At 35.0% G+C, this 144,179-nt stretch overlaps 8 protein-coding genes across 10 annotated transcripts; 6 read left to right on the top strand and 2 right to left on the bottom strand.

Annotated features, from left to right (window-relative positions):
* The first annotated feature begins 12,462 nt into the window (after positions 1–12,462).
* LOC115959080 (proline-rich protein 4-like) lies at positions 12,463–13,842 on the top strand. Its single transcript, XM_031077377.1, has 2 exons — positions 12,463–12,645; positions 12,960–13,842. Exons 1-2 carry the CDS (start codon positions 12,546–12,548, stop codon positions 13,646–13,648), a joined length of 789 nt encoding a protein of 262 aa, XP_030933237.1. The 5' UTR covers positions 12,463–12,545; the 3' UTR covers positions 13,649–13,842.
* A 6,551-nt stretch (positions 13,843–20,393) lies between these two features.
* On the top strand, positions 20,394–25,954 carry LOC115960141. 2 transcript variants are annotated; one of them, XR_004085097.1, is made up of 4 exons: positions 20,394–21,013; positions 22,619–22,705; positions 22,818–25,303; positions 25,563–25,936. XR_004085097.1 is itself a non-coding variant. In XM_031078880.1 (3 exons), exons 1-3 carry the CDS (start codon positions 20,675–20,677, stop codon positions 24,174–24,176), a joined length of 1,785 nt encoding a protein of 594 aa, XP_030934740.1. In that variant the 5' UTR covers positions 20,394–20,674; the 3' UTR covers positions 24,177–25,954. The 2 variants fall into 2 exon arrangements, 1 of the variants encoding a protein (XP_030934740.1); XM_031078880.1 differs by having other exon boundaries at positions 22,818–25,954.
* Positions 25,955–28,114: 2,160 nt separating this feature from the next.
* LOC115959052 (tetratricopeptide repeat protein 4 homolog) lies at positions 28,115–36,572 on the top strand. Its single transcript, XM_031077348.1, has 8 exons — positions 28,115–28,388; positions 31,628–31,840; positions 31,940–32,131; positions 32,216–32,416; positions 32,581–32,661; positions 34,518–34,653; positions 35,769–35,858; positions 36,002–36,572. The coding sequence occupies exons 1-8, from the start codon at positions 28,284–28,286 to the stop codon at positions 36,073–36,075; spliced, it is 1,092 nt and encodes a 363-aa protein (XP_030933208.1). The 5' UTR covers positions 28,115–28,283; the 3' UTR covers positions 36,076–36,572.
* A 2,367-nt stretch (positions 36,573–38,939) lies between these two features.
* On the top strand, positions 38,940–40,829 carry LOC115960652 (ammonium transporter 1 member 1-like). Its single transcript, XM_031079600.1, has one exon. The coding sequence runs from the start codon at positions 39,051–39,053 to the stop codon at positions 40,539–40,541; it is 1,491 nt and encodes a 496-aa protein (XP_030935460.1). The 5' UTR covers positions 38,940–39,050; the 3' UTR covers positions 40,542–40,829.
* Positions 40,830–53,221: 12,392 nt separating this feature from the next.
* On the bottom strand, positions 53,222–59,832 carry LOC115960484 (alcohol dehydrogenase class-3). The gene is made up of 9 exons (XM_031079415.1): positions 59,642–59,832; positions 59,378–59,514; positions 58,205–58,251; positions 57,791–58,116; positions 56,147–56,229; positions 55,996–56,071; positions 53,999–54,156; positions 53,759–53,920; positions 53,222–53,557 (listed from the first exon to the last, which is right to left on the bottom strand). The coding sequence occupies exons 1-9, from the start codon at positions 59,673–59,675 to the stop codon at positions 53,441–53,443; spliced, it is 1,140 nt and encodes a 379-aa protein (XP_030935275.1). The 5' UTR covers positions 59,676–59,832; the 3' UTR covers positions 53,222–53,440.
* A 4,741-nt stretch (positions 59,833–64,573) lies between these two features.
* On the top strand, positions 64,574–72,328 carry LOC115960485 (WD repeat-containing protein WDS homolog). Its single transcript, XM_031079416.1, has 4 exons — positions 64,574–66,132; positions 67,549–67,650; positions 71,256–71,891; positions 71,977–72,328. Exons 1-4 carry the CDS (start codon positions 65,479–65,481, stop codon positions 72,160–72,162), a joined length of 1,578 nt encoding a protein of 525 aa, XP_030935276.1. The 5' UTR covers positions 64,574–65,478; the 3' UTR covers positions 72,163–72,328.
* A 17,657-nt stretch (positions 72,329–89,985) lies between these two features.
* On the top strand, positions 89,986–102,928 carry LOC115959778. 2 transcript variants are annotated; one of them, XM_031078343.1, is made up of 14 exons: positions 89,995–90,371; positions 92,779–92,922; positions 93,069–93,185; positions 93,267–93,351; positions 98,139–98,180; positions 98,661–98,769; positions 98,893–98,960; positions 99,103–99,228; positions 99,305–100,344; positions 100,702–100,902; positions 101,032–101,092; positions 102,168–102,281; positions 102,399–102,512; positions 102,595–102,928. In XM_031078343.1, the coding sequence occupies exons 1-14, from the start codon at positions 90,292–90,294 to the stop codon at positions 102,691–102,693; spliced, it is 2,400 nt and encodes a 799-aa protein (XP_030934203.1). In that variant the 5' UTR covers positions 89,995–90,291; the 3' UTR covers positions 102,694–102,928. The 2 variants fall into 2 exon arrangements, with proteins under 2 accessions (XP_030934204.1, XP_030934203.1); XM_031078344.1 differs by lacking the exon at positions 98,139–98,180 and having other exon boundaries at positions 89,986–90,371.
* A 27,833-nt stretch (positions 102,929–130,761) lies between these two features.
* On the bottom strand, positions 130,762–131,499 carry LOC115960960. Its single transcript, XM_031079999.1, has 2 exons — positions 131,182–131,499; positions 130,762–131,088 (listed from the first exon to the last, which is right to left on the bottom strand). The coding sequence occupies exons 1-2, from the start codon at positions 131,286–131,288 to the stop codon at positions 130,863–130,865; spliced, it is 333 nt and encodes a 110-aa protein (XP_030935859.1). The 5' UTR covers positions 131,289–131,499; the 3' UTR covers positions 130,762–130,862.
* Positions 131,500–144,179: the final 12,680 nt, after the last annotated feature.

Raw genomic sequence — 144,179 nt, forward strand, 5'->3', positions numbered from 1 at the left:
GTGGCCCACATTACTATAGTAATAAATGAAGATAAAAAAGAAAAGTTATAAGAGTTTATGGCTCAGACATTACCTAACCACCTGGGAACTCTAAATTTCTTTTGAGGCTTAAAGTTTCAACATTGATTTCGTAATACATAGACATGGAGTGGACCAATGTTGGAACGTCATGCAAGTAAGCAAGCAGTGCGCAAACAGCCTTCCATAATCCATAGTCCAGTATCTTTCATAGTTACTAGAAAAAAGAAAAGAAAAAAGTACTTTGTTTTTGTTGAATTTCTATTTAGTAGTCAATTTTCAATTTAAGTATTTTAAAATTTTCTTTCAAGATTTAGGTCTTGAGATGACTTTCTTAATATTTGAATACGTTGCTTGAGACTTTTCCTAGTGTTAGTATATCAATTTATCAAATATTATACATATACACAATAGGACTGAGGAACTTCACTAATTGAATTGGTAGAAATCAGGACCTGCCCTAGACATTTTGGGGTCTAAGGCGAGAATTAAAATGGGGTATTTTTTATACTTATGTATTAATTAAATTAAAATTTATTTAATATTTTTATATTATAATATATTTCATTTAAAATCTATTGTTTTATTTTTTGACAATCTCATTTTCAAATCTAGCCAAGTGTTCATGTTAGTAATATGCTCTATAGTTGTTTCATGGTTTCTAATTTTAGAACTAATATTTTTTCAATCTCGAGTTCCTTCATTACATAGTTGGCTAGTACGTTTAGACTCAAACAACTTGCAACAAAAACAAAATACTTGGTCCATATCTTTTGAATACACTAGCCATTTTCTATCATGCTTCTTCCCATTTGATAATATTCGAGTGTAATGAATAGTAGAAAAATGTCTAGTGTCATCACCTTTAGGAAAAATTATATCATTGTCTCTAATTGGACCTCTTTCTACTAATAAATCTCTTAATTTTGTGTCAATATTTTTCCAATTACCTGGATCATAAATATTTGAAGTAATATAATTTAACATGTCATTATTATTTTCATTTTCTTCTAATTGAACATCATTATGGTGAACTTGTTCATTTGTGACATTTTCATCATTATTTTCATTTTCTTTTAAATTCTTTTGAAGTTCATTATCAAGATTTGTTGTATTGCAAAATTGAACATCATTGTTATCTTGCAATTGTATCATTTCATTATCTTCTAACTCTTTTTGGTGAATTTCTTGCTCATTTGTGATATTTTCATCTAAATTTTGTGTTATATTTTGTTTATTACTAATAAAAAATTTATCCATTGATCATTTTTCAGACTTAATTATTATTATTATTATTATTTTTAAAGTTTTTCATATCCAAATGCATATTTTCTAGTAGGCATTTATAATCAAACAATATTCTTATAAAGACTAAAACAAAAAATAACTTTCAAGTGTAGAGCAAATGAGAAATAAAACCTGATTTATATAAAAAGTATTGTTGTAGTTTCACCGAATAATAACAAGTTTTAAACAATCTCAACCTGAATAAATAAAGATTTATTCATTATATTACCAATAACTAAATATATATATATATATATATATATATATAAACACAAGATTAAAAAATAAATAAATAAATAAGCCCAGTCCAGCCCAGCCAAGAAGATGCCAAGATGGCCACACAAGTCTTATTAATGACCCACCCACATAAAAACATAAAACAAATCCTATTACACCTATAACAACAACAACAACAACAAAAAACTTGAAGGCCCAAACGTGAAACATCCAGCCATAACTCAATATATACCGCCCGGTCTTAACAAATCTAAACTAGAGAAGGCCAAGCCTTATAAGTTATACCTCAAAAGTCAAAACCCATTCTGCAGAATCAAAACGCACGCAGCAGCGAAAAAATAAAAAGGCAGTTGGCTCAGTAGTCCCCACTCCTCAGAGTTTTCAGATCAGAAGCGATCGGATAATTTAGATCAAAGGAAGCTTGAGCCAAGCAGCCACCAACAGTGGAGAGAAAGAATGAGAGAGGCGGAGAGCAAGAGTTGAGAGAAAAAAGCAGAGCAAGAATGAGAAAGAGAAACGGTAAAAATTTTAGGGATTTGAGGTTTTTTATTTGTTTTGATTATTGATTGTTTTGTAGTTAATTTTTTAGACCGGATTTGTAGCTTATCTTGTTGAATTTTGGTTTGTCTAGAGGATAATGATGTTATTTTTGGGATAATTGATTGTATTTAGACCAAAAAAAAATTTTGTGCTACCAATGTTTAACCGGGTATAACAGAAATTTTGTTTTTTGGTCAAAATGATGTGCCGAATTTTTCAGATTCATCTAAAACCATTTTTTCCCCCTTACTATGCCTTCTTTTCTAAAATTTTAGGGCCACTCTTCCACTTGAGGGCCTTAGGCAATTGCCTAATTGGCCTAGTGGAAGGGCCGGCCTTGATAGAAATAGGTTGGGGAAAATTTGGAGAAGAGATGAGAAATTATGTTTTTTGGTCAAAAGGATGTGCTGGATTTTTTAGATTCATCTGAAATCAAAAAAAATTTTCCCCTACTATCTCTTCTTTTCTAAAATTTTTGGGGCCATCCTTCTACTTGGGGGCCTTAGGCAATTGCCTAATTGGCCTAGTGGAAGGGCTGGCCCTGGTAGAAATAGGTTGGGGAAATTTTGGAGAAGAGATGGAACTTCAATGAGAACCGAATATGATGGATCTTACAACCTAACAGTTACACTGCTAAGGAAGAGAATCCTCAATTCCAATGGTTAAGTTAGTAAAAAAAAAAAAAAAAAAAAAATGAAGAGAGTGAAAAATGAGAGTGACATAACAAGAGGGCAAGAGCTTGCTTACTTTGTTGAGTCCAATGAATGTGGATTTATAGAGCATAATGGAAATGTTCTATAACATTTAATGCAATAGAGAATTGTTGCAGTACAATAAATATTGATGTGAAGAATCAATGACCATTTCTTTGAAGGATGAATGTATTGGTTTACCGACCAAAAGGTAGAGATTCATAGGTTGATGACCATATCATCTTGATTTTGGTGATATTATGTTACTCGGTACTTGGCTACTCAACCATTGTGATTGGCCACGGTTCTTGGTCTTTGGTTGACCGTTCGGGCCATCATGCTAGGACATTGTGTTTGTCCATGCTGTTTGCGCATTTTGTATTTTTTTATCACATAATGTTTTGCCATAGTAATTCCCCGTCTTACACACACCAAATACTTACAATGTTGGTATTTCCTTTTTGTTCATTGCTCCAATTTTCACTGAAATAAATTTGGCTCTTAACTCCTTATCTTGTTAGGATTTCCTTTTTGTTTCAAAAAATGTTAATTTTTTGCCTCACAATATGGTTTGCTGGGTGGTCTTTTGTAATTTTTTGCCTCACAATGTTAATTTTTCCTTCTTGGGTGCTTGTACTTAAAATTGGAGATACATTGGACCTTCTCTTCTTCTTCTTCTTCTTCTTTTTTTTTTTTTTTTTTTTTTTCTCTAGTTTCTAATATATTATTATACATAAAAAAAAAAAAAAAAAGTACTTACAATGTAATTTTAATGCCGTAAACTACGTTCATTTGTCCTCTATATATATTAACCTTTTTTTTTTCCAACCATAGCTTTACAAGGAAATTGTTCAAATTATCTTAAAAAAAAAAAAAAAGTCCCAATGCGAAGCCGAACCAAACAACCCAAAGCAAAAGAATGAAGTTGTTGGAAGGTTGGAATCCATATAATTTGAGGCCCAAACTTATACTATGCCAAACCCTCACTTATTCATTCACCTAAATAAATAAAATAAAATAAAAAATTAAAAAAAACCTCACTTTTTTTTGTTTTTGATAGGTAAAAAAAACCTCATTAGTTTTCTTGGGACAAGAAAAATCTTGATGTTGAGTTGTTCACTTGGAGCAAGTCACGTGCAGTTCACACTTCACACACACTCACTGCTGTTTTTGTTTATACTGAAATCTCTAGAGGCCCTTTTTACATTTATCCAATTTCACGTTGGAAGTTTTTCCCTTTCATTTCATGAAAAAATTTCCGATTACTTTTCTTAAGAAAAGTAGTAGAAAACCCGAATCTCCGAATGAAGAGCAAGGTTGTTTGGCCGCGACCAAATCCGAGAACTCAAGCTCCGATAACGAGGCCCCACCGCAACTCAAAGTCAAAGAAATCAACGGTCATGATCAAGGACTAACCCAGTCGCCAAGGTTAACCATAAGGCTAATTATGGGCCCAAATCCAATGACTTGCTTATAGTTGCAGAGAAAGACCAGGTTTTTTTATTTTTAATACTTGTGGGTTTGTTTATATATTGATTTGTTTGGTTTGAGGATTTAATTTTAGTGCTTTGTTGGACAAAATTTACTTTGATTTAGTGAGAGTTATGGAGAAAATTGGAGTTACAGAATTGGGACTACTTTTATTCTTACTTTAGCAGCTTTTATACCTATTTTGGGTTATTGTGAATTTTTGCTGGAACTTCTTTTTGTGTTGGGTGTGTGATCCTAATGTAAATTAATTAATTTTTTTTTTTAAGAGAATAAACGGCAGAATTTTATTCAATGAAAGAATAAATTTATACAAAAACAAGACAACATCAAGGAGAGCCAAAGAAAACTGCACAAGGTACAGAGCTTTCACAACACCTATCAAAAACAGCAGCTATATGCAAGGTTACATCAAGAAAAACCAAAGAAAAATAAGAATATCTTACAAATTCAAGACAAGCTTCCATAATTAGCTTCTAAATATTCTATAATATGGCCTGTAGCAGACTTGACTAGAAAAGAGGATTTAGGACGTGGAGTACTGTAGTGAGCGTCATTCCGTTTATTCCAAATCATTCAGCTGGTTGTGAAAAATATTACAATTTTTGAATCATTTTTCCTTTTGCAGGAAAAATGACCTGGCTTTTTAAGGATGCATCTGAAATACGGTGAATTGAACCTCTTTTGGATGAAAATCTCTCACAAGCCAATCATTCATTTCCTCCATAACTACTCTAGGAATATGGGCCACCACTTCTTCAATAGCATTCAGATTTGAAGATTGGAAGAGAGTTGAGAAATGTTGAATTATCACCTTTTCTATATCGCTTTGTTGCTCTATCACCGTACTATCCATTTCCTTTAGCAAGACAATTAAATTTTTTTTTCTCCTTGCGTATGCCTTCGCATGAAAAAATTTTGTATTACGATCACCTTCACGCAATCAACTGATACGAGATCTTTGTTTCCAATAAATTTCTTCTTTCTCAATTAAAATATTAATTTTATGCCTAAGAGCTTCACATTCAGCCCACGATGCATCCCTGTTGTTTTCCTCAAGCACTTGCAACCTATTTCGCTTTTCCTTAATCTTTTTGCCTAAGGAACACAATGAATTTTTACTCTAGGCTAACAACCTCTTCCCTGCATTCTTTTATTTTGTTACACACCTGGAACATAAGACTTCCATTGAAGGAAACAGACCAAGCATTTGCAATTGCGTCCTCACAGCCTTTATCTTTCACCCATGCTTCTCTGGGTCAAAAGTTTTGGCATATAGTGGATGCTGATGTAACTAATGTTGTGCTATCATGTCTAAATTCTGGAATTATACTTCGAAATATAAATAATACCCACATAGCACTAATTCCCAAAACTAAAGACCCTGAATTAATCACACAATATCGCCCCATTAGCCTATGTAATGTGCTATACAAAATCATATCTAAAATGTTAGTCAACCGGCTGAAGCTTATCCTCCCAAATTTAATTTCTGATACTCAAAGCGCTTTTGTCCCATGGAGATTAAGTGTGCGTTTGTTTGCACTTTTAAGAGCTGAAAATGCGCATATTAGAAAAAGCTGAAGAAAATTTGCGTTTGGCTCAGCCCAAAACGTAACTTTTTGATAAAAGCTGCGTTTTGGACTCAGGCAAAAATAGCGTCCAAAACGCGCAAAATTTATGGACCTCCTGAGGTCCATAAATCAAAACGTGAATGGGGCGTTTTGATATATCCGTTGGGCTCACAGGAAATTACCAAATTACCCTCTATTAAACAACAAATCTAAAATCAAAAAAACAACAACAACAGTAGATCAAGAACAGAAAAAAAAAAAAAAAAATTAGAACAACAACTCTTTCAGAAACAGCAGATCAAGAATAGAAAAAAAAAAATTAGAACAACAACTCTTTCGGATCAACAACAGATCAACAACAACAACAAGAAAATTAGAACAACAACTCTTTCGGATCAACAGCAGATCAACAACAACAACAAGAAAATTAGAACAACAGCAGATCAAGACCCTCTGGCGGATCAAGAAGACTGACGAAAAAAAAAGGGGGGGGGGAGAGATTTACCAACCATCCAATCTTCCCGATCATCTAAGAACAAGAAAAAAAAATAGAAAAAGAAGAAGGATGAGTTCTGGAGTTGGTTCCGATCATCCAATCTTCCCGATCCAAGCACTTAAGGTTACGTTTTGGAGTTGGATGAGTTGGGTGAGTTTGGTTCCTTCGTTCGTTTTGAAGTGCTAAGAGGGGGAAAAAAAAAAAGAAAGAGAGCTGTTTGGAATGTTCTGGACTGAAGTGCTAAGAGGAAAAAAAAAGAAAAAGAAAGAGAGCTGTGGAATGTTCTTGACGAAGTGCTGGTATGGTAGGGAATAAAAGGGGAAAGAAGGAAAAAAGAAAAGAAAAGAGTGTGGGTACGTGGATGGAGGAGAAAAAAAGAGGGAAAAAAAAAAAAGAAAAAAAAGGAAGGAGAGCCCACATGTGTGGAGAGAAAAAAAGAGAAAAAAAAGAAGAAATTATATCACAATATTTTCACAATAAATCTTAAGGTAGGTTATTATTAGCTAATATTGGTGAGAAAAAAATAATTTTTTTAGAAAGAGAAAAAAATAATTTTAATAGTATGTTAAAATTAAAATTAGTATAAATTTTTATCACAATATTTTCACAATACTTTCATAATAAATCTTAAGTGGTAGGTTATTATTAGCTAATATTGGTGAGAAAAAAATAATTTTTTTAGAAAGAGAAAAATTGATTTAAGTATGATGAAGTAATTGATTTAAGTATGAAACAAACTCACATAAAAAAAAAAAAAAAGTATGAAATAAATTCCCTTATATATACATTGTCCTTTTTGGTAATTTATCCCTCAAACTGCCACTTTAGAAGTGCTAGCCAAACACTCAGCTTTTTCATTATGCATTTTTTAACAGTTTTTACCAAACACTCAACTTTTTGAAACTCCACTTTTTCATTATGCACTTTTAACAAAACTCCACTTTTTCATTATGCACTTTTACAAAAAGCTGAACCAAACTCACTCTAATTATGGATAACATTTTAGTTTCATATGAAACTTTGTATAGCATGAAAAAGAAGAGGTGGGGCAAGATAGGTCAGGTTGCTATTAAATTGGATATGAGCAAAGCTTCTGACAAAGTTGAATGGGGTTATTTAAAAATGGTGATGGAGAAAATGAGGTTTCATGCAAAATGGGTGCAATTAATAATGGCATGTATAACAACTGCTCATTTTTCTGTTTTAGTAAATGGCAAGCCTACAAGTTATATCTTGCCTTCAAGAGGACTGAGACAAGGTGACCCTCTGTCACCTTATCTCTTTTTGTTTTGTGCTGAGGGGCTTACCGCGTTGCTTAGAAAGGCAAAAACATATGGAATTATAAGAGGAGTGGCAGCTAGCAGAGGTGGTCCTTGTATTTCTCATCTCCTATTTGCTGATGACAGTTTATTATTTTGTTGTGCCTCAGTAGAGGAGTGCCAACAAGTCATTTCTTTGCTTAATTTATATAAGGATGCTTCAGGACAAAAGGTTAATATTGATAAAACTTCTCTTTTCTTTAGCAGTAATACTGGCTTTGAGACTCAAGAATCAATCAAACAGGCATTGGGTGCAGAGACAGTCCCAGAATATGAGAAGTATTTAGGGCTGCCTAGTATAGTGGGGCGTAACAAAAAAGCAGCTTTTGCTCCAATCATTGAAAGAGTCTGGAGTAAACTAAAGGGATGAAAGGAAAAGATGATGTCTCAAGCTAGAAAGGAAATTTTGATTAAAGCCGTGGCACAAGCTATCCCCACATATGCCATGGGATGTTTCTTGCTACCGAAAGGTTTGCTTAAAGATCTTGAAGGGATGATGGGCAGATTTTGATGGGGTCAAAAGATGCAAGAAAGGAAAGTACACTGGTTGAGTTGGTCTAAACTCTGTATGCCTAAGTTGATGGGAGGAATTGGGTTTCGGGAGCTTCATTCCTTCAACTTAGCCATGTTAGCCTAACAAGGATGAAGGCTTATGAAAAATACACACTCCTTGTTCTATCGAGTCTACAAATCAAAGTACTCTCCTAATATATCTTTCTTAGATGCTCCTTCACCAAATTCAGGGAGTTTTGCATGGAAAAGTATAGTGGCAGCCAGATCTGTCTTGGACAGTGGTTTGAGATGGCGAGTAGGAACCTGAAATAAAATTCTAATTTGGCAAGACCAATGGCTTTCAATTCCACCATCATTCAAGGTGGTAACCCCATGCTCCACAATGTCATCAATGGCCATAGTGGATAACCTCATTGATCCAATTACAAGATCATGGCATGTATCCATGATTGATCATGTATTCCTCCTATATGAAGTTGAAGTTATTAAATCCATCCCTTTGAGCAATAGAGTGGTGCAAGACATCCAAATTTGGGCATACACAAACACGGGTGAATATTCGGTAAAAAGTGCATACAAGATGATACAAACTCAACAACTGAGATCTTCTCATGGCCAATCATCCAATTACTCATAGTGTAATAAAATTTGGAAAGCGATTTGGGCGGCCAAGGTATGTAATAAAATCAAAACTTTCATTTGGAAAGCTTGTAGATATATACTGCCTACAAAAGCAAATCTAGCTAGAAGAAAAATTTTGTTTGATGCTGGATGTGAATGTTGTGAGGATGTGGTGGAGTCAACATACCATATCTTGCTAAGCTGTTCATATTCTGATATGGTTTAGAAGTCTACATGCTTAAGGGGGACCATGTCTCATTGCACAAATCTTTCATTTATGGATGTGGCTGATCATCAAATTCCATGTCTCAATGCGCTTCAATTTTTCAGGGTGCCCATAGATACCTGTCAATCTCCATGAAACCCCATCCTTCTCTATCACAATAACATCAATATGGCTTTTTGGCAAGGTCCTCAATTTCACATCCCATTTTGAATCCCAAAACAAAGCCAAGCCTCCATTCATTCCAATTCTATCTACACACTACATTATCTATTTTTAATTCATTCCTCACTTCTTCTATACCTTTCTTTTTAAGTTTAGTCTCCATCAAAAATACAATTCGGGAACGTTGAACTTTAATCAGCCTAGACAGCTCTCCAACAACACTTTTGTCCCCAAGTCCACGACAATTAAGACTTAAGATACTCATAGTTCAGCTTCCTTAATCACCTTACTTCAAAGTTCACTTAATCACCTTACTTCAAAGATTCAAAAATCCAACACAAAAACACCTAAATTTGTGACCCTTTAAAAGACAGATTTACCTGTAGCCAAGATAAGGTGTTGTTGAGGTGATATGGAAGCTCTCCACTTTGCAAAGACCCAACCATAAAGTATCTTTTATTGCTAATAACAATCAGTCCCTTCACTCCAAGAAATGGGTTGGTCCATGAAGCTAAGAGCTCACCCAATAGCTGACAAGTCTTCAGAGCTACAACAAAGTTGATCGATGCCTTGAGAGTTTGAGGTAGCGACCTCTGTCGATGACGAAAACCCACAAAATGGGCAAGGGAAACCCACACAACGAAAACCCACACACTGGGCAAGGACTAACGATGGAACTTGAGCTCACAAGGCAGCCAAGAAGAGCTCGTGCGTACGCTAGCGGAAAGTCCAAAATGTGTGCCAAGAGAGAGAGCTGGAACTCTATGGTCCAGAGAGAAAGAGAGACAGAACTCTCTAGAAAGAACTAGAACCCTTCGGTCTAGAGAGAACACTATACGTACCCTTAATTAATGTTAATATGGCCTTTTTTGAGTTCAATGCACTAAAATGCGTGTATTTTTATTGTCTTTGTGTAAATTAGTCTCCCACAAAATAATTAATGTATATAAAAAAAATTAAGAACAAATAGAGGATAAATTTAAGTTAAGTACTATTGCGAAGCGCGGTTATGGATAAGGGTATGAGTGTGGGTATTACAATTTTTGAAAAATTATAATATAACACAACGAGTATGACACTAATATGATATTGTTACTTGTACGATATCAATATGACACGGATGCAATACCCTTAATAAAGTTTTCGTACTTCCTATGTACCAAATTATAAGTGAAGTCGCAATAATGTCTTTTATAAATTAAGATTGATAAAATTCTACTGACTAAGTTGATTGGCTATTTTCTATTGTAAAAGATGTTAATAAAATACAAATAGAAAATTTTAATTAGTAATTTTTTGCATCTCAAAAATTAAAATGCAAGAAGAATGGTATTTTTATAAAAAAATTATAAGATAGGAAGTTTAATGGATATAATTTTGTTGATATTTATTTATTACTTTTAAAATCCCACTTAAATTTAATTTAGTTGATATAGTTTAGTTTATATAATTTAGTTGTATTAAATTTCTACTATTTTCCAATGTTATGAATACCGTTTTGAAACCTGTTTCAGTTTGTCCATTGAAACGGAATATTTTGGTATCGGTCTATTTAGGTATACCGTTTCAAGTTGTTTCGGATTTCCATATATATATATATATATATTTCAATAAATTTTTCAAAAGATAATAATAAGTAATTAATTAAGGGAAATGTTAACGAGTGCCCTTAGGGCACTGATTAATAATTCATTTAAAGAAAGTTTTTATGAGAAATGAAAAAAAAGTAATTAATATTTTGATAACTTTTTTCATTTCCCATAAAAATGGTATTAAAATTTTCCTAAAATGGGTTATTAACAAGTGCCCTAAGGGCACTCGTTAGCATAACCCATTAATTAATTACCAAAGTAACCACAAATAAGCAAATAATGAGGTGATTTTTCATTTTATATATATATATATATATATATCTTTCAATAAATTTTTCAAAAGATAATAATAAGTAATTAATTAATTACCAAAGTAACCACAAATAAGCAAATAATGAGTTGATTATTTATTTTTTAAATATTATTTATATACTATTAATTGGGTACCTTTTTTAGAACAATGTGTAATTTTTTTCTTCTAAACAAGTGGTAGTGTAGTACTATTTTTAATTGGCAGCACATGTTAGACTTCTAGCCTTAGGTTATGTGGCACTATTTGCTAGAAAAGAAAAAAAACATGGCATCATTTGCTTGCTTACCCATTTAAGAGATTCCACCTACCCCACCTAACCCCAACTCCTTTACCCAAGTCCTAGTGTTCAAACTCTTTACTTTGAGTCTGAGTTTTTAACTTTTAACTCACAGCACTCTCTTTGTTGCAAGATTTCTTCTACCACTCTCTTTGTACTGCAAAATTGCAAATATGTGAAGGTTGAAGTTTCATGAGTAATCTACCTTAGGCTCAAAGAATGATCCAAGTTCACCGTCGGGTTCTTACCTCTCTCTCCCTCTTTCTCTCTCTGTTCATCACTTCATTGTTATAGATTTTTGGGTTGTATTTGATGCTGCGAGGTAGAATAGAATCTGTGGAACTCAAAACGTTTTTGCATGTAATGGTGAAAAATGTCCTTAGGTTGAAGAAGGAAAAAAAAAAAAAAAAAAAAAAAGCAAAACTCACTCCAAACGAAAATTTCATTTCGGCCAAAATTGACCGGAATGCCCGAAACTAGCTGAAATTGGCCGAAATTTGATCCGAGGTGGAACAGAGGTTATTCTCGTTCCGGTTTGCACACTGGTACGAAAAGATGTTCATGGTTCAAATCTCTCCTCTATTATTTTTGTAATTAATTATCAAATTATTAGAGAGAGAGAGAGAGAGAGAGAGAGAGAGAGAGAGAGAGAGAAACATGGCTGATAGTTTGAAGCACAAACCTCAATTTTTACAAAAAAATAAAATTAGTGAATGAGAAGGATTTTAATACCAATGTTGTGGCCTCATTCAATTATTCAAACCCGTCAACTATATTTGCATGGGCTCAAATAGTAGAAGTAGAACGTGAAACTCATATTACCTTTCTAAACTTGGTGCAAAACAAAATTTACTGATAATGAAAACAAGATAAGACAGTGCATACTCATTAGCACGTGGTGGGGGAGAGATTATTCAATGAAGAAAATGGCATTTGAGCCACAAATTAAATTCGGCAACCACTACTAGCTACCTTCTTCCCCCCTTAAAGACAACATACCAAAATTAATGGCCCCAAAACATTGTAGCATGAAACACTTAATTAGTGCAGCATAGGTGTCACAATTGAGCCGCTTATTCAGCTTCATGAAGCTCACAATATATTAAGGGATATGGGATTCGAAGTGAGTCACTGTGTCAAAGTTTTAGTTTTCATTATACTATCATAAGGTAGTATAAGGAGAGTTCACAATGAGAACTAAATCCTTTTGTCAAGGGGCTCTTTTGGGCTCCTTGGTTTGCTTCTTGCTTGTTGTGAGTTGCTATGCTGAGCAAGACCAAACCACTTCAGGTATATTGTTCTGTTAAAAAAGAGGGATGTTTTGCAAAGCTATTTAGGTTGCTTCCTTATATGTTTAAACATTTTGAGTCATTACTACTTGTTGCTAATTTTTAACAATGATAGTAAGATCTTTGACATTTGACAAACTAAGGCACATGCATATGTTTTAGCATTGAAATTTTCTCTTTAGCACCAATGGATTTTGATCCCTAAACACTATCATTTTAAATGATATGAAGCAAACATGCATATGATATCAATCTCATTGTTCCATCTTATAATTTGAAATGAGTTGTGTTGATTTTGTGCACTTATATGTGCAGGACTTGGTGTACCATCTCATAACGAAGAGTTCAATACAGCTGCAGACCTTGATGAAGGGAAATTCAAGAAACCTATTCCCTTTTTTAAGAAGCCATTCCCACCAAAAATTCCAATTTTCAAGAAGCCAATTCCTCATCCAATTCCAGTTTTTAAGAAACCACTTCCTCCACCTATTCCAATTATTAAGAAGCCATTACCACCAATTCCCGGTTTCGAAAAACCAGTTATTCCACCAATTCCAATAGTAAAGAAGCCATTTCCACCCTTCAAGAAACCATCTCTTCCACCACTTCCACCTTTCAAGAAGCCACTTCCACATTTCAAGAAGCCATTACCACCAATTCCAGGTTTCGAAAAACCAGTTATTCCACCAATTCCAATAGTAAAGAAGCCATGTCCACCCTTCAACAAACCATCTCTTCCACCACTTCCACTTTTCAAGAAGCCACTTCCACATTTCAAGAAGCCATTACCAATTAAGAAGCCTCTCCCACCTATTCCAGATTTGAAGAAACCATTTCTTGATGAGAAACCTATTCCATTTTTTAAGAAGCCTCCAATTCCAGTATTCAAAAAGCCATTTCCCCATCCAATTCCAATAATAAAGAAGCCATTCCCACCTCTTAAGAAGCCACTCTTTCCCCCTTTCCCAATTCACAAACCAATTGTCAAGAAACCTATTCCATAGAGAAAAAAAAAAGGATTGCTATAGTATTACTATAGTAATTTAATAAAGTGGAAAGAATGAGTAATTCTTATCTATTTATGTAGTTCACATGATGTTATTATTGTTGTTGTATGTCTCACATTCCCATCAAATTTTAAAAAGGGGATTGTAGTCCACGAAATTACAATCCTATAAAATTTATTTCCCAAAGATAATCATCAACTATTCCTTTTGTTTGTTTGTTTTTTTTTTTTTTTTTTTTTTTTTTTTTTTCTTTTTTTGGGAGAAGTCAACAACTATTCCTTGATACTAACTAATCACCCCATAAAATTCACTAATTTCATATTTCAAACGATGTGCTTCGGAAAACACAAAGCAAACATTGATAAAATTGATGCATGGTTGTCCATATATATTGGTACAGAAAGCTTATAAAAACTAACTCATTTTTATCACATCGATCACTATGCCCAACGTATAAGCCATGCAAGTCCCATGCGTCGCTTTAGGACGTATACCCATTTTCCCATCTCAAATCAATAGCATTTGTATCTCCCAACCAAAATAGTTGCACTATTTCAACTATCCTGTATGGGAGAAAGTCAACAAAACTATAATCAATTTCCATAAAACAAAATTAAATTTCAGCAAGTCGATTTAGTTTCCATTTTTAGAACTTTTAAAGCAATATGTGGAGTAATTAAAATTCGTTACTAATTTTCTTTTCCGCCATATATATTTAATTTGGCGTTAAAACGTCGCGTTAAGAAGATATTAGAGATAGCTTTCAAAAAAAAAAAGATATTAGAGATATTAATGATTTCTTTTTTCTTTGGATATTTTTTATAGCAAAAAACGAAATTTCTTTAATTTTTCTCTTTTTAGGCTTCACGACCCACCTACATTAACAGTTGAAAAGTGCATATTCAATTCTAGATGAAAATGACAGTTTATGAAAAGCATTGTGCTAAAAAAAAGAAAGAAAAAATGATATGGAGAGAGAAAGCAGAACTAAAATAATTAACATGTTTCGGTTTGATGGCACAATGAAAAAGACTAAATGGTAACATCTTTGCTATTTTGAACTGTATGCTTTAATGAACTTAACTACATTTACATAATAATTAATAAATTAGGCTTAGTAGGGATTTAAGAATCCTAATACCATATAGTAGCCCATGCATGCGGTATTATAAAACCAAGCAAAACCAAGTTTGTATAAGAAAAACTAAATCTCACTTGAGCAAAATATATTAAAGAAGACAAAATGTTTGCCTATATTTCACCTGGTCTGCTTGAGCAAAACGGTCAAGTAAACTAAAATATTTCAAATAGAGCTATTGTATAACAATTTGGGTGACCAATGTGATATGTTTTGGCCATACCTGCTAGTACAATACAAAATTGACTCATTTGGTGTGTTTATATATGGACATATGATAAGATATGTGCACACGTACACACAAGGACTCATGCGTTTGATTTGGAGCCTTGGAGAGCAGGGATAAATTTGGGCAGAAGGAGAAAGTTAACAAATGTTAAGTTTTGTTTTTTGTTTTACAAGGGGAGGAAATCGATTCAAGACTAGTTTTTAGCCATGGAAGAACTAAACAATACCCCAAAATTATGAGAAAGTATTTGGTATCAAATAATACCACATTCACCATATCAAAACCTAAAAAATGACAAAAATGTGCGCAAAAATAACCACTTTACTAACGCTCTGATTTTAATACGACTGATGTGTCATTTGATAGTAAGTATTTTTTTTTAAGAGAGTTTCAAACCTATGATATCCGCACCTGATAATAGCTCTTTATCATCAGACAAAGATACCAATCAGTTTTTGGTATAGATAAAGATTGAACTCCAAATCTCTTATACAACTTTACTAGTTGACCTAACTAGAATCCACCGTACTTTTTCTTAGCTATTGTACTTCTCTGAACAACAAAAATTAAGTTGGACATGGCGTGTTTTGGGCTACGCGGCATGTAAGGATCTTACATTTAACGACCAAAGATATGGGGAAAGTCCAAAAGATATGGGCCAGATTAAATCATTTACATTGTTACAAAAGGCCCATTAGGCTAACAGATGGGCCACCCTATTTCCATTTCTCTTGACTAAAAAGAAGCTGAACAATGTGGCCCTCTTGGAAAGTTCTATAGATTGTTTTGAAACGCTTTGCCTTTACAATGTGACTGTTCTTTTATTGATTTTTTAAACTTATTTTAGTTCTAGAATTGGTTATATATTAAAAAAAAATTCCTCTTGTTTATATATATAATTATATATATTGGTGTTATGGGTAAGGGTATAGATGTGGGTATTACAATTTCTAAAAAATTATAGCATAATGCAGCGAGTATGACACTAATATGACATTGTTACTTGTACAACAGTAATATGACACTGTTACTTGTATGACGCCAATATGACATAGATATAACACCCTTAATAAAGTATTTGTACTTCCTAAGTACCACATTATTAGGTGAAGTTGCAATAATCCTTTTTTTATAAATCAAGATTGATAAAATCTTATGGATTAAGTTGATTGGCTATCTTCAATTTCAATTGTAAAAGATGTTAATAAAATATGAATATAAAAATTTAATTAGTAATTTTTTTGCATCTCAAAGAGCAAGAAGAATGGGTTTTTTTTTTTTTTTTTTTAATTATAAGATCGGAAGTTTAATTAATGGATATAATTTAATTGATATTTATTTATTTATATTTAAATCCCACTTAAATTTATCACGTTAATCCTCAAAATCCATCGAGTAATCTTTTCCAATAAAATACTTTTTTTACTTTCTAAGAAAAACAAATTGCAGGCAAAAGTGCAGGTTTCACTTGAATATAATTGGCACCATATTACCATATCAAGCAATTTATAAAGTTGATGCGATGGTTGTTTTTGAGTGGCCTTTACTAACTCTCATAGCAGCAATTTAATTATTATATGGTTGTTTTTGAGTGGTGATGACTGATGAAGCACTCTTTCCGTGCAGCTAACCAATGTGCAGAGATGTCTTGACTAGAAAATGACCGGATCAAAGCCAGGATTTTATTATTTTCCATAGTCCACCTGCCGACATTTGTATTTAGCTTTATTATAGTAGATTGGGCTATATTATGAGAGGCTCTGCCCTCCTAACTATGTTTACCCTGCATTGTTTATAAAATTTTCTGGTTTACCAAAATGAAAAAAAAATTACACACCGTTTTACGAAAGCTTAATTAATTTGTAAGGGAAAGTCCTAAAATGGCAGAGGTGGAATCAGTCAGAGATGCTGCCAAACAAGTTGCTGTACGAGAGTTGCCTATTGATTATAGTTTAGACTTTAGAGGTCTTATGGCTTGGTGGGCCTAATCCGACGATAGAAAAATCCACCATTGATTAAGTACTACATATACATGGAATGGACCACATAAAAACTAATAATTGTCTTCTCTCAAATCCAATCTCCCAAAACAAAAAAAAAAATAATAATAAATTAATAATTGACAAACTGTATCAATTTTGGGACGTAATTGAAATTAATTATTTTAAATTTTCCTTTCAAGAATTAGGTCTTGAGATGACTTTCAGTAAGGCTTGTACATCAATTTTTAATATTTTTTTCATAGAATTTTTATTTAAATATATGATAGTATTTATACCTATAAGATACTTTGCGAATTGAGTTAGCTAGTATAGATTGGTAAAATTTTGGGAGAAGAGACGTAACTGCAACATTTACTTCGATGGGAACCGAATGGTGGCGAATCTTTGCAACCTAACAGGTACCTTACTAAGAAAGAGAATCCTCAATTCTAATTGTTAAGTCAGTAAATCAGTGAAGAGAGTGATAAATGAGACTGATAGAGTAATAGTGCAAAACCTTTTATTTTATAAAATAATTGAGCTTTAATGCATCCAAACTAGAATCTAGATCCTTTAAAGTTTTTAGGGAACTCAACCACATGTAGTTTTTTTAATCTTGACATTTCATTTTAAAATATTTAGTTCAGATTCTACAATATTATTATTTCAATAACGAAAACAATAAAATAATGATGGCACATTAGCTATTAAAAAAACAAATTAACATGATATTTAAAAAAAAAAAAAATATTCAAGAACCTCTCCTTCACTAGATTCACACAAACACTTATTTTGAGAATAACTGTATTGGCTGATCGACCAAAATGAAGGGATTCATAGGTTAATGGTCATGTCATCTCGAGGTGGGTGATTATTGTGTTCCTCTTTACTCAGCTTCTCAATTATTGTGTTCCTTTGGTATTTTGCTTGTATTCTTCTTTCTATGGTGCAGCCCCCCCCCCCCCCTCCCCCCCAATAGCTAAAATCCACACCTCTTTTTCATCATATATATATATATATATATATATTCATAGTGTTTTGTGTGTAGTTTCTAGTCCCTACACACACTAGGTAATTATAGATAAGAATTACATTATGATTGAAAAAGGAAAACACACAAAATTCTTACCACCAGGCTTTGAAGGGAACAAGGTTTGTACCAAAGACAAGATAAAAGATTTTTTTTTTTTAAAAAAAACTTAGATTTTTTTTTTTTTTCGGGGGATAAAAAGTTAATAATAGAGCAAGGCTTTTCCTTTTTGATTAAGAGTCCGTTTGAGATCTGCTTATTTTGCTGAAATTGAAATTTTTTTACTGAAAATATTGTAGATAAAGATAAAAGTTAGTTGAAATCGTACAGTGGGACCCATGAATAGTACCAAAAAGTGCAATAGAACCATGAATAATAGCCAAAATAAGCTGAATAGTAAAATAAGCTGTCAAATATAATCTATCCAAATGCAACCTAAGTTACAATCTACATCCTTAAAGTTTTAAGGTAATTTTGATTTTACCTCCTAAAGTTTTAAAATTAGGATATGTACCCTTAACATTACGTAGAGTCTGGTTTTTAATCTTTTTCTCCGTATGTCATGCTAAAGCATTCATTAAGTGCCACTTCAGTTCAAAATGAGTCACGTAGTTTTAATGTGGCTAAAAGAAGATTCTTTTAGTCTAACAAATTTTTTTTTTCATTTTCCTTCTATTTTCTCCTAAATTTTCTTTGGCAACTATTCAAATTTTCTTGAAAAACAAATGCACAAAAGGGGGGGGGGGGATCAACAAAAAAAGGACAAAGTTTTGGTTCCAAACTTGTTTGGAACTATAATTTTCCAACAAAACAAGTGGTGATTTATTAGATCATTTATGTGTTTTATTTTAACATGCTATTTGATTCATTAAAAAAATCATGTGCTAAACTACACTTGAATGATTTCTTTAATCATCACATAATAGATTAGAACAAATAAATATGTTTATAGTCAAACTTTTTTTTTTTAAGAAAAAATATTTCAAAGTAAAACCAATGCAAAAAATTAGTCTCAATCTTGACCGGCCAAACCAATTCAAGCATCACAAAAATTAAGCAAAACAACAAGCCCAGTCAACCCCAAAGCACCAAAAAAAAAAAAAAGTTTGGAAGGAACAAGTACAACTTACGAGAATAAAGTTGTTGGAGTCAATTTAATTTGAGGCCCAGACTTTTATACAGGTCCATTTTACATACAGAGGGCTTGTCGGCTTAATGGAAAAAAAAGCCCAAACTCACCTGTAAACTTTTCAGCCGCGTGTACAACATGCAAAAGCTGATTGGTGAGTTCCACTTGCACTTTCACTTTCACTGTTTCACTTTTCGTGGGTGGTTCTACTCTACTTCTCGCTCAATTGTAATATTTTTGTCATTTGGTTTTTTTGGAGAAAAAGTCCTTTGGAAGTGGGCATCTTTATTAATCAACCGTACTCGTACTAAGATCAAAGTTGTAAACATCAATTAGGTCAAGAGAAAAAGAATATTGGGTTTTTGATAGAGGAGTTTGAGTAATGTTGTTTGAATATTTTTTATACACGTGTGAGTGAAAAAATGTGTAAAAATACATGTAAGTATATTTAAAATATTCAAAAGTGTGTTTGAAATGCCCTACCAAATAGGCTCATTACTCTCAAGCCTAAACCTAAGTTAATCATGACTTTTTAATGTTGAGTCATTCAATAGCTAAGTTGATAAGCTATGGTATTAGAAAAAACAAAACACTTCACTTGTTGGACATCATGTTGTGTAATGTGCATACTCTATTTATTTATTATTATTTTTTTTTTGGAGCTATGCAATGCACACAACAAATTTTACAAGAAATTTTACACCTAGATCATGTGGTATATTATTTTTTTTATTTTATTTTATAGAATATGGTATATTATTAATAATAGGTAAAAAATAAAAAATAATGTCAAGCCAGATGGGAGTTGGTAAAATCTTGCCAACTCATTATTATAATAAATATTGTCAATTTTATGTGTATATATAAAATAATTTGTAAATTATTAATAATAGATAAAAAAGTTCTATCACCAGTAAGTGAAATTAGTAGATTGTTACTTTATTAATGATAGATAAAAATGTTATCTAGATTTAGATAAAAATTAACAATAACTAGTGAAAGTAGCTAAATTATAATAAAAAGCGAAATGCTAACAAGGGTTTTTAAGATATTGGTTAATAATCTATTTTATGAAAGTTTTAACAAAAATTAAAAAACTGTCAAAATATTAATTACTTTTTTTCTCTTTTTTTTTTATAAAAATTTTCTTCAAGTAAATCGTTAATAAGTGTCCTTAAAGCAATTATTATCATGACCTAATAAAAAACTGATGCGAATATTATTATTTTGGTGTGTCTACTTTATCCTCTTTTTTTTCCCAAATGTGGTAACCTCTCTTTCTCTCTCACTGACACACTCACACACAGCCAATAAATCCTCTCTTTACTTTGAAAACTGATAACCCAAAAAACCAAACCAGAAGTCCTTCAAAACCCTAGAGACCCTTGAATTTCTTGTCTCTTCATTTTATTTCAAGAACCCACATGAAAAATTTTCGATTTATTTTCTTCAGAAAACCCTAATTCTTCCAAAAATTTGATTTTTTTCTTTTTTGGTTTTGCTTTTTGGGGGAATATGGATTCGTCGCCGGTGATATTGGACATAAGCTCCGACGAAGAGCAGGGTTCATCGGCGGAGACCAAATCCGGCGACCAAAACTTAGATTGGCTGTCGGCGCTATTTGGAAATTTGAACTCCGATGATGATACGGAGGCTGACGACGACGTCGTGGTGGTCAGAGAGGTGGTCAACGAGAACCACCACAAGTCAAGGAAATCGACGGTGGTGATGAAGGATGTGGATGATGATTGCGTCGTACTGGATTGTGACCCGAATAATCCGGTCGCCGAGGTTAACGATGATAAGGATAATTCTGGGTCTGATGACTTGCTTATAGTTGCAGAGAAAGGGCAGGTAAATTTGTTTGTTTATTTATTTATTTATTTTTATAAATTATTTACAATTATGATAATTTTGGATTTGTGGGTTTGTTTATATTTTCTGAGGATTTAATTTTAGTGCTTTGTTAATCAAAATTTACTTTGATCTGAGTTTGATTCAGTGAGTTATGGTAAATATGTTACTAAAAATGGAGAAATTGGAGATATAGAATTGGGCTACTTTTATTCCTACTTTAGGGTTATAGGGAATTTTTGCTTTTAACTTTTTTTGGGGGGTTTCAAAATTTTTTTATTTTAAGAATTACAATGATGTTGGTGTTGTGGGTATATATATATAGACTTGTTGGGTTGCTGAGGATTTAATTTTTAGTGCTTTTTTCTCCAAACTTTGCTAGAGTGGACAAAATGCTTTGGGTGTTTTTCTTTGTTAAATAGTTGTAATTTCTTTGCTTGATAATTTTTTCTGTTTTTTTTTAATCCCTTAGTACATTGCCTGTGTGCTTTGGTTTCCTGTATTGTTTTCTTTATTCAATGAAGTTATATTTCTTATCAAAAAAAGAAAATTACTCTGAATTACTAGGAATGGGGATACAGAATTGGACTACCTTTATTACTACTTTAGCATCTTTTTTTTTTTTTCCCCTTATTTTGAGTTATTAGGAATTTGTGCTGTAATTCCAATGACTTGCTTATAGTTGCAGATATGGGTCAGGTAAATTTGTTTTTTTTTAGGAAGCACGGACAATTCATTTAGGGTGCCGTACCCGTACCAGTGTTGTACTGGCCGTTTCATGTTATAATTTTTCAAAAATTGCTCGTGTCGTTGTGTCGTACATTCCCGTGTCTGTATCCGTACATCCTAGGTTTGTTTGTTTGTTTGTTTTTTTTTTTTTTTTAACAATTACAGTAACATTGGCCTGCTAGGTTACTGAGGATTTAATTTTAGTACTTTGTTGGAGAAAATATACTTTGATTTAGTTAGTTATAGTAAATATGTTACTAGAAATGGAGATACATAATTAGACTACTTTAATTCCTACTTTTTTTTTTGATAAGTAACTTTACTTTAATTCCTACTTGAGCAGCTTTTATACTTATTTGGGCTATTGGGAATTTGTGTTTTCTTGAAGTGTGTTCCTAATGTATATTAAGGGTTATATTGCCTATTTTGAACAAATGCATGTATTTTTGTTAATAAAACCTATTTTGAACAAAAAAAATAATAATAATAACAAATAAAGGATAAATTAAAATTTTTTTTAAAAAAGTGAATTTTCAATAATGTCTCTTTAATAAAGTATAAAATTGATAAAATCATAGTTAAGGTCAATTATATCATAAGAAGATTAAGTGTAAAAGAGATTGTTAATAAAACCTAAATACAAAAATTTAATTTGTAATTTTGCATCTCAAAAAGCAAGAAGGTTTTTTTTTTTTTTTTTTGAAATATAATATAGATGTTAAATAAATAAGATTTAATTATATTTAAATATATATAAAAAAAAATCCCACTTAAATTTATCACCCCTAAGCCTCAAAATGTATGAGCTGGCCTTGAGTAGTCTTTTTCACTAAAATACTTATTTACTTATCAAGAGAAACAAATGTTTTGTTGCAGATTGCATGCAGAGACTATCCTCATCCACGTCATCTTTGTGCTAAATATCCTTTCAGTTCCACATCCCATGATAAGCACTGTGACCAGGTAAGATCACTCTTCTAAGCTACGACACAAAGAATGTGATCTAGCACTTGTCTAGTCCTATGTTCATCATTATGCTTTGCCATTCTGATTTACATCCTTTCTGAAAGTGCAGTGCCACTGTTATGTTTGCGAATGTAGCGCGCCATGTCCATTTTGGGATTCAGGTTCAGTCATCTTGAACCACCATTGTCATGCCACCGATAAGGAGGAGAGATGGAAAACTTTTAGGAAGCAACTCAAGCCGATAAAAAATACTACATTTTCAGCTCTAAAGTGTTCTAATCCTACTCTCTCTATGCCACTTGCTCGATGTAATCAAGCTCAATCACTCAACATTTTTCGGTTGTCACCCAACTCCATGCCTCCAAATCATGTCGCCAGACCAAGTTTAATCCGTCCTTGCTCCACCTCGAATAATTATACTGTGCCAAATATCATAAGTCAAGGGAAGAGCCAACAGTCAGCACCTATTTTGGCAAAAAACAGAGTCCATCCGCATGTGATTTCACAGCAGTTTGTTGGTGTACGTCATAGTGTCACCCAACGGGACCGTGGTAGTGTTGGGAATTTGGGTCCAAGAATTCCCCCTTCCAATACAATGTTTAAGAAGACAGGAAGTGTTAAGCCCAGTTCTGTGTATGTTTCATCAAACAACAATAGCTGTATCCAGGCAGCACAACATACCAGAAATGCTACTTCAACAGCATTGTCAAACGAGATAAATCCCAATAGGTGGCAGAATTTTAGGTCTAGTGTAAATCTGGAGTCATTTAGGCCTCAGGACTGTTCTCAGCCCAACTTGGGCTTCCCTGGAAATATCATACCTTCCCAACCTCAAATATATAATCAGTCTATTGCTCAATCAAATGACGGCCAGAATTTTTGTCTTCCTGGGTATCAAAGCCAAAAACCTAGCGAAGATATTTATCAGAATGGGAATTGTCTAAATGACGGGCAAAATATCAGTCAGCATGGGAATCAAAGTTTCAGTACCACAGATCCAGGTTCTTTAGATTTTAATTTCAGTTGGCCTAACAATTCCGTTCAAAGCAATCTACAACCTCCAATTGGAAATCTCCATGTTCAAAGTGGAGGATATACATGTGAGTCATTATCTGTAGAGGATTCTAATTCCCAGTTTATGGGTAGTGCTCAGTTCAGTGAAGACAGTCTACCTGAGTTGTTTGGATGTGCAACTCCACGTCCAAGCGATCAAGTACTTGCAGTCGAAAATTCTGAACTTCAAAGTACAGGGCCTATGCATGAAGCATCCCATATTAAGGAGTCTAATTGTGAGCTTGCTGACTTTGATCTTGACAACTGGTTTTTGGAAAACCAGTCAGTTCCCATGGTTTCAGGTGGTTCCATGCCATCTGAAACAAATATCTTTTCTCCTGTGACTTCTTCCATTGATCCAGGAATGCTTCTGTTTGATTTTGAAACCTCCTGGAATGGTCTTGCACATGTGTAGCAATTATAACCAATTGTGCTTCTTGGAAAGAGGCAAAAGCAAGTGAACACAGCTTGTGTTCTGCAAATAGTAGAAGATGATCTCTGTTTTGGAGGCTGGGTTTAAAGTTTATCAGAGTTCTAGTGGTGTACAGTCTTTTTTAACTGAAGTGTACAAAGGTGCCCTGTAGGTTAAATGATGCCTGTACATGCTGGTAGGCTTTTTTTAGGGGAAAAAAAAAATCTTTTATATCTATTAATCTCAAATGTTAAATTATGTCATACCTGCATATTCTTTCCTCTTGTGACCTTGATGGATGACTGGTTCAAATTTCAGAATCTTAGATCCTTTTCAGTTGTTGAATTTGGTAACTGCCGAGGTTTTTGTCTGTAGTTGTGGGTAGTTGGTTTGATTTTCTTGATACAGGAAGTGAATGAATTGGCGTTAAACTGGGAAATCAGTTTTTACTCAACAGGTTAAAGCTAGCTTTGTGTACAGTACAGCTATCACCAGCATAGAGTAGATTATTGTGTTCTGCTGTATGTAAATACTAGCTGGTGAGCAAGAAAATGAGATTGGATTTTGATGCACCTTGAATGCTTGTAATTTATTATTATTATTATTAATATTATTTCTGAATGCATGCTGATTAAAAGGTATCCATGAAGGTTAGGTAATTGGTATCTTGGGGCATCTTGAAAATCAGCTTTTACAATGTTCCATAAATTGATACAGAACTTCTTTTATTTAAGTCTAGAGTTTTGTGGTAGTAGCTCCCATCTTGTCTTAGTACAAGCCTCACATCCCTTCGTCGGGTCTGTCTTAGTGGGTCTTAGTGTGAGGATTTGTGAAAATTGCTCATGGGTTCATCATTAAGATTTTTATTTTTTATTTTTTATTTTAATATATGATAAAATTTCTACTCTAGCCTAATTTAAGTACATATGTGTATGAGTCTTCCTCTTCGAGACTTGAATCACAGTCCTTGCCTCTCACACCCGACAAGTATTTATACTTGTAGAGTGACCACCGCATAAAGGGCACAAAGGGGAAGCGGTGGTGGCTATAGAAGAATTTTAATTTGTCAAAAAGGGTGAAGACAATTATTGTTGTGGGTGAAAAGTCACTAGTGGAAACGAATAACAAAGGTGAGCAATGTCTTATAGTCAGATTACTTAATTCCAAATCATACAATAAGGAAGCTATTAAAACGGCCATGCTTAAACATTAGAGGCCAATCTTCAAATTGAGTGACTGCTCGGGATTTGAATGAACATACTTTTTGTGTTTTCATTTGAAGACACTATGGATAAGGAGATTGTCTGCATCAACAGTCTGCAGTAATTTGACAAAAGTCTTTTTGTGTTTCAGGGTGGTTATTTTACAAATGTCTCAATTGTGTTTCAGGATTATGATGGCGAAAGTCAAGTTGCTAATCTGCAATTCCGGTGGGCTTTCTTTTGGATTCAATTGCATATTTGCATGGGATACCTTTCAAGGGAATGAACGGAGATGTTGCAAATGCAGTGGGAGATGATTTGGGTATCTTGAAGGAGGTAGATATACCAGCTTATGATGTGAGCTGGGCTGGGGGAAGTGTATAAGGATGAGGTTGAAGGTCGATATTTCGTAGCCCCTTACGAGGGGAGAAGTGTTGAAGTTAGGAAAATTAGAACTGCTTTGGGTGACTCTTTAGTATGAAAAACTTCCTAGTTTCTGCTATGTTTGTGGCTTGTAAGAGCATCTGCACTAACTAATCTAAATTAGCATAAAACTCATAATATTAGCCATCTTTTTTATTTTTATTTTTTTTAATTAGCATAAAACTCAAAATATTAGCCTATAAAGCCCAAAATATCAAATTATGAACCGGTTATGCAATATGAGATTTTGTTATAGTGTTTGTGCGAATATACAAGTCATCACAATCTATGCAAAATAAATTTTAATTATTTCTTTGCATTTGGATGAAGAAAAAGATTGAATAATGGTTGTTGTGTGTAAAAAGAGGGAAATGATTTTTATTTTATTTTATATTTTAATAAAATAAAATGTAAAATAGATAATTAGATGTGAATGTTTTGAAAAATAGTTAGTTAAAAATAGAAAAAAGTATGTTGTTATTATAAAATTAATAGTAATTTTCACGTAAGGTTATGTGAACGAGGGATAAAAATTTACGTAAGTTAATGGGAATGAGGGACAAAGATTGTTGTGATAAACTACAAGAAATGAGAATATTAACAAAGTGGCATAGAGCAGTAAGGTGTGATTCAATGGCATACGACTAGACATGGCAAAACAGGTCAGAATTTTCTGACCCGACCCATTTGACTTGCAACCTGTTTGACCCGTAACTTGATTGACCCATTTAAAAATGGCCCGTTTTGACCTGTGACCCATTTTGACCCGCGACCCAATTGACCCGACTCGAACACTACCCAACTCGCCCATTTTGCCACGTCTACCAACGTTGAATAGATTGAGATTGAGGTGTAATTCTTATAAAATATTTACTTATTCTTCTTTATTTAATATGTTATGTACTCCATTATAGTTTGTCATTCTTTACTTGCTACTTTCATTTTCTCTTCCTACTTTAAACAGATTGGAAATTATACCAAGATTAGCTTCTAGAAAGTTGAAACAAGAGTTGTACCAAATTTGGGTATCAAATCAAATGTTTAGTGGTAATTGGTAACAATATCACCAGTGAGAATCTAATCATAGTTAAGGAATTCATAAATAATTGACAGATTGCATCTATTTCCAAAAAAAAAAAAAACTTGTTTGAAAAATACGGGTCAACTCGACCCGACTCGCGACCCGATTGACCCGCAAACTCGATTGACCCGACCCGAACCTGCTCTGCCCCCGCCCGTTTTGCCATGTCTACATACGACGGTGCTTCTCTGATCAAACAGAATGACAATGTGTCTATAGGAGGGACAACAAACTCATTAATTTCTCCAGTAATAGCGACGGTTTAAAGCAAAACTCTTCAAAGCACCAAGGGGCAATTATTATGGAGAATAATACTAAATGTATATCAAAGATTCAAAATTGAACATAAAGTAACAAAATAAACCCTACATTGTTAAAATTAACAGTTTTAATATTAAATTAAACCATCTCTCGAGGCCTCAATACTTTTCTTCATGAGGTGTAGTCCTTTCCTAGGCATGGTCGTGTCCATGACAGATTCACTTGGTTACGGCTTCATAGGGTCAAGCCTCCTCATGCTTGGGGTTGCCTAGTTTGACACGCTATTGCACAACCATTTTTTTTCATTTCATTCAATTTCGATGATATGTGGAAGCTAACTTTTTGTCACGAGCTTTTAAAAAAACAACAAATTAAACCCTCGAACTTATAATAAACCCAAAAACAATATTTCTCCACTAAAATGGGGTTGATATTGAATTTATTACTTTTTGAAATCTCAAAATTTAATTTGTTTCTTCTTATCACCCTCCCACACAATAGATGGTAGCAGACAGCCCATTTAAAAAAAAAAAAAAAAAAAAGTCTTTAACTATTGGATCGCTCTTAAGGGATTCTTTAGGATTTGTTTGAATACTACTTATTACTGAAAATTGAAAACACTGTAATAAAATAATTTTTAAATGTGTGAATAGTATCGTAAAATCCAATTTTAAAGTTATTTTTTTTGGAAAAAAGTATGTGTGGGTCCTATGAACAATGCACAAGATTCACTAAAAAATGCTAGACACGCAAAATGTGTTTGGCTTGCCACTATCCAAACATACACTTAATATAATAACCAAATATATGTGTGAACGAGTCAACTTACGAGGCATTATACGCTAAAAAGAATAATTAAGTGTTTAAAGAGTTTTGGACTCATAATTATGTGATATGTGTGGGTTGGGTACAGTTCTTGCATAAATAGAGTTGGGTTGGGTTTGAATGGTTCACATATTGTATATGAGTGGGCCGAAGTCTAAACCCACCTGTTCCCCCATTCTCGCCACCCTTTACAACTTTCTCGCATGTTCTTTGTCATTGGAACTGAAGTGCTCTCTCTCTCTCTCTCTCCGGCATAGAGAGGCAGCCAAGCCAACAGAGACTAATAAGTAGTAAAAGGTTGCGAAAAAAAAAGGAATAATGGCGCTATGGATGGAAACTGGGTCGGAGCCCACCACCCAATCCGAGAAAGATGACCTTGAAGCTATTGAAGCCCTCAAACACTCTACTGCCCTTGAACTCAAGGTCTCTTTCTCTCTCTCTTCATATATATGTGTGTGTGTGTGTGAACAATTTAATCCGTTCAAAGTTTTGAGGACCCATCTCTGTATTTTGCTTAAGCAACCAACATGGCTTTTAAAATTTATAAACTTGCATTATAAATGCTCAAAGCGTGTAGTTAGTTAGTAAACTCAATAGGGTTGGCACTGTTGTCTTATAAATTGTTATGTGTTGATTATATCTGATCATGGTTTTGTAATGCTTTATCTACATTGCCATATTATTTGAGGGATTGAGTACATTTTTAGTTTTTAAGAGATGCTCAATGACAAATTCTGGGAATGAATGAGATTCTTTTATTAACACAAAGGAACCTGAATTACAAGAAGTTCAAAATAGAACACAACACTAAGACAAAATACAAGCTACACAACTTAGCTAATCTAAAACAGAAAAATAAATTCTTTGATATATACACAGCGTCCTATTACATTATATAATTTTTAAGCCCTTTGCATGTTGCAATTCTAGATCTCACATCATTTTTAATCGCCCATATGATCTTGTCATAACTTAGAATCTGATCATTATGGAATCTTGCATTTCTTTCGTTCAAATATGGTAGATAAATGCAGCCTAAGAAACTTGCACAAATTATACTTTGTAAAACCCTTTACCCTTTAGAGAGTTTATACCCCCAATAAGAAATCATACCACCTCACCTGCTACACACTAACCAAGCACAATTTCAAGACTTGCCACCACAATCTTCTAAAAAAGGAGCAATCATAAAAAAGATTGATAGTTACAATACTTTAGACCCCAAATTTATGGCTATTGTCAATTTTAAGCTTACTATTGAATTAAGCCCAATTTTTTAAGTAATTAGCCAATTGGCATTATCATTGATATGAAACATGGCAGAAAAGGCCAAATAAACAATCACACCCACGAGAACACCAAAGTGTTTATGGAGAGAAAAACATGGGAATCAGGCGAAAAAAAAAAAAAAAAACTTTCTGAGGCTTATAGCCCCAAATGATCCACTAAACAAAAATAGTTGCAGTACACATCACTTACAAAACTCTCCAAGCTATGACAATGTACTCTAGTCTCCAGCTCTTGCTAACATTGGATTCTTCGAACATTTTCTTCTTTTTAGTCTCTGTATCTGCGATTTGAGCCGCCAATTTCAAAACCAAGTTTCCTTGGTCACTCCAAGGCCACTTGGAGATTTTGGGCATGCTCCAATGATTCCCAAGCACTAAACAGTATGAAGAGCTCTAAAGGTTTCTTTGTGCATGATGGTTTTAATCTCCTCTCATAGTAATTGACAATTGGAGAGGGAGAAGGTAGAGAGAATGAGAAGGTTTTAGCTTTAGGGTTTTAGGGCTCTCTCTAGCTCTTTGATATGGGGATTTTTAGTTCTAAAATAGTTTGAAATGAGGGTTATAAAGAGAAGCAAAGGGCTGGTACTGTAGAGAAGTTGTAACTGAATTCTCTCAAGTTATAGCGATTTTGCTCGAGCTAGTGTCCTAAAAGTGAGGTGAAATTGTTTTCTCAACCAGGTTTCAAAATGTGAACTAATCTGACAGATCGCCTGATACTCTGAATTTGCTCTTGCCAGTTTCTTGAGCTTGCAATTTCAAACTTCAGCATCTAACCTCTTCAACCCATTACAAATTTAACCCACAAAAGTACATAATTACAATGCAAATTAATAATTCAAATTACACCCAAATTTGGCATAGAATATGCCAAAACACTAAGGGTCCTAACAAAGATGATCTCTACACTCTAAAATAATGCCGCCTTATGGAATGCGTTGTAGCCACATTTAACCTGCCAATCATTAGTTGATAACCTGTCATTGACAGCTAACCAGCTTATAAAAGGATGCTTAAGGATATCTTTAGAAAACCAAATTTGTTTTTATCAAACCTCAACAGGTTGCTTCCTTCTAATCCCATCCTAAGCTTAAATGCATGTATACTGTCTAGAAGATGATAGTAGTCATTTAACTGAATCCTCTTGAGCTAAGCTTACTTGTAAGAGGCCACTTTGAATCTCAACAAATTCCTCAGATCTAGCAGAGGCCCAGTTCCAGCAACTATTATGCAAAACTTTAGAATTGACAGAACCAGAACTATCACACACCAGTTTGAAATGCACGTATTCTGTGATTTTTTTTTTGTTACTTATAAAAAAATTATATCATTTAAAGGCTTGTAATCCTGGAAAGATAGTTTTTTTTTTTTGCAAATTAAAGGCTCAGTTAAATACCTGACAGGAACCTTGCGCTCCTTATATACAACATAAATAGAATCTAATCGTTGATTTTGAAACACACTTTAGCAAAATAAGTCACTTTTATTAACATTGGCTTCAAGACTTGATAGGAAATGAAACTCATCCCAACACCTTTTTAGTGATCCTCATTGTCTTCAAAATTATTTTTTTAAATAAATTTTCCAAAAACATGCTTAATTGTGGAATTCTGATGGGATTCAGTGACCTCATTGTCTTCAAATCATTGGCAACAAATAACATTTCATCAGCAAAAGATGAGATAGCCTCACTTTAAAGCATCTAGGATGGGGTTGGAACCCTTGATCACTAATAGCAGCTTTATGCATGGACATAGAGAAAAGCTTTATGAGGTGAGTGAGGATCCCCTTACCTTAAAATGCTTCCTATGAAAATGACCCTCATGGTTCCCGTTGGAAGCCACAGAAAATTTGGGGGTAATAATGAATACTTTGAGACTTTGACCCAGGCTGCAATCTGATCTGGCACTCCAACAGCAGCAAGACAGCAGCGAACAAACTCCCAATTTATGGAATCATTGGCCTTTATGTGGTAATGTTTGATAGTGCACGTGACTATAGCAGAATCTTTGTTATAATTCTTCACTATTTCCTAAGCTAGAAGAATAATTGCCTGATACTATTGCGATATTTGATGGATCATATCTGGATGCGTTTGATATCCATGGAAGCCTCTTAGATGCTCTCACCGGAAGCCTCTTAGATGTTCTCACCGGAAGCCTCTTAGATGTTCTCACCGTCAAATATTTGGTCATACTCTAAGTGCTTACTAGAAAAAAGAAAACACCATATATTTGGAGAATCCTTTCTATTAAAAGAAAACATCATATGTATTATCCTGTGCTCAATTACAGTTCGATGAAGGGATTTTTTTTTTTTTTTTGGCAGGGTTCTTTTATTGTTACCTAACATTTTTGTGGTTTGGTTGGTTTGCAGGAAAATGGTAACCAGTATGTCAAGATGGGTAAAAAACATTACTCTGATGCTATTGATTGTTACACAAGGGCGATTAATCAGAAGGTTTTAAGCGACTCTGAACAGTCAATTCTCTTCTCAAATAGAGCCCATGTGAATTTGCTGCTAGGAAATTACAGACGCGCTCTAATGGATGCTGAGGAGGCAATTAAGCTTTGCCCGACAAATGTCAAGGTTTTTGTCTACTCTGCTAAGATGCTTTTTGTCTGAATTGGCAGGGATTTTAACTTTGTCTTGGTTCTTTTGTTTTGATGATGTATGAATTTTGATCAGGCACTCTACCGAGCTGCCAAAGCATCTTTGTCATTGAACTTGTTGGTTGAAGTGAAATCATTTTGTGAAAAAGGACTTGAACATGATCCAAACAACAAAGAACTAATGAAGCTTGCAGAGGAGATTGATTTACAGAGGTTAGAACATGAACAGCGTGAGGCTCAAGTTTCCAGGGCTGTTGCTGGGGCTAAGGTTTGACAACTGCACTATTCAAAACATATCTTGTTTAATACCTTGAGGCTCATACTCCCCTCTTCCCCTCCTGAAACATTGCAGGATCTTGTTTCCGCGATTGAAGATAGAGGATTGAAGATTGGGAAGGCTATGTTCCAAGAACTTACTGGATTAAGAAAGCCAACATTAGATAATAATAATATTCTTCACTGGCCAGTTCTTCTTCTGTATGCGGAGGTTATGTCCAGTGACTTTATCGAGGACTTCTGTGAGACCGACATGTTTTCAGCTCATCTTGACATGATATCCTTTTCAGTCGAGTGCTTTATATACATTCCTTTTTGGGTTTTTTTTTTTCCTTTGGGGGTGGGGGCCCTGGGAAGAGAATCTACTTTTAGAAAAGTTGCAGTTATGAATTTTGTATATGATGTTTTATGTGCTTTCTGTGATCTCCTTAGCTTTCAAACATGTTTTCAGATACTTGTCCACCTTTGCCTTGGGACAAAGAGAACAATTACACCCGTGAATCTATTGAGTTATACTACGAGGTAAGCACTTGTATATGATTCTTATTTCAGTGACTACTATTGCCTTTTCAACATTTTAGTAATTAGTGTTTCCTTTTTTTTTTTTTTTTTAATTTTTACAAAAAGATGTCAAAGTATTGTGTGACATTGAACACATTAAACAAGTTCCCTTTATGTCTGGTTTTGTCATACCATATATGTTTCTCTAATTCCTTGGCTAAGTCAAACATAATTAACAATTTGTTCGACCATAGTAGCTAATTGATAATAATTATAAGAATCTCAACTTGTCAAATAAAGTGTTTTATGGCATAATATCTTTTGAAGTTTCTGTTGAATGTTGGGTTGAGATCAATGTATTAGCATGGACTTAGGTAGGTGTTTGGCATGACTATTTAGATGTTAGATTTGTCTATGTCCTTAATTTGTTAATGACCTCTAGTTCAAAGGACATTTCCTTCCATCATAAGAACAAGTTGAAGGGGCATGTCATAAGTTCAAGACCCACCATTATTCCCCCTCTCTAAAATAGCAGAAGTTTTATTAATGGAAGTGCACTTCCGTTAACTTTATTGTCTCATTGGGCTAGCTAACTTTGATCTTTGGCCTCACATGGGCTACTCAAAATGGCTAACTTTGATCTTTAGCCTAATGTAAGTCACTCAAACAAAAGTGAATCACATGTCTCACTTTATGTCCTCTTCAGCCTTTTTTTTAAATTTATTTTTCTTTTTCCTTTTTTGGTAATTTATTTTGTTGCAGCTTATGCTGCATTACGCAAAACAAAAAGTTCTTCAGCTGCAGTATTGTGACAAAACCCTTTATGAAACGACCAAATAGTTTTGAGAAATATGAAAAGAAAAATAAAAAGAATAAAAAACATCATAGGCATTCAGTCACTTGGAGTAAGCTATTTTAAGTAGCTCATGTAAGGCCAAAGATCAAAATTAGCCAGCCTGGGGAGGCAATCATGTTACACCCAAAATGTCACATTTATGAGGTTTCTGTTACTTTAAGAAATGGAGCATATTCATGGGACACAAAATTTTGATTCCTAGCATTGGCATGCATGAATAAAGGCATATATGCATACATGCACCCACAAGCTGTAGGTATTTGAAACTTTTGGCTTCTTTGTAGCTACACCAATGGAAATGCAATTCCTGTAGTTTTGTTTTATACTTCCTTGATTCTTAGGGACTCAGTGATTGATTTATGCTACCTATATGTCTACAAATGTGTGTTTTTTCTTTTTATAGGGTTTTCTTTTATTTTTTTGGGAGAGAGAAGGGGGGGGGGGGGGGAAGGTGGTTAAATTAGTGAGTTTTATATGCTTTCTGGGACCAATGAACTCCATTGATAATTTAGATTTGGCCAACTAAGTGGCTAAGTTATAATGTAATACAGATCAATAGGTCTGGATAAAATAGCCTAGGAAGCACAGACACTTCATTTAGGGTAACATACCGGTGTTGCACCAACCATTTCATGTTATACTTTTTTCATAAATTGCTCGTGTCACCGTGTTGTGCCCATACCTGTGTCCGTATCCATGCTTCCTAGAAAATAGCCAATCTGAATTTGCACTGCTACATTAACGTTTATGTTAGTGTACATTACAGTTTTTTTTAAAACAATATTAGTGTCATTAAACTTCTTAGGCCATTTACAGTGCTGCACACGATATTATGCTACAGGAAATTGTCATAATAATTCATAGGAGATTACTGATCCTAAGTTCTCATAATCATCCTTCTGTCCATCGCAATTCTCTTGGATATTTTTACGTAGAAATCCTTCAAGAAATAATTATCTGATCTAGAAATTGCCACCATTGTTATATCTCGTTTCTAATTGCTTAGTTCTTGATTTATCAGGCTGGTTCTGGAGTTTGTCTATCAAAGTCAAAACTTCTTCGTTATCTCCTAGAGGGAACTGCCGCTTCTCATGTAGAAAGCATTGATGTAGATGAGAAGGATGCAACTGAGTGTTTGAATCTTGGAATCTCTGCAGGTAGGATGTTTTGTAATCTCCCTTACCCCACTTTCAATGTCAACTGATGTCTTTTTCCCAGTCAGTGGTTTGGTGATCATGTTTTAAACATGTTGTTTTATGTTGGAGTCTGTTGGACTCTGAAATTAGAGAAACCTGGTGAGCATGTCTTTTGTTTTTAAGTATATATGGAGCTATTTTGTTGGTGGCCTTTGATCATGAATGAAGTAGCTTCATCCTTTTTAAGCAGCCATAGATACAGCAACTAATGAGTAATGATTCACCTATCAAAAAAACAAACTTCTTGTGGCCTACTAAGATTGAGGTGGTCTTGCAGCTGATATTATAAATTAGAACGTCATATTAAGTTGTTACTTGGAAGTCTGATGACAATATATTAAAAATCACTTGTGTAAGTTAATCCGATCATTGTTGACTTCAGAAATACATGAATAACTTATCCAATTATATTACTGGATTTGTTTTCTTTCTATTTTCTTTTCCCTTTTAGCAAATTCATTCAAGAGGTGGTGTTTTAAATCGATGGTCTGGTAGAGTACATCATTTGATTTGTGTAAAGATTTCATGTCTCTTTATAACAGCAAAATAATGATATCCATAAAAAAAAAGCTCAATCATCTATATTTGTACGTAGATTTGTTCTGACATCTGATTGTGTGGTGCACTTTTTGTTCATACTACTTTTTAGGGTGTCCTGAAGCTATACATGACCATGCAGCCACGTGGCTGTGATACATATTTCCATTATCTATTGACAGCAGATGTGCTAATGCTCATTAACTCATGTGAGCTCCAGACCATTTCAAGACTGATTTTGTCTTTTGGTCATTTGCTTAAACTGAACTTGAGCCCCCAATGCCATTGTCACTTAACTATTATCATAAGGAAGCAAGAAATGCTAGATAATGTATGGAACTAAGTTCACCGACACTTTGATGCTTAGACCTGATACTCTATATACATTTTATATTTTATTGCCAAGCATGTCAGCACTTTTAGTACATATATTCTAGATGCTTATGTTCCCTCTTTGTTATTTTCTTAACACCCCGATGTGGTTACTCTGTGGATAACACATGCATATCAATGTGAACTTTATACTCAATGTTCCACAGGCGAAGGCTCAAAATGGGTAAAAGTAGGCGAGAAAAGAACACTTCACGACGTCCTGAAAGAACCAAACTTTATTATTCCTGGGATCCCAGGTATGTCTTCACTAATGGTTTCAACCAAATTAAATGTGTTATAATCCTCATGATTCTGACGTTTAATTTCCTTTTCCTTTACATTGAAAGGAATTCCGTTTGGTTTCTTTAGTAATCTTGTTTTCTCACTTTATATGATGCAGTCTTTTATGTTGTTTCAAAACGCTCCAGCTTCTATAAAGAATTCAAAGCAGGGAAGTGGGTTCCTCCACCTTAAGTAATTAATTAGGACAGTGAGTAGCATTTTTTTTTTTTTGAAGTGACAGTGAGTAGCATTGAAGGTTGGCGATTTTGTAGATGCGCCAAAGCAAGCAAGCAAGCAAGCAATCTTCATAGTAGGACTTGGATATGAATTATGTTGCAATATATGTCACCACCCATTTAAAGAAATGGTGTTAACACTTCGGAGGTCTATGCTGTTGCCATCATCATCATTGAAGACAAAGGCTTTGTAATTTTCCTAACGTGTCATTAACTTAGGTAATTTCACTTTTATAATGCTTGTACTAGAGAGTAGAGATTTGTAAAAAATAAAATAAAGGTTAAATTTTGTTGCACACATCTAGACGCACAACTTTGGAAATTGTGTGTTCAAAATACGACTTAAGTCATAATTTTGAAAACATGATTTTACCATTTCAAGATAGCACATGCGCTCCGTACATTGTCGGTAATGATTAGTGCTCTAAAATAAATAGAGCTGAAGTTATTTTTTATTCAATTGCCAAGGATTTGTTATTACGTGACAAATGGTTAAATTTTCATTAATCATTAATTAATGTGGCATTTGGTATAGGAAATCCACATTACTTTCAATATCTAGATTACTAGGAATGTGATGCCTTGCATATGCCTAGGAATTTAACTATTCCTATGTTTAGTTTAATTAGGAATCTAATAAGATTCCTAAGAATGTGAGATTATAAGGTTTGGTTTATTCATATTAATCTTAATTGAATTATTTATTTTTTCAATTTTATCCTTAGATTTGTAAATTCAATATAAGTCTTTTAAAAAAAAAAAAAAATCTTCCTCTAAATAAATAATAAAAAACAAAATATAAACTATAAATTATGACAAATTCATTAAAACTATAGTCTAACATTTCAAAAAAAAAAAAAATTTCATACGTGAAACCTAAATAAAACTTTGTTAATGAATATATCAATAGAGTTGTCTATCCTATTTATGTTGTTTTGGCGGGAAAAGATAATGTTGTTTAGGTGGGAAGAGATAAAGACAGGAAAATATATTACTGATTTGTTTTATATTTTATCTCAATTGCTTAAATGATAAGGAAAAAGTGTTAAAATTGTCAATTTATTAAAAATACAATTTCCTTTGAGTTTGGGAATCTAGATATCTTCATGTTTTAAAGGAAATCCACATTTCTACTGAAATGGGGTTAAAGAGGGGAATTCAGATTCCCTGGCATCTGATTCCCCAGTATGATTTGCAATCAAATATGAAAATTTTTAAACATTCCGAGGAATCCTAAAACATTACCCCGTATTAAACACCACATAAGATAATTTATGTAAAGCTTTATTATCTAAGTTTCAAGAAAATTAAAATTCTACTACCTTCTTAAAAAAAAAATAATAATAAATAAAAAAAAATCTAAAACAGGCCTTTTGATAGATTCTACGATAAAGTCATGAATATCTTTTGAGACAGAGATATTAAGTCATAAGTGTCCAATTCCTTCTAAAAAGAAAAGAAAAAAAAAAGTCACGAGTATCCAATCAATAGAATTCTATAGAACTTTTTTTTTTTTTTTTTTTTTTTTTTAACATAGTGTTTCACGAACATTCTCTAGAATATTAATTGGGCCCATTTGAAGGGACCAAGGAACCTCTCTTAATATATAAGAAAATTAAATTTCTATTTCAACTAAAACTCTATTTCAAAAAAAAATTCAAAATTTTTAAAATAGATTATGTTTGCATTTTGATAATTTAATCTAGATGACACTTTATTATAAATTTTCAAAATGGCTTACCAAGTTTCAATAATATTTTTAAAATATATATTTCTTTTATACAGAATTTTGGAATAATTCGTACATTGGTCATAAGTGTGTGTATATATAATCTGATCTATAATTTGTGATTCTTTTTCAGAATAATTTGTGAAATTGGTTATGGGGTTTACCAACATTTTAGATTAGATAATTATGATTATATAAAAAAAAATGATGATTATATAGGTATAAATAATGGTACCCAAAAAAAAAAGTCTCTGTGACTTGTGAGAGTAGGTGTCTTTCTTTTGTGCTTTTTTTTTTTTTTGTGTTTTTTGTGTTTTTTGTGTGTTTTATTTATTTATTTATTTTTTTTTTTTTCACATTGTAAATGTGAGCCTTGATGAGGTTGGCTTAGCGCTAGAATTGGATCTTCTTTAATTAGTAATAAAAGTTGTATCTGAAATAACTTTCCACCATAAAAACCCACTTTTTTTGGGGTTGATTCTTAGCCCCTGGATTATGATTCAAAGGGAGGCTCCAGGTTGTCAAGGAGTATATTCATTCAACAGGAGAAGATTCAGATTCATTTACCTAGATTTAGAAAATATCATTTACAGCGCAGATGGAAAAATTAAACAAGGAAAAAATCGGTAAATCTGAAGTGTACGCTACCATATTTATAGATGTATTTTTTCCAAATGACTTTGAATGTTGCACGCTTCTGGAGTATTTGGTAAAAATATACTTTGTACAATTATAGTCCAGTTTGATTTCATTTGAGATCCTATTAAGTAGGGAAATCAGTCATGATTCTAAGCAATATTTTTTTGTTACGTATCAAGTGTCCTAGTCCAATTAGGAATCTGTTCAAATCAGATTTTCTTAGACTATAATTTTTGCGTCACGACTTTTGTCACAGCTGTGATATTCCAAATAGCGATGTTGGTTCATATTAACTAACTATTTTTTTTTCCACCACTCACAGTCACGAGTTTGCTGATTTTTCTAGTTTTGTTAAGCATTAGTGTTCAAGTCCAACTAAGAATTTATTGGAATCATTTAAAGCCAACCTAGTCCAACTAAGAATTTATTGGAATCTTTTAAAGCCAACCTCAATACGATTCTATATAATACCACTCCATCAAAGCCTGAATTTCCTCTGCAGCCAAAGTCCTTCCTGATTTCTTCTCTTAGATTCTATAGTCTAAACCTCCTTCCATCCTACCATGGCGGCAGCGGGTTTTTCATGTTCTGCTGCTGATCTCAATCCTTTATTGGGTGCTAATTCATCAGCTGCGGCTGAATACATTTGCAGCGGATTTGATGCAGTCTCAAGCAAGTTTGTTGACACAGGATATGCCATTGACAACACATACCTTCTCTTCTCTGCATATCTTGTGTTTTCCATGCAGCTTGGTTTTGCCATGCTGTGCGCTGGTTCTGTACGTGCTAAGAACACCATGAACATCATGCTGACTAATGTTCTTGATGCTGCCACTGGTGGCGTTTTCTATTATCTCTTTGGCTTTGCCTTTGCCTTTGGTGCTCCATCAAATGGATTCATAGGCAAACACTTCTTTGCCCTGCATGAATACCCTACGGCGTCTTTTGACTACGGGTATTTCCTTTATCAATGGGCTTTTGCCATTGCAGCCGCTGGAATCACCAGTGGTTCAATTGCAGAACGAACCCAATTCGCTTCTTATTTGATCTATTCATCTTTCTTGACTGGTTTTGTCTATCCAATTGTTTCTCATTGGTTCTGGTCTGCTGATGGTTGGGCAAGCCCTGCTGCGTCTGATCTGTTGTTTGGATCTGGGGTTATTGATTTTGCTGGTTCTGGTGTGGTTCACATGGTTGGAGGCATTGCTGGTTTTTGGGGTGCATTCATTGAAGGTCCACGAATGGGCCGGTTTGATCATGCTGGCCGTGCTGTGTCAATGCGTGGACATAGCGGGACATTGGTTGTGTTAGGCACATTTATGCTATGGTTTGGCTGGTATGGTTTCAATCCTGGTTCATTCCTAAACATCTTGAAGGCCTATGGAGAGAGTGGTTCTTATTATGGACAATGGAGTGCTATTGGGAGAACCGCAGTTACAACCACACTTGCTGGTTCTACAGCGGCACTGACCACATTGTTTGGGAAACGCTTGCTTTCTGGCCATTGGAATCTAACTGATGTTTGTAATGGTTTGCTTGGTGGGTTTGCAGCAATTACCTCAGGCTGCTCTGTTGTTGAACCTTGGGCAGCAATCATATGTGGTTTCGTAGCCGCTTGGGTTCTCATCGGATTCAACAAGCTTGCTGAGAAACTCAAGTTTGATGATCCATTGGAAGCAGCACAACTTCATGGAGGGTGTGGTGCATGGGGGATAATCTCTACTGGCTTGTTTGCAAGGAAAGCATATGTCAATGAGGTTTATCCGGGGCAACCGGATAGGCCTTACGGGCTGTTTATGGGAGGTGGTGGAAAGCTCTTGGCAGCACAAATTATCCAGATTTTGGTGATTGTAGGGTGGGTGAGTGCTACCATGGGGACCTTGTTCTGGTTGCTGCACAAATTGAAGCTTTTGAGGATTTCACAAGAAGAGGAGATGGCAGGATTGGATTTGACAAGCCACGGTGGAGTGGCTTATGAATACAATAATGGATATGCTGCTGAAGTTGTGGATCAGAAGAACAGATTCGAGATGAAAAGTCCCATCGCTTTTTAATCTTAATTTATGGTTTGCATTCTCTTAATCGTTAGAATTGATCTGCAAAGAATGTACAGATTTATTATTATGAGAGCGGACAATGTAATTTTAGTGTTTGGTTTCTTTTAGATTTCAATTAAAATGTTGATGTGTGCTGAACCTGTCGATCTTTCTTTGACAATGCAAAATTTCAAATCAAGATGGTAACAAGTCTTTGCAGCAATATTGCAGTGCAAAAGGAAAGAGGTGCTGCTCTTCAATTTGCATTCAATATTTCCTCCCAAACTTGTCCCACTTATAACTGAGTTTGGCGTATTTTTTACATTAAGCAGCAAAAATTATCTAAATTGAAATTTATTTTGACCTCTTATTTCAATCATAAATAGTGTTTGGTGTTTTTTGCTACTTCATTCTTAGTAAAGCGTGTATTTAAGATTGATATGTGGAATGGAAGACTATTAGTTGTGTTTGAGATCAGACCAATACACCACCATTAAAATTGTGGGTTTTATCATATGAGCATTGCCAGACCCAAGTAAAACTGTGTTATATACATGGTCAAGCTTCCCAGCATGTGAGGATGGAGAGAATAAACAACAATGCAAGACTAGTTGTAATTTTGTTACATTAGCTGATATATTGTACGTGGTACATTTTAAAATCATATCATATACTGTATAATAAAAGTTAGGTTTAGAAGCCATGGTTGCATTAAGTGGTTTCACCAAATAGCAGGATTTTTTTTTAGATTTTTAAAATATTATAAATATATTTATTGTAGGTGCTCAAAAATTCTTTGCCTTTGGCTTTGGTATTTTTGGCTTGATTGCCTAACCTTGCCTTTGGCTTGAATTCCTTTGTCCCACATTGGAAAGATCTCTTTCCTCTTCATGCCTAAAGGCAAAGAATTCTTGAGCACCTACATTTATATATATATATATATATATATATATATATTTGTTCTTATCTTCTTTCCCTATAATTTCTAAGTTGATAAAATTTTTGATTTGATTCCAATCCAAATTCTTCAATTAATCCTTATCTTAATATAATTTATAAGTCGATAAGTAGAACACTTAAAACAAAATTCAGCTTCACACTTTCATAAATTTTTACTACACGTAAAAAATTGTAGAATTTTTTAGATTTTAAATATATATATATATATATATATAATTTTTCTTCTCCTATAATTTCTAAGTTGATAAAAATCTTAATTTGATTACAATCCAAAATTTTCATCTAATCCATCTACTATAATTTCTAAGTTGATAAAATCTTAATTTGATTACAATCCAAATTCTTCATCTAATCCATCTAATCCTTATTTTGTAAGTGTAGTGTATAATCCAAATTCTTCATCTAATCCATCTAATCCTTATTTTTATGTGTAGTGTATTATAAAAAAAGCAATTTTAACAAAACATGCAACTTATATTCAAAAATAAGTGTTTTAACAAAATATACAACTTACATTCAACAAAAAGTAAAATCTTAAAAAGAGATTAAACTTAGTTGGTTTTCTTCTTTGAGAAGTAAATTTAGTTCATTGGTACCATACAACTACAATCTACAATTGTGTCTATCTAAATATTATCAACAAAGTCTAAAATAATATGATAGAAAGAAAAAAAAAAAAATCCAAGCATAAAATATTAAAATTTGTAGTTGTGCATGTAGAAGTATAGCTAATCCCATAATTTAAAAAAAAAAAAAAAAAAAAAAAAAAAAAAAAAAAAAAAAAAACCACTTTCAATGGGAGGATATACACATGGGAGGAATTAATAATAAATTTGTTATCTACTCTTTTTTTTTCAAATATATTTTGTTTTAATTTATTTATTTTTTGGATAAATATCAAATTTTTGGATAACAAAAAAGAAGAAGCTAATTACGTTAACAACTTGATCTTTACCGTATAATTGGGAAAAAAAATTGTAATTAACGTTAACAACTTGATATTATGGTATTTGATTTTAAATAAATTCCTTCTCTTTTTTCGCTTATAACAAATTCTTCACAACTAAATTTTTTTTTTTTTTAAATAGAAACAATTTCTTATCATTTTTTTTTGGGGGCTGAAGTTTACCATGGTTGAAATTTTGTTTGTTGGATAAATATAGGAATGATTATGGATAATAGTTTTATTATACCATGACTCTTGTCTTTAGATTTTCAAGTCACTATAAGTAATAAGGCCAGATTCATGAGTTTTTTTTTTTTTTTTTTCATTAATATTTTGAATGTCCAAGTATCTATCATTTTTTTAGGGATATTTGTTTTTCTCTCAAATTTAGTCCCTCTTCGCTTCAAAAAATAAATTAATTTTGTTTTTATTTTTTATTTTTTTTATTTATGTTGTTTTTTACTATTTTTTTAGGGAGTTTCCTTGAGGTTTTGAAACACTCGATCAAAAAATTTTTTTTAAAAAAATTTCTTGAAGTTTATATTTACACATTTTGTTTTGATATGGTGAAATTCGATGCATCATCTCTCACTTTCAAAGACAAAAATTCAATTCTTATGTAAGTTTATCTACTTTTATTTTTTAATGTTTAGTAATTTGGGTTGTTCATAATTCTTAACTATTACATTGAGGTTACCACTTAAATATGCTTTCAATTATTATTTTTTTAATTATTGAATTTAAGGTTTTTCATTTAAATATGCACTTGAGTTTTAATTATGCAAACTCCCTTTATATATTTTAGGTATCTCCTTTTATATTAGTTGCATAGTTATCTACCATATTCCATTCAATTAATTTTGGACCTATATATGATTTTTTTATTATGAAAACTTAATCTTACACAGTATGCATTCATTATATAACTTAGTACACGTTTGATAGACTGTAATAGACAATGTAATGTAATAGATATTCTTATGACATAACTATTCGGTTGTTTGGTTATATTTTTATTACAATGAATAGTTATTCCTTATGAATAGATATTCTTCAAAATGAGGAATAACTATTCTTTATCAAAAGTACTGAATATCTATTCCTTCACCTTATGTAATAACTTTTTTTAAAAATTTCCTAAAAAGCCATTAGTTGCCACATCTTCAAAAGGAAAGAAAATAAATTTTCCTTCTTATTAATTATTAGCTCTATTTTGAACACCCTAAAATAAGTGTATTTTAGGAAATTTGACTTCAAAATGATTTAATTATACCTTCTTTTTATACTCTACTAAATTATGGATGCATATTCAGGATTCTATTTCTAAACGGTCATCAAACTAATGAATAGTAATACTTATTACATTCCAACTTAATGTACTCCTTGTAATACTTATTTCTATTCCTATGTATTAATCATTACAATGTACCAAACGTGCGCTTAAAGTAAAAGGTTACTTTGTTTAAAAAAAATAGAGTAAAAGATTACTTTATTTTTATTATCTATTTAATTTTAATTGATTTAATTTTTTTTTCATTAATTTATACATGATTCTTAATTAAGCCATGCATCGCATAGACACAATACTAGTATTTTATAAGAATATACTTATGACCCGACTCATGTTCAATATTTATGGTTGTGTTATAATAATTTGGGAATCAACACAATAGTATTTTTTATGCATTTGGAAAAATACTTTTTTTACTTTTTTGATTTTATGTTTGCTTGTTTGTTTAGATCTATAATTTTGGGTAACTTATTTGCATAATATTTATCAAATAAATTATATGAAATTACGAGACACCCAAACTAACATTTGACAAAAATAAAGGAAATGAACACTATTAAAATTAAGAATATGAACCTAATGCCATGTTTGAACAAGAATGTTATATTTCACATCAATTGTTTCTCACATAAATCTTAGAAGCATAATGTTGAAATTTCTTTTTACATAAATAATGGCTTCATATATATTTATACACACACACACATACATACATGTGTGTGTGAAAATGTAACTTTTGGTTGACTTCATAATATTTTTTCACATAAACTTTTAAAGCCTCATAATTTTATATATTATTATTCTATTATATATATATATATATATTAATTGATTTTAAATTCTATTATGTATTTAAACTCTCTATCAAAAACTTACCAAATCATTTTTCTAGATTGATTTTTTACATTTCAATGAATTAAAAACTTACCAAATAAATTCCTATAAACAATTAAAAACTTACCAAACCATAGTAGCTTACCAAATAAATGCCTATTAGTAATTAAAAACTTACCAAACCACTTTCTCAAAAAAAAAAAAAAAAAAACTTACCAAACCATAGTATCTTTTTTTAAAGAAACATTTCCATAGTAGCAAAACATGAGGAAAAACACATCTTTCTCAAAAAAAAAAAAAAAAAGAAGAGGAAAAGACAGGGATGGCAATGGGGCGGGGCGGGGCCGAAGGATGGGGTCTTCATCCCCGCCCCGCATGGTTTTATCTTGCCCCATCCCCGCCCCGCCCCGCCCCGCCCCGCATGACGGGGAATACTTTCTCACCCCATCCCCGCCCCTTGGGGCCCCACGAAGCCCTGCCCCACCCCGTAAAACTCTATTTTTTGTTAATTTGCCCTACAACTAGTACAATTTTTTTAATGAAACTTATTTCATTAATAAAAATATATTTGAAATTACAACTAAATTTATCCCATCAAATCAAATCAATTTTTAGAAAAAATTGAATAATATATCCAAGTGTTTAACAAGACAATCATTAAAAAAAAAAAAAAAACTCATAGTATAACACAACAAAATAAAGGTAGAGAATCACATTGGGTAGAATAAAATATGCTAATATTAATATATTTATTTAAATAGTAGAGTTTTAGGGTATGAAAATTTTACAATTATAACATTTACTAACGCGGGGCAGGGTGGGGCGGGGCGGGGACGGGGAGGGGCGGGGCGGGGTGGGTCTAAAAAGCCTAAACCCATCCCCGCCCCGCCCCGTGGTGCGGGGCTAAAATCTTGCCCCATCCCCGCCCCACTGCCTTTGCGGGGCGGGGAAAACCCGCGCGGGGCGAAGCGGGGAGGGGCGGGTTAAGCGGGGCGGGGAAAAATTGCCATCCCTAGGAAAAGTACATACTCTAAATAAATTATTATAGCACAAAATTTACTTAAAACCTTATAGTTTAAGGCTAGTCCAAATTAAATCCTATAATGTCAAATATACCAAAATAAATCTAGAATTTTTGAAATGTAACAAATTAAAACCTTTACAGTTTTTACCCAATTTTGACTTAAAAGTTTAATTTGTTACCTATAAAAATTTCAAGTTTTAATTAGGCTACCCAGAATCTATAGGGTTTATAGTAAAATTTTCCCATTATTATTATTATTATTTGGATAAAAAATATTCTACATAAAATAGTTTTATATAAATAATTATTTGATTCCTTTTATATAAATAATTAATGCATACATATAGAGAATTAATATATGCATTTATTCTATTGACTTTTATGTCAATGAATTTATATTTTGACATAAATGCAAATTTTGATGAGTTGGAAGCCAAAATGAAGAGAATCTTAAAGAATGAGTTACTTGGAAGAAGTTGGACACAATTTGGCTACAAACTTAGTTGTATTCAATAGTTACAATGTCACTCAATATATTTTTATTAGATATGAATTTTGACAAATCCACAATTAGATTAAATTTTCTTCTTATATCCTTTATACTTGCAAAATTTCTAAAAAAATAAAAAACCAATAGCTATGTTCTATCAAATATTTAAATTTTAAATTTTTTTTATTTTAAAATTATGTATAAAAAATAAGTATATGGATCAAAAAGTTAATAATATCTGATTGACATGAAATTTATCATATATGTTAAGAACATAAAAAATATGTAATCTAACGGTTAGAATTTTAAAATATGTCATCATGTTAAATTTCTTTTAGTGGAAGTTTTGTGGGTAAACTTTATCCATAGAAGTTTAGGTTATTACAATTAAGGATTTTGTTTAGGACAATGTTTGGCTACAAACTTGGTTGTACCATAAAGCTACAACTTCACTTAATATTTTTTTATTGAATGTAAATTTTGACAAATCTATCATTGGATTACATTTTCTTTTTACATCCTTCATGCGTGCAAAATTTTTAGAAGATTAAAAGTCAATCGCTATGTTATCAATCAATTATTTAAATTGCAAGTTTTTGTAGTAAATACATCTTATTAGCAAAAAATTTGACATGTGTGTTAAGAACATAAATAACATGCAATTCAATAATTAGATTTTCAAAATATGTAGCAACATTAGTTTTTTTATTTTTTTTATTTTAAAGGTTGTAGCCTATACTATAACCAAGTTTGTAGCCAAATTTTTTCCTTTTATTTATATATAAATTTGCTAAATTGGTTATTAAGGGTTGAGTTGTCATTTTAATTAGGGAGTTAGCATTATTTATTTGTTTATTTATTGATTGATGTAGTTTGCTATTGCAAGACCTTGTTAGTTCATCAATTACACTAGTATGTAACTTGTGCTTATGCATGAGAATGGTGAATTGTAGTGGTGCTATTGATGTTAGCTTGAGTTATTAAACACGTAGGACATAGTTTGACCAGGATATTTGGAGGTACTAAAATAATTTTTTCTTGCAATTTTTATGATATTTTTTATGCCAAGTTTCTCATTATATTGCTATTACATATATTATTTTGAAAATCACTATTAGATACTACATAAACAATATCAATTTACAATTATTGTCTGTGAAATTCTACCACATACAAATACAAAATAAAATAATAAATTTGTCAAATAGTATCTTCTAAATTGAATGGGGATAGGAGCATTGAATTGTTCAGCTTAATTATAATTTGTTACGTTAAATATCTTTGCATACAAAATATTTGAATAGAAACTGTATAAAAATGTGCTCATTAGATCAGAGAAAAAATAACAGCAAAAATCTAAACAATTTAATTTGTATGGAAAACTAACAAAAGTAAAATCCAACTTGGATTCTAATTGAATTTTCTCTAAACTTTGGTTTATATATATTACTTAGTTAGTAATGAACCGTACATAGTCATGGTAATGGTATATTATCATAAAGAGATTAAATTTTGTAAGGATTTGATGTAAAACTCATGTTTTACCTATCTAATCTCAATATACCACATCATTTTATCACATATTTGAGAATAAGCACAACCACACCCAATTAATTATAATACCCATATATAAATCTAACCAAATTGGGAATTTATTGAGATGTTATTTGGTATGGTAGAATGTATTGAAATTTACGTGAAATGTTGATTTGGCAATCCATTATTGGATAGTATAAAACCGGTTTTACACCCAATCCTTACCAAATTCGAACTCTTATATAAAGAACATATAAATTTGAATTGTTTGTAGTTATACAAAAGAAAAAAGACTCATAAATATAAAATTATTCAAACTCCCTCTTCATCTAATTTTATATATAGATTCAGATATATGATTAGGTTCTTTATGATTTATTTATATTAGATTCCTCATTTTCTACACCGAATTAACTTATTTAGCACAAAAATTAAAAACTTAGATTAGATAGAAAATGTGGCACTAAATTAAACTCTAATTGAAATCTAATTTTTACATTGAATTAACTCACTTGGTAGAAAATTTTGAAATTCAAATTAGATGGGACATGTGGCGCAAAATTAGATTATAATTTAATTCCAATTTGAAATTTAATTAGATTTTCTCTTAACTTTATGTCTATATATATATATGCCAGCTTTTAATAAAGAGAGCATCTCAGAGATTCTTGGTCATGGGATTGGTACCAAAGTTCATTTAATAATTTTTTTTTTTTTTGAGAAACTAATATAAATAATTAACACTTGTTTGGTTGGGTGTTTTCCGAAATCTAATCCTAAAAATCATATCCCAAAAATTCTATGCAGATTTGTTTTTAGAAAATAGCTTTCAAAACCTACTTTTAGTTGCTAATTTAGGGGTGAGCACAGGTTGGATTGGGTCGGTGGAGGGAAGTTTTTTTAACTAATTTGTCATTGGTGGGTTGAAAATTTTTTAAACCATCGCCAACCCACCAAACTACAAAAATGGTGAGTTGGTTGAAAATTTAGGCATGTTAGTTTTAGTTGTGTTGTATACTAAACTTTGATTTTAATTTATTTTTATCATTTACAGATAATTTTTAAAAAATATTTCCTTTAAATCTAATAAACCATTGAAGGACTTGCAACAAAAATATAAATATTGTAAAAAAAAATCATAAGAATTGTTTACTTTCTATTATATCAAAGTACATGACCTTATGGTGTGAGAATTTTTTAACTTTTTCTTTTTAAAAAAAAAAAAAAAAAAATCAAGTGTATCCATGTCATTGTGTATGCTTACGAATATGTTGGAAAAATATCACATTTTTCATATTAACATATGATGAGTTTGGGTCGGATCTTGGCAGTTTTTAAAACTAAACTTGCCATCCAACCCAACCCACTACTCTAATAGTTGAACTTGCCCAATCCGCTTGAAAATAAATATTATATCTAGAAATGGGGGTGTTGCACATGCCTCATTGCTATTTCTAAGCAATGACATTTTTGTTAATTTTGGAATCGATTTTAATTTGCATTTTCTTTTTGCTATCTTCTATCTTATTTTTTACATTCTCTTTCTTTTCTTTCCCAATCACTGATCCTCTCTCTCAAACAATACTTGTTAATGTTGTCGAATGTTCTCCTGAGTCCAAAATGGCGACAATACTTGTTAATGTTGTCGAATGTTCTCCTGAGTCCAAAATGGTGACAATTTTATGTCCCCGATTACAAGGATTGAGAAATGGACTGGTTAATAATGGGTGCATCCAGGGACAGAGCTATTCCTAGGCTTTGGGGGGCAATGGCCCTTGCTAGCTGAATATATATATATATATATATATATATAATTAATTAATTAATAAAAAGATCTAGTATATATATATAGGTACTAATTTTAGCAATTTCATTAATAAAATTACATTTAGCCCCCTTAACAATATTATTGACCCTTTTAACTCAAATTCTAAGACTACAAATTTTGCCACAATTGCCCATTTGGCATATTGAGAATGGTAGAGAAAAAGTGGTGGGTCCATGTAAAAGTGACAAGCAGTCAATCATAATCTACTGTGTAAGATAGTTATAGATTTGTGGTAAATGTTGTGGCTTTTTATGTGATACTAGAATTACTCTCATTTTCTAAAGGCCATTACAAATTTTATAAACCTAAAAACTAGAACAAAATTAACGTCCAAAAAAATTAGTTCAATAACAAAAATTACCAATGGCAAAACTAAAAATAACTAAGCCCAGTCAACTAATTTTACTAAAAACAAACAAGATGGCTCTTTAAATAATTTTAAACAAAATTATTTTGCTCTTACACAGCAGTAGATGCACTTATCAAATACAAAATAAAAAATAAAAAATAAAAAAATATAGCAACAAGAAGTCGAGTTCTATTTTCATAAATGATAACAATATAATGTGTTAAGAAACAATTATTTTGTATCTTTGTTTTCATTGATGATTGGATGCTTATTTAAAATTATATATATATATATATATATATAGAGAGAGAGAGAGAGAGAGAGAGAGAGAGAGGTTCAAGTTATACTTGGTGTAACTTCACAAGTGTTACACCTTTTTTTGGACCATTGATTTATATTAGATCTAAGTGTAAAAAAATACTCAAGAGAATGTCATAATTGTTCCCTAAAAATTAGTAATTAAGTCACTAACTCTACTTATTAAAAAAGAAAAAGAAAAAAAACAGCATTAACTCTCTGCTTCCCATCATCATCTTCATCCTCTCTCGCTCTCTCACATGGTCTTGTGTTCTATGTACTTTCACCCTCAACCATGGAAACTAAGGGCGAGTTTAGGAAACAAGTGAAAGCTTTTATTATTATTTTAAGTCTAGGAGTGTTTGGTTGCTTCACTCATTTGCTACCACCTGTGAAGCCGTTCTTTCTTGGGGCCATACTTTCTGTGTTGCACCACCAGTGATGGAACAGGATAAAAATTTTGGTGATCTGTATATTATATCTATTCTTCTCTTCCTCCCTTTGATTTTAATTAGAAATAAGTTCTTAAATGTAGCACATATGCTCTACCTTTATGGTTGACAGGGTGATTGACATGCTTCTACAGCTTTATATGCAGTTTATGTAAAGACATTTGGGGTTAGCCTAATAACTTTTTGTTCTTGTTCTAGAGCGATTTGTCCTTAGATCTTAGTTGGGTGTACAATCTAACAATTGTATAATTAGAGGTTGCCCTCAAAGTACATAGAACACAAAGGCTGTGTGAGAGAAGGAGAGAGGATGACAATGATGAGTTGGAGAGTAGAGAGTTAATGCTGATTTTATTTTTAATAAAAAGAGTTAGTGTCCTAATTACTAATTTCTAGAGAATAATAATGATATGAACATGAGTGTTTTTTTTACCCTTAGATCTAATACAAATCAATAGTTCAAAAAATGTGTAACTCCTATGAAGTTACGCCAAGTGTAACTTGAACCCTTCTATATCTATATATTTATATATTAAGAAAATTCAGAAAGTTAGTTATGGGTTCAAAAAATGTCAAAAATATTCATAATCTAATTAGATAATTCTTCTCCTTAAAAAATAAAAAATAGGGTTAAAATTGTAATTTAACAAAATTAAAAAAAAAAATTATCAGAGAAACTTTTTTTCTAAATAGCACTCTTTTTTTAAATATATCTCACGTACGTTTGATATTTTTTTTTTCCCTAAAACCTAGCACATAGTAAACCCAAGCAGTTTATTTCATTTCAAATCTTAAATTTTAGTTTCTTAAAAATTCATTCATGTGTAACCTTACTAATAATAGATAAATTCAAATTGAAAAATTACATCATATATATACACACACACTTCTGTCTCCTAACTCCAAATCCTAACTCCAACCTTAGTTGCATTTTTGGGTTGCCAACGTGAATTATGTGGGTCTTATGGCATGGGAGAGGCGACAGTGACTGTAGAGGGTTTATCTAGGTGGTCTTTCGTCTTTGGTGTTTGACGACTGGATTTCTTTTTGCATGTTTTAGTTGTGGATGGGTTTGCGTGGGCTTTGTTGTGGGTGGATCATTGTTGCTATGGGTTTTGCAGTCAATGGATGAGTAGGGTTTGTTATGGTTGCTTTTGTTGCCTGGGCTTATTTTCTAAAAGTAGTTTTGAGTTGTACTATTCCAAACACATTTTTAATTTTGGAAAAAAAAAAAAAAAAAACAGTTTCTATTTACAATCTTAAAAACTTTTTATCAATGCTTTTTAGAACATTTTTTTAGAAATTGCTACCAAACAACACTACCATTCATGCTTTGATAAATCCAAAGTGTTAAAACAGCACTCACTATAATTTGCCAAACACTCAAAACACTACAAAAATTTTCAATTAAAACTCTAAGATAAATTCCATTAATATACTTGAGATTTGCCCTAATGCCAATCAGATCCCAAAACATTTCAAAATTGACCAATTTGATTCCTAAAATCCAACTTGGTCCCTAAGAGTCTAAGATAGTTGAGAAAAATGACTAATTGGGCTAACAATATTTAGGGCCTAGATTGGCATTAGGGACTAAATTGTTCGGTTTCTAAATGTTTAAGGCCAAATTGACATTAGCCTTACCTATTATTGGAATTTACTAAAAACTCTACTACTTCCTCTACAGTAAACACTAAATTTAATTTTTATAACTTTATCCATGGACCTTCTTTGTTTCAAAGAATATTAGATCATTAAAAAAAGGGGGGGGGGGTGGTTTGGAACTTACTTCTTTTTTACATACGCTCCTAATTATTATTATTATTTTTTTTTTAACCAATGCAAGTAAGTGTAAAGAAAGTCATGATATATCATCACATGCTTAAGGGGGCTTACTTTATAGAAACTGTAATTTAGAAACTAAAGAGTGAAACAGAATGATAAATAACGTAAAAGAATTATTGATCAGATTCATAATTCAAATTGCAATTCGGTATGGATAAAGTATAAGAATTATTGATTGGGTTGATAATCCAAATTGCAATTCGGTATGGATAAAGGATCTTCCTCCCCCCCACCCCTTCTTTTTTTAGTCTCTGATTAGTTGGAGGTCAGGCATATGAGCTACACAATGGATGATAAGCATCTCCCTTCAACTCTTCTTCCCCTGGTTCAAAGAGGATTTAATCCCAAGTTTCTTGTATGAAGGCAAGAAATTATACTGATTGAGTTGACCGACACTTGGACAACTTCAAGACTCGTTAATACAAGAATTGAATTAATAATGGGAAAATATCATGACTTTCACAATGACATTGGAATGTGTCATTTGAAATCCACATTGTAAAAGGTTCTGTTCGGCAATACCCTCTCTTTCTATCTCTGCGAATTACAACATTATCCGGTTAGCCAAATTTCAAGTTTTACACTAATGACCTCTATCACAGATGCATGAAAGTAATTTGAGATTCATGCCAATTAGATGAAAACTGGAGTGCACAAGAATTCATAGGGAAGAAAACCCAAATATAACCGTCAATATTATCATATTCTTAAACTGTATATAGCATTTCAAATTTATTTATTTATTTTTAAAATCCTGCTGGATGATTTTACTCTCTTGTCATTTGTCATTAGAAGAAGATGACATTTTGGCGTCATGGCGTCACGTATCTCATGCATGCTCTGTACCAGTACCAGATTGAAAGATCCGGACTTCCATTCATATAACCATAAATATAGTTTATAGACAAAGGCAGTCATAGAGAAATGGACTTACACTTGGAATTCTTCACATTACCCATTTATACTAGGTCAATAGCATCCACACTCAGTTTATTTTTACTTCCATTAAAGCAAGGCAAAACAGGAAATCCACTCCACAAGTAACTCACGATGAACACTTGGATCACCTTATTCATGCACTTTAAGCACACAGCGGAGACATCCCCCTTCATGCATCAAATGAAATGCCTCATTAATCTCTCCAAGAGTCAGATTGTGAGTTATGTACTCATCAACCTTTATTTCCTGCAATATGAACAAGGAGGATGGATAAGTTCATGGCATTCGTTTTGGTGTTTTTTAAAGTTATTTTGGCACAAGTGGAGGGGGAAAGGAAGATTCATATTAACACCTCCGCTTCATGGGGGGTGATCCTTAGTTGATTGTGCTACCCTTGAGGTTTAAATAATTTACTTTAGTGTTAAAAAAATGTGTAAAATGTGTTACCTTCTTCAAGTACTTTTCCACAAGCCAAGGAACTTGTGAACGGCTCTTAAAACCACCAAAAGCTGTTCCTTTCCAGACACGCCCAGTCACCAACTGAAAAGGACGGGTGGATATTTCCTGTCCCGATGCTGCAACACCCACAATAACCGATGTTCCCCAGCCCTGAAAGATTTTGGAAAATCAGTAGTGTTTTATAAATATACATACCATTTGAGCCAGAAATTCACACAGAATACTTGCCTTATGGCAGCACTCCAAAGCCGCCCTCATCACCGAGACATTTCCAATGCACTCAAAACTGTAGTCAACACCACCATCAGTGAGATCAGCAATAACCTGCTGAATTGGTTTCTCATGGTCCTTTGGATTCACAAATTCAGTAACTCCAAAATTCTTTGCTGCATGTCACAATGCAATATAAGCAAATAATCAAGAACTCATAAAAACATAAATTCCTCCTTGAGACGTAGACCCATCTAACTTAAAATGACAAGAACAACTCTATTAGTTTATATACGAGTTCACAACCCTTTGCAATTAAGAACAACTTGAAAGCTGCATGTTTAATAATCAAATAATCCTTCCCTTTGCATATTACTCCTTCTGGAGAAGGGCTTGAGAGTTGCCCATGAGCCTCTTTTTCTTCTACTTCTCTCAGGTTAGATGGTTTTAATTTTGTGGGAATAAATTAATTAAGAAATACACTAATACAAAAGACAAAACACAACTACAAAAACGCATTCACTCATTGACTCACATGCAAAGACAAAAAAAAAAAAGAAAAAGAAAAAAGAAACACAATTAAGCAGAAAATAAGTGGCTGACAAGTGATGAAACTAGAAAAGGATGTTTAGCTAAAAAAATAATAAAGAAAGAAGAGAAAGGTGGTGGACTAAACAAGAAAGAAAGACAAATCAACAAGAAAGGCTCACAAAACAAGAAAAGTGGAGATGAAGGGCTTTGGTGTGGGCTGGCAAAGAAGACGATTTGGAGTAATAAGAAAAAGAAGAACAAGAAGTGATGAGGGGCTGTGGTGTGGGCGACTTGGAAAAAGAAAAAAAATCAGTAGTGTGTCCACTTGCAGGCCCAGCACCGCTATTCCAGTGAGTTCATCCACCAGAAATAAATATATGTTAAAAAAAAAAAAAAACTATTTGTACTGGTATGACAACATTTCACTGCCTGAAACAGCCCAGTATTGAACCGGTATGATTCATTATGGGTAAGTGTACTGGATTTGTGGCTGGTATGCAAAATTCCGGCCGTAACAACCGATATGGTGCAGAAGGCCAGAAGCAATAACTGACAGTAACCCATATACCTGGCAAGGTATGTTGGGACTTGGTTTAATTGGTTCTCTTTTTGGGCTCATTTCTAGATCAAAAACTATTTGTTCCACAAGTGATAAGCCTTTTCACAATGAATCAATAAGTGATCCACTGTCTACCCATTATATACCAACACATACAACACCGATCTACAATAGAAAAAACCTCTTCTCCTCAAATTATCACCAGTGAGTATCTTTCCCCATACTGCAGTCCAAACAAAGAAGGAAACCCACTTAGGTGCCTTAAACCCCAAATACTTTTTCAAGGAAAGATGGCAGAATAGGAACCTCTTAGCATATTATAATAAGAGCAGATATCGCAGTCCCCAGATGCACTTTGTGAGTTATGAATGAACAAACACATAAAATTTCTCAATAAAAAGTCTTTATCTCCTTTTCTTTTCTTTAGCTTCTGTAAATATCAGAACTTCTCATACAAAGTTTTAGCCAAATTCCCTTTTTTTATCCGACAATGATGAATAAACACCATATATTGGGATCACCAACTTTGGGGACTTGCAACATGGAATTACAACTTATCAGGATGCATGACTAGCTTTGCAGTTTGTAGGATGTGTAGTCTAGTAACTCTATTTCGTCGTTTGAGCGTAGAGGGTGGGGACCCAGAAATATTCTTAAGAAAGAATTTCTCCTCAAGGGCATGACAATTTTTTCTTTCCCTACATTAAAATAGATAGAATTGCAACATTCAAATGATAACTTGTAACCAACTATGTACTTCAATACCAGGTTGGATAATACCAATAAAGAACTTAGGATTAGGAAACTTTATACTGAATCAGCTCAGAATATCATCCTATCCAAAAAAGAAAAAAGAAAAAAAGAAAAAAGAAAAAAGAAAAATGAAAAATGAAAAAGAACAGAAATGGGAGAATTCAAGATATACCTGTGTCATACTTTTTGCTGTCTATATCTATGCCAATGATTCGTGAAGCACCAGCTGTCTTTGCACCCTCTGCAACCTGTCCAGTAATTACTTTAATAGATAATTTATAAAATACATCAGCTGTACAAGAACATGACTACTCGAGACTTACCGCAAGACCAACAGTCCCAAGCCCAAAAATAGCAACTATTGACCCTGATTCTACTTTTGCTGTGTTCCAAACAGCTCCAAGACCTAAAAGACAACACATAATAAGTGGTTTATATAATTTAATTTACTTAGAAAAAAAAAGGATAAAGAGAACTACTTTATGGCATTATAATTCATACCATACCACATTCCAACATACAAATATATCTTATGAATAGCAAAACAGAGTTGATAAATATAATCCTTTTACCAAAGGAGTGATTACATAAGCCCAAAAAAATTCCAGCCAACAGCCCCAAACTTTATCTATAATTAATAACTTCAAAGTTTTTTTTTTTTTTTTTGGGGGGGGGGGGGGTTGGGGGTGGGGGGGGGAGGGGGAGGGGGGCGAGGGTGATATGATGCCCATAAACTCCACCACCGATGTATTTCACAACAGATTTCAAAACCAAGTCATGACTAGAGTCTTCAACTGATTCATCCACATTATGTCTATAAGTCTTTTATAACTAGTTTGCAGCCAAGAAAAGGGATGGTGAACACCATTAACATATCAGAAAGCAAGGCATGAATCAAATGAGTTTCATGTGTGTGAAATGTGAATGTCTACTGAATAGACAAGATCTCAACAAAACATTTGTCAATGCCAGCTTCAAAGAAAACAGAATACATGAAGGTTTCCATTTACCAATGAAACTATAATGAATGCTTAACATAAGTTGATAATAAATTCAAAAGTATGCTACTGCGTGCTTAAAATTCTCACAGATATTGTGTTAAATCCATTCTTATCCACTAATACGCATTCATGTGGGAGGTACTTTAATTAAAACTCTTGCAAAACAAAAGTACAGAATGTTTTAAAACTCTTACTAAATCAATAGTACAAATTTCATGGAATTATGAATGAGTTGGTTTTCATGCAATTAAATATGAATAAAGAAAGGCATGTCATTTTATAAATAATTAAAAAAAAGAAGAAAAAAGAACAAGACTGGTTTTTGGCCTTTTAGCCAGTTAAAGGAGTTGAATGAGAACTGAGAGACAAGTATCTGTAGTATGGAAAGCATAGCAATACCTTTCCAATATTTTAGATCATGACTAGCTATCATCTTTTATATCTATAGCAAAGCTTTTACATTTTTTTTTTTTAATTTTTTTTTTATTTTGATAGAAAAGATAGAATCTCAGCCAAAACACCTATCAATTTCAGCCAAACCCAAATCTCTTATTCAACAACAAGAGACTTTACCAATTGAGCTAATTAAAACCCACTACATTGTTTATTTTATTGATTTGCTAACATCAACTCACTAATGCTGAAATATAAAAAAGGAGAAAAGGGAGTTGACATAACAAGCTCCTCAGATATGAGGTTATATTGTGCTGAGAAGGATGATGAAAATTCCTCTGCATGAAGTTTGACAATCTATCTAAAGGGCAGGAAGGAAAATACTTTTATACCACAGAAGGTTATAGGCTTCAAAAGCCCAACGTAAATCTCCATAAGCAATTGTAATATCAAAAGAGAACATGTAGGATTTATGGGCTGATCAAACAGGACTATCATAATAAACCAAAAGATTAACTACTTTAAAGTAATTTAAGATATTCCAAAGAGGGTATAAGTGTAGTAAATTCTTACCAGTAGGAACACCACATCCCAGAAGGCATACTTTCTCCAAAGGAGCTTTAGGATCAATCTTTGCAACACTAACATCATGAACAACAGTATACTGGCTAAATGTTGAGGTTCCCATAAAATGATAGATAGGCTTTCCGTTTATGGAGAAACGGCTCTTGCGATCGCTCAACATGACTCCAACTCCGGTTGCAGAACGAACTTTGCCACAGAGGTTTGTCTTCCCAGATTTGCAAAACTTGCATTCTCGACATTCTGCCTGGTAACAGGGAATAACATGGTCCCCGGGCTGAACTTCAGTTACACCTTCCCCAATACTCTCCACAATCCTGTATCAAAATAAAGTAATGCCATTTTCAGCACATAACATAATATAACAAGTTAATATCTGACATGATACATGTTCACTTAACATACCCAGCAGCCTCATGGCCAAGAATGCATGGGAAGAGACCTTCAGGGTCCTACAAGACAAATACATGAATCCATATCAGAACAAATGATAATAAGAAACTAACTACTTTTCTTTTAGTGAGTTGAAAGAGGGACAAAAAGAAGAAGAAGAAGAAGAAGAAGAAGAAAGAAACTAAAGACATCATCCAAAAACAATGACATTAATAATCTCAATGCTAGAAGCACAGAAAACACACACAAAAGTTTGGTAACATACCCATATAGCATTTAGTTTATGCTACACAACTCCCTCTCCTCCTCAACCACCCCCTCCCCCCACAACACCTAAAAAAACCCAAACTCCCACCTCTCTGTCTCTCTCTCTTGTCTGCGTATGTCTGAATCTATGTGGGAGATACACAAATAGAAATTGATAATGCATACAAGTAACTTTCAATCAAAGCCATAAGGTATAGGCAGTATATTACTATGCTCCCTCCACAACGTGCCCTAAATTTCCATATGCTGTAAACCATTCATTTTCTCAATGGAATTGATTGGCTCATCATATATCAATGAAGGAACAAAACCATCATGTGAAATTTTGCCATTAAAAAAAATTGGAGTTATCACCATTCACCACAACCACTAGCATGAGTTCAGTTTCATTATCCAATGCAGCCTTAAGAGTTCTCACAATCGTTTACATCAATGCCTGCCATTTTTGCCAATCTCCCAATGCTCAATTATAATGAAATATAAATGGGTTATTTGAATTTCCATGCAATGTCCACAATTTTTTTTTAAAAAAGCAAGCCCATGATCTGTTTGTTTTTTAGGGGAAAAAAAGTCTAACTTTACAAGTTAGCTTCTTCAAATAAGGTACCTAATATGAATCCCGCCTACCAAAGAAACCAATTGGTGTCTAGGCATGGTGGTAAAAGGCATTCATCTTCGAGTGGACACCATAGTTTCAAATCCTATCGAATTTATATTAAAATAAAACAAAACCAAAAAAAACAAAACAATGCAAAACAGTCAAACAAAAGCATCTACACAGATGCCCAAAACTTACATTAAAGTACCAAAATTTAACACGAGGTTCATGAACATAGTAATTTCCACTTATTATATTTTTGAATCTGAACAAAAATGATAATATTTGGGAAAAAAAAAAAAAGGTGGGTATTACTATACCTTGCCACTCCAAGTGTAGGCATCAGTGTGACACAGAGCAGTGAAGAGGATCTTGATTCGGACCTCACCGGCCTGCGGCGGAGCCACCTGCACGTCCTCTATCACCAGTGGCTTATTGGGTTCCCAGGCCACCGCAGCTTTTTATTTATTGTTTATGCAAATAGATCAACCAATCAGAATCACACACACCCATTTCTGGGTTTTCTCATATATGTTCATATATGTAAATGAACAGAAAAATAGAGTGAGAGAGTGAGAGAGTACCTTTGCAGGTGATGACTTGACCTTGAGTAGCCATGGAAGGAAACTATGAGTGTGAGAGCACAAAATGCAGAGAAAAAGAGAAGGGATTTTAGAGGTTAGAAATGAGAGTGAGTGGGACACACACATCAAATACAATAATGCATTTTACATGATTACATCCCTATTTTAATAGACTATAGAGCCACCTCTCTGATCTTACCCGATGGCTTTGGTCATTAGTTTTTATTATTATTATTATTTAATTTAAAGGATAGCGGTCATGAAAATAAATAAATTATAAAAAAGATAATGAAATCTTTTTCTTTTCTTTTTATTTTTTTTTGAGGAATAAAGATAATGAAATCTGAGTGTTGCAGCTGGACTTGTCTGGGTAGGCTACGTGTTATTTTCAATGAGTTAACAAAAAGGCTAACAGTATATGACAGTTTGGAATCGCTAAAGTTTTTTATAAGAAAAAATAATATTAGTGATGGATAACAAATGATAATTTTCTGAAATGAAAATTTAAAATTTTTTGTGTTATTACCAATCAGTTATGTATTATTTCAGCGCAAAATAAAAAAAAAAAAAAAAAGATTTGTGTGTGCATTGTATGCATTATCAATATGGGAGAGGATTTACTAAACTTTTGTATGTGGTAATGGTTGTATATGAGATTAGGTAACAGTCAAAGAAAAGTGAAGTATTCAATGGTCATGCACAATACACATAAGTGACATAACCAGCTTAACCTATGATTTATTGTTACTTCTCTTTGATTATCACTTTATCTTATATGCAGTAATTGCTACATATAAGATTGTAGAATCTAAGGTTGCAGCATATCGTCCCCTATTATGATACACCACTCCCACACAATTTTGTTGCAACTTTGGTCTCGATGAAGTGGCACACACAAGTGGTCAACTGAATCAAATTTTACATGACCCATTACTATTTTTAAAACAAATAGTAACAAGAATTGTCGTCTTTCAGAAACTCTCTTATAATATGTATATATGAATATTATACGAATGGATTGGCCCACATGGATTGAAACATCAAAATAATATATTGGATGTGTTTAGAGCATTTTATTGCATTGGTCTTCCACATGTCACTGTCATCCCAGCCTCCCAGCTAAACGTGACGCCCCGTTTCCACATGTTGCTGGCGCTACCAGGCCAAACACATCCAATATATTAAGGGTAGCATGTGGATGGTTGGTAGGGACAGCAACTTGAGCTTTTGGCTAGGAAATTGGACGAAGAAAGGGCCTATTCGTCATCTGATTCAAGGCCCCTTAACTCAGGAAGCATCTCAATGCGAAGTCAAGGATGTTATGTTGGACACGGGTTGGGACTGGAACAAAATACCCTTTGATCTTCCTGAAGATATTAAGTTGATGATCCAAGCCACTCCTTTTTCAATGACAGGTAGAGGTAGCGACAGATTAGCATGGGTGGATAATCCAAAAGGTAACTTTGACTTAAAGAGTGCCTATAGTATTGCAGTGGGTGCTGCTCCCAGCCAAACCTTTACTGCCAATTGGATATGGAAGTCTAAAACTCTGCCTCGAATCAGAACGTTTTTGTGGAAATGTGCTCATGACAGTATTGGAGTGAAGTATTGCCTTGTGCAAAGAGGGGTGGTTGATGATGATTTTGTCCCGTTTGTCAAAGAGATCCAGAAACAGTGCTGCATGCTCTCAATGATTGGTCTCGGGTTAAGGCTGTTTGGATCCATTTGGGAGTTAAGCTGACGAATCATGGCTTTTGGTTGACTAACCTGCAAGAGTGGCTTAAGGTGAATGGGAAGATTAATAGCAGCTATTGCCCATTCGCCACACCCCAACAAGTGACTCTCTTTAACGAGTTTTTATTGGATACTTCGAGAGTATACTTTTTTTCTCTCACATAAGGGTGAGTTTCACTCATCATAGGGTTCACCTTATGTGAGAAGGAGGAAATATACTTTATGTGAGAAGGAGGAAATATACTCTTAGAGTATCTAATAAATTTTCCTCTTTAACAAGGGTTTGGTTGCTGTGATGATTTTCCATATAAAAAAGTAAGTGTTTTTTTTTTTTTTTTTTTTTGAATCTAAGAAAAAAAAATATAAATATAAATATATATATATATATATATATTTGGATAGGGATTAAGGGTCTATTTGGATACTGTTTATTGCTGAAAACTGAAAATACTGTAGCGAAATAATTTTTAAATGTGTGAATAGTGCCGTGAAACCTAATTTTAAAGTCAGATTTATGTTTTTCCATACTTGCAGGTCCTTTGAATGGTACACGGGACCTAGCCAAAAAAATGTGGACACGGGAAATGTTGGGTTTTGCATGTATCCAAACTCACACTAAGATTATGTGCAATACATTATGATTATATGTGATAGTTTTTAATAGTTGAGATTATGTATCAAAAAAATAATTGAGATTAAGAGTTTAAAAAAGTAATTAAAAAAAAGTTAAAAAGTGAAAGGTGAAAAAGTTATGGAGTAAAAATTGTTGTAAGATTTTTTTTTTTTTAAATAATTTTTAAAAAGGAGTAATTGCATGTGGTGCAATACCAGTCTATCCATGGCATGCGGCATCCAAGAAGTGGCTTTGTGCAAAATATTTAACTTCGAAGCATTTATAAAATAGAGAGTCATGCTCATGTAAGAGTTGCCATTATTAGACATATTAGCCCAATGTAATAGGCCTAAGCCTAGTCCTGCTTGTACTAGTAGTCTAGGCTTTAGTTTCCTATATATACTCATGTTATGGCTCATTGTAACACAGGTTATTATACTACACTCTTACACAATAAAGATATAACCCTTAAGGGATTCCTCCGTGGATGTAAGCCGACAAGGCTGAACCACGTAACCCTTGTGTTTTCGATGTTCCTATTCTATGCTTCCTCTTCCGCATCCACTCTAGCATACACAACATGGTATAACATATCGCGTTGCTAATAATGTTATATTTATTTAACATGGTGTCAGAGCCAAACTTCGTTCTTGGCATCAAACAAACATCTCTAGCAAGCAAAGAAGAATATCACGTGCACACCACCATTAGAAGTCACATATGCTTTTCTGCTAGAACTAGACTCCACGGCATCTTGCAGCCATCGTGGCTCAATGCTGTGTCCAAGATCCACAAACTCAAGCAAAGCCGTGACTTAACTCTTCAGATCTATGCAAATCCCTGCTTTGCCTGATGAAACCAACACCATAGACGTGCTCCACGACCTCCCGCGGCAAAAACCCAGAAACTTGACACTCAACAAAAAGCTCACGCGCCAACACGCGCCGCTAACAGCTCCGAAACATCCCCACACGCCATCAAAAAAAAAAATCTCAAGACCCAGTTAGATCATAGCCACACACGCCGCCATGTCGGCCTCATTGCTCGGCGATCTACAAAACCCGAGAAGTCCAGACGTCTATCGTGTTCACACGCACCAACACGCGCCGCCTGCGTTTCAGGATCCTTCCTACGCACCGCCACGATTTCCTCATGTGTAGCTCATCCATTGGCCACAAGTGCCGTCCTATCGGCCATGTCAACCATCGATCTGCCTACGGAAGAAATATGGCTTTCAACTACTGTTGTACGCGCCTCCACGCACCACTTAGGTTTCTGGCTTCTCCTCCACGCGCCGATGGAACAATCACGCACTTGACACGCGCCGAAATCTGTGATGCTGTCATCCATGACGCCAATTGATGACGTCAGCAAAGAGCCACGTCAGCCCTAGACACGTCATCAGACACGTCAGAAAGCCACGTCAGTAGTGTCGTCTCGTCAGCACCACGTCACCTAGCTGACCGTTGACCTGGACCGACCCTATCCGGACTGCCCAGATCTGACCTGTGAGCACTGACCGTTGACTTTGACTTTTGTGTTGACCTTTGACCAAAAGTTAAATTTTATGAAATAGCCTATCTTGTTCAGTTTTTCGCGTAGATTCCAATTTTGGACTCCGTTTCTTCATTTGAAACTCCGAAATTGGTCAATTGGCACATTCTTCATTGTGGTTTCTTCAAGGCATTTCCAAGTGATCTTCTCATGCTTATCCAACCTCAAGCCTTCATCGAGCTTCCGCCTTGAGTTTGAGGGAGGGTGTTAGAGGTATATATTAGACATATTAGCCCAATGTAATAGGCCCAAACCCAGTCCTACTTGTACTAGTAGTTTAGGGTTTAGTTTCCTATATATACTCATGTTATGTCTCATTGTAATACAGATTATTATACTACACTCTTACATAATAAAAATGTAACTCTTAAGAGATTCCTCTGTGGATGTAGGCCAACAAGGCTGAACCACGTAACCTTTGTGTTCTCGATGTTCCTATTTTATGATTCCCCTTCCGCATCCACTCTAGCATACACAATATGGTATAACAAATCGCGTTGCTAATAATGTTATATTTATTTAACAGCCATAACAATGCCAAATTGAAAGCTTTGACATCACCGAAAGCTTATATCTCCTTTTGCTTTAGGAAAATATAGAATAAAATTCACCTTTACTTAATAATAGTGTGTAAATCTGTAAAGTTTCAAAAGTTTACGTGACACAATATAGATTGAGATCGCATATGATATCTAGAGTATTGCATCATACATTTACACCCATTCTTCTCACAAAAATTTTTACTCCTTAACTTTTTAACTTTTAACTTTTTAATTATTTTTTATTTAAGAGTTGAAATTAAAAGCTGATTTTCTTGACTTTCAACCCACCCTCCCTTAAAAGTTATCATAGTTTTTAAGTGGAGCTGTAGTGTGCTTTTATATTAGAATCTCTTTCCTTATGTGTGATTGTTTTTTTTTTTAAAAAAAAAAAAAAAAAAAAAACCTTAGCTATTAAAAGCTTTTATAGGTTGAGAGAGAAACCAAAAAAAGGAAAATGCTTAATTTGAGACAGAATTTCACTGAAAAATGGTTATTTTGCAAAAATGGAAAACGACAGCGTGTTGAAGGATTTGCTTGCCTCGCAGTTTCTCCACTAGATTTCGAATCTATCACAATTTGCTAGTTTCCATCCCAAACCATCACTCACACAAACCACCATCTTCTTCCCCAACGCCCACATTTTTGACACTGCAAATCCCATTAAAGCTTCTGTGTTGCTCACTCTCTCTCTCTCTCTCTCTCTCTCCACCATTTCTACTAACTCATACCTCTCTCTCCTCCTCAGTAGAACTTATTTTCTCCATTTCTATCCACAAAGCTCTTCTGGGTCATAAACGCTTTTTGCTCTTATCAGCTTTTTCGTACATGGGTCAGTGCACTATATTTTCCGTTATTTACTAGCGGTTTTTGGATATTAACCGTTTTGGGATTCTGGGTTTTTGTTCCTTAGTTTTCCCAAGAGTTTTAGGTATATGGGGGTCGTTCTGTTATAGGTTTATTCGGTGCTTTTGAGGTTTAACGAACTTTTGGGTTTTTTTTTTTTGAGTTTAGAGCTTCTGTATTGTCAATATGAAAAATTGGGTTATTTTTGTTTAGGGTTTATCAGGCTTTACAAGTTTGTTGCTTCATAATTTCGAGGTTTTGGGTCGCACCAAATGTTGCATATATACTCAATACTAAGCTTTTGATTCAAATTTTTATTCTTTTGGTTTTGGGTATTTGGCTTCTTATTCGTTCTACCTCATTTGGTATCTATTTTGATCTCTTGGGAAATTGGTTTCCTGGAAAATTAGTTCTCAGACTTGAGTGGAAAATTTACTTCTTTTTGCTTTGGGGTCAATTTCAATGCAACAAATTCATGGCTGGTGGAGGAAACGGGAGTTTTTGAGTATGAAAAGTAAGGAAGTTCTCCTAATAAAACCTGCAGCAACCCCATGTTAATGGAGAATTCGTCGACGGTGCTTGGCTCGAAAGGCCTGATAAGGAAGCATGAGTTTGTAAGAATCATAATTCAGTGCTTATATTCATTAGGATACAGAAATTCTGCGTCGTGTTTGGAATCAGAATCTGGAATTTCATACAAATCCATGGATTTTGAATTGCTTGAATCACAGTTGCTTAGCGGGAACTGGGATGGTTGCATTGATACCCTTAATGCAATCAAGGATTTGATGGATGAGACAAGAGCCTCGGCTTTGTTTCTTGTATTCAAACAGTGTTTATTGGAGTGTTTGAATCGAGGGGATGATGCTATGGCTTTAGCTGTTTTACGAAAAGAGGTTTCTGCGTCAAGGTTGGGCAAAGATAAGGCTCAAAAACTTGCTCAGAGTATCCTATCCTTTAAGGATGTCCAGTTTGGTGAAATAGAAGATAATGTTGTTCGAGAGCTGCGAAAAAAGTTGTTGGCAGAGTTGGAAAAATTGCTTCCTCCACCAACTATGCTGCCTGAAAGAAGGTTGGAACATCTTGTTGAAACTGCTGTTACTGCCCAAATTGATTCTTGTATGTATCACAATACACTGGATGCAGTTTCACTTTATGAGGACCATTGCTGTGGTAGGGTTCAGATCCCCACGGAGACTGTTCAGGTGTGCTTTGGTGCCAATAAAATTGTTACTGCCTTGATTTTTTGAGTTTTTCTGTTTTGTTTTTTGGTCTTTTCCCATAGTATATTTTGAGACATAATTAAGTTATTGGGAAAATTGTGTTTATTTGATCTTCTTGCCAATAGCTATACCGAAATTGAATTTAGGGACATGATCATTGCATACACAATTTCAAAAAATGGACTGTAGTCATATGCATTGCGTAGTTTAAATCTGTTGAATGACAAGTTCTTCAAACAGGTGTATCAGTCAACATTTGCATATTTTAAACCTATCTGAGTATGCAATGATTTTGTTATAATAGAAAATGTTTTGAGACCTGTGAGATGGCAGATTGCAGTTGACATGAATCTTAAATGCATATGATACCAGCAGAATTTTTAAAATGATATATTTCCTTTTAGATTTTATTTTTGGTTTATAAAAAAAAAACTTTTTAGGAAGAGAGGGCTTGGCCTTCAATGTGATGAAAACCTAAAATGTATTTGATTTCAGTTTATTGTGGTTAGCAAATGCAAATAATACCAGCAGTATAGATAATAGCAATGCAGTTTCTGAACTCAAAGATATGTAGTTAATCTTTGGACTTGGAGTGAGGATGCAACCCAAAAGTGGACAACAGATTAACTCGCTATAACCAGTTTTCAAACAACACAATGAAATACAAAGGATCCTGTGCAAGATAAAAATTCAAACCATAGCATTCTCTTGACCTTGATGTCATCTTTGGTATGCTGTATTTTATAAGCACTAGTCAGTAACCCATGTAATATACGCCAAATTTTAACAAAATAGGAATTTTTTTTAATATAAATTTGAAAATTGATAATTACAGTAGTTATGAATGGGCATTTATTATAATTTTTTTTGCATATTGAACTATTTATTCAATCTTTGATGTGGTGTGATTCAAATGGAGGGTCTAAATATAGAAATAGAATTTAGACTCAATTAATATATATATATATATATATATTAAAATAATGATGTGTAAAATTGTGAGGCCACAAAAGCTTATGTGGCATGGTATTAGGTCAACCAAAAGTCAAACTTCGGTTATAAAACTATATTAAAGAAGTTGGCATTGTTTTTTGTTCTAAGCTTAGTTGGGTTCTGATAACATAGTTGAACCCCTCCACAAACCCCACCCCCCCAAAAAAAAAAATAATAATAATAAAAACTTGGTAAAAATGGGCAATACCCTGTCAATGCATTTCTCATACTCTTCAATTAGTCAGGCTATTTACCAAGGTAATGATTATGAGAACTGCTTTCATTTATATTAAATATGAATTCTACTCAATTGTAAATCCATGAAGAATAAACATGACATCTTCTTTTAATTGCTCACATATTTTGCTAGCCTGTACATGCGACATTTGTTTGCCACTGATGCAGATTTTGAAGGAGCATAAGAATGAAGTTTGGTTTGTACAATTTTCTAATAATGGGGACTACTTAGCCTCTTCGTCAAGTGATTGCACAGCCATCATATGGCAGGTACTGTTCAAATTATATATCATAGCATTATGTATTAGCAGTACTAATTTAAGTCTGAAATTGCATTCTTATTCTTCTCAGAAGTTATCTTGTCAATTATGACATTTTGTTGTGATTAATTATTCTAGAGAGCATTTAATGCTTTTTGCATTTTGGGATCCTAATTTTTTTTCTTAAATTTTTAAAATTTGAAATGGCAGGAAACAAATACGTAATCTCTAGTCAATAGTACTAACTCATTGAAACAATCAACATTATAGGCTTGCCATAAAAATAAAAAACTCTATAAAGAGATTTTTTTTTAGAGAACATAGAAATTAAAATTTAGAAAGAAAAAATGGTTTTCCTTTTCTCCATGAGTGTGTCTTGGAGAACTCATGGATGTGGTTTGTGGCGGAGTATTAATAAAGGGTGGGAAAGCTTCTCTAAGCATTTTTCCTTTGTTGTGGGTGATGGTACCCGGATTCGTTTTTGGCATGATAGATGGGTTGGGGTTGATCCCCATAAAATCCTCTACCCTGAGTTATATGTGATTTCAGCAGATAAGGAAGCTTGTATTTCTGATGTTGTGAGTCATCAAGAGGGGGATGATGTTAGATTTTGGAACCTAAGATTTTATAGGGATTTCGAAGATTGGGAGCTTGCTGCTTCTTTTTCTCTTCTTGATTTTATTCAAGCTCATCTTCCACTTGGAGTAGGCAGCGATTCTTTGTGTTGGGGTCTTAATGGAAATGGTAAGTTTGATACCTGTTCCTTTTACAATGAGTTAAGGACGACTCCCAAATCTATCTTCCATTGGAAATGCATTTGGAAAGAAAAGGTTCCCAAAAGGGTGCCTTTTTTTCTATGGACGGCAACTCATGATCACATTCTTACATTGGATAATCTCATGCTTAGAGGTCGCCCTTTGGCAAATCGGTGTTGTATGTGCCGGTGCAGTGGGGAATCTGTGGATCATCTCTTTATTCACTTTCATGTGGTGAATTCTTTATGGGTTTTTATGCTTCAGGCTTTCGGTATTTAGTGGGTCTTGCCTAGCTTTGTGGCAGAATTATTATTTTGCTGGAATCATTGGCTTGGGAAACATGATTCAGATATTTGGAATTTAATTCCAAGATGTTTGATGTGGACTGTACGGATGGAGCGTAATCGTCGGTCCTTTGAAGATTCTGAGAAGTATTTGGTTGAGTTAATAGGCCTGTGCCAAAGAAGTCTTTTTGATTGGTCTCAGTGCTGGGTTTTACAGAATGTTCTTCTATTGTTCAGTTTTTTTCTTCTCTTAGTTTAGTCTCTTGATTGTTTTCTATGGTGTTCTGTTTTGTGCTTTGCTGTGTTCATTCTCATGAACACATTGTATGTTTCTTTTTCCTTTTTCATCAATAATAATTCATGTATTACCTATCAAAAAAAAAAGAGTATGTCTAGGTAGCATAATTAAAGGTTGCCATCCGGGAGTGATTTGCAAACTAGATATTGAAAATGCATGTGATCATATCAACTAGGATTGCTTGCTATATTTATTAGCGAGAATGACTTTTTGGTGAAAAGTGGAGAAGTTGTTTTTTTTACCATTGTTGGTGTTTCCGATTTGATCAATGGAAGTCCTTTACCGGGTGTTTAGTGCATCATTTATGGCCAGGATTTTAAATTTACTATTTACAAATCCCAAGTTTGGCCAAGCCTGATGTGGAATTTTCAAAGGGATTTAAAGGCGGGATTTGGGGATCACAAATCCTGCCTCTAAATCCTGTCAAAACAAATGTTATTTTATAATTCCATATTAACTACCATTGAATGGTTTCCTCTCTTCTTGTGCTAATGGCAGACTGCTTGTGTGTCAAAATTGGTCTTCTCTCACCTTCCCTGCTCTGAAAATTGAAGAGAACAAGAGATAAAGTGCCCGTTTGGTAATGTTGTTCTAGTAATGTTGTTTAAGTGTTGTGACAAAAAGGCAAGCATAGTTTTGCCACATGGAGTATGGTAGTGAAATAGTGCACAGTGCACATACTGCGATGCTGCTGCAAGCAGAGTTATAGTATTAACAGCAAAGTGTTATAAGATAGGTGCTGTGAAACTATTGGCGTTAGCAACAAATTCAAAGGCCATAAATGTGACATGTGTATGGTATTGAAAGAGTGCTCTGAGATTTTCTAGAAACAATACATTCAAACTATCATTACCCAAACAATGAATTTTGTAAATACTGGGATTTTAAATCATGGGAGTTTAAATACTTTCATTTATCAAATTTTGAGTAAATAGTTCTTCACCCAATCACAGGCTTAGGTTTCTTCAAAAGCTCTACTTATTAAAAAAAAGGTTTCTTGAAAAGCCCCAGGGATTGAGGGTGATCCTTTATTGCATTACCCTTTATTTTTCTCATGGAGATTTTAAGCATAAATGTTGTCAAAATTGTGGAGGGTCATTGCATTTTAGGCTTTCAAGTGGGAGATGCTGCTTGGGGTACTATTCAAGATTCTCATTTGTTATTTGCTGCCGATACAATTTTATTTTAGTACATCTCACAGTGGTGAGTTGCATCTAGTTATTGATCTTAGTGTACCAATCAATAATCTAGAATAATTTATTAGCCAGTTAGAATGCCTTGGTGGAGTTTGTTCCTAAGTTCATCATGTTCGTAATTCTCTCACTGGTGAGTTGCATCCACTTACTGATCTTAGTTTGCATATCAATAATCCAGAACAATTTATCAGCCTGTTAGAAATATATGTAGGTATTATAGCCATGCGTTTCTGAGAATATAAACAACAATGCATGAAATCAAAAGATCTTATACAGTTTGATTCTGCTGTTAAGGGAGGTGGGTTTCTTTTGGTTTCATTGTCTCTGTATTTAGTAATAAACCTGTCAAACTAAAGCTGTCTTGTTCGTGGAAAATAAACTGTAGCAAAACATTTTTCTGATTTTTCCTCTGTTTGGTACAACATCAAATTTTGGAAAACGTTTCTTGATGAAGAGAAAAACTTAGCATAAAATCTGAAAAGGAACTTATACCTTTCAAATTTGCTTTCCTGAATGAGATTCCACCAGCACCAGCCATCTCTTAGCTGATCTGTGATCAAACCTCCATTGCCACTCATCAGCCATTCTTAAATCACTACAGGTTCATCAACATGGGTTGGATTCCATAACTATAAGTTGCAATGACAAACAAGCATTGCAACTTTTTTTTTGGTGGTGGTTGTTTTCTCTGGAACAGATATAGTGTAAGTCAAAACTTTTTCTCTTCCTCCCCCCCAGGCACCTATGTTGAACCGAAATTCTGCCATACTAAGTCAATCCTCTGGGAATAAATTTTTATTTTTAATTTTGAGAACACAAACAAGCAGATTAAAAAATGTTATAAGAAAAAACCTAACATGGTAGAAACATAGATCAATGAAGCCTATGGTTTATTTTGATCACAACAATTTTGTCAGTTTGCTCGAGTTTCTTGATGTGTTTTTCTTAAGCACTCATTTGCCCAAAAAAAAAAAAAAGGAAAAAAAACTGTCATATAGAAGCTCTAACTGTCATGCAGGTTCCTATTCTTTAATTTTAAGGCACATGAAGCTCTAACTGTACCACCAAAATTCTTGTGCTAGGTGCTGCAAGATGGTAAATTAATGTTGCTGCATACTCTACGAAGCCATCAAAATCCTGTATCCTTTGTAGCATGGAGCCCTGATGACACAAAGCTGCTGACATGTGGAAATGTGGAAGTCCTTAAGCTATGGGATGTAGAAACAGGTACATGCAAGCATACTTTTGGAGATGATGGCTTCATTGTCAGCTCATGCGCTTGGTTTCCCGACTCAAAGAGACTTGTTTGTGGCAGTTCTGACCCTGAAAAAGGCATCTATATGTGGGATTGTGATGGCAATGAGATAAAAGCATGGAAGGGGATGAGAATGCCCAAGATTTTAGATTTGGCAGTGACACCAGATGGGGAAAATCTGATCAGTATATTCTCAGATAAAGAAATCCGGATATTAAATTTAGGAACAAGTACTGAGCGGGTTATATCAGAGGAGCACCCAATCACGTCACTTTCAGTTTCTGGAGATAGTAAGTTTTTTATGGTGAACCTTAATAGCCAAGAGATTCATATGTGGGATGTTGCTGGGAAATGGGATTCACCATTGAAATACATGGGCCACAAGCAACACAAGTATGTGATACGGTCTTGCTTTGGTGGGTTGAATAGCTCATTTATTGCTAGTGGTAGTGAGAATTCACAGGTATGCTCGTAAAATAACTAAATGTGCAAGCTTAGAAATCACAATTCTTTGATCTGGAATCTAAAGTTTGTTTTCCAAATAGCAGGTTTACATCTGGAATCGGCGAGACACTAGGCCAATTGAGGTTTTGTCTGGGCATGATAAAACTGTGAATAGTGTCAGCTGGAATCCTAGGAGACCTCAAATGTTGGCATCTGCAAGTGATGACCAAACTATCCGTATATGGGGACCTAGCCTATCCAAGAAGATTCAGGCTAATAAACTCAATTGAACAGACCAGATTGTTCAATTTTAAGCCAGTGTATATAGCGTATATATTCTTTTCAATAGCTTATTCGTTCATGGGTTTGTAATAAATTTTGGTGCACGTCTACATTTGTAGATTCCATTTCTTGTGGTTGTCCTTTTCTATTGCATTTGTTAAGATGTTGGAGTCGGGTTCCCCAGCTTGTGCTCATGTTTTAACCCACCACACCATAGGCCTTGTCCACCAACTCTGAATTTTGGTCCAAGCACCATCCTGTGGAGGGCTAGACCATTGCCAAACCTAGCCATGCAGCCCACAACATGAGCACTACCTAATGCATATGGCTCCATGCTTTGTCAAGCATTCCACAACGAAGTCACATTATACCCTCATCGATCTAATATGTCTTACACTCGAGTGGTCTACTGTAGCCTAGCCTTGCACACAAGTGGCATACCCATTGCACCACAACTTGCTCATGGCCAAGCCCATGCAAGGATATCAGGACAATCCAACACATGCTACACTCAACATATAAACCCGCATGTAATTACCAATAATATAAATACATTTATTATTTATATTAATTACTTTAAGTGGTTCATAAATTATTTAAGTATTATGAAATTTCAATATTATATTTTATTAAGATTTATATGAGAAAGAATTAATTTAAAATGTGATATTTTTGCTCAAATTTAGTTGCTTTTGAAACATTTGAAACAAAGTCAAACAAAAGAAATAATAATAATAATAATCTAAATCAAAATCAAAATATTATAAAAAAATTATTAAAAAATCTTTGCATTTTTATTTTATCAAACAATATATGCATTCTTCAGTAGGTGTGAAACATGTCTATATATCAATTATTATATCATGCAAATTTTAAATTTTAAAACACATATTGAATGATCAAACTAGACTCTTATTATCATTCAATTTTGTCTATAAAATAAAACACTAGAGTTTACAAATTTTTATCAGAAAAATTATTAAAATATTAGAGAAAATTAATAACAACTGCATGTTGTGCAAGAAATCAAGCTTTCATAGAGTGTCGATTAAAATCATAAAAAGTAGATCTCAATCCTCCTCTATTCAATCCTAAATGTAAAATTTTTATTACAAATTATTCTAACACAGAAATTATGAATATAGACCACTTCACTACCAACCTTAATTTTATTACATGGACATTTTCATAAGAAACAACTATTGTTAAAAAAATAATTTTAAAATTAAAATTCATTTTAACCACGTAATTTATGAATATAGAACACTTTACAAGCAATCTTAATTTTAGTACATGGACATTTTGGCAAGAATAGAACAAGTTCGAGCTCATGGGCATTTTGGTAAGAATAGAACAAGTTAGAAGCAACAATCCCTAGATGGGCAAGCTTGGCTTCTGTAATACTAAATTGTCCCATTTGATAACTTCATGTATGTTATGGGTTTAATAAGAAATTACATGTCCTTTAATATTGGTTAATGGAAGAGGGGCTTTACAAATACCATGATAGTTTCATCATTGGATCCTCATGGCGATGGATGGGGTTTAGTAAGGCTTGCTCCCTTAAGCCATTTGGACAACTTGGGATGAAATGACAAATGTTTTTGGGAGCTTGTCATCATTGATTAGCATGTCAAAGAGTTTCTCTTTGTGGGTAAATTCTATATAAACTCTATGCTAACTTGCCCCTGCCTTGATTAACACATTAACCTTCCTTCTACTTCCTCTTTTTATCTCTTCTGTCATTTGGTTGCTAGGTATTGAGGATTGAGGTTACTATTTTTGAGTTAATGAATACATGCTTAAGGGTGGCACCAAATGTTGTTCAGGGTGGTCACGTGACCACCATGACTTAATTTTTTTTAATATACCTTAAAAAAATTGAATTTTAAATTAATATGGGTCTTTAATCACCCTAAAAAAAAAACTTGACCACCCTAAAAAAACTTGAACACCTTATATAACAATTTGTGCCCATTAAAAATTAAATTCAACCTCTTCAAAATTTTGGTCCGTTGAATGTTGAACCAAAAAATTGTGAGAAATGTTATGTTCACAACATTTTCGCAACACTTTTGTAACAAATCTTAAATAACAGATTGTTACTAGCAGACAAAAAAAAAAAAAAAAATTCAATGGTATGTTCAAATTAGAAGTAGAACTAGTAAAATCTTGTCACCTAAGCTTTGTTGTGTAAGCATTGTAAAAATGTTGTGGACGTAACACTTTTCAAAAATTGTCCAAATAAACAAATTAGCCTAAAAGCCCAAATCAAAGTTTAATTGTAATTTTTTAAATTGTGTTTTCAAATGACATATTTTAAAATTGCTATTCTTTTTTTTTTTTAAATGCACACTTTTCAAATAGCTGATAGTGCTTGCTTTAGTTTTTATTTGAATTTGTTGGATTTATGTGATACATTTTTTCAAAAAGATAATGCATTTTGTTTGTATTGTTACTTATTTAGGCAATATGTTGGTAATTCAATGGGAGATCAATAGTTTAATGATTGCTTAATTTATACATTAAAAAAGATGTACCTAATAATATTGATAGTGAAGCCATCATATAATACAACGATTTCAAAATATGAAAACTTGTGAAGGAAATTTTAAAATTTTATGTATTTGCGTTTTTTTTTTTTTGGGTGATGTTAACATATTCAAGGAGTATATGCTAAAAAGTAGAGGACAATCCTCCTTTATTCAAATCTAAAAGTTTCTTTTATTGTGAAAAAGAAAAAAATTTTAAATAAAAACTCAATTTAACTAGTTAATTAAATTAACCTAAAAAAAAAAAAAAATCTAACCCCATAACTTATGAATATAGTCCCCTTTACTACCAACTTTAATCCTACTATATTGGCATTTATAGCATTCTCTTCAATACACATATAATACCACGGGCCCATCTCAATAACATGGGCCCATCTCATCTGACTTTCTTTAGGCCTCAACCACGTGAGTCCTCTTTTGTTCCAACTGAATCGTGTGCGCCTGCTCTAAGTGAATCACGTGCTGCTCAAAACTCCTCACGGGGATCGGGCTCTAATGTTAAAAGAATCACGTGTTACCCATGATTCCATTAGGGCTCCTCATCCTTCAAACCTGCGTATCCTTCTAACATGGACTCGAAAACTCAAACTTGTAATATCTAGTATTAGTACATGGGTGGAGCAAATTTCAGGAACAAAGCGTGATTCATCGTCCATTGCTAACTAGCCAGATTTGTCTTCTAAACGTTATCAAGTCCTTCAAGGTGATGGAGGCGCATCATATATGTATTGGTGGAGGCTGATAATCAGCCCCGCCAACAACAATGACTTGCATAACATAGAACTGTTGTGGGCTTAAAAATTTACGTATAGGTAGAGAGGTTGTAGAGATAATACGGACAAAAGATCCCTTTGTAGTGTTTTTAACCGAGACACTGACAGATGAGGCAAGGCTAAAGATTGTTAAACGAAACATAGACTTTGAGCACCAGTGGGTGGTTCCTAGGGAAGGCAGAGGAAGTGGTTTATAGTCCTTTAGATTAATTTGACAATTGAAGCTTCAGGGAAGTATTATATTGATGCGATCTTTGACAAGAACACAGAGAATGCATGGCGATTGATAAGTTTTTATGGGGAACCCGAGACAGCAAGAAGAATTGAAGCATGGAATAAACTTGGGTCACTTAACTCTCAATCCGATATTCCATGGTTGGGTGTAGGCGACTTCAACGAAATCACTAGACAAGATGAAAAGGTTGGTAGTGCAATCTGGCCTCACAACCAAATGCAGTTGTTTCAAGATGAAATCAATGAACACAGATTTATGGATTTGGGCTATATGGGCCCAAAAATTGGATGGAGTAGGCACTTTGAAAATGGAAAATCAATTTGGGAAAGATGGGATAGAGGTTTGGTGACAAACAATTGGTTTTTGAAATTTCCCGGGTCTCGGGTATATCACTTACGGTGTGACTCATCTGACCATTGTCCCCTCCATGTTACCTTTGCAAATTTAATTCCTCCATCGAATAAGAAGCTTTTTAGATTTGAGGAGATGTGGCTTTTAAATTCTAGATGTGAGGAAATAGTTCGATTGGCAAGGAATAGTATAGGTGGAGTAGGAATTGAGGCAGACTTAGTCGCAAAGGTGGACAAATGTGGTAGGGATTTGGCTTGGTGGAACCAAAATGTTTTTGGGAATGTAAGAAAAGAGCTAGACCATTTGAAGAGGCTGCTGGTCCAGGCTGAATTGGTTGTAGTACTCAGTGGCAATAATCATCAAGTTTGACAATTAAAGGTGGACATTAATGTGCTTTTGGACTAAGAAGCTATGATGTGGGCACAACGATCACGCTTTTTGTGGGTGAGAAATGGAGATAGGAATACAAACTAATTCCATTTTTGGGCGAGTAAGAGATATGGAAGGAATCTAATTGTGGGTGTTGAGGGCCATTTGTGAGAGCCCAGGCAGAAAGAAAGAAAGCCCAATAATAAGGGTAACAAGGAATTGACAAAATAGATAGCAAAAAACCATTAGGCCCAAGCGGCAGGAATAAATGATCACAGGCCCAAGAAATAAGCAAATGAGTCTTAAAGAGGCAAGTGGGCTTAAAGAAGCCCGGAAAGAAAGAAATAGCATCCCATGGGCAGTGTATGAGGTAGAAAAGCAAGAAAGGGCCGCCGCAGGCACAGTGTAATGTAAACTAAGAAAGTAAGGGGTTTATGGCAGGCCCATAAAACCCAAGGATGAGAATAAGGTTATTGGGTTAGGGAAGCCCAATGAAGTTAGTAAAAAGCCCATGAGAGTGTGGAATTAGCAAATGGGCCGAGAAAGCCCAAAGAAAGCAAATGGGTCATTGATGCCCAAAGGAAAGCCCAAAAGGACATAGGAGCCCATAAGTAAAAGCAAAACAGTGGCCATGTCAAGCCATTGAAAGAAGGAATAAACGGCTGGCCCAAAAGAGGCCTAATAGGATTAAGTTATTATAGTAGGAATAACAGTACAACGTTGTATGAAATAAAGAAAACCAAGAGTAGGCCAAAGAAATGTAATGCTCATCATCAGACAAAGTCCAGCTCTTGAATGGAGTGGGAAAACAAAGAAAAGCCCACATAAGAGGTCAAAAAACACAGACGACGAGCCTCCAGATCACGGCAAAATCATGAGCAGCAGGCAGACTTTTGGACATATCTGAAAGGAAAGCACGCGCAAGGCCCAGACACCACCAGCCTGTACCCATCCAATATAGGACGTGGTGGGGTCATGGGCCAGAAGTAAGAGGTAAAGGGGGTATGGTTTGGTGGTGGGGAGAGGGGAAAAGACCTATTTTGCGGCTCCTGCCCAAACCCTTTTGGGAGGTACGTCCTGCTGGGATGACAGACCACCCAAAAGAGGCAAGGTTGAGGGGGGAACCGTTAGGTGCATGCTTTAAGGGAAAGAGAGAGAAAACATTTATGCCGTGGTAGGTAAGAATGCTATGGTGGACTGACGAATGAAACAAACCTGCCTTTATCTGGCAAAGGTGAGTGGCACACAGACGAACCCTTTGGTGGTCGGCAAGTACGCCCAGACCAGAAAAAGGCTATTAAGGGGCAAAGTGGTAAAAAATTGGTCACGGCAGACACTATAAAAGGACCCTTGCCGTACCCTAAAAAGAGGATTGAAAAACAAAGGGCATTCATGGAGTAAAAAGAAAGCAGAGTAAAAGAAAACAAGAGAAAGAAAAGAAAAAGATAAGAGAGAAAACAGAGGAAAAAAAGGAGAGATAACACAATGGGCATGCACCAGTAAATCGATTTCCCTTTCTCCCCCTTCAAATCCTGCTCTCTTCCAAAACATAACAAGGATTCCTTTTGAGTATTAACCATTCAGGTCCAACTCCCTCAAAACCATTAATCCCCATGGCAGGATCTTTTCCTGGGAGATTATTTGCATTGAGAGGAAGCGTTCTCCCTTCTTTGATTTTGCTTCTACGGACCAAACTTAAAACTTGACTTTATGCCCGTTCTTGATTAGTTCATATTATTTTCTTTCTCCTTTACTTTCTCTGTAAATGACATTATCACGACTGTAATCATGTTTTATAAGTAGGGATTACTTGGCCATTTTTATTAAATAGTCAGAGTACTCTGTTTTGTTATTATCATTATATTTGCCTGCTGTAACTTATCTGAAACAGTTCTGCTTGCTCTAAGCCTACTCCTGGTAGACGAGGCATAGTTTGTGCACAAACCGGCCCAAGTTGAGTTACACTTGGACCGGTCCCAACTCCCTTACTCAGAAACATTCGGGCCCATTACTGTAAGAGGCAGCCCAGCCCAACGTACAATATGCAAAAAGGGCCCCTACAGTAGGTATTAGAGATGAGCAAGATGCATGGCGAGAACAACTGGAAGAAATTGCCATTGTAATAATAAATTATTACAAGGATCTCTTTTCCTCATCCAGGTGGGCTGATTCCACAAATGTGTTGGCATGTGTACCAAGTGCCATTATTGATGAGATGAATGCTTCACTTTGTTGTGACTTTGTTGAAAGTGAAGTATATGCTGCAATAAGAGGCCCAGACACCACCAGTCTGTACCCAGCCAATATGAGACGTGGTGGGGTCATGGGCTAGAGGTAAGAGGTAAAAGGGGTATGGTTTGGTGGTGGGTAGAGGAGAAAAGATCTATTTTGCAGCTCCTGTCCAAACCCTTTTGGGAGGTACGTCCTGCTGGGATGACAGATCACCCAAAAGAGACAAGGTTGAGGGAGGAACCGTTAGATGCATGCCTTGAGGGAAAGAGAGAGAAAGTATTTATGCCGAGGCAGGTAAGAGTGCTACGGTGGACTGACGAATAAAACAAACCTGCCTTTGTCTGGCAAAGGTGAGTGGCACACAGACGAACCCTTTGGTGGTTGGCAAGTACGCCCAGACCAGACAAAGGCGGTTAATGGGCAAAGTGGTAAAAAACTGGTCACGACAGACACTATAAAAGGACCCTTGCCATGCCCTGAAAAGAGGATAAAAAAATAGAGGGCATTCATGGAGTAAAAAGAAAGCAGAGTAAAAGAAAACAAGAGAAAGAAAAGAAAAAGATAAGAGAGAAAACAGAGAAAAAAAAAGAAGAGATAACACAATGGGCATGCATTAGTAGGTTAATTTCCCTCTCTACCCCTTCAAATCCTGCTCTCTTCCAAAACATAACAAGGATTCCTTTTGAGCATTAACCGTTCAGGTCCGACTTCCTCAAAACCATTAATCCCCACGGCAGGATCTTTTCCTGGGAGATTATTTGCATTGAGAGGAAACGTTCTCCCCTCTTTGATTTTGCTTCTACGGACCAAACTTAAAACTTGACTTTATGCCCGTTCTTGATTAGTTCATATTATTTTCTTTCTTCTTTACTTTCTTTGTAAATGACATTATCACGACTGTAATCATGTTTTATAAGTAGGGATTACTTGGCCATTTTTATTAAATAGTCAGAGTACTCTGTTTTGTTATTATCATTATATCTGCCTGCCGTAACTCATCTGAAACAGTTCTGCTTACTGTAAGCCTACTTCTGGCAGACGAGGCATAGTTTGTGCACAACTTGGCCCAAGTTGAGTTACAGTTGGACTGGTTCCAACTTCCTTACTCAGAAACATTCGGGCCCATTACTGTAGGAGGCAGCCCAGCCCAACGCACAATATGCAAAAAGGGCCCCTACAGTGGGTATTAGAGATGAGCAGGATGCATGGCGAGAACAACTGGAAGAAATTGCCATTGTAATAATAAATTATTACAAGGATCTCTTTTCCTCATCTAGGTGTGCTGATTCCACAAATGTGTTGGCATGTGTACAAAGTGCCATTATTGATGAGATGAATGCTTCACTTTGTTGTGACTTTGTTGAAAGTGAAGTATATGCTGCAATAAATCAGATGGCAACTCTCAAAGCACATGGTTTGGATGGGATACTACCACTTTTTTACCAACATTTTTGGGGTACAGTTGATCATGATGTGACATCTTCCATTTTGTCTTGGCTAAATTCAAGTACCCTACTGTTAGCTCTAAATCATACATTTATTACTCTTATCCCTAAGACAAATCCTCCAGAGTATGTACACTAGTTTCACCTTATTAGCCTATGTAATGTGTTATACAAAATTTTTTCCAAAGTGCTTGCCAATAGATTGAAAAAATTACATCCCACTATTATTACAGAACACCAATTTGCTTTTACGAAGAATAGATTGATCTTTGATAATATTCTTGTGGCTTTCAAGACCTTACATTGTATGAAAAAACAAAATTCTGGCTTACATGCTTTTATGGCACTTAAATTCGATATGAGCAAAGCATATGACTGTGTTGAATGGTTTTTTCTTGAGAAGCTTATGAGGAAGATGGACTTTAATGAAATGTGGATCAACCTTATTATGCTGTGTGTGAAGTCAGTCACTTACTCGGTTTTAGTGAATGGTGAACCTTGTGGCATGATCCATCCCACCAGAGGAATAAGACAAGATGACCCTTTATCCCCCTTTCTTTTCCTACTCTGCACTGAAGTGCTGAATAGGCTAATCAAACAAGCTGATTTGAATGGGGATATTCATGGATTCTCCCTTTGTAGGAGGAGTCCAAAGCTAGCACATCTTTTTTTTGCAGACGATAGGCTTTTTTTTTTTTTTTTTTGCAGGGCAACTTTGTAGGAGTGTGGCATAGTCTTGGAGATTTTGGATATGTATGAAGGAGCTTCAGGCCAAAAAGTGAATAGGAGTAAGATAGCTCTATTTTTAGTAAAACCACTGTTGCTGATGTTAGATCACAAATTAAAGAAGCATTGGGTGTATCAGAGATAATGCATTATGAAAGATATTTGAGACTTCCATCGCTTATTGGTAAAGGTAAGAAAGCAAGTTTCAATTATATAAAGGAAAGGGTGTGACGAAAACTTCAAGGATGGGAGGGGAAGCTACTCTCTCAAGCAAGTAGAAATTTTGATTAAATCTGTTATTTAGGCTATTCCTACCTACACTATGGGTTGTTTCAATACAACTTCTTTTTTCTACAATCTTTAAAGCCAGATTTTCCCCTAGTACCTCTATTATGGAAGTAGCTGATTCTAGGATGGGTTCATGTGCATGGAAAAACATCTTTAAAGGTAGAGATGTCCTACAACGTGGTGCTTGTTGGTGGGTAAGCAATGGTGAAAAAATAAAAAATTGGCAACATCATTGGTTGCCAAAGAAGCATCCTCTACACTCATGGAATCCTTTGAAAATTCAACTCTGGATTTACTTATTGACCCAAATACAAGACAATTGATTGATGAATTGGTTGATATATTATTTGCACTTGATGAAGCTGAAATCATCAAGAAAATCCCACTAGCACGAGTTACTGCTGAGGATAGTGATTTGGCCCTACTCACATGGTGGAAAGTACAATTGCAAGTCTGGTTACAAGTTTCTAAAGGAGGAATCAAATTTGCTTTCTTCACAACAACCTTCGTGCCATGATAAGCATCTTTGGAGAGGGAAATGGTCCCTGCATGTGCTACAAAAAATAAAGAACTTACTATGTTGAGCTTGTCAAAATGCCATGCTAACAAAGGAGAACTTTGTGCGACATACCATCATTGAAGACCCACCGTGTGACCGTTGCCTTGGTACCTCAGAAAATCCACACCATGTGTTATGGTCATGTAAGGAACTTGATATCACTTGAGTTGACTCGGAGCTATGGGGTTTTTGAAGCTCAATCCAATTTCAAAATTTCAAGGAAGCTCTCTCATGGAATATCGGCCAAGGACAATATCCTGACCTGTTTGCTGCCACGGTTTAGGTTATTTGGTCTTAATGGAACAATGGCCGACTCCATAAACCAGAATGCGCACTCCATCAGGTACTCCAAATTGCTAGAGACATTGGTAGAGTTTTGGGTTGGTCAGATTACCCCAATAGCTCAGTTCCATTCATCAGTTCGCCACAACTGTCGATGGAAAGCACCACCGCCGGAGCTTGTGAAGACAAACTACGACAAAGTAATTTTTCCTAACTTCTACAAGGATGGGATAGTTGTGGTTATTAAAGACAACTAGGGATCGATTCTTGTTTAAAAAAACTACCAAGGGTCTACAGTGGAGAGGAGATCAAAGCATTGGCAGGGGCTTTTGCTCTTTCTTTTGCTTCGGACATTGGCTTCTCAAGAGCTGTGCTTGAAGGAGATTCATGGACAGTGTATAGAGCTTTGATGGGTGATGATTTCTCATTGGTAAGGGTCATCAAATAGCCCATGGCCCTCGACTCGATCTAGAAACCCGGTAGCCCATCGGGCTAATGGGCGGCCCAGCCCATTGTTATTGAGGCCCATAGGTAGCCCACTAGGCCACTTGGTTAGGCCGTGGGCTAGTTTTTATGCCCATGGGCACTCGGTGGGCTAGCCCAGTATCCCAGCCCATTGGTCCAACTTGTTGCCCAATCCAATAACTTAGAATATATAACAAAAATATATAGGAGATGTATGAAGGATTGATCTTGAGATATTGTAGAGAAATTTCTTAAGAGAACTCTTCCAACCACTAAGATACTTAAAGTAATTGTGCTAAACTTAGTTTATTAAATATATATTTTTCTAGTAGTCTAGCAAATTTGGATTAACGATTTTATATTTTTTTATTAAAGATAAAAATAAAAAACTATTTGAAGCCTTAATAAAAATAAATAAATAAGTTTCCATCAACAAAACAATAAATTAAATTGATTTGACTGTAATAAAAAAAAATTGTAATTAAGTATTAAATTCTTTGATTCTTTCCTTTAAAAAAAATAGATTGATTATTCCCTTATAAAAATGATTCTTTCTTTATAAAAATAATAAAATAATATGCTAACACAATCCCATTGATATCCCATTAGGCCCAACCTAGTAGCCTAGCCCGTTTTAGACAAAATGGGCATTGCCCATGGGTAGAGTCGTTGGGTTGGGGTTTTCTCTTTCGGCCAAGCCCGACCCGGCCTATTAACTAATTAATAGCCCATTATGCCCAGCCCATATTGCCCTTGGGCCAAGTAAAAATGGGCCGGGCCAACCCGACCCGGCCCATTGATGACCCTTATTCATTGGCTTCGTTTGGTTTATTTGATTGAAGATGCGAAGTTTGAGGCACAAAAATTTGAACAATTACTCTACTCTCATACTAAGAGAGATGATAACTTTGTTACTCATAGTCTAACTAGATATGCTATTGGCATTCTAGACTTTTTAGTGTGGGAGGAGGATGTTCTACCATAGTTTCATGCTGTTTTTCAAGCCAATTTAGAAGGCTTATGTTCATAAAAGTTCAAACTTTTCCTTCTAACAAAAAAAAGAGAGTCAATACACATAAATAGAAAAAGGGTATAAAATTTACACATTTTTGCTTAAAAATGACTCATATCAATCTGTGTATAATTGTGTAAATTTACAAGGTTTTATATTAATATTTAACACATTAACTTTCTCTGGCTGGCTAGGGTTTAGGGTTTTTCCTTGAACACACCGCCTGTAGAATATTGTACCTAGCTTAATCTAGGTTTCTAATACCCTTCAGCCTCCTTGGAGACTGGTAGGACGGACTGTACTGTGAGTAGCGTCACGTAGTGAGGCAGTAATTGGGTTAGACGAATAATCATGGCTGGTTTGGATGAGATGTGGGCAAAATTTTCTCTGTCAGAGGAGGAAGAACGTGGGGCTGAGGTTTCACAATAGAAGGAGTTGTTTGTTCATAGGCTGGCGGGTAAGTTTCTCACGAAGCGTGTGCTGAACGTGGAGGCTGTTGCTCGCACGTTTAAACCCCTTTGGAAACCTATTGGAGAACTTAAGATTCGTGACATTGGGGACAATATATTACTGTTCGAGTTTGATGATGCCCTTGATCTGGAGCGTGTGCTGGAGTACGAACCTTGGTCGTTCGATAGGAACCTGGTAGTTTTTCAACGGACCGTTGATGCTGAATCGACATTGTCACTTGACTATTCATCCACCACCTTTTGGATGCAAATTCACAATATTCCACCGAACCTTGTCACTCAGGAGATGGGAGAATCAATTGGTAATATGTTGGGCTCAGTGGTGCAGGTGGTCGACCCCGAAGACGACGGCACAGGGGGTGAGTTTTTAAGGGTGAGAATTAAAATCAATATTTCGCGGCCATTGCCAAGGTGCTGCAAGCTTTGGAATGACGATAAACTCGTGGGTTGGGTGGGCTTGAGATTTGAGTGCCTTCCTAACTTTTGCTACTGGTGTGGGAGAGTTGGTCATAGGGAGAGGGATTGTGAGGTTTGGCTACGCAGTATGGGGCGTTTGCGAAGGGAAGATCATCAATATGGTGATTGGCTTAAGGCAGAGGCAGTCAGAGCATCAAGGAAGACGGTGACTGTGATTGCAGGAGCTGCTCGCAGCCAAGTTCCATGGGCAAAGTATAAGTAACGCCAAGCTCATGGACTCGGCATTAGGGGCGAAATGGCTGCTCCAACAAGCTCTTATACTGGATCGAATCTCAAGTCACAGGGGGAGTACAAAGGAGATAAAAACGTTGTGGCATCCAAACCGATGGTACCTATAATTGAGGAGGTTGGGTGTGGGAGCACTTCAGACAGTGAGAGCATGGCGACTAGCAAATGTAGAGTGCTTGAGGAAGAACAATCCGTGAGATTGGAGCAGAATATTGTGAACCTGTCCATTGGGGAAGAAACGAATCACCAAGATCTTAGGAGAAAACTTACGGGTAAGGGCAAGCATGTGGTGTGTGGTGTCCAATCAAGTTCCCTGGATGATAAATCTGCCACCTCTAAGCCAACACCACAATCTACAAGGGGTTGGAAAAGATTAGCACGTGAGGTGGGAAATTATGGGCATGGGTCAAAAGAGGGGTGTGGGTCCGATGTGGAGGGTTTAAAAAATGTTTTTGGGAAATGTGGTATGGACATGGAGATTGATGTACTATATGAGGGGAAGAAGCATTGCATGGAAGGTGGTAGTCAGGTGGAAGACCAAAATTCTAAGGTGGTTGCTGGGTCTCAGCACCACCGTGCTCAATGAGTTGCCTTAGTTGGAACTGTCGTGGGCTTGGGAATCCACAGACAGAGGATGAAGTAGTTGCTCTGGTGACTACAAAAGATCCCCAAGTTGGTTTTCTTAATGGAAACCAAAGCTAATAAACCTATTTTGGAAAGGGTTGGTAGACGGATTCAATTTACTAATCTTTTCTTTGTTCCTCGTATTAATTCAGGTGGTGGTCTTACATTGTATTGGAAATATGAGCTTGTTGTGGATGTTCAATCTTATTCAAATCGCCACATAGATGCTTTTATCAACCATGGAACGGATGACGCCTGGCGTTTCACAGGTTTCTATGGAGATCCTAAGATTGCCAATCGGGAAAACTCCTGGTCTTTACTTCGAGAGTTGAGCCGCCGTTCAACCTTGCCTTGGGTATGTATGGGGGATTTTAATGAAATTTTGTTTACTAATGAGAAACTGGGTTCGTTGGATAGGCCAGAGAGACAAATGCAGAGTTTTAGGGATGCCTTGAACTACTGTAGACTGAAAGATCTTGGCTTCAATGGATACCCTTTCACTTGGTGTAATCGTAGGCCGGGTGATCAAAATACCTGGATTCGGCTGGATAGAGGGGTAGCTACCATTGACTGGATTTTACGGTTCCCTACTACCCGTATTCACTATTTAGATGCTTTCCATTCTGATCATAAACCATTGCTGCTTTGCCCAGATTTTGAGTATAAGCGATTTTATAGAAGGGGCAAACCGTTCCGTTTTGAAGCAATGTGATTAAAAGACCTTTCCTGTGAAACAGTGATTAAAGATGCTTGGGGTGATCACGCTGTGTCTGAATTGGTCTGGGGATTCCAAAAAAAGATTGTGGCTTGTCAAAATAATTTGAAGGTATGGAACAAAAATTGTTTTGGGCATGTTCGTAACTCTTTACAAAAGAAACTTAAGGAATTACAGGAGGCAGAAGAAGGTGGTAGTTATCGAACTAACCCAAGGAGAATTTATATGCTGAGGGAAGAAATCCAAAGGCTGAAAAATAGGGAAGAATGCATGTGGAAGCAGCGGTCCCGAAATGCTTGGCTCAAGGAAGGTGATAGCAATTCACGGTTTTTCCATTGTCGGGCTAATCTGAGGAACCGGAGAAATTTTATTACAGGCTTGGAGGATAATGATGGGGTGTGGAGAGAGGATGAGGGCCGAATGGGAGGCATCATTGAGGATTATTTCAGGGACATCTTTACTACATCCAATCCTTCAGGATTTGAGGAAATTTTGGGTGGTGTTCACTTGGCCATATCTGAGGAGGATGCAGGGTTGCTAGGTCGTGACTTCCAAGCTAGTGAGTGTAAGCTTGCTCTTGATCAAATGGCCCCTCTTACCGCCCTTGGTCCTGATGGTATGTCCCCTATCTTTTATAAATCTTTTTGGCACATTGTGAGTAGAGATGTTACTTCTGTGGTGCTTAATGCTCTTAATTCTGGTGTGGTCCTTGAGTCGTTAAACTCCACTTTTATTGCTTTAATCCCAAAAGTAAAACACCCTAAGAAAGTGGCAGATTTTCGCCCTATCAGTTTGTGTAATGTGGTTTATAAACTGATTTCTAAGGTTTTGGTGAATCGTTTGAAAAAATTCCTTGCCTGTGCTATTCCGAAAACTCAGAGTGCATTTTTATCAGGTAGACTTATTTCGGATAACGTACTTGTGGCCTTTGAAACTCTTCACTACCTTAAGAGGAAAACCATTGGAAAGGTGGGCCAGATGGCTTTGAAACTTGATATGAGTAAAGCTTATGACAGGGTTGAATGGGAATTCCTGGAGCGGGCTATGCGGCATCTTGGGCTGGGGGAGAGGATGGTGTCTCTCATTATGTCTTGTATTAGCACTGTGACCTATTCGGTTCTAGTGAATGGTCAACCTGTGGGTAATATCAAACCTAGTCGTGGTCTACGTCAAGGAGATCCTCTGTCTCCCTATCTTTTCCTTATGTGTGCTATGGGTTTACAAAGTTTATTGAATAAAGTTGAAATGGAGGGGCATATCAGGGCTGTGGCCATTTGTAGGAATGGACTAAAAGTCTCTCACTTATTCTTTGCAGATGATAGTGTGCTGTTTTGCAGTGCTAAAGAAGCTGAGTGCCAGAAGATTCTTGATATTCTGGCTATTTATGAGAGAGGTTCAGGGCAGAAAATTAACCGAGAGAAAACTAATTTATTTTTTAGCTCCAATACTCCTCATGAGGTCCAGGTCCGGATTCAACAAGTTTTGGGTGTTCCTTCTATCCGTCAATTTGAGAAATATTTGGGGTTGCCGGCATTAGTGGGTAGGGCAAAAAAACAAAGCTTCATCTACATCAAAGAAAGGGTATGGAAAAAGCTTCAAGGGTGGAAAGAAAAATTACTGTCTCAGGCGGGTAGGGAAGTGCTGATTAAGTCAGTAATTCAAGCGATCCTAACTTACACCATGTGTTGCTTTAAACTTCCCAAGGGCCTTGTAAGGGATCTGGAAAGCATGATTCGCAAATTTTGGTGGGGGTATAGTGGATAGCATCGGAAAACCCATTGGGTAAAATGGGAACGATTATGTGAAGCCAAAGAAGTGGGTGGTCTGGGTTTTAGAGAGATTGAAAAATTTAATGATGCCTTATTGGCTAAACAAGTCTGGAGAATGATCAATAATACTGATTCTCTTTGTCATCGTGTCTTTAAGGCAAGGTTCTTTCCGGATTGCTCCATCTTAGATGCAAAAGAATCAAGTTCCGGTTCTTACGCATGGAAGAGCATTATTGGTGCTAGAGACGTGATTCGAAAAGGTATGGTTTGGCGTATTGGGACAAGGGAGGCAATGCGTATTAAGGAGGATAGGTGGCTGCCTGGACATGTAAACTGTTCAGTCATTTCTCCCCTTCCTTCTGTGGCCCCGGATGTGAAAGTGAGTTCTTTGATTGATCCAAATAGAGTAGCTTGGAGAACAGAGGTTGTGCAGCAACTATTTCTACCCCATGAAGCTGACATGATCTTGGGTATTTCGTTGAGCTCTTGACGCCCCGATGATCTCATTATTTGGGCACACACACCATCTGGTATGTTTACATCTTGTAGTGCTTATAAACTACTGGTTTCTTGTGATATCTCTACTAGTGCAGGTGGATCACATCCGAATAACCAGAAAAAATTCTGGAAAGGTATCTGGCAGCTTCGGGTACCCAACAAAATAAGGCATTTTGCGTGGAGAATATGCAACAATGCTTTGCCTACACTGGTCAATCTTCACCGACGCAGCATTGTGCCTAGTCCGATCTGTGCTCAGTGCCAAAATTACCTTGAAGACGCTTTCCATGCAATATGGTGCTGCGAAACCATCAAAGGAGCTTGGTCGGCCTTGGAGTGGATCCGTCAAACTGCACCGCCTCAGCCTGCCTCCTTTAGCGAGTTACTAGCTGGATTCTTGTCCTGCGGAGAAGAATTCAGAGCTGAGATCTTTGTGACCAGTGCGTGGTTCCTCTAGAATAGAAGGAATGCTGTTCATTTTGGCCGTCCCCCATTGCCCGTGGATAGCATATGCAGCAAAGCAGGAAATTATTTGCAAGAATTTTTGCAAGCTCAGATAGAAGAGCCAATTCCAATTCGTCCTCCTCCAAGTCAGCAGTGGCGTCCTCCGGATCATCATTGCTTAAAGATAAATTTCGATGCCGCGGTGTTTCGTTGATCAAGTAAGGCGGGCATTGGTGTCGTTATCCGTAACAATGCAGGTGAAGTTGAAGGTGCTCTGTCCTCTTCCATTCCCATGGCCCATTCGATGGCTGATCTTGAAGCCTTAGCATGTTTGAAGGTTGTCCAGTTTGCTCTGGAACTGGGTATTACTAGAGCAGTGTTTGAAGGTGATTCAGCAGTTATCATTAATGCCCTTCTACATGGTGCGGGTGCATTTGCTACTTTCGGCAATATTTTGGATGATATACGCATGCTTTCTACGGTTTTTCAGTTTGTAGAGTTTATTTTTGTTAATCGATGTTGTAACTCAATAGCTGATGCTTTGGCCAAAAAAGTTAAGCTAATTGTTGGGGCTCAGGTTTGGCTTCATGATGTGCCAGCAGACATTGCCCCCTTAGTTAGTCTTGATGTTCATTGATTTTGTCAATTTTTTCAATAAATCGCCCAGGTCCTTGATCTGGTTTCTCAAAAAAAAAAAAAAAAAATTTTTAACACATTAAAATAATATAAACAACATAATAAAATAATATATCTAACACAATAACCAACAACCACAACTATTAATACATTAAAATACTTTTTTTTATAACACTCTACATTAAAATATTATTTTTTGTTTTGAGTTTTGAGCTACAATAGGATGATATAGATAGCAACCCATTGTAGCTGAAACTCAAATACTTTTACCTTTAGTTTCTTTGCTGTAGAAGTTGTTTTAAGGGGATTGGTGGCTAAATTGACTTTTTAGTCAATTTAGCAACCCTACTGCTAATGCTCTAATTACATAAAATTACTTTGATATTATTTATTTTGTATTTAGTTTTTTTTTCTTTACGGGTTTCGAAGATAAAAAAAGAAAGTGAATGTTAGTTATTGTATGTAAAGAAAGAAAAATAATTAAAAAATAATAATGTTTTAATGAAATATAGTTTAAAATAGATAATTTGATGATGTTCTGAAAAGTGAGAATAAAAAAAAAAAAAGATTTTTAGGCTCAAATAGACCCATAAAAAAGAAAAAAGAAAAAGGACAAGATGCTATTATTATTGTGAAAAATAAAAAATACAAAATCAAAATTGATTTTAAGCAGGCAATTTATGAATGTAGACGACTTTGCTGGTAAGTGGTAACCTTAATTTTACTACATGGATTAGTAAGAACAGAAACGAGTTGGAGCTAGACTCATGTGTTAATGTCCGTCGACTCTCAAATTTGGTCTCAGCCACCCTTCTCCTCTTTATAGGTTTTGTCGCCCCCATTTTCAAATCAAATCTACAGCTACAAGCCTACAACCAATTCTTCATCTACTTTGCTTTCTTCAAATATACCCAATTCTGCTCTGCTCCACAAGAAAATGTTTAATCTCTCAAAACAAAAGTCGTCTCTAGCATAACAGAAGAAATGGTGGGTCTATCTGGGCCGCACGATCAGACCCATCTCTCATCCTCGCCTTCCAATCATTTCCACCACCACCACCACAGGTCACAACTTTTCCTTATTTGAATTTATATTCCCTTTGAGTTTACTATGTTAGTTGGAACTTGGAACTTAGAATTTTCAATGGAAAGTCTTCTGATTGTTTATAGATTTAAGAAAACTCGGCCCCAGGAGCTGAAATCTCTAGCTCATGTAGGTGTACTCGAGAATGTTGGATTTGCATTTATGTGATGCTTGTAAATTGTAGTAATACCCAATTATGCTTGTATATTGTTTGGTTATTATTCCATTTTGGGGTTTCCTAAATGAATTGTTAACATTAGACATTATTTTAGTAACTTTCCTAACTGACCATTTTCTTTATTTGAGAAGTCAATACCCATTTTTTTATTTGGTTTATTTGAGTTCAAATTATGGAGTTTAATGTTGTGAACTGGTAACTTTCTATTCGAAGTTACCTTTAAAAAGTTGAGATTCTTAAGGTGGACAAAAAAATTTTCAGATGGAGGGAGTGTATGATTTTTTTTTTTTTGATAATTCAATAGTTGGGGAGAGGGATTTGAACCCGTTATGTTGGAAACACTAGGAGGTGCTAGTTGAGCTTGAAGGTTTTTGGTGGGAGTGTGTGAATTTTTGAGTATCAATTATTGCTGAAGTTTTTGGTTATATGTTTCTCTTGCTGATTGTGAGACGCTAAATATTGACATACTTGTTAAGATTTGAAGTGGTTTTACTTTGTGGTTAGTGTGGAAGGAACCTCTTGCACCATTTTTGACATTGAAAAGCTTGGATAAATTGAAATCATTAATGCTTTACACCTTGTTTGAGTGGTCTCGGGTTTGGGGTTTTACTCATTCAGCAAACATATTTGAGTTTCATTCTTCTCTTAGATTTGATGGTTGAAATTTGTAATTGCTTGAGAGCCTTTGTGCTCATCATCGTGAATGTGCAGTATTTCTTTGTTTTAATAAAGATTCATTACTTATAAAAAAAAACTTTGGGAACTTTCACTTTGGCTAGCTTTTTTGTAAACTAATCTAACCCATAAAGTTTTTTTTTTTTTTTTTGGACAAAGTTTGGTTACAAACTTGTTGACTGGTGCATTATGTGTCGTTGTAATGGGGAGACGGTGAATCATTTGCTTCTCTATTGTGAAAAAGCTTATCAATTGTGGAGCTTGGTTTTTAGATCTTTTGGGATTTCTTGGGTCTTGCCAAGATCGGTTGCAGATACGCTTTTCGGTTGGTGGAATTGGTTTGGAAAGCTCTCTTCTAGCATTTGGAATTTAGCTCTGCTGTGCCTAATGTGGTGTATTTGGAGGGAGCGAAATTGGCGAACTTTTGAGGATAGGGACAAATCCGATGACCAATTGCTTGCTTATTTTTGTGGTTCTCTCTTTGATTGGTCTAGGGCTTGGGGATTCACCTCTAGTGATTCTCTCCCTTTGTTCCTTAGTTCTCTCCTTTGTAATTAGCTCTTTGTTGTTTTCCTTTTGTTTTCTTGTTTCTTTTTCTTTCTTTCTATTTGTTTCTTTCTCTGTACTCTTTGTCCTGCCTTATGTTTTCATGAGGTAGTTTCTTGAATATACATCTTTCTTAATTTTAAAAAAAAGAAAACAAATCCACCATTAGATTACATTTTTTTTTTTTTTTTTTTACATCCTCTGTGCTTGCAAAATTTCCAGAAAATAAAAAATCAATAACTATATTATCAATCAAATGTTTAAATTTTAAGCTCTTGTAGGCTAAAATTATGCATAACAAATAAGTCTCTAGATCGTATAGGAAATAATATCTAATTGACATAAAATTTGACATGATTGATAAAAACATAAATAACATATAATCCAAATGTTAGATTTTTAAAATATGTAGCCATGTTAATGTTTTTAGTGAGAGTTATAGCCATTGACTATTACCAAATTTGTAACCAAACTTTTTAATTTTTTTTTCTTGGAATTCCCAAATATTTAATTGATTTTCTTCTTCATAAGGTAATAATTTATTAAGAAAAACAAATGGGCACAACCCAAGTACAAGGAAAGTCAAAGTATACACAAGGCTTGAACCTGTAAAGATGTAAAGAGCTAACAAGGACTAATGTTTACAGAAGATAGAATTTAAAATAATCAAGAAAAGAAGTGGAAGAAGGAAATTTCAACCAATTCTCCTGTACTTTAGAATTTTTAATTATTTTGCGTCTATAGGTTTTTATGTTCTATGTTTGGTCTTTGGTGGTGGATGTGGTTTGGAGGGGTGGGTGTGTTGGATTACAGTGCATGAGTGATTTTATTTTGTATCAATAATGCAATTATCTCAATGACATATGGCAGTGCTTTTGGAAGGCTTGATTCGACAGATAATAAGCTTTAGTAGACTAGTTTTGTTGAAGTTTCATGACTTTATGTTTATACGATGCATCTCTGATACAGTGGCATTTCCATATTTTCAGTGGTAGAAATGTTTTCCATTTGATAGCGCTGAGGGAGATCTCTCCTAGAACAAAGCATGTGCCAAAAAGGCGGTGGGGAGAAGCTTCTAAACCTGGGCCCAAAACTGAAGCAACCAGAGATGCAAGACGTGGTCTTCTTTCATGGTACACAACCAATTTCACTCTTTATCTCTCTATTCTAATTTATTCTTGTGAAATGGAAGCACACAATTCGTGAATGAGCATTACGCCATTTATCCTATCCAGAGGAGCCATCTTTGTTTCTGAAGCTCTTTTTTGATATTTTTAAGGGTTGAGGCAGAGACATTGCGCCATTTATCCGCTAAGTACTGCTCATTGGTGCCTCCTCCAAGGTCAACTATTGCAGCAGCATTCAGTCCTGATGGAAGAACACTTGCTTCTACACAGTAAGTTGTCACTAGTTGTTTCCTGATTCCATTTCAGGCCTCCCTTTGTTATTGAACTTCCCTCTGTTTTGGTTCTTGCAGTGGTGACCATACTGTAAAGATAATTGATTGTCAAACTGGACGTTGCTTAAAGGTCTTAAGCGGTCATAGGAGGACTCCTTGGGTGGTAAGGCAGTCAACTTGCTTCATACAAAAGTATGCTTTATTTATATATATGTTACTGATCTTTTCTCATCCTGAAAATAGTTTCTTTAAATTTAATTTGTGCATTAATGTCGATGAAACTCTCACTGAGGAAGTTGATATCTTATGAAGAAGTCTATTGAAAATGCAGCACAACTGGATGAGGCTTTATCCAGGTTATTTGGCACTGGATAAAGGGATTTGTTATCCAGGTTATTTGATTTCTTCTGTGAAACATTATGACAAGTATTTTTCTCCTGGAATTTGTGTTTCTGTCTCGTTAAAAGGTGGCTGATGGTTGGAAGTCAAGTCACCTTATGGCTAATGTGCTTAACCAGTGTACTTACAAGGAGGCCTTAAGTTCGAGGTCTAATTATGAGGTGGCCTTAAGTTTGAGGTCATGGATATAAGCTACCCAATTTTAATTTACGGTGGGGGAGCTGTTAGGGCTGGATTTCTGTGTGCTTGTATGTACCTGATGAAGGTTCTGGCAAAGACAGTTCAATTATTGCTTAGGATTGATTATATATGTATTTGAAAAGTAGAACTTTCCTTAATTAATATTAGGTAGTGAAGTAAGATGGAGACCTAAGTAACATATGATAGATTAAAAGTGTTATTGCACATGTTCACTAGTTGGAAGGTAAAAGACACTCTTCATGAATGGTCAAATTGACAGGCTTTCACCTTTTCTTCTAAAAACCATGCTAACATTGTTGAATTTAATATTTCAATCTAAAAAACGCGAATATAGTTGATGTCCATTCCTTTCTTTCAAGGTATTGTTGGGCTTAAGAGCTGAGTAATTGTGAGTTGGTACAAGTAGATAACCTGGTGCAGTACAAAATTCTCAAGAAAATTGCAGGAAACAAATAGAACTGCAAGAGAAATAGGTAAATGGAATCAACACCTAGGTTGCTTGGAATTAGAACCTAGGGTTGCTACTTGCTTGGCATTAGTACCAAGAGGGAAAATCTAGGAATTTTCGCTAGGGTTGCCTAGAATTAGCACCAAGACATTGAAAAAAGTGCAACAAAAATTGTATTAAACAGGGATACATTCCAATAATGTTTTCTCTGTGGCCTTTAGATAGGACTCCTGAATAACATCAAATAAGGAAGGAATTTAATTGCATATTTCCTTTCTCTTTTACCACCTGTATTTATGTTGCTAATACACTTGAAAAACTTGAGAAAGATTTTTTGTGAGTCAGGAAGGGAGATGAATCAAAGATTCAAAATTTCATTTGGTGAATTGGGGTGGTGTGTTCTCCATTGAACTAGAAAGGATTAAGGTTTCTTATGTTGAGGTAGGGGTGGGGGATAGAGTGAAGCTTTGGACAGATCTATGGTGCGGGGATTCTCCTCTTCAATTGATTTTTCCGATTGTGTATGGGATGGTCTCCGATAAAGGGGCATCGGTGGCCTCTTCTCTTGAACTGCTGGGGATAGAGGAGCGGAGAAGCTGGGATGTTCATTTTTCTCGGAGAACAAATGATTGGGAAATGGGTGGTGCGGATGATTTTCTCCGTACCTTGGGCTCAAATCTTCCTCCCACTGAGAACGGAGATTGTATGCGATGGAAGTTGACAAAGAATGGGGTCTTCGATATTCGATCGTTCTACAATAAGTTAAGAAGCCCCCTGCCCATTATTTTTCCTTGGAAAGGTGTTTGGAAGGTTAAGGTTCCTCGGCGTGTTTCCTTCTTTGTGTGGACTGCTGTATGGGATACGATTCTTACAGGTTATAATTTGAGGGGTAGAAGGTTGGATTTTGTCGACTGGTGTATCATGTGCCGCAGTAATGGGGAGACGGTGGATCATTTGTTACTACATTGTGAAAAGGCTTATCGGTTGTGGTCTTTGGTGTTTAGATCCTTTGGGTTCTCTTGGGTCTTGCCAAGATCGATTGCGGATACTCTTTTTGGTTGGCGGAATTGGCTTGGAAAGCATTCGTCTAGCATTTGGAATTTAGCTCCATTATGCTTGATGTGGTGTCTCTAGAGGGAGCGAAATAGGAGGACGTTTGAAGACATGGATTGCTCGGATGACCAGCTATTGGCCTCTTTCAGTGACACTTTGTTTGATTGGTCTAGGGCGCGGGGACTCACCTCTAGTGATTTTCTCCCTATGTTCCTTAGCTCCCTCCTTTGTTCTTAGTATCATTCCTTTTCTTTTTCTTTTCACTCTTTCTTTTCCCTTTGTATTTTTCTCTCTGCCTTATGTTTTTTTGGCATAAGGTAGTGTTTTTGAATATAATCTTTATTACCTATCAAAAAAATGATGAGAACTTTTAACCAAACTCTATTAGGAAAATTTTTATGGCAATTAAAAAATGAGCGGGATTAACTGTTGAGGTGTGCTAGTAGAGTTAAGTATAGGGAAGTATAGAGTGGGTGGACATCTGTTGTGGTTAGAAGGCCATTTAAGGTGATTTTGTTGAAGTTTAGAGGACGTTGGATTTATTTTTTTGGACAGGTTAAGTTTGTTATTGGTGATGGCCTGAGGCTGTGTTTGGCATGATTATAGCTTGGTGAGTCTTCTTTAGTTCCCTGCTTTGTTTCTTTTTGCTGCGAACAAGGATGATTTAGTTGATTCATATCTAGGTGGCTCAGCCATTGAAATCCTTGAATTTGCAAATGCCTTTCAGATTGAGAATTTGAGTTTGTGGCTATTATTTTGAAATTTTGGATTATCAATTTTCCTACAGGAGGAGAAGATAAAATTAAAATCTATTGAAAGTTTGGTTTGGAAAGTTGGGGGTTTGTTTGTTGCCTTGAGAAGAGCTTATTGGGGTTGGTAAGGTGCCTCAAAAGTTTGAGGTTCTTTGGAGGAATATATTGATGATATATTGGTGTTGTTTGTGCAGTAGTAAAGTCGGTTTATCATCTTTTACTCCATTGTTTAAGGGCAGGAGAGATATGGTGGTTGTGTTTTCCCCAATGTTGTTAATACTGTACCAGTGTACCGTTTCCAGATTTTATATATATAAAAAGCTAACATTTCTTTGGGAAAAAAAAAAAATTCAATTGATTCATCAAAAGATAATGATGTAATAAAGAGCAATGTAAGAAGTAATTTAGTAAAGTTATGAATATTTTAATAGTTTGTGAGAACAAAAGGCAAATAGCATGTCAGTACTTATTCATAAAAAGGTTCAAGTACTAGTTTCAGGTGAATTTATGCTGTGTGCTAGTTCATGACAGCCAGGTAGTGTTAGAAAAAACAACAAAAGGTGCTGATCTGTTGATCTTATCTTTTCTTTCTGGCATAGAACAAGAACGTCACAGAAACTTGGTTCTCTTCTGTACACTCAGACCTATGGTTCTAGAAAGTTCCAAAGCACAAATCAAAGGTGGCAATCGTCTTGTGCTTCGACCATGTTTCACTGAAAAAAGCTTTGCTTCCTTGGCTCTGCTAGACAAGCAAGGAAATTCAAAGAACCAAAGTCTGGAGAATTCTTTGTGCCATTATTGTGAAATTGAAGAAGAACAAGGAGGAGGTGGAAAGGAAAGAGACTAATAGTGGTGACGAAGAACTGAAGAAGATGAGTAAATTTGGTGATGAGTTTTTTTATTTTAATTTTTTTAACCTTATTACCTTATACCAGTCTGAAACCAATATACTGGCTGAAATTGCTGAAATCCACTGAAATGGCCGAAACAAACTGAGGCAATTCGGTAATTGGACTGGTATTCTTTGAGGGGGTTATTTGTACTGGTTTGGTAACTGATACAATAATTTTTGGTTGTACTGACTAGTATGGTACAATTTAAACTACATTGGTTTCCTTGTTTGGGTCTTACGGGTAATGATGAATAACTTGGTTCAGCTGCTTGCATATTGGCAAGGGAATTTAGGTGTCACAAGGGTGCTAATATTTGGAATGCTATTCCATTATGTGTAATATGGATGATTTTGAGATAAAAATAACGGGATTTTCCAATAAAATTTTTCTCAAATAGCTCTTCTTTACCTTGTGAGAGCAAGGGTGAGATCATGGGGTTGTGTAACTTACCATAAAAAAGAAGGAAAATATAGGAATTTTGATGGCGTAGAACATCCTTGACATATTAAATCGTTATTTTTAGATCATGGTATGAATGGATGATTGCTTTATTTATTTACTTTGATCTTATGAAGTTTAGATTGTAATAATTTAAGTGTAGCTTGAATACAATAATAAAAACTCCCTATGTATTTGAATTATCTCCTTTATCTGATGAAATTATTACTTATAAAAAATGAACTGAGACTTAAAAATATTGGCTCTATCATTTTGATGCTTTATTGTACATCATGATCATTGATTTCAACAGAAATATGAGTAGTATGGACATCTCCACAATCAGATTCTTTCTACTTCATTAAAAGTGTCGCAACTTTTAGCATGAACTTTATATCTTGTTTAGACATGTTATGGGACCAGCTCCATTAACTGATAGATTCAGACTCCAGCCTTGGCAATATGACATGATGAGCCTGGAAAGCAATGATCAAAGCAAAATCAGTAACTTGCTGTTGGAAAAATATTATAAAAATTTATTAAAAATATCTCAAATTGATTGCTCAGTTTTAGTTGCTGGTGTACATTTTGCTAGGCAACTGTAACGAGTGAAGATAGTTTTTTTCAGTAACTCATGAGGATGTATTATAGTGTATTTCCCAATAGTTCAAACCACTTGTAATATGTTCTGTTAAATTGGCTAATTTTTTTGTGTATCTATACATCTTTGATTGGTTAATTGTTTTGACAATTACTATGTTTTCAGCCTGAAACTCCTGGGGATAGGAGTGACTGCATGAATAACAAAGTAGGATTTCAGGAAGAAAGAGAGTTGTGAATCGTTTTTGTGAGGCTGCATGTTTTCAAGATATGTCAATTCTTTTTGTTACTTGTTTTATTCGTCACTCTTTTTGGTCATTTATATCTGCTGAGTAAAAGTTCAAATTTTATGTTTCCAATGGTTTCTTTGCTTAACTGGATACTTTCTATTTGACACGTGTATTAACCCTAAAATTCTATATCTTGTCAGCAGCCACTTCCTTTTTCTATTGTTTTGCTTGGATTTTCTGTCTCCATATGTCACAATACTGTAGGATTTCAGTTGTTGGTTTGGCTTTTGTTTGCATTTCTGTCCCCCTCCTCCCTTTCCTTTCTGTTCATTATTCCTCAATAATAATGCATTCTAACTTGTCAACCAGATGTGATTTTGAATCTTTTTTGTCATGTGTATGATAAACAATCTTTAAAGTTCAGTCTTTGTATCAAAGTACTAATGGAGCTTTTACAGGTTAGGTTCCATCCTTTGCATCCGGAAATAATTGCGAGTGGGAGCTTGGATTATGAAGTTCGATTATGGGATGCAAGCACATCAGAGTGTATAGGATCACGGGATTTTTGTAAATTTTACTGACTCTCTCCTTCAGATACCTTCTGCAATAGTGGCTGCAGTTTTCAGTTAATAATATTCTTTAAGCTTATATTACTAATTGTGGATCTTATTGCTACTTTTCTTGTAACAGATCGCCCTATTGCATCCATTGCTTTCCACGCTAAAGGGGATATCCTTGCTGTTGCATCAGGACACAAGGTACTGTTTTTTGTCTTACAACTTTTCTGTAGTTCTATCATGCTTAAAGGTTTTTCTTTTGATCCTAACTTTTTTTTATATTTAAGTTCGCAAGCCATGATTTGGTAGATCTGTTGTTGCTGACAAATCAAATCCTGTTCAGTTATACATATGGCAGTACAACAAGAGAGGAGAAGCTTCACACCCAAACTTTATATTAAAGACAAGGCGTTCACTTCGAGCAGTGCATTTTCACCCTCATGCTGCTCCATTTCTATTAACTGCTGAGGTGAATTATCCAAAAATATTCAATTGATTATTCTATTTTTCTATAATATATATTACATTCTTGGACTGATATGCAGGTCAATGATCTTGACTCTTCAGATTCCTCGATGACACATGCAACATCTTTAGGTTACTTGCGATATCCTCCTCCAGCTGTTTTTGTGGCAAATGCTCATTCCAGTGAATGTGTTAGTTTGACTGCTGAACTACCTCTCGTATCCTTACCTTTCTTGTTTGTGCCTTCATTTGCCATAGATGGTTCGACTAGCATGCAAGTCGAGCCTTCTCCATCAATGCAGTTTCAAGTGGATGCAAATGAAGTGCAGCAAAATTATAATATTATGGTTTCTCCTACGGAGGCATTTCGTACTATTCCTACTGGCTCACACGGTGGAATAGAAGATGTTGCTGATAATCATTTACCTAGTGGAACAGGAAATGCTGTTTTTGACACCACAGTGGATGCTATGGAAACTGATGAAATACAGCCCATTGGGAGAAGCCAGCAGGGAAGCTCTACTAACTTAGATACTACTGGTGGTGTCAATACTGCGATTCGTGGAGTACCTGTGTATATTCCAAACCGCCTGGATCTTGCTGAGATTGGACACCATCAATTCTTACCTGAGAGAGATCCAAGTAGTTGGGAGCTACCGTTCTTGCAAGGATGGTTAATGGGTCAAAGCCAAGCTGATGTTCCTTCAGTTCTGCCTCTTAATGGTGATGGCAGTAGTCATGAGCCATCAGCTCAATATATAAATTCTTCCATCTTAGCATCTCATCTGTCTACTCATAACATGACAATGCCAGGCGGCATCAGCCTGTCTGGCATTTCTGGAAGATCTAGCTTGCAAAATCGCTTTTCAAACTCCCACCTGTCTGTATCTGATTCTGTGGAGGGTGCTGCTCAGGTTAATGCCCCAAGTGATTGGGTTGATACTCAACCCATTATCAGTAGAATCCAGTCAGAAATCACCACCTCACTGGCTGCTGTAGCTACTGCAGAGCTACCTTGCACTGTGAAGCTAAGAGTATGGCCACATGATGTTGAAAATCCTTTTGCCCTACTTAATGCTGATAGATGTTGCTTAACCATACCCCATGCCGTCCTCTGTAGGTAAGCGGGAAATTTAAATATTACTGTTATGGTGCTTTAGTATTGTAGTGGGTATTAGTGCCATGGCATGGGTGAGGTCATGGGTTCAAGACCCATTGAATATGTGTGTAACTTACCAAACCTAAAAAAAAAAAGGTTACAGTGGGATGGCTTTCAATTTTCAAATGTTTATTGCATTTTCTTTTAACATAATCTTTTTTCTTTAGGTTACAAAGGCCACCATTTGTATGGACCTGCAATATTCTTTATTAGGAGTGATGTCATTTTTACTTTTTTATCAGACATGAAGCTCAGCTTATTGAATTTTAAACAGGGTATTGTATTTAACAATTTTTTGGGCCGCATTTGTATTTGCAGTGAAATGGGTGCCCATTTTTCTCCTTGTGGGAGATTTTTAGCTGCCTGTGTTGCATGCATGCTTCCTCACATGGAGGCTGATCCAGGATATCAGACTCTAATCCATCAAGATCCTGGAGCTGGAACATCCCCAACACGACATCCAGTCTCAGCTCACCAAGTCATATACGAGCTTCGGATTTATTCTCTTGAGAAGGCAACGTAAGGCTTCATTCCCATCATCAACTCTTGTCATGCATTCAACAGTTTCCTTCTGTTATTTTTTTTTTCTGTTAAATTTTTATATTGGTATGTTTCCTATAATTTACCTTTTCTATTTTACTTTTGCAGCTTTGGTTTAGTGCTTGTATCAAGAGCCATTAGAGCTGCTCATTGTTTGACTTCTATCCAGGTCAGTTGTACTATTGGCTGAAAATTTGTGTCAAGTTCTCATATTTCAATCTTTTAAAACCACAATTCTTCCTTGATCCATAAAACAACTGGGTCGCGAACGTTGAGACCCACGGTCTCAAAGGATAGTCTTGCTGTTTTTGGGACCATTCTAACCATTTTGGCAATTGTTATTGGTCCATTATTCAAAAAATGTATTAATTTTTACTTAAAAAGCTTACTTTTTTTTAGAAAGTGTATGCATAATAGGAAAAAAGGAAACTTTGTGAGACCTCAATGATGTGCCAGTGATTTCACCAGTGCTCCAGTTCAAATTTTATGCATGAATTGTTCACATATAGGATACTAGTTTAAGTTTTTGCACCATGTACATTGACGCTTTTGTGTTAACCTTGCTTCAAAAGGAACTGCAGGATGCAAGATGTCTCTGCAGTTTAATAATCCACCAGTTTGAATGGTGATTCAAACTGTTTAATGTAGTTTGGCCAGAACTAAATCAAGACTGGTCAATGAGAATGGCCAACAATCTAAGCAGTCCAACTTTCCAGTTCTGGGTTAAGACATTGCTCATTACAATTGTGACCTATATATTATAATATGGAGGTCTTTGGCCCTCTTGTTTCTGGAATGGCGTAAAGTTTGTAATAAAGTCAAAATGTTTTTGTTACTCATTCTGAATGTTAGTGGACATAGGTCTTTTGTATACTGCTTTTCCCTGGGCTTCTTTATCTTAATTTTGAACACTTGTAATTAGTATGAGTAATGCAATTTCCCATATGAAGTGATTGTTTCATAGAATTTGACAAGCCTACTTATTGAATTTTATAAATGGATTTAACTGAAGATGCTCAAAATTTGTGTAGGATTTTGCATATTGTGTAAAAACAACCCCACTGTTACCCAAATTACAGTATATACTTTGTGAATGTTCATTTGGTTTATTTAATTGATTGAAGTGTTGATACTTCAGTGTTCTGTTTGCATTGTTGCCTAAAATCCCAGAGGTAAATTTGTTTGTTACAACCAAAAAACTTCATATTATTGTGAGCTGAACATGTGCATTGTTGTATTTGCAGTTCTCACCTACATCTGAGCACATATTACTTGCCTATGGTCGACGTCATGGTTCTCTTCTTAAAAGTATTGTCATTGATGGGGAAACAACATTACCTATTTACACTATTCTGGAGGTAACAGCATTTTCTTTTCATGGTTTTTGTTAAAAACTTAAATAGTTTCCTATCATGAATTTTCTTTTCAACATTTTGTTAGATTCAGGTTCTCTACATTTTGTTTTTGTCATTCAGGTTTACAGAGTTTCAGATATGGAACTTGTGGGAGTGCTTCCAAGTGCAGAGGATGAGGTCAATGTTGCTTGCTTTCATCCATTTGCTGGAGGAGGTCTTGTTTATGGAACAAAGGTGCACTTGCGTACTTTCAGAGAAATCTTGGTTATTATGAGTGTATATATTATTTAAATTGCAATTTTACTTTTGAATACAGGAAGGGAAGCTTAGGGTTTTACAGTGTGATGGTGCTCGTGGTGTGAATTGCACTGGATCAAATTACATTCCTGAGGAAAACATGACTCTTGTAGGATAGTGAACCAGGTTGTGGCCTATTCTTCATTTTTTGTTTATGATTTTTAATTTGAATTTGAAAAGCTTTGTTCTTTTTACTTTTTTATGCATATTCCCCCCTCCCTTCCCTTTTTTTTGGTTCTTATTTCTCTTTTATTCCTCCTTTCATTTGGTCACAAAACTGTTTCTAACGTAATTGTAAGAGAAATGATATGTCTATAACATTTTTACAACAAATACTAAGTGACAGGTTATTACTGGTTGTTATTGTTAGGTTAAAAAAGTAACCTTAGTATTAGTTTCAAATTTGAACCAATAATAACTAACCACCTGTGATTTGTTGTAAAAATGTTGTAGACGTAACATCTCTCTAATTGTAAATACGATTGTAGCTTAAAGAATTTTAACATGCTAAGAAAGCGGTGGGTTATCTTCTACTTGTCATGTGGCTGGAATCAGTGACGTTACTAGTGTGTGCGTCTATATATATATTATTTGATATTTACAATAATAGGGAGGGGGATTTGAACCCCAGTTATCCTCATAAAGGAGAGCAGGAATGCCACTAAACCAAGCTCTTGGCCAATGATCTTACTAATATGTAATGGAGTTGATTCAATCAACATACATTTAAAAATCATAGACCAAAAAGTATGAGAAATATAAATTAATCTTATTTGTATCTTTTGACATATAACTAAAAAAAATTGTTTTTGTAATACAACACCTTAAGAATAGTGGTTATTTGGTAAATCATTGGCTTGTTTCAACCTTTTTCCAAGATGAAGCAATTAATTTTGATGATTATATCTTTTTTAGCAATAAAATAAAAAACATGCGTAGATGGGCTTTGTTCTTCTTCAAAAACGGCCAAAAAAGTGTGCCTAAAGAGCGCTTCATGAATTGAGTTTTTTTGTTTTTTGGCCAAGCAAAGTGCTCATACCTTGGGGTCCTGAACTTTGAGCTTTAAGCCTACCTAAGTAGGGCTGTCCACAGGTTGGGTTTGTGCCCAACCAGGAATTGACCTAACCACTTTGGATCTCCAAAATCTAGACCCACCGCTGACCAGTAAGATGAGTTGGTTTGGGCAAGCCAGACCTCAGTTGGTGTCGAACGGTAGTCCGTTGGACTCAGGGAAGAAGGATATGGTTGAAACATGGCGAAAGTGGCCGAAATTTGCCAAAATCTACCAGATTCTGTTGACATATGGTTGGATTTAGCAAGATCTCAAAGAGAACTAGTCGGATCTTGAAGAGATCTCAAAGGATGTCGATGAGATCTCACTGGATCTTGACATATCTGGCAACAAATGACTAAAAATTCCTCTTACCTACAAAAATCAGCCTATTTTTGATGTATTGGCTGGTCGGGTTGGTTGGAATCAGATTTTGAAGAGAAGACTTGTCCACCAACCCTCTGGTCTCGATTGCTAGAGGCTGAGATCCGCCACTGATTGTCACTGATGTCGGGTCGATCGGTTTTCTAGTACGAATTAGATGGTTTGGATTGGGTGGATCAAGTTTTAGGTTTTGGTGGATAATCCCATACCTAAGCATGCTTTTAACAACATTGAATTTGACACTGACATTCCAAGGGTGATATGTATAGAAAGTCTTATTTAAAATGCATTAGTACAAAGTTAATCAACTTCGGATAATCTTGTTCAAAAGCTTTACAATTTGAAATTTGAATTGAGGCTTGTAATCTTAGTAGCTTGCTTGAAGCCATACATGATTCTCAATTAGCTTTATATATATTGTATTTAAGTTTTCATTGGGTAATATTGGAGAAATTACATCTTACTCCTCTAAACTATACTTTTTTTATTTTTTTTTTTATTTTTATTTTTTATACTTAATCCCCTAGAATATTACCCATGTAACACTTGCTCTCCTAAACTATGAGAGTGCATATTTACCCCTCTAAACAATTACCCATGTAAATAAAGATACCAATTAGTAGTGATTGAATTCCTTTTGTGGTTCCACATGAGACACCAGTACAAATATAACCTACATGTCCAATTGAACTTTCCTGCGAGTTCCACTGACCCAGTGACACACCAACCACGCCCCCCTTTCTTTCTCTTTCAGCCCCCCAAACAGAATAAGTAAGGCTTCACTCTTTCTAATTTAAAAAAAAAAAAAATATATATATATATATATATAAGGGGCGGAGCGCCTGTTTGAAGTGGCGAAGGTTTATGCTAAAGTAAGAAAGAAAATACGTTAAGGTTACAAAATAAGGTCAACTGGTTAAGGAAAGCTCAGGTTATAAAATCGCTTAGCTATTAATGAATTAATTAAGTAGTAGTAAGGCGTTAGTACGGAGTTGCGTCAGCTGTAGATATAGACTAGGCTAAGGGACAGACTTCATCTCTTCTATTCTCTTTACTCACACCTTAAACTTTTGCTGAGTCTAACGAGACTCGGGTGTGGAGCCTTCCACTATGGGCCGAGACTACGCAAAAGTAGAACACCATAAAAACTTCGTTGACTTTATCATAAACCTTGATTTAGCTACGCTTAATAAGAACCTGGAATAGCAGAAATCGATTTGTGTTCCGCTTCCAAAGTCAGTCGTCTTTGCCCAAGTGTGAATTGCAGATGACTCTCCAGTGGTTCCATTCCTTCTTACTTAACTTCTGGGTCAACCCAACCCGAATAGGAAGAAGAGGGTCAGCTAAATAGCAGGCAGCTCCACTTTGTACATTTGCTGAGGCAGACCTATTAGGCATTTTAGAAAAGGGAAGGGTGCTCACCAAAGGAGGCAGTAGGGATGAAGGAGGTGGGAAGCTACCGCTTCTAGAATGCAATCATACCTTGACTTTTTTTTAAAGCGTACCACTATTGAAATAATAAAAAAAGATTTGTGGATGAAGTAATCGGAGTAACAAATGATTACGGTTGTGGAAACCGGAGAAAGTCGGTTACCTTTTAAATCAAAGTAGTGACGGGCCGAGTACTATGATTATTGGGGAGGGGGGGGGGGGAGCAAAGCTTCGTAGACAGCTTCGCTTCCTCGTCGCTTCTTTCTGGTGACTAGCTTCTCAAGTGGGTGGCTTGGTAAGCAAGCTACCTTTAGCATCGGTAAAATCCTTAAAAAGAATAAGTTGGAATGGTGGGGAAGGAGGCCCTCCCTACTTCAATGGAAAGGGGGGAATTGCCGTTTCACAACCGCTCCTCTACAACTACCTTTCGCCCAACATGATCACGAACGGAGATAGAGAATTGCGTAGATAGAAGGACGAAACAATCTCTTGCATTAGACACTATCCAGCAATCCTCCATTGAAGTGAATCGTACTCCAAGGTCTTCGATATGCTTTGAGAGCAGTAAAAGCCCATGTCTAACTCTAAAAGGGTTTATGCACTCCACTTTCCACAAGGTGTAAAAGAAAAGACCAAGCTAGATTATCGAAAGGAGACAGCAAGTGAGCTTACACCCCATCCCATGGGTAATAGTTTAGGGAAGTAAATGTGCATTCTCGTAGTTTAAGGGATAAGGGATAGGTGTAAAAGGGGTATAGTTTAAGGGGTAAAGTGTAATTTCCCCTATGCCATATCAAAATATCAATTCAATATTTTCATTTTATAACAAGAAGGTTTATTATATCTCATTACCAAACAAGGAGCTTATTAATTTGGATGAATCAATAACTAATAGGACAAATTATGATAAATCAAATTAAAAACTATAATTACTCAAATTTCTAATCGCAATAATATCAAATGAAAAAAAAAAAATCAAAATCATATTGTCAAAAGGAAATGATAAAAAAAAAAAGACCAAGATAAAAAGTTACGAACTAGAATTTAGTGAATATACCAAAATGGGCAGAACAGACCGAAATTTAGACCAAGATAAAACAAGAAGGTAATTTGTATTAGCTAACTAACTGGTACAATTTTTTTTGAAAACTAAAAGTGATAACTTAGGCTGTTAGTCCTCCAAAGGTTGTGCCAAAAGGCTCTCCCTAATTCCAGGGGATCCACTTTGAAAGAATAAGAGCAACATCTGCACCAGGAGAAGGTTGTATAAGATGTTTAGAAACTTCAGAAACATGAGTCAGTTAGACCTGGAATTGTAAATGTAACATTGCAGACTTTTCATTCACTGTTTGTTTTCATTTTATTCTTAAATGGTAAATGCTTAAGAAACTGGCATTCTCTAATATGACAACTAAACCTAGATAATAACCTCGATTTCTTAGGTATTTTTTTCAATGGTCGTGATTAGCTAGCTAGCTTGTCAGCTTGGTGTTGAGCATCTAGGTTCATCTCTATGACAGTATGACCTCTTTAAGGACCAGGTGGGAGTTAGATGATAGTTATTTGGGTAGGCAAATCAGAAATGGTGGTTAGAACAAGAAGTGATGGAAGTCCTGAAGTGAATTTTCATTGGCAATAATGGAATGTGGGTCATTGCCCATTGGCAATAAATATTCACCATGGAAGTCAAGGTCAAGGACCCAACTAAGAAATGGGGCTCTGCTAGAGAAATGATCACCGACATAGGACCTACAACAAAGAAAAGGCCACTGCACCTAAGCTTAATCAGTGGGGTTGGTCTTGGTCAGATGTGCTCCGATGATTAAGGTAGACAAAGATGACAGGAAAATTCCGAAATAATGATGAAAACACAATGTACTCCTTATAAGCTTGATGAATTGTCATTTCAGTTGCCTAATTTAAATTTGTCATTTTAGTTTTTTAACTTTTGCGGGGCAATTATTTTAGTCATTTTGTTTATTGCCACTTGGAAACATTGTTAAATCTTTGAAAGCAACACCGTTTCACTTTGTGTAACATTGAAAAAAAAAAGCTTTAAAATAATGCCATTTTAAGAGAGTTAATGATGTTTTTCAAATGAAAAATGAACAAAATGACTAAAATAACAGCGTTGCAAAGTTAACAGACTACAATGATAAAATTTAAACTTGGTGATCTAAAATAACAATCCATTAAACTTATTGACAGTGAATTGTATTTTTGTCCAATTTTATCAAATTAAGTGTACATACCTTGATTGTGTATTTGTGTTATGGTCTTAATATCTAAAGGGACTGCCTGATGGGAAATATGGGATTTTCCCCATCCTTTGAATCTGAAGATTAGGTATGACATCCCCATTCCTTTTGGGGGCTACAACAAATCTCACATCAAGCAACAAATAATGCAATGCGATTGACGGTAGTTGTCAACAATAGTAGCTGAGATGAGTGGGATATGTACTTTGTACGGAATCCTAATTTAGGCTTTGATTAAATGGGAATAGGAATAGCTTTTCTTTGTTTGTTTGGGATTTCACCTTAACTACATGGTCATAAAGAAGAGGTTATTAGAGTAGGGCCAACATTAGTTAGAGGTGCAGAGGGGGGAGGCTGGGAATTATCAATTACTTCAATTGTAATTTCTGACTTGATAACGGGGTGCCTGAATTGGGTTTCACTATTAGTCTATTTGAATTTTGAACAATATTATGGGCCTGAAAGTTTTACAGTTTACACCCTCCAATTGTACCCAGCTTTCACTTGCCCAAAGTAGGTGGGGGAGTGGAGCTTAATGGACGATCTGATCAGAGTTTTTTGGGTTATTATTTTTATATTGAGCTAACCATTGCTCTGCTTTCAATTTAACCTATTTATTTTCTTGTAGTGGATAGTTGGATTTGAATTCTAAGAGCATTTATATATGGGGTGCTAAAAAATTATCATTCACTACCTTAAAAAAAATTATTTTATCTATTTTAAGATTTCTTTTAACAATACACCCAATATCTCATTTCTTATTTTAACATACAACCTATTAAAATAATATAAACAATTTCAACCAATTTAATTAAATAAAATCTCATACACCCTTCTCTCTTCCCCTCCTATCAGTCTCTCTTCTTCAAACAAATGGATCAAAGCCTTTTAACCAAAATTAAATGACCCAACCACCATAGCACAACCAGCAACCACGACACCCAACCATAACGACCCACGACACAACTAGTCATAACCTATAATAACCAGCCACCCAACCACCATCATAATCTTGCAACCACCACCCATAACCACAAATCTGCAAATCTACCATGACCCATATACATCATCAATCATTTGAAGCCTAAGGATCCAACAAAAGAGAAAGCAATCCACCCAAACCCACATCACAAAACATATTGCAAAACTCACCACTATTGTCCACCCCAGGCCAATTTGAGAGAGTTTTTGAGAGTATGAAGAGAGAAGAGAGGAGACCAGAGAGAGAGAGAAGAGAGTGAGAGAGATAGGGAGAGTGCAAGAGAAAGAAGAGAGAAATTATTTTAAAAATGAGTAACAACCTGCTACAGTAACTACTACTAGTAATAGATTACTATAGCAAGTTGCAATTTTTTTTTTTTAGCTTTGGCAACCCAAATGTAGGGTGTTATTTGGTTTTTAGGGTGCTAAAATAGAAGAAAAAATACATTAAATCCTCACTACATCCCTCAACATATGAACACTCCTCCTATCTCCTAAACTACTCCTCCCCCTATGAGTATGACTACTCTCATCTCAAAACTACTTCCCCTTTTTGTCACGAGTGACAAAAGGGTAAGTACATAAAGTAGACATCTCATCATCACTTGGCGAGCCATTATCATCATCATCATTGCCGGAGCCATCACTCTCATCCTCAAATGCCTCGGGAGAGGAAGCCACCGTGTAACCACCCATTACAGCCTATCGTCACACAATACAACCGACACAGGTGTTCACCTGACACAACTCATCACTGAAAGTGTCAAGGCGAGCATCCATGCGCACAAGCTATGCCATGATGGTCTCAAGTGTGACTCCACCTGTGGAAGAAGAAGGTGCAGAGGTGGATGGAGCGGTAGGAGCTGGAGAAGCTGTCGTTTGCAATTGGGGTTGCCTCAAGCGAAGCTGTGCAAAACTTCGCTTAACGGTAGCGGCGTCAATGGCACACATAAAAGAAAAATGGGGAGATTCAGGATAGGAGACAGAAAAGTGGCGAAGGCACCTCGTGATAGTGGAAGGAAAGATGAGCTTATCACTAGTCGCTGTGTCCTTATAGATATCTATAAGGGAGAGTATAAAGTGTAAGGGGAAATCAATAGTGAGAACCTCAATGAGAGACAACAAAAATTGAGCACGAGGCTCTGTGATAGTGTTGTAATGAGACAATGGATGAAGAATAAATGTCATCACCATGTTTAGGAATCTCGGACCTTTAGTAAAGGCCAAGCATGAGGTGTTTTGATGGTCACCCCATGAAGAAGGTGTCTCACAAAACAAAGACGAGAGTTTGTCCTTGGACACAGTCCTCAGACGCTGACAGCCAGGGTAGTCAGGATGTGCTACCCTAAGCGCGTGTAGTAACTCAGACAATTTCCGGAGTAACTACCATGCGTATATCCCGAACGCGAGTAGAAAACTGGGGTATAGAGTAATCAAATTCGTGCATATTAGAGTAGAACTCCTGTATAATCACGGAAGGGCACGTGACTGGGGCGCCACATAGCGACTCCCAACCCCTACTATAGATGACAGTGGCTAGGTCAGTGTCAGAAAAGTCTGATAGAATGACTTGGCGTTCCGAATGAATGCCGCGTCAAGAAAAGTTCTCAAAGAAGTCCGATTTGGCTTTCTTGTCATGGAACTGGACGTGAGAAGGTGTGGGGTCAGAAGGAGAAGAAGAAGAAGAAGCCCCAGAACGAAGAGGGTTTCGGGACGGAGTAGACTTACGCTTAGGTGCCATGACGCAACTAACGTAAGAGGGAGAGAAAAAAAGAAAGAGAGAGAGACGATCAGAAAAGTCCCAAGCTGTTGATATAACAAGATATAGAATTGAAGGTATGTATGCATGAGAATGCATGAACATGTGACATGCAAAAATAAATTCATCATGGGCTCAGCCTAAACCAAACCTACCAGCACACAACATTGCACAAAGTAAACACACATCTAAAATGCATGAAACATTGTTATAATGCTCATGTGATGCAATGCATGAGGTTTTAAACTCAAATAAGTAACACCCAACCCAAAAATTGCACAAAGCCTTCATCAATTTTGAAAAACCCCAAAATTTTTCAAACAACCCAAAACCTAGATCTAAATGCATGAAATGCATGAAGAATGAGAGATAGAGAGGTCATACCAAGTGATTAGAAGCAAGAACAGGCTGAAAATCACGTGAAGTGAAGGTTTAGAGAGAGAAAAATGAGTTTGGAAGGTGAAAGGCTTGAAAACTATCGAGAGAGATCAAGGGTGTGAGATCTGAAATTGCGACAACTCCTTATATAGAAAACTCATAAATCTTGACCGATCGAGAGCTGTCAAGCATCCGTCGAAGTTTAAAACGCCTGTTTTAGCTGTCGAACTAGCTAATGAGGAGCTATCGAGGATCAACCAAAAGGTTTTCAACAAAAGAAGCTCGATAGATCGAGATAGCTATCGAGGAGACAGAAAGTTTCTTGATTGATCGAACTAGCTATCGAGAGCTATCGAGATTGCAATAAAAGCAACTGAAGAGTCTCGATAGATAGCTTATCTGTTGAGAGCTATTGAGAAGCTATCGAGATTGCTTAAAATTTTTTTTCAAAGGAGAGAAAAACATAGATATGAATGCAATCAAACGTGTTCCTTAAATAAAGATCCAAACAACATTTTAAACTCTCAAAAACATCTCTCAACAATAAAAATGATGGGCATTTAGATCCAAAACACACACACACATTAAACAAGTCTAACCAATTTTATATTTCAAAAACAAGTTAAGACAGTTTAGTGAGCATACATCAACACATGTATTCCTTGTGATGGCCAAATCACATTGTATTTGCACATGTATCAAAAGTAGCAAAGAATATTGCGTGGCGTGTGTGAAAAATATCGCAAGGTTGCATAAGTGTCTACATGTTATGACGATTTGAGATATGAGAAAATCACTTTAACTCACACGCAATCATAACTGTTTGATGGGGACTATCACCTTCAAAGTACATCCTATAACTCTCATATCTCCTAGAATACACGCTTGCAATTATATATAAAACATTTTGATCTTTTTGCTTTTATTTTTCTTTGCATATTTTTCTTTTAATAAGCATATCATACATGGACATATAAGAGAAAGAAAAGAAATACCTAATGATGTTAAGCTTTTGACATTGCACTTTTACTATGTCAAAGCATACAGATGTCATTTCCTAATTGGCGTGCAACAGTGGTGAGATGGTTATTTATGCATTTCTCATAGGATTTTCTAATCCTTCCTATCAAAAAAAGTGATACGAGTGTTAAGTACAAGAAATTACCTAATCTTACTCATCCCAAACACGAACCACAGAGCTCATTTGCTTAGTTATGCATAGAGATGCTTATTTAAGCTACAAAAGATACAAAATTTAGAAAACTTTATTTCAATGGTCATTCAAGGTACACAAGTACCAATGTACACAAACACACATTGTTTTTGTATTTTTTTTTAATTTTTCAATTTTTATTTTTTTTATATGAAAAAAAAAAAAACCAAAACTGAAAAGAAAAAAAAAATTAAACAAAAACAAAGCAATGCATAAAACTAAACTGACTCAAAATAATAAAGCAAAATACACAAATAATGCAAACAAAAACAAGAAGGGGAGAGAGAAAAAGTGACAGAATCATTTGGAACTCTTTTCTTTCCACCTCTTAGAAGAACCTTTCTGTTTAGCGAACCCTTGATCCGGCGGTGAGGGGGAAGAGTTAAAACCGTTCAAGTTTGAAAGGAACATGAGGGCTTTGAGAAGATCTCCAAGGGGAGCAAGAGAGGATGGAAGCTGACTCTAGTCTCCCGACGTGATCATGTTGTTGCTCTTTTGAGTGGCTAACCACATGTAGCAATTAGTTCGAGTATGTTCAACTGCGCCACAGTGATGATACAAATGTTTCTTTTTCTGTTTTGGCTTTTAAGAGTTTCCCTTCTTAACCCTAGGGTTTTTAATCTCTTTCTTGTCAAGCTTAGGGGGTGCTCTTAAGATAGATTTACCTTTGTCTATATTCTCACTAGCTAATTCATTTTTAACAACGTTGTTCTCATTTTCAATATTATTAGCAGGAGGAACAAAAACAGTAGTACTAGTAGAAGCAATACTAGGAGAAGAGAAATCATACCCTAAACTGGTTCGATCGGAAGCGGATTTCTGAAGACTGAGCATCTCATCGAGCTTAGCACTTGAGATCCTTTCCAATTAAGCTTTGACTTGGAAAAGTTTTGCCTCAAGCTTCTTGGTCTTTTCAACCAAGAAATTATTCTCAAATCTCAGTGCTCCAATAGTCTGATTGGCTTCATCAAACTTTGTAGAGATTTCATTTCGCTTAAGCTCCACATCACTAAGTTTCTTGGTGGTCAACCTATACTGCTTCTCATGCTTTTCTGAGACTTTGTATAACTTTGCATAGGTTGTGTGGATGTCGTCTTGTTCATCCATCTTTTCAAACTTAGACTCCATCAATTTCCCTTTTTCATCCACATCTTCAACAATCCCTTCAGTAGGATTGACAGTGGTAGTGAAGGCATTCAGGATTCTATCATCCTCATTGTCAGAATCATCCTCAGGTTCGGTGTTACTCAATGTAGCAGCAAGTGCCTTGCTTTTCCTAATGGTCTTGAGATATATGGGGCACTCTTGTTTCATGTGATCGAAACCTTAACACCCAAAACATTTTGGTCCTGAGGGAACAGTGTATTAACCGCCATCCCTAGCATCCTTCTTCCCCTTGTCTTGGCTTTTGAACTGAGAGGAACTAGATTGCCTACGGTTCTTATTGAAGCCCTTCCCATTTGCATTCTTCATGAACTTCTTGAATTGCCTGGTGATGTAGGTCTTCATCTTATAATCTTCATCGTCTGAAGACTCATTCGTGTCACTTCTCTTGGCCTTCAGTGCCATGCTCTTGCTTGATTTCCCGATTCTAGATAAACCCAACTCATAGGTCTGTAGATTGCCAACCAGCTCTATTAAAGGAATTTTGTCAATATCCTTCAATTCCTTAATCGCGGTGATCTTGGCATGAAATCTCTCGGGTAGAGATCTAAGCACCATTCTCACAATCTTGGGTTCATGAATGGTTTTCCTAAGATTAAACGCTGAGTTCACTATGTCCTTGAGATTAGCATAGAACTTATCGAACGACTTATCCTCCTCCATCTTGATCTCTTCAAAGTTGGTAGTGAGCCTTTAAAAATTTGAATCTTTGACAGCCTTGGTTCCCTCATAGGTTGTCTGGAGGATGGTCCATGCTTTCTTTGCAGTTGTAGTGGAGGATATCTTCTTAAACTCTTCATTCGTGACTGCACTAAATAGAGCATTCAATGTCCTGTTGTTAAAGTTTGCCACCTTGATCTTTGCATCATCCCAATCAATCGGCGCTTCCATGGGCTTGGTCCAGCCAATCTCCACAACTTACGACATTTTCTCATTTAAAGATTGCAAGAAAGCTCTCATGACTGCAAGAAAGCTCTCATGCGTACTTTCCAGTATGCATAGTTAATGCCATAAAATGAAGGAGGTATAATGAGAGACTATCCTCTATCCATGACAAACAGGGGTCAATGGATCACACAGCAAAGATTAAAATCTAATTAGAGTGTGCCTATTCTGATACCACTTGATAGGCCAAAAACGTATTGACCCCTTATGATAAATTAATTGATTAATTAGCCAAGTTTATTAATTAATCAAATTAACATGCAAAATGCGTGGTAGTACAAACAAATCACCAATTAAATTAATTATACATCGGAAAATAAATTGACAAGGTGATTTGTTTACGAATGGGGAAAACCTACATGGCAAAAACCCTACCGGGTGATTTTAAGGTTAGCACTCCCAAGAATTTACTATTATCAAAACAAGCGGTTACAAGTAAAGGAATCCCAGTACCTTATATCAACTTACAGTTGAACCCTTACTCCAATACCCAATTGGACTTGTTCTATAGTGACAATCTCTCATTTCAATGCACGCCTCTCAGTACATAACTAACCAATTGCGCGGATCCCAGTACGCGACTTGATCACCAACTTGAGAAGGATGTTAGCTGCAAAATTCTTCAGTTCATCACTCGATAAAGATCATGAAGTTGCTTGGTCACAAAACCTTATGGTGTACAAAACACAACAGCTTCTTGAAGAGAATGAAGAATTAAGGCAAACTAGGTTTCTGGTTACACTTTTTTTCACACTTGTGCAATTGTGCTCTTATGCAACTTGTCTAACCTTTTACGGCCCTTAAAATAATCCTTATATATGTTTAGGGTTGTGAGAAAAGAAAGCCCAAACATATACCCACAGATTGGATGAAAAACAGAACAGAAAATCTGAATTTCATAAACCTCGATAGATAGCCATCTATCGAGCTAGCTATCAAGTCACGGGCTTTAGTAGCTTTTAAACCTCGATAGATGCTAGCTGTCAAGTTTTAAAATCTTGCACTTTTTGACTTGATTTTTGGACAGACTTTTATGGCTTTAACACTTGAATTTGAAACCTTGTTTCTTGAAGTATTAAACACATCCTAAATCTACCCAATTACAAGTAAAGTGCATTTTGTCAAAGGATTAGTCAATTACATAAAATAGTGATATATGTTTCTAACATTTAATCACATATGTCCTAACATTTTCCAAATATATTATGAATTAATAGAAATCAACCAATTATCATTAATTCAATTAATTATTATAAAAAGTGTAAGGACTCAATTTGTAACAACCCCAAATTGGTGTATTGGGTTCGAACGTTAAAGGCCCAAACAATAAATTTGTAGAGAGTGGGCTAAAAGGTCAGGCCTTGGTTATCAGACAGTAGTTAGTCATGGTGTTCATGATGATTACACTAAGATGAACTGAGTTTGTCCAAGAAGACTTTCTCCTCGGCACGGCCTGAGTGGCTCCGGTCCTTGGACCTCGTTCGAGGGGCTTAATGTTCTTATTATTCTTTTTACAATAGGGTTTAATGGCTCTGGAGACGATCTGCCTCCCCCCTTTTTGGCCTGCTTCCTCCTCCTTTTATACTAGCTTTTTCCTCCTCTCGAACGTCCACGTGTAGGTCCAGTTTTATAGGGCTGATATTGGTCTTATCAGCCCATACCCAAAGTGGTTGGGGGTGGTTGTAAAAGATGAGGAGCATGGCTCTGTTAGGCGCAGAGTACTTAATTGCAGTAATGGCAGCCTTTCCTTTGTTCTTTGTCGCCATACTGTTCAGGGGTCTTTTCCCCATTAATGCGGAGGTGACAGTTTATCCTTGAACCACTCTTACACTGTACTCGCCCTTTCTTCTGGGAGCGCTCTGGGGGCTGCCTTTGATGGCATGCCGTTCCTTCCTTCTAGATTTTGGGATGCCGAGGACAGGATCGTCCTTGGCTATATCTCTAGGCCATTTGGACTTTCGGTGCATGTCCTCGGTAACACCTCTCCTCGGCATGGGCCTTGGGCCCTAATGGAAAGTGGGCCGAGATCACAAATTCTCTGGCCCCACAAAAAGTAAATGTAAGAATAACAGGTTTTAAATAAAAAAATTACAATATTAAACCTAAACTAAACAATATTAAGTGATGTTTTAATATAAAAAAAATGCTCATTTAAATTTTCACCTTAGGCCCCAAACAATATTGAGCTGATCCTGCTGCTCGCTAAGGCCCCTTCTAATTCCATTCCCACGTGCTCCAACCATTACATAGAGAATTGTATGGAAAACCTGTATTTAGTTTTATTAAAATTAAGTTGTGCATTCATTTTCTTTCCATTAAGGTTAAAGATTTCTTCCAAACTGGTACATGGTAGTTAAGGAGATCTTTTACTTGTATTAAACTATATGATTCATTAAATGATTTAAATGAGTCACATGATTATTAAGTAAATCATGTAGTTTACTCATACAATAAAAAGGAAAAAAGATGTAAATCCTGTGATTAAAATTATATGTATATAGATTTTTGAGTTGCCTCACATTCATAATAAGTTTGAGAAAAATTTCATCTTTTGGATAAAGGTAAGTTAGTCTTGTACTAGTTTGAGAGAGTATAAGGAGTTTTACTTTTACTTGTTGAATTTTCCATTAAGGAGGAGAGTTCGCTGCTCGTGACAAGTCTATGAGAGCATCTTCTTGATAGAGACTACTTTTGATAAATGAAAAGTAATTGTATAATGTGGAAAGGGTGAGGTTTGGGTCTGGTTCTAGTTGCACTAGATCCGTTGAGATAATAACATGTGTCCACTTTTGGACAAATGTCATCATCTCAACAGGTCCATTGCACTGGATGCATTGGACCTAAACCTCTCCCATATGGAAATGATGTACAATAGAATGCTTGTAAGTTGCAAATATGGATTCGGATCTCTCAATTTCAAAGTGAAAAAATGTAGGACAAACCAAGCCCCTTAGGGTAGAAAGTGAAGGATGTTGCATCAATGTGATTTAAGGATTTGGGATAGACCCTATGAATAACAACAACAAAAAAGTATCAACTAACGTTAATATCCCTAGTTTGTTTTGAACTAAAATATTTTTGTAAAATATTTTTCTATTTTTAGGTGTTTGTTTGCATATAAAATGTGGTCAAATTTATAAAATATTTTTTGTTAATTCTAAAATATTTTGTAAAAAATTGTTAAAAGTTTTATCTTAAAAATTTTAGTAAAACATTTTATAAAAACACACAGTGGCTAGGTTGTTGGTACAATCGCCGAAACCAACGCTTCAACGGCTAGTGCCGGCTATCAAGTTGTTGGAGATGGCAGTTTCAATGATCCAATCATTAGAGTCATTGGTCCTATAGCCAGAATGGTGGTTTGGTCATCGAACCTTTGGCATTGTAGCTAAGTGGCCGATTTTGGTTGTTTGTATTTAAAATTTTTTGCATATTATACCAAGCGTCTGAAAATATTTTACATGAAATGTTTTATATGTAAAATTTTTTACAAATAAAATATTTTACTTCAAAACAAATGGAGCTAATACAATGAGAAAATGAGCGATTTCCCTTCTTTTTTATTCCTCCTAAATAGAAAATGATAAGATAATTTAAATAAGAGTCACCATGCTAACAAATGTGTTGATCTAAGAGCATTAGTATAGGCTCCTGAAACTAGCATTTAGTCAAATACTTAGCTGAGCTCTCTTAATCCTATATCAGTGTCTTTGTGCAAACGTATTTCATTCTTTTACTTTATGTTTCCTTGGATGTCGGTGGTTAATCCAAACAATAGAATCATAGAACTATTGTTTGGAAGCTGACCTCTGAAAGAACTAATTAAGAAATTTTAGTTGCAAATGGGAAGGCTTTTGTTAGAGCTATTTGGCTTCGTTTTTGCATCTCTTAGATTCAATGAACATTAGTGACGGCTTCATAATCAGCCAAAAAAGTCGTGACTAAATTCAGCCACCCAATTTCTTATTAGATGAAACATGCAATGCAAGTTGCGAAGGAAGGGGTCTTCACTGGATGAAGCAATTTTCTATGATTGAAAACTGGATGCACAAAATTGACGGTGGTGACAATTGAACTTGAAAATAGCAAAATTAATAAAATAAATGAAGAAGATGGACAACGTTTTGTACCTGGGGAATTATATCAATGCCGTGATAATATTGCAAACCAAGTTCAAAGAAGAATTTTTTGGTTGGAAAATGGTCAGTTTTGCAATAGTTTGATCCATTAATTATTAAAATATATATTACTTTGGGGATTTTGGTAACAACAAAATTGTCTTCTAAAGTTGGAAGGATACCAAATTTGCTATTAAAAAAAAAAAAAAAACCATCTTGCAGTCTAGAATGGTAAGATGCTTTTCAACACAGTACCTAGGTTCTTGAATTGGAAATTTTAATGCGTATTAAAATACACATTTTTTAAAAGTAGGAGGCCTTGAAGACACTATCCTCACATTGTGCATTATAAGAATTTGATTAAATGTAAGCTAGGTTAATCAAATTCTAGAGCTCTATCGAGATTCGACTTCAATCCATCCGTTTCACAACGTTCTTTGATATTTCTCATTTAATTTTTTTTTTATTATAGTTCCTGGCACGGTGTTTATGGTGGTGGTGGTGGTGTGATGCCGTGATGGTTTGATCTTGCGTTTTTTATTTTGGTTTGGCAGTGGTGGTGCTATGCCATGATGGATTGATCTAGTTGTCTAATTTGGTGCGGTTGTGTTGTCTTTGGTGGTGATGGCGGCGGTGGTTGCCTTTGCAGTGGTGGTAGTTGTGCTCGGGTTTAACCCTGGGTTGATGGTGGTGTTGTCTTTGGTGGTGGTGTCCAATGGTGGCTATCTTTGCTGATAGGAGAGAGAAAAAATAATTATTTAAATGAAGTAAAAAATAGAGTATTGAGTCTAACCGTGTGTGCATTAAAAACATAGATAGCTAAACTATAAAAAATTAAAAAAAAGTAGAGTTTTTTGGATTAGTTTAGCTAAAAAATATGAGGAGGCTGATGTAAATACTCTTAGGCGTATACTCTTTTGTTCGTTGATTTATGATTCTTATTGCTAATTTTTTTTACCCTTCAAGAAATGTAGCTTAAAATAGTTGTGTAAGGATTTTTTATTTTATTTTATTTTATTGCAGTTCTTTGTTATATGATAATTAACTTTAGCGAATAAAGTTTCTTTCTAAACTAGTTTGAAAATAAACTCTTCAAACTTTTTATATATCTTTATATTGAATGTAATTTTTAAAAATATAACCGTTAAATTGAATGTTTTTATTATATCATTCATGCTTACAAAATTTCAAGAAGATCAAAGATCAATTGTTATTTTATCAAACAAATGTTAAAATTTCAAATTTTTGTGATTTAAAATTGTATATAAAAAATAAGTTTATTGATTGAATAGTAAATAAAATTCAATTTGAACGAAATTTGATATGCATGTTAAGAACATGAGAAATATGAAATTCAATGGTTAAAATTTTAAATTTTATACCAAAAAATAAGTTAAATGATAAATTTGAAGAGTTTCACCGACAACAAAAATCTCATTGTGTAAATGGGACCTTGCACGCTATGATTTATGAACCAAAGAAAAAGCACCTACAACTGATAATGAACCCACCAAAAGATCTGAAATCTATTTGCCCAATATATGTCTTTTCAAGTAGTTCAAGGAGCCACATCTCCCAGCGGAACTGCAAACATTGTATCTTAATCACGACAGTTTTGAAAGTACAACAGTGTTGAATGTTGATTGGGCTGAAGGTTACATTGAATGCCCACCAAGTTTATCTTGCATTCAATGATTATTTTGCTTAATCATTCTTCTTTATTTGTTTCTTTCTCTTTTTTTTTCCCCATATTCAAAATGTGAATTATTTTCAGCCGACTTTGCAAAAATTATCTATTTTTAACTACCAAAAATATTTTAATATATTATTTTCTTACACCCACTGAACTCATAACACAAAAAACAAACTAGTAGTAACAGTCCTATATAAAATGCTACAATTATTTATTCAATTATCTTATATGTGAAATTATGATTAATTGTTTATCACTTTTACATGAAAGTGGTAATTTTTGTTGGCGTATTAGATTCGTGTTATATTGACTTATGAGTATTTGACTATGGATCAACACTAACCCAACATATTTATTAAATGGGTTAAGATTTTTCAACCCTAACATCTATTTATTAAACGGGTCGTGTCAACCTGTTTATCAAATTTTATCAAAATGAAAAGAAAAAAAATTTATTATTGACCAAATTTATATGAATTATAAAAAACCAAACAAATAAATATTTTTAATATAAAATTTAGAACTAACGAGTAACTGCATCACAAATAATCATTTAAAACTAAAACACATCTCAATATTACAAATAATCAATCATAATATGTTAAAGAAAATAAACCACAACAACTAATAAGTTTACTAAAAAAAGTTTCTCTAACCTCAGGCGGCGCTTAAACCCTAGGTTAGTAGAATACGTGTCTACTCCCTGAGTGAGGCTGTGGTTCTTTTTCTCTGATTTTGTGACCATAACGGCATAGGGATTTTCTTTGGTAAGTCAGGTATGGACAATCTATCTGCTTTGTGGGAGACTTTCTCATTGACGGAGTTTGAAGGAAGCAAGTATAACGTTGATGATGGGGGTTTTGAAGGGAAGTTCTTGTTGGCAGCGCGGTTTTTTACGGTGAGGGCGCTGAATATAGAGGCAATCGCAAGAACTTTCGAACTACTGTGGCATACTAAGAGGGGATTCGAAGTACATGATATGGGCGACAACCGAGTGTTATTTATTTTCTCTGAGAAGTCTGATGTTGACAGAGTCCTAGCTGGTGAACCGTGGTCTTTTGATAGGTATTTGGTCGCGCTGAAGAGGATAGGGAGACAAACGGAGATGAAAGGTTTGGTTTTTGACAGTGCACACTTCTGGTTACAGGTCCATGACCTTCCTATCATTAGTTTGAAGTTGAGGGTGGCACAGGACATAGCATCAGTTGCAGGGGAAGTCATAAACACAGGAGCAGAGGATGGGGATTATGAGGAAAGCCACTTTTTGCGGGTAAGGGTGAAGATTGATATTACAAAGCCGCTATGCAGAGGTAGAAAGATAGGATTAAGTTCCGGTGAGGAAAGCTGGGTAAGTTTCAAATACGAGCGCTTGCCTATCGTATGTTATTGGTGCAGGCGTCTTACCCACCATGATAGGGACTGCTCGGTATGGTTGAAAAGGAAGGGTTCGTTGAGGGAGATTGACAAACAATTTGGTCCTTGGCTGTGAGCAAACACCCCGAACTTGGCCAAGAAAACAGTGATTCGTGTTGCAGGGTATGAAGAGGAGGTAAATGAGGATAATGGGGCTGTTCCAAGTCCAGAATGGGGTGATGATGGAGATATGGATGAGTTGAATATTATCCAAAACAAGGATGGTAGTGACCAGCTCCACAGTAATGAAGTTGTGGGTCGGGTAGCTGATTGTGATGGTCTACATGCTCAGGTTGCGGCACCAGTGGTTGTGGAAGTTGACGGAACTCCTAAGGTGAGTAGTTCGAATACAAATATGGAACTAGGACAGCAAAGTGGTTCCACTAGTCAGGATTTCCAAGCTCAATTGGACGATATAGATGCGGAATTAGAACGTTTTGACGGTGGGGAGAACAATGGGGAGGTTGCTAGGGACAGTGTGGTTAGTGGTGTGGGAGTCCAGATGGGTGAGACAGCAAGGGTGGAGAAGGATGTGCCTCTACAACCTGTACGGGGTAGTGCCTCTTCCACACAAATATTGGAGTTATATTCTTTGAAGCGCACAAGGGAGGATTCGAGTGAGGAAAGGGATCTTGTGAGAGTTAGTAGAAAGAAACAAGCAATTGCTTACAAAAATCAAATGGTGGAGGCTGATGTTCAGCCGCGTCGACAGCCATGAAAATCTTAACTTGGAATTGCAGGGGGCTTGGGAACTGGCGTGCAGTTCAAGAGCTTGTCGATATTGTGCAAGCACAAGATCCCATGATTGTGTTTTTATCTGAAACATGGTCATCTAAGGAGCGTATGAAATGGGTAAGAGATTAGATTTTCTTTGATGGTTGTTTTACGGTACCTACGGATAATAGGGGTGGTGGTTTAGCTCTTTTGTGGAAAGCAGGGATTGATGTATGGGTGGATAGTTTTTCGAACTATCACATAGATTCTATTGTGCATGGTGGTTCGGAAAATGCGTGGAGATTGACTGGGTTATATGGAGAGCCTGATACAGGTTGTAGGATGGAGGGTTGGAATATGTTACGTATGCTTAGTTCTAAACTAAAGCTTCCATGGTGTTGTTTGGGAGATTTTAATGAGTTGCTTGAAGTGCAAGAGAAGAAAGGTGGGGTACCTCGGGCTCACTACTTGATGCAAAATTTTCGTGATGCGTTGGACCATTGTGGGTTTGCTGATTTGGGGTTCTCGGGACCGGATTTCACTTGGCATGGTGGGCGAAGAGGAGAGTGGATATGGGAAAGATTGGACAGGGGTGTTGCAAATTATGAGTGGCTAACTCGGTTTCCTACAGGCAGGGTGAAGCATATGAATTGTTTTACATCAGATTATAGGCCAATTCTTCTATCCTTGGATGCTGCAAATGAGTTCCAAAAGTGGCGTAGGAAGCCCTTCCGGTTTGAAGCAATGTGGATTTCAGATCCTGAGTGCAAAGAAGTGGTAAAAAGGGCTTGGGATTGTGTTCCTAATGGTACTCCCATGTTCGTTGCTGCCACAAAAATTAAGAGATGTAAGAAACATTTGAAGTCTTGGAATAGGGTCCACTTTGGTAATGTGAAACAGCAGATAAAGCAAGCAAAGGACCAGCTGTGGCATGCTGAAGAAGTTTCGGCCAGAACTGGGGAGCATGAGGATGTGGTGCAGCTTAAGAAAGAATTGAATACTTTATATGATAAAGAGGAGAAGATGTGGCATCAACAGTCCAGGGTTCAGTGGTTGCAACATGGTGATCAAAATACAAAGTTCTTTCATGGGATTGCTACACAAAGGAAGAGGAAGAATTTCATTAAGGGTTTGCGTAATGGGAATGGTGATTGGCAAGAGGATGAGGAAGTTTTTTCGGCTCTCCTTACTGATTTTTATACTCATCTCTTCACTTCTTCGAATCCACGTGATTTTGACAGGGTTTTGGATGGGGTTGAAGCTGTGGTAATTGAGACTATGAGCGCAGATCTTATGAGACCTTTTACCAGTGAGGAGGTGGGAGTGGCAATCAAGGAAATGGCTCCGCTCAAAGCTCCTGGTCCAGATGGTATGCCGCCCTTGTTTTATCAAACTTATTGGACTGATATAGGTATGGATGTTACTCAGGCTGTTTTATCTTGTCTAAATTCGAGGTCCATCCTTAGGTCTATAAACCATACCTTTATCACTCTGATTCCTAAAGTACACAATCCTGAAAGAGTCTCGGATTTTAGACCCATAAGTTTGTACAATGTGATTTATAAGATCATTAGTAAGGTGATTGCCAATCACCTCAAGCCTTTGCTTAATTCCATTATTTCTGAGACCCAGAGTGCCTTCATTGCTGATAGATTTATTACTGATAATATTTTAATTGCATTTGAATCTTTGCATCATATGAAGAATAGTTGTACAGGGAAGAAATGTTTTATGGCTATGAAGTTAGATATGAGCAAGGCTTATGATCGGGTGGAATGGGTGTTTCTTGAAAAAATACTTCTCAAGATGGGATTTCCGCCTGCTTGGGTGGCTTTGATTATGGAATGCATAACCACTGTATCATACTCTATTCTTGTGAATGGTGAGCCAAAGGGTTTGATTGTCCCTTCTAGAGGTCTAAGACAGGGTGATCCTCTTTCTCTTTATTTGTTCCTCTTTTGTGCTGAGGGATTGAATGCACTTTTACGGAATGCTGCATCAAAAGGAGACATACAAGGTTTCTCACTTTGTAGAAATGGGCCTAAACTAACTCATCTATTCTTTGTAGATGATTGCTTAATTTTTTGCAGGTCTATTTTAGAAGAATGCAATAAAGTTCAAGAGCTATTGGTCTACTATGAGGTAGCTTCGGGGCAAGTGATCAATAAGGAGAAAACCACTCTTTGCTTTAGTAGAAACACAGATGAGGCAATTCAGGAAGCTCTAAAAGTGGCCCTTAATGTTCCTGCTATTAGACATTATGAGAAATATTTGGGCTTACCTTCTTTTGTTGGAAGGAATAGGATGGCATGTTTCACTTAAATCAAAGAAAGGATATGGGGCCGTATGCAAGGATGGAAGGAAAAGTTGTTGTCTCAAGCAGGGCGGGAGGTTATGATTAAGGCAGTGGTTCAATCTATTCCAGTTTACTCGATGAGTGTTTTCAAGTTTCCGGTGGGTCTCTGTAAAGATATTGAAGCCATGATTCGTAAGTTTTGGTGGGGAAGTGGTGATGTGAAGAAAATTCAGTGGGTTAAGTGGAGTTCTTTATGCTCTTCAAAATCAATTGGAGGTATGGGGTTTCGGGATTTCCAAAAGTTTAATAATGCGTTGTTGGCTAAACAAGTGTGGCGCTTTCTTCATCATCGAGACTCCCTTCTTTTTAAAGTGTTTAGTGCTAAATATTTTCCGAATGGGAATATTCTTGAGGCTTCAGTTCATCCTAAATGTTCTTATGCTTGGCAGAGTATTTTACAAGCTCGTGGGGTTATTGAGAAAGGGGCAATATGGAGGGTTGGCAATGGCCAGTTGATTGATGTGTGGCATTATAGGTGGCTACCTGATCTGAACCACAGTAAGATCATTTCTCCAAGAGCTAGTTCATCAGTTCATCGGGTCTGTGACTTATTCCTCCCTGACACAAGAATTTGGGACCCGGGTCGCCTAGCGAGTTGTTTTCTTCCGTGGGAGGCAGATATGGTGCGTAGGATCCAGGTTTGCGAGGATGGGGCTGAAGATACTTTGATTTGGCCTCTAACCAATGATGGTGAGTATAGTGTTAGAAGTGCTTATCGGATGCTTGTTTCTGCTGAAGCTTCTCTTATGCCGAGCTCATCATCTTCAAACAATAATGGTCTGGTTTGGAAGAAGATTTAGAAGATCCGAACACCAAATAAGATACGGCATTTCATTTGGCGCGCTGCAAAGGACTCTTTACCAATAAAACAAAACTTACTGGCTCGGCACCTCCCAATTAGTCCGGTGTGTGTTGGTTGTGGGGACCACACGGAAACAACTTTACACTGTTTATGGCTTTGCGATCAATCTCGCTCGGTCTGGACGTCAATCCCAGAGTTTCGCTCGTTGGTTCAAAAGAAGTGTTGGACTTTCTTTGAGCTATTAGGGGAGCTTTTTAGTGGTGGCTCAAGTTTCCGGATAGCTTTCTTTGCCACGGTGGCTTGGTGTTTATGGCAACGTCGAAACCGGGTGCGGGAACGTCAACCTATTTGGCCACTGCATGAGCTGGGTGATAGGGCCAAGGAGTTGGTGTTGGAATATGAGGATGTGAATTGGCAGGAGCAGAGTGTGTCTATTCCGCATCCTAGGGTGCGTTGGTCTCCACCACCTGCAGAATGGTACAAAGAAAACTTCGATGCTGCTTTTTCCAAAGAATCGGGGTCAGCTGCGACTGGTGTTGTATTTCGAGATCAGGCTGGGCAAGTCATTGCTGCTCTATGTCAGAATCTGGGCCAGGTTCAATCAGTGGATATGGCTGAAGCTTTGGCAGCTCGGAGGGCAGTGATTTTTGCAAGGGAGCTGAGTTTGTTTAATATTATAGTTGAAGGTGATTGTCTTCATGTTATTCAGGCTTTGCAGCGTATAGATCCTTGTAATATGTTGTTTGGGCATATCATTGATGAGACTAAGAGGATAGGTCAGATGTTGAGAGGTTATAGGTTTCAGCATGTTAGGCGAGAAGGGAATAGCTTAGCGCATAGTCTAGCTAAAAAAGCAGTTTTAACTGCAGATACGGAGGTTTGGGTAGAAGCTCTACCTAAGGAGGTGGCTGATGTCTTTTAGTCTGATTGGTCCTGAGTTTGCTGGTTGTATTTTTGAAGTTTGTTTCTTTTAATAAAATTTCGCTTACCTTTTTCTCAAAAAAAAAAAAAAAAAAGTTTATATACTTAGGGTTTGAATGATATATTAGTAAAATGTCATTTAATTAAATAAGTTGGATGGGCCAAATGGGTATCATGTGATAGACACTAACTCAACCCGTTTATTAAACGGATCAGTCGTGTCAACTCAAATATGACGCTAACCAATTAAATTTCAACTCATAACCTGCTAATTTCATGTCATGTCGTGTTGAGTTCGCAGATCGTATTCAATTTTACCACCTCTACTTTTACATGTATCCACAACTTTTTCTCAACTTTTTCTCAAGTTAAGAACTTAAAATTTTTGAAAACAAAACCCACACCACCACAATGTTGCAACCACCAATAATACCAAACAAATCCCCTGGATTATCACCGCCACCACTAAATTATTACAGAGAGAGAGAGAGAGAGAGAGAGAGAGAGAGAGAGAGAGAGTAACTTCATCTTATGTTAATAGTAGGAGTGGGATTTTATATATTCGGTCGGACTATTGGCAACAAGCTTTCACACTGCATGGATTCTCTTAAAAAAAAAACAGAAGCTTTCACACTGCATTCAAGCAGCAAGCATCATCCCCTCAAATATATAAAATCCCACTATGGCATGTGCTTGCTGCTGGTTCCTTGTGCCATTTTCTTTGTTACATCTCTATCTTGATTCTTGGGGGTGGCGCCTCAAATAAGCACCTGCAGGCTTACCACTACTCCTTGTTTGCACTGCCTCTCTAAATAAATCGGTTTTGCATTAAATACACTATAAATTTCTTAATTTTTCTTTATAATATATCGTTGAAGCAACGTATTATGATTGGCATATAAACAATGTTATATTAAAAATAATTTGATGTGAAAATGGTACTATATTAATCATAATTTGCCATTTAAAAAATTGAGAATTTTGTTAAGAGCATTCATATTGAAAGTGATAAATCATTTATAAAAAAAAACTATTTTAGCATCCCAAACACCTTATATCCGAGGCACTAAAGCTAAATATTTTTGATGCCTTGCTATAGTGAGTTGCTACTTGCTACTAATTTTTTATACTCTCTCTCTCTGGTGTTTTGGAATGGGTTTTGATTGAGAGTTGTTAATGTGGTGGGTTTTGAACTTCTGATATGGTGATTTTGGTGTCCTTGGCAGTGGGTTTCAATGGTGATGGTGGTAGTTGCTTTGGGTCGTGGAGGTAGTGGTGAGATTGGCGGTGGTTGGCGAGTTTGTTGCTGTGGTGGTGGCTATTAGGGTTGGTTGTGTTGTGGCTGGTTTTATTGGGTTATTTATATTGTTTAAATGTGTTAAATACTAAAATAAAAGATGAGATGTAGAGTATATTATTAAGAATGTTAAAATAATCACCGCACACCCTTGGTGCGATGGTCACTCTACAAGTATAAATGCTTATGGGGGGTGGAAGGCAAGGGCTGGTGTTTAAGTCTCTAGGAGGGAGCTTTACACACATATACACTTAGATTAGGCTAAAGTAGAAATTCTATCTTGTCAAAAAAAAAAAAAAGTTAAAATAAATAAAGTTGGTTTTGAGTTATTAAATTCCAAATTTTTTTAGCACTCCAAACCTAAATGCGCTTAAATCTATACCATTATTATTCATTTGAAGGGATTAATGAAGAAGAACAAGGTCAGAACTAAGTAGTTTAACTTCTTTCTTTCTTTTATTTTTATTTTTAATTTTTGAGGAAACTGTAGTGTAAGATTGGAGTCAAATGAAATGTGAACGTCATCAATTGGATCATCTACCCTAACTACTTATAAATATCCAGCTAATCAAACAGAAAGGGATGGGACCCCAAACTCCTCAAAAATTAAAACGAGAACAACTTGTACAAAGTACAAACCTTTTGGCTTTTACACCCAATCTAGGAACCCCTGTACTCGGAACAAGGACATGGTATATTCCTTTCCCTCAACATTTAACCAGTTTTTGATGCCAAGTATATAATCCACAGCAAATCCAGACCCTACATTTGTCATATTGAATGGTTCACATAATCACATAATTAGGTTTTAATTATTAGTTTTTCTCTGGGTACTATATTGGTGACCTAAGTCCTAGTCCTTCAAAGATTCATTTATTGAGACCTCCAAAAGAATGAAAAAAAGAAAAGTGAAACCATCATTTTGTTAGGATCTCCTAAATGAAGCTGGTATTCTTGTCTTTATATTTGGCGGTTCCTTGTGCATTGAAAATAATATCTATATCATTTCCTACAAAATTGCTACTATTTGCTGATAGTCAATTTGGTAATGCTGTAGGCTGTAGCTTTACAAAAGTTGTTAAGTAATTGCTCTTTACTTGTTTGCTAAAAAATTATTTCCTAATTGTTTGAGATATTCAGTTGAAAAATGCTTTATTAGTTTGGTAATGTTGTTGTAAAAATGCTGTAAACCTTTGAAATGACTAAGATAAATGTCATGCAATAATTTAAAAAAAATTTATAATAGGAATAACTGATGCAAAAATTTGCATAGCAAATCCAAACCCCAAACACCTACCAAAATTAAAAAAGGATTGAAAAAGCCACTAAGGCTGTCTATGATTGCTAAATTAGCAAAAAATTGGATCATATTTTATATCAAAAAGATCTAGAGTTCTTTGATAATTATTTTGATGTACCTTTTATGCCATGTAAAACTCTCTTTTATAGGGCTTGAGCAAGGTCCTAATTAAGTGTCTCATTGGAAGTTTTTTGAGAAATTATTAAGTCCGTTGGGAGGATTGCTGAAATAGTGTTTCTTGACGCTCCTAAATAATAAAATATTGCCATCTACGCAATTGTGAAATTACAAGGTGAATTTTTTTTTTATGCTAATTAATTAAGAAATTGATTTACACACTTGCATAAGTGACATTATTTTATTGAACGGGAAGACCATTTCAGCAATCCTTTTTGTGAACCTAATAGTTTTTAGTCTCTCTAATTTATTTGCTAATAGAGCAATTCTCTTATAAGGTGGAATTTAACTTTAGGTAGAAACCGACGTTATTTCTTTATTGTAAGTCTAAGGTGATTAATTCTATCCATATCACTTTAGACTGGGTCACTGGGGAATGGGGGATAATTGATATGGATAGAATTAATTGCTTTAGACTAATATGGAAATAATGGATCTAATGGTATCCAGCCCAAAGTCAAATTCTACCTGATACGGGATATGTTCAATTAGTTGATGGATTAGTGGAAGAGGAAATGGAGCACTTAAATAAGAGCCTCACTCAAGTGAGTCAAGTACGAAAACAAAGGGTTTTATAGCATACAAAAGGAGTATCAAAAAAATTATCCCAAAACTCACTATATCTCCGTTTCAAAATGAAAAATGCTAGGGACTACAAAAATTTACAAAATTTTTGCCACAACTTGGTACGTGAAAAGTTATGGCAATAATTGTGTAAGTTTTTGTCGCTCAAGTATTTTTCATTTAAAATATAGTCAAATCCTTTGTTGAATTAGGTATTTAAGACTCTCTATTGGGGCTCACACCAATGGTTTCTTTATTTCTTTTTGCCGGCAATAGGTATTTGTGGTTCGAATTGATTATACAAATTTTTGTATTATCAAGAATTTTGATTTTTTTTTTTGATTTTTTTGTGTGTGTGTGTGTGTGTGTGGAGAGATAGACAAATAGCGAGGAAAGAGGCGAGATTTGAGCTATAAAAGTGGAACATCATAACTAATGCCATTACCACTAAAATATCACTTCAACCTCAATAATAAGATAATTTTGATCCTTCAAAATAAAAAAATAAAAAAATAAATTATTAAACTAGAAGTTTAACATTCACACAAGGACTTTGGAAAAGAACCTCCAAATTAAGGTATATTTTAAACATTGTTTTTTACTTTTGAGTACTGTTAAGAATAAAATTTTCACATAATTACTGACATAATAAGTTGTGGTTAGAAAAAAGCATTGTCTAATATTGACACCATTTTTATGAAAATTAATTACACAACTCAACAATAATAATAATAATAATGAAAAAAAATATTCTGCATCCTGCTCCTCTTTACCTATGAAAAAAAAAAAAAAAAAACCCTACTTTTTCTGTAGATAAGAAGTGATAATGCTTCCAAAAGATTAATTAAAGTTTAGTGGGTACTGATGTCTTTTAAGCTTTGTTGGAGTGTTGTGCTTTGATTAAAAACTAAAAACAAAGGTGTCTAAATCTTTCCCTACAAAGGAAGGTGCTCTTCTTTCAGCTGATATAAAATATCAAGAGTTGACCAGTCAAAGGAACATTAAATGCTTTATTTAATCACGTAAAGTAGAGTAGTTTGAATGGGACGTGCATTGACTAATTGTTATCGTGTTCTCTTTCTTTGACTAAAAGATAATATAGAAGTAACTACATGCATCTTTAACCAGGTCCGGTGGAAACAAAAAAATAGCTCTATTTTTTTGTTTTTTTTGAGAAGTAGCTCACTTTTTTATTTTCTTTTTTTCTTTTTTTTTGGATAGAAGAAGAAGCTCTAATTTAAACATAGACAAAGAAAAAAAAAAGATGTAGCATAAATAACTCAATCTAAAAAGAAATATATATTCTTTTGAAAGAATTGATGATAAAGAGAAATTATAATGAAGAAGGAGGAGGTAGTAATCAAAGTACTAAGAAGAAGAAGATGAAGTTGATTCGAATTTGTAGTATTTGTCGACGGCAACAGATACGTCCCAAGTGCAACTAAGTCCCTTTGGAATGGTTACAAGGTCTCCAGCACCAAACTCTACAAACTCAGATGAGCCTTTAGGGTATGCCTTCACCTTCCCTTTCACTAAATAACAAATTTCTTCAGCATCAAACTTTAGCTGGTACTTTCCCGGTGAACAACCCCATCTATTTTCACACACACACACAAATAAAAGAAATAAGCAAATAAGTTATATGATGAACTGAGAGAGAGAGAGAGAGAGAGAGAGAGAAGCTTACTTGGGCCAGCCCTTGATGTTCAATTCAGATAGCTGGGATTCAGATGGGTTTCTTTCCACCAAAATTCTTAGGTTGTGTGAGGAACTTGAGTTGGACTCAGCAGCCATGAAAGAAGGCAATGTTTCAAATAGGAGTGATAAAAAAGATGATAGCAGTGGAAGGATAATTCTGGGTTTATCTCTCTTCTTCTTCTTTTTTTTTTTTTTTTTTTTTTTCCTCTGGGAGTTGGAGTTGTACTTGGAGTTTGGTAATATGTATTCTGGGATTTGAGAGTTTAGGGAGACAAGGAATCTAACACATGGAACTACAGAAGAAGGATGTTAATTTATAGGCAAGGGGCATGGGTATTGGATGATTTCCGAACTCATTATTAGCCATTGACTTATTATATCGTGCCATGTCACATTAATAAATCATATTTATAATTAATTTTTTTTAAATCTTATTTTATATTTTTAATTGTAATCCATTTATTTTTTTTAATCTTATTAAGAGTTTATTTGGATACCGCTTATTGTTAAAAACTGAAAATACTGTAACAAAATAAATTTTAAATATGTGAATAGTACCATAAAGCCCAATTTTAAAGAAAAATTTACTAAAATCCATACTTACGGGTCCCATGAACAATGCACGGGACCCACAAAAAAACCCAGACATTCATTTTTAGTGGAATCCAAACCCAGCCTAATTAGAAAAAGGATATTGACATCTCTCATCTCTTAGGAGCATCATTATCCGGAGTTGTAAAACTCTGGATATGTTAAATTTTAGCATCAAACTACTAAAAAAATGTATTATTTGGAGTTGTAAGAGCATTCACATTCAATTTCTACAAAAAGTTCTATTTTACCATCTTAAAACCTACTTTATCATTTATACCATACCATTTTACAATACCCCTAAAATTCCAACATTTATTTTCCTATTCAACTCATTAAAATAATATATATTACCCAATAAAATAATATAATCTAATCTCTCTCACTCCCTTCTCTCCCTTGATCTATTTATCTTTTCCTCACTCTCTCTCCCTTTCAACTACCCATTACCACTACCTCTACCACAAGAAACCCACCACCACCGTTCAAAAACCCACCCCTACCACAAGGAACAAAACCCATAAAATCTACCACCGCCACCTCCACCTCCACCCACAAAACCAAATAAATCAAATAAAAATCCACCACTACCACGGCCAAAAAAAAAAAAAAATCCATCACCACCACGACAACAACACATAAAAAACAAAGAAAATCCACCACCACCATGGCAACAACACACCCACCACCACCATGGATAGAAACCCACAAAAAAATCAAAGAAAAATCCACCTTAGAACCCATCAGAAATCAAACCCATTAGAACCCACTCCGAAAATCCACATTAGAACCCATGCCGAATATCCACATCAAAACCCACATCGGAAACCTACATCAGACCCACGCTAGAAATTCATATAAGATCTCGCCATGCCGTGACCATGCCGTTACCACACCGTGACCACTCCAAATCCAACTTAGCTCTGGTGGCAAGCTTTGAGAGAGAGAGAGAGAGAGAGAGAGAGAGAGAGAGAGAGAGAGAGAGAGAGAGAGAGAGAGAGAGAGAGAGAGAGAGAGAGAGAGAGAGAGAGAGAGAGAGAGAGAGAGAGAGAGCTGAAAAAAAAAAAAAAAAAAGAGAGAATCAAAGAAAAAAAGAAAGAAAGGAAGAAGTAGAACAGAGTGAGAATTAGAGAAAAAAAGAAAAAAGAAGTAGAACTAAGTGAGAATCAGAGAAATAAAGAAAGAAAGGAAGAAGTAGAACTGAGTGAGAATCAAAGTAAAAAAAAAAAAAAGTAAGGAAGAAGTACAATTGAGTAGGTGAGAGAGAGAAAAAAAGTAATATAATATTATATACAAGATGTTATAGTACCGTCATAAAAGTAAGACGGTCTTTCTCAAAAAAAAAAAAGACGGTACTGTAGTACTATTGTAAAAATTTATATAATTAAGAGACTGGATAACAAGTGTTTTTGGACTCTAATGCTAAATATTACCAACATATGGCATTTGCAAGACCCAACGTGAATGCTCTAAGAGTGCTAGCATCCAAAGTTGCAAAAAGAAAAAAATCTATTTTGCATCCTCAAACATTACTTTATCTATTTTACCAACTCATTTTGCAACTCACTTTACATTTTAGTTTTTATTTTTATATACAACCCAATAAAATAATATAAACTACCTAATAAAATAATAAAAAGTATTCTTATCTCTCTTTTTCCTTCCCACTATCTTTTTCTCTTCACACACAATTACAAGATTAAAATTTTTTTTTCTTTAAAACCTATGAATAGTAAGGTTGCAAATTTTTTTAGGTATATAAACCCGGATGGAGTGGGTTTTTACATTCTTGGGTTGTAAAATAGCAATTGGGGGGTACAAATTTAAAAGTAAACAAATTTATAACTAAGCTACAGTACTAACCTAAATTTAGAAGATGTTGTAGCTTAGTTTTAAAAATAGAATACTCTTTTTTATTTCTACTCTTCAAAACATCTCATTCTTTCTCTCTCTCTCTCCCTGACTCACTTCTCTCTCTCTCTCTCTCTCTTTGGTTGAAGGCGGCGGCAACATGGGTTTTGCTGTCATAGTTGGGTTGTTCTCTTCTCTCTCAGCCCCTCTCTCTTAGATTCTCACTCTTCTTAGATCGGTGTGGATGAGTTGTGATTTGTTGCTGTATGTCGGTTTTTGATGGGTTGTGATTTGTGTAGGAGTGGGTTTTGGGTCGGTGGGTGGCGGCAGCGTGGTGGGCTTGAGTTGTGGGTTTGGGGTAGTGTTTCGGTAGTGGTTTTGGTGTTTGGTGTGGTGGGCCATGGGTCGTGGTGGCATGGTGGGTTTGGGGCTGAGTTTTGGTGCTGGCTCTAGTGTTTGGTGTGGTGGTAGCTATGGTGGTGGTGTGAGGTTTGTGTTTTGAGTTTTGTTAGGGTATTGAGTTTGAATTTTAGTTTAGTATTGAGTTTTGTTTGAATTTGAATCTGTGGCTGTGGTGGTGGTGGGTGGTGTGATTGGGTTACTCGACGGTGGTGGTGGTGGATGGTTGAGAGAGACATAGTAAGAGAAATAGAGATAAGAGAGAGAAGTGAGTTTAGCATCCGATTAAGCTATTTTATCTGTTTAACGCTCAGTTTTCTTCTCTGTTCTCAATCTTCTAGAACCATTTTGCATGAGACTTTTGGTAAAAAGTGTCACCATTTAACAATTTTTTTGGCTTTTTACCACCTACTGTTAAACAATTTATGGAAATGAAAAATAGTGGAAAATTTTTGGTTAAAAATTTATTGTCGATTTTTTTAAAAATAAAACATTTGACAAGCCTTTACCGATTTCTTAAAAAAAATTAATTATTTTTATTTTTGAAATTTACAATGTGATTGTCAATTTCTCATTTCTTAAGGTTTTAGGGTGAATGGTGAAATCGGGCATGATCTAACCGATTTCTTAATTGCCAATTTCTTGTAAAGGTTCAAAAAATAAAAATGGCAAACGATTTCTTTAAAAAAAGCACGGAATAAAAAATTCATGCATGGACTTTAATTTCTTGATAACTTTCTTTTATTTGCCATGCATACTGTTCAGCGGATATTCAGTCAATTCTTCAATCTTGATTCTTACTACTTTTTTTCCCCATTCCAAAAGCACAATATTCTTAATTCTTATTGGGTTATTTTGTCAACTTTACTTTTTGACATTCTCTACCAATTTTGAAACTATGTAACAAAGCAATGGGCTCCCCTTGAGTGCTATGAAAATTCCTTCATATGTATGCTGTAAAAGTCTTTTGCAGTTTCACTAAGGAAGAAAGTCTTTTGCAGTACTGCCACAATTGGACTTGGATTAGGTTCAATGTATTTAGTGCATTAGACCCAGTCAGATGATGTCACGTGTTTAAAAATAGACATATGTTATTATTTCAATAGGTCTAACACGGCTAGACACTAAATCTAAGCTTAACCCGCCACAATTTTAGACACCTCCGATATTAATTAGTGGGTCTCAATCCACACTCCCACTAGTTCAAAATTTCTTTGTTTCCCATGAAATTTACCTTTCTAAGAGCATTCTCATGTTTGGCATTTGACACACCAAACAATACTATTCAAGCTTCATGAGATATTCTAAATGTTCTATAATTTTAGAACATGTTACAGTACCGTCTCAAATATGAAACGGTATAGACACAAATGCCATTTTAGAATAATAGTTTTTTATTCAACATTTTCTCTCTCCTCTCAATATTTAATTCAACGTTTTCTCTCTCTTTGTGTGTCCCATGTTCTCTCCCTCTTTCTTCTTCAGATCACCTCCCTTACCCTCAAAACAACGGTACGGTGACCTCACCGATCAAGCCGCCGATCACAGATCACCCTCCCTCACTGTCTCATCGTTCTACGTATGCCATCGTTCAACGGTATAGCGGCCTCATTGATCAACGGTACGCCATCGTTCTACATCTCGCCACGCCGATCTCACAATCGCCAATCTCGCCACGCCGATCTCGGATTTGTGGGTTTGTGCCGGTGGTGGGTTTGGGATGTGGGTTTATGCCGATCTCTCTGGTTATTTTTTTATTTTTTTATTTTTTGAGGTGGCATTGGTGGATGTGAGTTTGTGCCGGTGGTGGCTATCAGTGTTGTTGCAGCAGTGGTTGTTGGTGGCTATTGTTATGGCAGTGGTGGTTGTGCCATTGATGTTGACGATGAGGATGAGGATGATATGGAGTAATTAAATATTATTTTAATGTGTAGTAAATATTATTTTAATGTATAGAATTGAAGTATAGAACATCTGATAAATGATATATTGTAAAATGATGTGCTAAAATGATAAAGTAGGTTTTTGGTATGTCAAAATGGTATTTTTTATGAGAGAGCTGATGAGAATGCTCTAAGCATCGGCATCTGGTGTGCTAAATGCTATAATATAGCATTTAGCACACCAAACACCAAAAACTCTGCCACATATTTCAAAATTAAAAAAATTTAGCATGGGCTATAGTGTCATTCTAAAAATGAGATGGTACAAACTAAAATGCTATGGGCTTCTCTGTTAGTATTGTTTAAACATTACAATACGTATTTCCACAACACTTAAACAACAACATTACCAGAACGATATTACCAAATCTACCTAAAACTTTTTTTTTTTTTTCACTCCCTCTCCTCTCGACTGACTATCGTCTCTAGCTATCTTCTCTCTCTTCTATTTGTCTTCTCTTTCTGTTCTCTCTCTCTCTCTCTCTTAGCCCTTTCAATCTCTCTCTCTTGTCCATCTATGGCAGTGGCTTTTCGATGGCGGTGCATGGCCGATCTTGTGGGTCATCGGCGGTAACATGTTGCTCTTTGGCAGCGGTTTGATCTAGTGGGTTTTGGAGGTGGGTTGTGGTATTGGTAGTTGTGGGTGGTAATGATGGTTTGGATGACTGGGTGGTTCCAATGGGTTTGGTTTTGGGTTGGTTTCAGAGGTGGGTTGTGGTGCTAGTGTTTTTGGGTAGTAGGAGAGGGGTGGTAGTGTTTGTTTTGGTGATTTGCTGGTTTCGAAGCATTTGGTTTTTGGTTGGTTTTATAGGTGGGTTGTGGGTTGCAAGAGAGGGGTGGCAGTGCTGGTTTCAGTGATTAGGTGGTTTTGATGAGTTTTGGGTGGGTTGCGGTGCTAGTATTGATTTGGAGGTGGGTTTGCAGTAGTTTTGGGTTCCGATTTGCTGGTGGGTTTCAATCTCTCTCCTTTGTCTTCCTCTCTACTTGATGGTGGCGGCTTTGGGCTAGGCTAAGTTGTGGGTTCTGAGATGCAATTGGTGGGCTTGGTAGTGGCTGGCCTGCTTTATTTTTTATTATTAATTCTGTAAGGGTTATTATTTTAAGATATTTTAATGTGTTTTAATCTTAAAATAAAAAATGTGATGCTGTACTAAAATTGATAAAATAAGTTTTAATGTGTTAAAATGACAATTGGCCTAGAACAACTAATGCCAATACTCCTAAAAAAGAAAAAAGAAAAAAAAAATCTAATGCCAATCCTCTAAGTAAAGGATTGAAATAGTGGGTCCCACAACTAAAATAATCATATTTTTATATATACCATTATTTAAGGAGTTCCACTTATTTAAGAAAGACATTTTCAGTGATTCAGAAGTACCCTTACACTTATTTTTTATACACTTATTTTTTATAAGAATGCTAAGTTTACCTAACTGGAACTTACACTTAGATTTTAAAAGAAAAGTTATATTAAAAAAAAAAAAAAAAACTTGAATTGCTACAAAATAGGACCACTATGTATAAAGAGATTTGAACTACTCCTACTCCCTTACAATCCTTCAATCACTCATAATGTTAAGCCTTTTTTTTTTTTTTTTTTGTGTGGTTTCTTTACTTCTAGTCTCACGTTTTTTGTTTTTATTTTTTCAAATATCTTCTTCTTTATTTTGAATTAAAAAAAAAAAAAAACACTTCTACTATAATTTCTCGTCTATATCCATAAGTTTAGGCACTACCAAATATTCTTATTTTTTATGAGTTGTAAGCCAGTTTTCAAAATAAAACATAATTAAATGACTTCTTTCTCCCTCCCTCTTTTTATCTTTAGGCATAAGTAGAGGTAATTTTCTTAACACTCATTTTTTTTTTTTATTATGTTCTCTTGGTTATATGTTTGTATGCCTGTTTTTATTTTACATAAGTTTATAGTTCTAAAAAGATTTTCCTTAACTTTCTTTAGGTGTTCAAATTTGAAACGCTATTCTACACTAAAATTGGTTTACATTTCAAATTTTCACTTTGTAAATAGAAATACAAAGAAGGCGAAAACACCATTTTGGAGTCGCAAGCAATTTGATCACTACATTTTGGTAGTAATTAATTTAGTTTCTATTATTTTCAACTTGCAATCAATTTGGTCCATACCGTTAACTCACTAATGGAAAATGCCTATGTGGCAAACGGTGTGCATTTTTGGCAAACTTAAATCCTACATGGTAGATAAAATAATAATAAAAAAATTAAATAGACACTACAAAATTCCACATCATCGTTTAAATGATAAAATATTAAAATATTATTTTCTTGTTTATATTCTCTTTTTCTTTTAATGTGGTGTTTGGTACATGGTAATGTTTTAGGATTCCAATCAATGTTTACATATTCTCATATTTGGTTACAAATTACACCAGGGATGCTAGGGGTATTCGGATTCCTCCTTAACCCCCTTTTTTGTAGGAATGTGGATTCCCGTTAAAACATGTGGTTATCTAAATTCCTAAACTTAAAGGAAATTGTATTTTTTATAAATTGATAATTTAAACCATTTTTCCTTATCATTTAAGCAATGTTGATAAAACATAAAACAAATCATCAATATCTTATAGACCTAACGCTGTCAGGATGTTTTGTTATGGATTTTGCTCTTTTTAAAATTATTGTTAAGAATTAATTATTTCCCTTTTTTATATCCCCTATTTGGGATTGGTTAGATGCTAAAGTAAAATAAATTATTTACATTTATTAACAAGATTTTCATAAAGAATAATAATTTAAATAGTTATTTTTGTATTGTACTTGTCATTTTGAAATCGTAGACTATAGTTTTAATGAATTTGTCATAATTTATAGTTTACATTTTGTTTGTCATTATTTATTTGGAGGAATATATAAAATAAAAAAAAAACAAAAAAAAAAACTTGATATTGGATTTACAAATCTATTGGATTTACAAATCTAAGGATAGTATAAGAAAAATAAATAATTCATTGAAAATTCTTAGAAATAAACCAAACATTATTATCTCATATTCTTATGAATCTTATTAGATTCCCAGTTAAACTAAATATAGAAATAGTTACATACTTACATATCTAAGCATCCAGACTGCAAAGCAGATCTGATCTTTTTCTTGTCTTCATCTCATGCCACAAAATCCCTCACTTCATTTTTTTTTTTTGCCTTGTCCCTTGTTTTTTCATTTCTCTCTCTCTCTCTCTCTCTCTGATGTAGGACACAATTTACTATTTAATTATTGTAATTTATTAATTTTGGTATTTAATTTTTAATTTTCTTTATTTTACCTTATATAAGAATTGCAAGTTTTAATGGTTTTTTTTATAAAGTAGATTTTCTTGTTTGGTTACTTGATCTAGAGGATTTATTTGACTTTGAGAATATTTGTGATGAGAAAAAAATTAAACTTGTTTTGTATAAACTTAGAGAGTATGCTTGACATTGGTGGGAACGAATACAGACTAATAGAATCTGACAAGGTAAAGACAAAATTAGTTCATGGCCTTGGATGAAAAAAAATGCTTGCTATCAAATATTATCTTTTGGATTGTGATGAACTTTTGTTGTATTCAAAACAAGATTATTATTGGTCAAGAAATTCACAGTTGAATTATTTTAAAGAGCCATATATTCCACCATTAAGAGAAGAATTACATGTTGAAGAAAATACTTCTATTGAAGAATATGTAGAAGTCAAAGAAAAATATATAGAGATTTCTAAAGAAATTAATGAAGACCTTGTTATAGAAGAAGGACCTAAAATCAAGATTGTGTTGGAGATTAATAAAGACCCTATTATAGAGAAAGATCTTGAGCTCGAGATAGTAGAGAACATTAGAGAAGAAATTATAGAAGAAGTTGTCAACGATCCCGATGAAGTCAAGTTAGATGATTGCAATGTTCAAGCTTCTATTATTTTGGTGGGAGACATTGAAACAAAGTTTATTAATTTTATTGGGATTGATAGATTTGATTCAATTGTCAGTTTTTATTTGGTGAATCTCTACAACTACATGAAGACTAAGGAAAAAGAAATTTAAGTTAATTTGTTTATTCCATTGATGAGTTGCAAGTATGGAATGAAGATCAAGGGGCTCAAGCATTCAAAATATTTTTTTATTTGGAGTAGAAGATTTTAGATTACAAAGATGAACTCGAGGACGAGTTTGTTTCAAATGGAGGAGTCTGATGTAGGACACAATGTACTATTTAATTATTGTAATTTATTAATTTTGGTATTTAATTTGTAATTTTCATTATTTTAGGTTTAGGGTTATTATTTCCTTTTTTTAGGTGTTTTTAATGCTTTTTAGGTCTTTTCAAAAAAAAAAAAAGATTTTTAGGTCAAATTTGGTTCTTGTTATGGTTAAGTACTAATTAGGAGTTATTTTAGAAAAATATTTTATTGTTTGTCAAATTTTATAGAGCCTCTAAATCTGTACATGTTTTTTGAACAATTGTTTAATCAATAAAATTCAGACATTTATCTTTTTATTTTCTGGTGGATGCTAGATCAGACTTTTGTCTTTCTTGTTTTCTAGAGGTGGACGTTTTCTGCTTCCTCTTCTGCATCCCACATCACTCTCTCTCTCTCTCTCTCTCTCTCTCTCTCATGGCTTTGGAATCTCCAATGGGCTAGCACAATGAATCACAACCCAGTTTATGCCTTCAAAGAAAGAGATGTTTAATCTCTATTGCTCCCTAGAAAGAAATCATTGCCATGCCCTTCACCTTAATTTGATTATTTCAGGTGCCAAGCACTCGTGGGTTTCGACGAATGACATGGAATTCAACAAATATTTTTGATATAAGAAACCAGAATGACATCTACTTGGGATTTGCTTTTAAATTTATTGGTTTTCTTGTAAAGTAATGGGATTGTTGTGTTTTATTCTTGAGAATTTTGCTTAGTGGTGGTGCTGAACTGTTGAGGTGGTGGTAATTTGGAATTGGTGGGGGTGGAACTGGGTTAAGTGTTGGTGAAGAAGAAGAAAGAAATGGTAAAAAAAAATAAAGAAAAGATAAAATTAGTAATATTTATATATCAAGATGATTTAGAAAGTTACTTATCATTCCAAAAAAAAGTCAAAAATTCTCCAAATCTAATTACATAATTCTTATTCCTAAAAAAAAAAAGGTAGGGTTAAAATTATAATTAACAAAATTCAAAAATAAAAAACTATCAGAGAAACTTTTTTTAAAAAAAATTAGCACACACTCTCTTTATTTAAATATATCTCACACACGTATAATATATATATTTTCCTAAACATTAGTACACATTAAACTTAATAGTTTGCTCATTTTCAAAATCCTAAATTTTAATTTCTTAAAAATTCATTCCCGTGTGACATCACTAACAATAGAAAAAAAAATTTAAATTGAAAAATTACAACATTTAAAATTAAAATAAAAAAGAAACTCATTGCACGTGCATAGCGCGTGTTATGAGACTAATATATCAAATGTTTTTTTTTTTTTTTTTCATTGTGTATATTGATTTAGCCACTAAAATTTAGACATGTCAACAATACATGATGTTTATTGCATAAATAATTTTTGATAGTGAGTCAATGGTAGAGACTAAATTAATTGTAAATTAAAAACAACAAATACAAATTAACTGCCATTAAAAACGTGAGAATTAAATTGCCTGGAACTCTAAAATATAGAATCCAAAATTGGTAAATATTGTATGTGAACACTGTACTATTAATGTTTTTTTTGTTTTTCTTTTCTTTTGGGGTTGGGGGCAATGTGAATGCTAATTCTAAAGTCTAAACAGAAAGTTGTGATGGTATAAATATAATAAGAGGATTATTCCCCTGGTCAAAAAGATGACCGAAAGATCTAGTACCCAAGGACACTTGGCAGTGTGTCATTGGCAAAATTAGATATGACGGTTTGACCAGGAATCATGATCTTCAAGATACCGACATGGCTTTGTCAGCCTTTTTCCTCTTGGCTTTATCACCGTGATTTAATACTTCTGTCATCTCCAACCACTGTTTATTAAAAAGGTAAAAACATATGTGGGAATTTCGCACGTGTACTTCCACGTGTAAAGATTGGATCGGATTTGTACAAATGACATCTCTTTTTCTTCTTGTCAGTGTTTTTGTTTACATTTTAAAATTCCTAACATTTTAAAATGACACCTCTTTTTCTTATTGGCTTGGTTTTTTTTTCTTATTTTATTTATTTTTTTAGTCATACTTTTTAAAAATTTCAATTATATAATTATACTTTGGATTATGTTATTATGAAGTGCTTTAAGGATAACAGAAGAATTTTCAATGTAGTCAGATCAATTTGCTCTAGAGTTAAAAAGTCTAATTTTGCTACTTTCTATATTAACTTTTGTTGCTTTCTAATATAAGTGAGATATATACTATTGTCCCTAAGGATTGCCCACTAGCATCGATTAACATACCCCTTAATTTTTAAGAAGATAAAATAATTAAAATAAATTTAAAATTACAAATTATACCATTTAATTTTGTTTAAAATTCTATTTAGTCTGGTAACTTTTGATCATTCAATTCACCCTTTTGACTTTTATCTTTATTCAATTAATTGAATTAAGCACTTTCGCCAATGTCTATATAAATTATGCTGTTAGTCTCCTAAAAAACAACATAGTTTTTATTTTGGAGAGAACTTCAAAACAAGAAATCACCAAAAAAATCATTTCTCTCTCTCTCTCTCTTAATAAAAACTAGCTTTTGAGTATGTGTGTGAGCATGTGCTCATATGTTCTTTTTTCCTTTGTGTGTAAAGTAATCATATATATATATAATATGAATACATATATAAGTAAATTGCAAAAATGTTTTGAAAAAAGACTGAAAATTCCCTAGAAGAGAAAGCCTAAAAATAATTTGAAGATGAATTTTTACTACATCAATATTATAAAATAGAAAGAAGAAGCAAACTCAACAAAACAAAAAAGATATCAACAAAAAGAAATTCAAAAATCTTAAAACTTACAACGTAAAATAATCATAAAATTTGAAGTAGCCGGCCACTTATAAAAATTCTTAGATGCTATTACTTTTATTTTGTTTTCTATGTTTGACACAATCTACTGATTTCTTCTCATAAAAGTACATTCTTTTTTATTTCTACTTTTTTAAAGCTTGATGAAAGTTCAATTAGTGTATAAAACACTATGAACATTTAGACCCCCAATAACAAAATTACCAATTCAAGTTTTATGACAAACAATAAGTGTGCGGAAAATGAACACAAGCTATAAACAGAATTGGTAAACAATCTAAGCCAATTAAAATCACATCCACAGCAAAAAATAAAAGGTAAAGATTAAGAGAAGAGAGATGCAAATACAAGGACAACACACGATGTGTTATCGAAGAGGAAACTAAAACCTTCGGCGTAAAACCTCTCTGCCGCCCTCCAAGCGGTAAGTAATCCACTAAAAAATGTAGTTAGGATACATGAACAGTAATAGACCCTCCAAGCCTAATCTACCCAGTGTACCTAAGCCTTCCAAGCTTCTTGCTCCAACGAGGTTGCACCGAACTTATTTCTTTTCTAGCTCCTCGGATTCCGCTACTTGACCATAGCATCAACCAATGTGAAATTGGTTCCTTTCTAACTGCTTCCCAAAGCACCAAACAGCCTTCTCATAGAAATGGATATGGTGAGAAAATGTTTTGGTAATAAGACTTTCAAGGATTTAACAATGGAGAGGAAGAGAGTAGAGGAATTTGAAGAGTCTCTTATGTGAAGATTGTGGATGAATCAATCTTGTTTTTCTTTAGGGTTTCTCTCTCAAAATTCTCTCTGGAAACTTTATTTCTTTCGTGGGTATAAGGGGTATTTATACTAGGGTGAGAATGGAATGTGAAGAGTCAGGTTTTTCAAAACAGGGATGGCTCACGGCTTGACTGAGTTGCGAGTTCCAGCCGTGGGGTAACTGAACGGCCAGTTGTCCTATTTTGTCCTGTAGTGCTCTAGCTAGCATGATGCTTCAACTTTTGGCATGCCTGGCACGTGTGCAGCTTTTGGCGACTTGCAGCCGCGAGTCACCTGCGAGATCCAGTTGCGAGTCCCTATTTTTCTTGCACACTCTTGAGCATTTCTTCACACTATCTCACTCACTACCCTTACAAGAATCTCACCTAAATACAGGGTTACTAATTGCTGAAATACAAGCAAATTTGGT

This window comes from Quercus lobata, chromosome 9 (genome assembly GCF_001633185.2).
Source record: "Quercus lobata isolate SW786 chromosome 9, ValleyOak3.0 Primary Assembly, whole genome shotgun sequence".
Lineage (NCBI taxonomy): Eukaryota > Viridiplantae > Streptophyta > Magnoliopsida > Fagales > Fagaceae > Quercus > Quercus lobata.

Coding starts and splice junctions, on each gene's coding strand:
- LOC115959080 (XM_031077377.1), top strand. CDS start 12,546: ATGAGAACTAAATCCTTTTGTCAAGGGGCTCTTTTGGGCTCCTTGGTT. Junction 12,646..12,959: donor GCAAGACCAAACCACTTCAG/GTATATTGTTCT, acceptor TTATATGTGCAG/GACTTGGTGTACCATCTCAT.
- LOC115960141 (XM_031078880.1), top strand. CDS start 20,675: ATGGATTCGTCGCCGGTGATATTGGACATAAGCTCCGACGAAGAGCAG. Junction 21,014..22,618: donor TAGTTGCAGAGAAAGGGCAG/GTAAATTTGTTT, acceptor GTTTTGTTGCAG/ATTGCATGCAGAGACTATCC. Junction 22,706..22,817: donor ATGATAAGCACTGTGACCAG/GTAAGATCACTC, acceptor CTGAAAGTGCAG/TGCCACTGTTATGTTTGCGA.
- LOC115959052 (XM_031077348.1), top strand. CDS start 28,284: ATGGCGCTATGGATGGAAACTGGGTCGGAGCCCACCACCCAATCCGAG. Junction 28,389..31,627: donor CTACTGCCCTTGAACTCAAG/GTCTCTTTCTCT, acceptor GTTGGTTTGCAG/GAAAATGGTAACCAGTATGT. Junction 35,859..36,001: donor TATTATTCCTGGGATCCCAG/GTATGTCTTCAC, acceptor TATATGATGCAG/TCTTTTATGTTGTTTCAAAA.
- LOC115960652 (XM_031079600.1), top strand. CDS start 39,051: ATGGCGGCAGCGGGTTTTTCATGTTCTGCTGCTGATCTCAATCCTTTA.
- LOC115960484 (XM_031079415.1), bottom strand. CDS start 59,675: ATGGCTACTCAAGGTCAAGTCATCACCTGCAAAG. Junction 58,252..59,377: donor CCTACACTTGGAGTGGCAAG/GTATAGTAATAC, acceptor TTTGTCTTGTAG/GACCCTGAAGGTCTCTTCCC. Junction 56,230..57,790: donor GGGATGTGGTGTTCCTACTG/GTAAGAATTTAC, acceptor GTTGTCTTTTAG/GTCTTGGAGCTGTTTGGAAC.
- LOC115960485 (XM_031079416.1), top strand. CDS start 65,479: ATGTTAATGGAGAATTCGTCGACGGTGCTTGGCTCGAAAGGCCTGATA. Junction 67,651..71,255: donor GCACAGCCATCATATGGCAG/GTACTGTTCAAA, acceptor TTCTTGTGCTAG/GTGCTGCAAGATGGTAAATT. Junction 71,892..71,976: donor GTGGTAGTGAGAATTCACAG/GTATGCTCGTAA, acceptor TCCAAATAGCAG/GTTTACATCTGGAATCGGCG.
- LOC115959778 (XM_031078343.1), top strand. CDS start 90,292: ATGGTGGGTCTATCTGGGCCGCACGATCAGACCCATCTCTCATCCTCG. Junction 98,181..98,660: donor GTGACTGCATGAATAACAAA/GTAGGATTTCAG, acceptor GAGCTTTTACAG/GTTAGGTTCCATCCTTTGCA. Junction 102,282..102,398: donor CTATTTACACTATTCTGGAG/GTAACAGCATTT, acceptor TTTGTCATTCAG/GTTTACAGAGTTTCAGATAT.
- LOC115960960 (XM_031079999.1), bottom strand. CDS start 131,288: ATGGCTGCTGAGTCCAACTCAAGTTCCTCACACAACCTAAGAATTTTG. Junction 131,089..131,181: donor AACATCAAGGGCTGGCCCAA/GTAAGCTTCTCT, acceptor GTGTGAAAATAG/ATGGGGTTGTTCACCGGGAA.